The 112,783-nt window shown below is 47.8% G+C and overlaps 2 protein-coding genes across 2 annotated transcripts; one reads left to right on the top strand and one right to left on the bottom strand.

Annotated features, from left to right (window-relative positions):
• The first annotated feature begins 67,734 nt into the window (after window positions 1-67,734).
• GARS1 (glycyl-tRNA synthetase 1) lies at window positions 67,735-95,614 on the top strand. Its single transcript, XM_051610914.1, has 17 exons — window positions 67,735-67,952; window positions 71,497-71,598; window positions 74,448-74,550; window positions 75,610-75,751; window positions 76,767-76,855; window positions 78,067-78,143; window positions 79,764-79,909; window positions 80,965-81,114; window positions 82,627-82,789; window positions 83,813-83,977; window positions 86,462-86,570; window positions 87,090-87,234; window positions 89,064-89,149; window positions 91,328-91,437; window positions 92,828-92,921; window positions 93,771-93,961; window positions 95,269-95,614. The coding sequence occupies exons 1-17, from the start codon at window positions 67,773-67,775 to the stop codon at window positions 95,392-95,394; spliced, it is 2,178 nt and encodes a 725-aa protein (XP_051466874.1). The 5' UTR covers window positions 67,735-67,772; the 3' UTR covers window positions 95,395-95,614.
• A 16,104-nt stretch (window positions 95,615-111,718) lies between these two features.
• Window positions 111,719-112,423, bottom strand: LOC127381870 (gastrula zinc finger protein XlCGF49.1-like). Its single transcript, XM_051612771.1, has one exon. The coding sequence runs from the start codon at window positions 112,421-112,423 to the stop codon at window positions 111,719-111,721; it is 705 nt and encodes a 234-aa protein (XP_051468731.1).
• Window positions 112,424-112,783: the final 360 nt, after the last annotated feature.

Here is a 112,783-nt window from a genome sequence, read left to right as displayed (position 1 = left end):
TTGGAGCAACCTGGGCTGGTGGGAGGTGTCCCTGCCCATGCAGGGGGGTTGGAACTAGATGATCTTCAAGATCGCTTGCAATCCCAACCATTCTGTGATTCTGTGATTCTAAGAAGCATCTTCTCTCCTGCCCGAGTCCCCAGTCATTGCAGGCAGGATTGCAGTGGAAGGAGGGTGGAGAACAGGCAGAGAAATGCCAGGACAGATCCTGCCCCTGCAGGCAGGGCAAAGGCCAGGAGTTTGGTATGGGAAAGTAACCCTGCATGAAGATGTCCCTGATCTGTTTGCTGTGCTTCAGGCTATCCTTGTGTGAACAATCATGTCCCAGTCTGATCCCAGACCTGATTTTCAATTTGCATCCAGACATTCTCCAGATCTGACTACAAAAATATTCATCTGAAGGCTGGTTGGAGTCTGGGCAACTTAGGAGACACATATGGTGCCAATTTGGGTTTGGGACTCCAGAGACTCATTTGGCTGCAAAGTGATCACAGGTAACTGCTCAGACACCCATGGCCACATGAGTCCTGCTGAGATGTGCTGATGAGGAGCCTGTTGTACAGAGTAGGAATTCATATTATTAATCAAGGTCTCACATCTTACCATCTGGTTCTTGTTCTCAGCTTGGCTCCCAGGTGGCAGCAAGCTGTTCAGATGGGCTCACTCCCACTCAGGGTAGTCTTCTGGGCTTCCGTGCCCGTAAGCATGAATGTAGAGAAGATCCCTCTTGAGCTGTGCTTGTAGCCCTGCTTTATTCCCTTGCATGCTTGAGAGTGGGGATGGTTCAGAAATCAGGGATGGCATCCAGCTCACCTCACTTTATATGGCTCCAGCACAAATGTCTGTCTCTTAACTCCTCTTTTGGTCAGTGGACTGAAACAGGCAATTTTAAGACATGATTCATCTACTCTGATTTAGGTGCCAACTTCAGCATGAATTGTGGGGTCACCTCCACTGCTCAGACTGTTTAGATAGAGCTGAATTGTGAGGGGAAAAGAAAGCAAGCCCAGGCTGAGAAGCTTAGAGGTAGACACCTGCAAGGGAGATAAACCAAATGAAATGCTTCCCAGCACAGACATGTGAAAATGTTTCCTGCAATTGGAGACTGGCAAGGTCTACTTTGTGCCAGAGGATTTGACTCTTCTCAGCAGAGATTCCCATTAATAACACCAATGACAAGCCCCACAATTCCCGTCTGCAGGTTGAGAAATAACTACACGTGGAGCCCCATGATTGCAAAGCAGTGACCAAATTAAGCCCTTGCACTTAGGTCTTTGCATGTGAGTTGCTCCACTCGAGCAAGGTGTCTCAGCAGCTCTGACAGTCAATGGAGATGAAGTTGACAGTCTGCAGTGGTTAGGTGTGATGCAAATGACCAGCCAGCAAAGTGTGATCCAGTTGCCTAATGTCAAAGATGTTGGTGTTTGTCATGTTATAAGGTGTCACACTTGGCCTCTTGCTACAGGTCTAGATAGGCACAGGTCACCTGTAAACCTAGTGTCATCCAGGTCTGGTGTCTACCAGGTGCATGTGGATGACCTGGATACTCCAGGACACCTCAAATGGCACAAGCCATCTATATTTAGGCAACTAAGTAGCTCCCTTGTAATGCTGTGACATAGGCTGAGCTCCAGCCCAGGTCACCACCGCAGTGAGGACTTAGAGCTGCCATCCTCCTCAGGTAGAAAGCACTGCCTTGTTCTTGGTTCCTCAACCCAATTGTGGTGCTTTGCAATAACTGCATTGTCTCATGGTGAAAATGTGCACTCTGCTCCTGGGTGCACCCACACTGGTTACTTGTGCCCACTAACATCTCCCTCCTGGGATGAGACGTTACACGAACGTCAGTCAAGGAACAAAACCATGCTCAGCACTGGTGAGGCCCCACCTCAAATCCTGGGGTCAGTTTTGGGCCCCTCTCTGCAAGAAACATGTTGAGGGGCTTGAGTGTGTCCAGAGAAGGGCAATGGAGCTGGGGAAGGGTCTGAAGCACAAGTCTTACGAGGTGCAGCTGAGGGAACTAAGGGTGTTCAACCTGGAGAAGAGACAGCTCAGGCAGGGGAGACCTCCTCCCTCTCTACAACTCTCTGAAAGGAGGTTTGAGTTGCTGATCTCTTCTTCCAAGTAGCAAATGATAGGACCAGAGGAAGTGGCCTCAAGTTGCACCAGGTGAGGTTTAGATTGAATATTAGGTTGTCAGGCACCGGAACAGGCTGCCCAGGGAGCCATCTAGACCCTTCACCAGCTTTGTTGCCCGTCTTTGGACAGACTCCAGCACCTCAATATCCTTCTTGTACTGAGGGGCTCAAAACTCCTCTGAAGATCCAATATTGCTCCTCTGAACCTGAAATCCTGCTCTGGATGTGGCTGGGTCTAAACATGCCTCAGTTCCCTCTCTGCAGTAACAGGGGCACCAGCACTTGTCTGTCCCACTGAAGTTCTCCAAGTACTTGCCAATGGTCCAGACACCATGTATGTTGTAAACAAGCTGAGCTGGGGATTATATAAACTAGTTACGCACACGAGTTGAGAGGTTCAAGAGGGGAAGAAGGAAAGGTTTGTTTGTGTGGGGTTTTTTTTTTTTGCAGGACATAAACAGGCAAATAAATAATTTCCCATGTGGTCTGTGCTTTAAGGCAGCCCGAGTCTTTTCCTGCTGTGACTTTCAGAGCCCTTGTCAAACTCAAAGACAGGCAAAGGAGCAGCTATACATTTCTTTGATTGCTCTTCAAGAAGCAAACAAGGATGGTAAAGGATGTGGCCGTTCTCATCTGCTATGTCCTAGGAATAGTCTCTCTGTATTTCTTTGACTAGTGTTTATCTCACCAGCCTTTAGATGTCCACAGCATGGATGTCTCCTAGAGGACTGATCATGGAAGGCTCCTTTTATGGAGAAGATGGGTCATTTCTACAGCATGAGTCATCTGATCTTGTCTGAACTATTTTAGATAGTCAGATAAGCATCATCCTCTGTCTTCTGAAACACTGCAGCAGGGAGATGGACTGGCAGCACTTGTGGGCTGAGACCAAGAGGGCCAGAGGAGAGGGCAAGCTTCTCCTTGTTATCAGATGGCTCCAGAATATACAGAATTGGACACCTGGGGATAGCAAATTGAAGGACATCATATCTCTGCACACCCAGGTGGTGCTAGATTTGTACCAGAAGCCAACCTGAAAAAGCAAGATCATTAAATACGCTTTTAAAGGCTGTGGGAATGGGCACACAACCTGAAAACATGGCTGAGCATGTTGGGTCACTTGGTCTGGTCTTCCTGGGGCCAGACCTGGGATTCAGCCAGCTACCTGCTGTCAACTCCATCTAGACAGCCGAGTTCCCAGTGGGTGTTCAGTTACCACTACAAGCTGGAGTGGAATCATTTCAGCCCCAAACCAATCGTGAGACATGATCACATACAAGAAACATCTAATCTCCTAGTCTGAACCAAATCAAGAAGCAGTCATAGAATCATTTTCACTGGAAAAGTCCATTCTCTACACAGTTTGGCTCAGCCTTGGTATTTGTGTAGAATTACCCATCACCTCCCCAGGGGGTCTCAGCACCAACGTTCACAAAGCTTTTCTGAACTGTACCAAGGAAAACAAAGCCCCTTCCCTCCCACCTCTGACTTACCACCTGGACTAGGAATTTTGCTGCTCTAGAAAAGATACCAAATGAAAGCCACAAAATAGGTAAGAGTTTCCTCTGGAAAATCCAGGCTCATCAGGACAGACTTCTGGGCCTGCAGACAACTGTTGTGCTGAAAGGAAACTCAGGGAAACACAGGGAAGGGAAAAGCCTTGCTCATGTTTCAGGAGGTCACAAGGTGCAATAAATGACCATATTACTGAATGCAAATATGTACTCTGCATCAGCTGAATGGCTCTTTGGGTTGGGTTAATCAGTTACAGAATGATGCTGTTTGCTGATGCCTTTTCAACAGCCTTCAGAAATAAGGCCTTGTCGTTTTGTTTTTAATCCAGACCAGATTTGTCTCTTTTTGGGGAAAAAAAAAAACAACAAAAAACAGCCCACAATGTCTATGATATGTGGCACTGCCAAGCCTATTTTTGTATGGATTGCTGCCTTCAACAGGCCCTTTGAGGAGATGGGACCTGAATCTGGCAGGATAGTGGATTGATGAGGTATCTCACAAGACCTCTGACCTAAAGGTCAGTACTCTGTAGCCCACTGCATTTTAGCAGCTGCAGAACTCAGCTTCCACCTCAATACAGCAAAGGATATCACAGAACCACAGAGTCATAGAACAAAGCTGGTTGGAAGGGAACTTTGGAGCTAACCCAATCCACCAACCCCCCACTCAAAGCAGGGCCAACTTCAGCAGTTGCTCATGTCTTTACACTTCTTCAGCCTGTGTTCAGAAATCAGGTCTGGGAATGAGTCTGATCTCCTGTAGCAGGAACTGTGTTGAAGTTGTGCTTTCCAAAACCTTTGCTAAAGAGATCTTGGCAGTACCACAGACTGAGTGAATTTTCCCTATAGAATCATAGAACGCCAGGTGGGAAGGGACCTCAAGGATCATCTGATCCAATCTTTCTAGGTACTGCCATAGTTGATATGAGATGGCTCAGCACCCTGTCAAGATTAGACTTAAAACTGCCAAATTTTGGGGAATTTACCACTTCCCTTGGGAGACTATTCCAACGTTTGACTGTCCTCATGGTGAAAAGATTTCCTTACTTGTGCTCTAGGCATCATCTGAAGTCCAGCCCCATGACTTGAACTTCAGTGGGAGCTATTTCCTTTTTCTCCATGTTAAAAGAGCTGATTACCCTCCAAAATCAGCTCAGAGCTCCTGTATCTCACCTTAAGCTGCTAGGAGTTAATGCACAAAAGAAGGCCCCACAGCCCAGTGTGTTGCAAGAAGATAATGAGAAGGTTTTCAAAGACTATATTCCAACACTCAAGGGACAGCGACTTTGGGAGATTGTTGTGGAGGCAGGAGGACACTTTCTGACACATTTTGACATTTTTAGGCCTGTATTCATTCTCCATTTCCAGGCAAAGCTGGTGCATACTCAGCAAGAATTATGTAGGTAGTGAAAGGTCAATATCCCCAGGACCTGAGTTTTGCTGAGAAAGAGAAAAAAACCTCAAAATTAGAGGTTGTGATTTCTACTGGGAATTGTCATTTAAACTCCAGGGGAATGCAGAATATAGCCCAGGGGGCTTGGTTTCTCCTGCTGTCCCACTGAAAGTAACAGCCCTGCTCCCATGGCACATCCTTTTCCTCACTCAGATTTGAGCTAGTGACTGTCCCCCACGGGCTGCATCCCACAAAGTGGCACTCATGGCCCATTTCCTTCTTCTGTCCAACTGCCAAGCAAAGATTGGGTGACTGTAGGTGACAGTGGGAGCACAGCTTCTCAACAGACTGCAGCACAAAACTTTTCCTCTTGCTCTTTCTGGGGAGTAATGTGTCCAGCTTTGGGGTTCTCAACACAAGAAGGACACAGAGCTTTTGGAGCAAGTCCAGAGGAGGCCACGGAGGTGATCAGAAGGCTGGAGCACCTCTCCTGTGAAGACAGGCTGAGTGGGTTGCTGTTGGTCAGCCTGGAGAAGAGAAGGTTCCAGGGAAACCTTAGGGTACCTTTCAGTACCTGAAGGGGCTACAGGAAAGCTGGGGAGGGGAAGGGACTTTTTACAAGAGTATGGAGTGATAGAACAAGGGGGGAAGTGGTTTCAAGCTGAAAGAGGGAAGATTTAGGTTAGATCTTATGAAGAAATTCTTTCCTTTGAGGGTGGTGAGACACTGCCACAGGTTGCCCAGAAAAGTTGTGGATGCCCCACCTCTGGAAGTGTTCAAGGCCAGGTTGTATGGGGCACTGAGCAGCCTGGTCTAATAGGAGGTGTCCCTGCCCATGCAGGGGGGTTGATCTTTAAGGTCCCTTCCAACCTAAACTATTCTATGATAATGATGTCGTAGATAAGAATACTTGAGTTACCTGGAGGAACCAAAGCTGGAGGGGTTTATGGTGTTAATCACACATTTTCCTGAAGCAAGTGGAAGTGAAATCCTGAAAAGTCTGAGTCAATTCCTGAAGCTTTGCTAACTTTTCCTTTTGGGTCCCATCAGCAAAGCTGGTGTCTTGCTTCAGGACTTGGCCCATACCCAGCAGGGTCTGTTTAAGTTTGTGCTAGACCCATCTCAAAGAAGCCCCACTGCTTATTCCCCTATGCTTTAATTTATCAATTGAGGACAGACATCCCTCCCAGTTTGAATTCAGTAGCAGGTTCTGAAGGTGTCAGGGAACCCAGTGATGCTGAGTGGTTCAGGAGAAGCCCTGGGTGAAGGCAACACCACAGTGGTTGGAGCAAAGGATCAACAGCAAAGCTCATAACACACCATGAACATCCCTCTCCGAACCCTGAACTAAACACCCACTCAGCTGGGACGTTTGAGTGATGAATATCATCATCTGGAGGTGTAGGGGGAAGGGAAATCTAGGCAGCTTTATTTTTCTCCAGCGTGACAGAAAACATTTCCTTCCCCCTGCAGATGTGCAGCGAGGCACTGGAAACAGTTACCCTGTCAAGTTCAAGCATCTGCACTCATGTGTCACCAGGCAAGGAGTCTCCAGGCCTGAGCTGTCAGCTCCACTATTGAAATTAATGGGCCAGACTGTTTATGTTAAGGGAAATCATCCCCTTTAAATATCTCTGTTGTGCCTCATACATAATGCAACTGAAAATTGGCAGCATGGAGAGGAGGGGAGCTGGTCTGGAGAAGGCAAGATGGAGAGGGAAATGACAGGATTTAAAAAGAGAAAATCCGGGAGAGGGAGCAAAGATCCTCGAGGGAAAGGCACTAATTCGATGAAAGGAGTGTAAGGAAAGCCAAGAACTGATCAGATAGCACTGGAATGGGAGAGAGAAAGAGGAAGATAGTGATGTGTATGGAGAGATGGATGGATGGATGGATGAGATCCGTGCAAGAATGAACTCGGTGTGGGACCAAACCAGTGTCCCAAACATCAGAGGTCACTTGGATCAAGTATCTCCAAGGGTCACAAAAGCTTTCAGCCGTAGCAATGAACCAGAGAGCAAACCAGAGCACAAACACAGTCCAGGAAGGGAATGTGCTGCTTGCTTTTTTTTTTTTTTTTAATTCCTTAGTTAGTATTCAGGAAAACCAGCATTTTTTTCTGCAGCATTTAAAGGGAGTAAATAATCAGGAACATGCTGCTGGAAGAGCTGGGAAGGTGCCAGGGAACATGGGTGTGAAGCAGGGGAATGGCCAGATGCTGGCAAGGTTTCCCACATGCAGAGGAGGGTGATGGGGACTTCTCCATCTGAGCTTGAGGAGAGCAGGGGGTGGAGGTTTGCAGCTTGTCTGCACATGGATCCTGTCCTGGGACAAGGTGATAGCCTGGATCCCCTCCCAGAGGAATGCTGTGATGCTCCAAGTGCAGTCAGCCAGGATGGGAGTCGCTTGCCTCCACCAAAGGATCCCTGTTAATTTCTCCTTACAAGTGTTTGGATTGCCCAGGCTCACTGTGGAGGAATCACACCCTATAGGGATGCAGAGATCCTGTTGTCACAGCTTTTTGGAACCTCCAAGGTGACACTGGGCTGGGGAGACCTCCTTGGTCACACTGGGCTGGGGGGACATCCAAGGTCACACTGGGCTGGGGGACCTTTGAGGTCATGCTGAACTGGGGGGACCTCCATGATCACGCTGGGCTGAGGAGACCTCCATGGTCACCCTGGACTGGGGGACAATTCAAAGCTTGTCAGAAACATGTGTCACTCCACCAGGAGGGGTTGTGGGGACTTCTTGCCTTTGATGTGTCAACAAGAACCGGGAACCGTCTTTTCAGGTGTCGATACAAAGTTCTTACTTTGATGAAAAGAAACCAAGAGAGGAGAAGAGACCTTGAGATCAGAAGCACTGTCTTTCAGAAGTGAGGTTAAAAGCAGAGATAACCCAGAATTTGATGATCACTTCACTTATTAGGGAAATGGCTCCTTTGTCAAGAAGAAAGATTGTTCTGTTCAGCTCCCGTGTTTGTTCGGGGGGTTTTTGCCATCATGAAGCTCCTGTTCTGAGAATGGATGTGCCTTTTTGGGAGGTAAAAAAAGAGTTGCATTTTTTGAACCAGCTCAGTTGAAATGGTGCTGCTGCAGTGCAATAAATCCCCTTCTCATGCCTGCAGTGATGGGGCAGGGGCTGGGAGAAAGAAGAAATGATTCAGAGGTTCTGTATTGCCTTGAACAAAAGCATCAGCGTCGCCTGCATGTGTAAGCTCACAAGTCCAGGAGTGTGTAAATGCATTTTTGTTTGGTTTGTTTTGGTTTTTTTTTGTGCTGCAGCAGTTGTCTCAACTCAGGGGTGCTGTGAGAGGTGGCTGCTGGAGAGAGAAGGGTGTAATGTGAACCGATCCCAGTACTCAACTGTCAAGTGTTAACGGGTCAGGAATGCTCCAGCTGTAAAGTGTGGAAACAAAATAATTCTGTTTTGCAGAAGGACCTCACTGAAGATAACTCCACCAGCACACGATCCACCAATCCATCACCTCCCAGAATCACACATGAGAAGGTGGGATAATTACTATAATTTTAATGTACTCCAGGATGATTTAAATACACTGGGTAAACTAAAAATATCCTGCTTTTCCGTGAAGGCACTGACATTCTGAGGTAATGCTGCCCCAGAGCTGGTGATGGGTTGTGTGCCAGCCCCTTCTATTACCCCTCAGGGCTCCATAAACCACGCACAGCTCTTTCCTCTTCACCCCATGGAAAGTCTTTGCCTCCTGCATTTTTAATACTTCTCCTCTGGAAAAATAAACCAACACCACAAGTCTGCTGTTTCTCCTGCAGCTTGGAGATCAGGCTGGGAACCATGTCTCCCATGGCTGTGGTAGAGCTGCAGAAGGGAGAGAGGATGGAGGAGAGGACGTTAGAAAGGGTGGGGAGCAGAGAGCCTGGGCCAGATGAGTGCTTCAGTATGCTTGGAAGTGTCAGTGAAGTGAATGGTGTGTTCCTAGCACGGTCCTGAGCACTGAAATACTGCTTCAGCTGCCTCCAGGACTGACATGAAATCTGAAGATTTGGAAATATCTCCCATGATTGATGGAGTGGCTGATTGATTTGATTATATATGTATTATATGTGTGCACTGGGGCTTGGTTCAGCTGTCTAAACACAGCTAGACGCTATAGGGTACCCAGCCCCAGACTCCAGCTCTTGCTGCTGAGGGGTGTTCCTCTTCCCTCAGCTCCATGTCACTCTGCCAACACCGTGGGATGTCTCAGATAGCACCAAGGGCATCTCAGATGGCACCCAGCTCCTGTGTGTGGGCAACTGAATCCCACCCTCTGAGTCATTAAGGCTCACAGAGATCATGTGTTTGAGGTTTTTTCTCTGCAGTCACTGGGACCAGCATTTACCTTAAAAATAAATAACATCCAAAGCCAAGATTCTTGGATAGTCAATTAATTTTGTGGGGGCTGGTTTGGAAATATTCTGAAATCTGATCCCTGCTGTAAAGTTGGGAATCTTGGCAGCAGTGCCAAGAAGCAAACTGTCTATTTTGCTGAGAAGTGTTTCTGCTGTACAACCAGGACATCATAATAAAGGAAGAGACTCTTCTCCTTTTATTTATTTTCAGAGGTCTTCATGGGTCCCTTGCTTGTCCCCTGTCCTGCTGGAAAGAAGGAAACTTAAGATGAAGTTGGCTGTTGCATTTGTGCAAATGAAAACCTCTTGGATAACCTCTCATGACTGGTGATGTTAGTCAAAGCAGTTTTAGGAATAGAGAAGTTCATGGGACCATTCCTATGGATAATTTGTTTAATAAGGTGAAACCTGCTTCTTCCCTGGGTGAGGATCTGAGTTGGGCTGTGACCGGTGCTAAGGATGTTGCTGATTTGGAATTGCACACTTCTTTGGTCTTGAGCAAAGAATGGGGTCAAGTGGGTCAGCCAGGACTGCCAGGTTTTTGCATTCATTTGTAGGGTCTTCTGCATGAGACCTGCAGGGCAAGCTCCCACTGGAGGAAACAAAAGGATTTCACAAACTCCAGCTGATACAGAACTGATGACCTTTGTTCTGCTCCTCGGTTGACCACTGTGAAATTATTATTGCAGAGATAAAGATCATAAATTTTTTTGTGCCTGGCTTTTTTCCTAGATCCTGTTTAGCAGTGTTTCTTGGCAGCTCCTTAGCAGATACTTTTTAGCCCTGGCTCTCTTCCTAGAGTCCTGGCAATTAAACATATTAACATTCATCTTTAAAAACCGTGAGGAGAGGGCACCCGGGTTGCCCAGATGAACACCCCTGGACATGGGGAGAGCCTGCAAAGGAGCTGAGTCCAGAACTGAACCATGAAGACAGCAGAGGGACTACCTGGTCTTTCAACATCCTTTCCAGTCTTTGTTTCTAGGACCTTCTCGCCCTCTTTTCTTCTCCCTGGTCAGTTCATGTCCATCATTTCCAAACTTTGCAGCCTCCAGCTGGTTCATACACAAACCACCATGTTGAGAAGAGGTCTTCAAATGAGTGCTGTGATTTAGGTTGCTTCTCTCCTGGATAGAGCAACCTGCATCTGACAGGTTTTCCAGGCTGCTGCAGTCTCAGTGTGCTTGTTGAGCTGTGAAGGAAAAAACAACAAACAGTCCTTCCCCTCCCTCTGCTTCAGCTCTGACAGCTTGAAGTGGAAATGACCTGGCTGGTAATTCAGTTTTGAGTTTCCCTGCCTGAGCCTCTCTCAGCCTCTCTGAAATGTGGAGGAAACGTGTTGCTATCTCCAGCTGCTGGTGGCTGCCCGGGAAGAAACAGAGTCCTCTGGAAGGCACATTTTTTCATCTCTGCTTCTCTCCTCACTTCTCCACTGGTGAGAAGAGCTGGCAGAAGATGGTGTGGGAAAAGGCAGAGGGCTCTACGCTGTACTTGTGCCTCACTTTCCACACTGAGTCCTTGATGTGATCCCAGGTGGAGCTTTTCCTGCAGCTTCTTCCTGGGTGGTTTCCTGCATTGAAGAGATGCTCTGGGCTCTCAGTCCCCAGGATTTCTCACCCAGGGGCACCATGGTGACACTTGTTCCCTTGAGAACCATTTAGCTCAAATCTCTCCCTCCCAGAAGATTTGGACAGGTCTGAGAGTGAGCAGAAACCCCAGGCCAGGACATGGTAAATGGAGGGCAACACCAGGACTGTACACCATGACCTTGAAGGGAGCTCATGGGGCTTAAGCTCTGCAGGAGGAGCACTCGGATCCATGGACAGTGAAGATGTTCAAGGACATGAAAAAGGGGAATCTGAGCAGAGATCTGGAGAAGAGGCAGGTCTGGGGTAGATATTGACACATAATCAGCAAAGGAAAGCAGCAGCCCAGGAGGTGGCTTCCATCCAGGAGCCTGCACGAGCCAGTTGTCAAGGACATCCCTGCAGAACTAGGGCTGGCAGGGCTTTTGATTTGGAGTCCATGGCAGCCAGGACACAACTGAGCTGAATTTGAAAGTAAGAATCATGCTTGTAAAATATGGAGAGAGGACACTGGAAGTGGTAGGGCTGAAAGGACAAGTCCCACTCCTTCCTGCTGAATCACCCCTCAAAAACATGGCTCCCTCTCACCCTCCCAGCCTGCAGAGTTCCCAGCTGCTGGGAGCTCAGGGATTGTTTCTGGGAGAGGTCAAAGGCACCAGCTAGGCAGATCACTGCATGTGGGGCTGGGCTTGGTGTGGGGCACAGCAGAGCCACTTCCACCACAGGGGTGGTTTGTGTCCCTCTCCCTCTGGCCAGGCAGGCTGGAACGGGGCCATAAAGCAAAAGGTAGAGGAAGAACCCCAAGTAGATATTGTCACTGCTGTTGCCAAAACCTGGGCCCCAAACCTGGATGTTCAACACCTTCATGAGGGCAAATCTACAGAAGTTGGTGGTAACAATAGTGAGGGGTGGAACTGGGGTCTCTAACACAGGACCAAGAAGCAGCAGTTGGGTGCAGACAGTGATCAGCTGTGTGAGAGGAAGAGGGGTTGTTATTGTCACCTTGTTTTGGGGGAGGACAATGTTCCCAGGCTCTGGGGATGCCTTTGCCCTTCTCTGTGATGGGCAGTGGTGATGGCTGTCCCATCATTTTTGAAAATTAAATATTTGATCTTGAAAGCTTGACCCTTTTAGCCCTCAATTCTTTAAAATCAACAGGAAGGCTATGGCACTACCTCCCAACCCCCAGTTCTTGAGGCAATGCCTTCCAACCAGACATTTTGAGGTTTTTCATCATTTTTGGTGTTCCTCATCATTTCAGTTAATAAATCCAGGGTGGTTACAGTGATGATTCATGCAGGGTGCATCCTGTTTCTTCTCTCTCCACATCCCTCTGGCAAAAAGGCCAAAAAAAAAAACCCAAAAAACAAAAAAGCTGCTATGAATTAGGAACTTTGCCCTTCATTTTGGGAAATTGCTCTCTCACTATAGACTTGAAATGAGAATTGCTGTGGGATTTCACTGTGTGCTATTTCAGAGCTCCAGCTTCTTTGATGCAGTCATCATCTAGATGGAAAAGAGGTGTGTACATGAATCAATGGTACAGCTCAGCTGCATCTGCATTGGAAAAGCATAAAAATGAATGAAAGGCAGTGACTGAAATGTGCTCTGCTAGGAGGCTGAGCCAAATTGGCACTTCAGATACACGCCAAGACACTTTTCAGGCACGGGCTGCAGAGCAAACAGGGTCCTAAGGTTTCACACCACAGTTTCTACATTTCCATTCAGGCCTCTGGTGAATGGAGCATGTCAAGGTTTGGGCAAGTTCCCCAAAAGTTGCATGATATGCCTTTCATCTGCTATTTAAAAAGAAAATGGTTGGTTTTCGACTTCCATGTTCTTTTTTATTGCCACTTCTAGAAAAGGCAAATGTTTCCCAGCCTAGACTCTGGAGTAAGGCTGCTCATCTCTGTAAAAGAGGGAACAGAGCAAACTGTGCCCAGTAATTTTAATGCAAAACAGCTGGTCCATGCAGCTTTAGGAGTCTTAGGGGTGTCTTTTGCAGAAAGACCTGTTTTCTGCTTTGGATCTGCTCAGCTCACCAACTGGGATAGGAGAGCCACCCAACCCAAAACATCTTCTGCTGCTCTATTTGGCCAAGTCATAAACGAATCCATTAAAAGAAAAAGCCAAACAAATTCTCAGAGGAACAGATTATTTTAGCTGCCTTCCTTGTTTTCCAGAGAAAAAGAAAATGCCTTTACTTTTACCCAGCCTAACCCCATCACTTTTTGCACCTCACATGCCAGAAGCCTGCACATGAACACAGCCTGCATCTCACTGAGACAGAGGACCACAACACCCAAGCAGGCACTGGTGGTGGGTTTTTGCCTCTGGGATCTTCAAGATCCTGCTTGTAACAGTGGGGAGCAATAGGAATTGCTGGAACATGATTAATTTAATCCTAAAACTGACATTGAAAATAGGTCAGACAAACAAGGAGCCTGAGGCACAGATACAGATGACTACTTTGAGAAGATTAGGTGAGGTCAGTCTCACCCCTTTATTGGAGGGATCTGAATATCTACTTTTGTTCTTTCTATGGACTGTGTAATGGGGGCAAGCCCAAGGCAGAGCCCATTAAGCTTTATCATTACTCCCTCAATCTTCTAATCAACAGAGAAATTCTGGAGGCAGCAGAGACAGGATTTGGCATCTCTTCACTCTCCAAACCACACTTTGATGGCTGAGCTTCTCTTTGCCCTTGTGCTTCCTGTTTATGAGCCAATGGAAACATTGCCACTCCAGTTTTAGAAGCAGGAAGCATGTAGGTGCTTCTCCCCCTCTACTCTGCTCCCATGAGACCCCCCTGCAGTGCTGTGTCCAGTTCTGGAGCCCCCAACATGAGAGGGACATGGAGCTCCTGGAGAAAGTCTGGAGGAGGAACACTAAGATGCTCAGAGGGCTGGAGCAGCTCTGCTCTGGAGACAGGCTGAGAGAGTTGGGGTGTTCAGCCTGGAGAAGAGAAGGCTCCAGGTAGACCTCATAGTGGCCTTCCAGTACCTGAAGGGGCTACAGGAAAGATTGGGAGGAGCTTTTTACAAAAGTTTGTAGTGAGAGGACAAGGGTTAATGGATTAAAACTGGAACAGGGGAGATTTAGGTTAGACATTAGGAAGAAATTCTTTAGTGTGAGGGTGGTGAGACCCTGGCCCAGGTTGCCCAGAGAAGCTGTGGCTGCCCCATCCCTGGCAGTGTTGAAGGGCAGGTTGGATGGGGCTTGGAGCAACCTGGGCTGGTGGGAGGTGTCCCTGCCCATGCAGGGGGTTGGATCTAGATGATCTTTAAAGGTCCCTTCCAATCCAAACCATTCTATGATTCTATGATTTCTGCTCACTGTCAAAAGCACAAAAGCTAGCAGGTAGAAGAGGAAATGAGCAGCCAGCTCTGTTCCATGTTAACAGCTCTACAACTCAGGAGGCATATTCAAGTGGGTTTATCTCCCCCCAAAACCAGGCAGATAAGCATTTGATAGAAGAGTGATCCCAGGGAGGATGAGATACCTTCTACACAATTATCTCCAGTCAGGATTTGGCTTTGCTGTTGCAGATCTTGATTTTTCATGGCCACTGCTGAATGGCCACACAACAGCCCTTGTGGGGAAAGACATGAATGGAAGGGAAATGGAAGGAAAAGGAAGGCAAAGTTCTTCTTGTTTGGTGTGGGTGAGGATCAACTGCATCAAACACCAGCAGCAGGTATCACATTGTGCTGTGCCTTACCACAAGGCTGCATCCTGCTGGCATCACAACACCCCCAGCCTCAGAGAGCTCCTATCAAGCAATCTCTGCCCTGAGGATCTTGTAACTAAAAGGTTAATGGGGGGGGGGGGAACAAAACACAACACAAAACAACACAGACAAAACCACAAAGAAAGCCAACCAAAACCCACATTATGTGCTGGGTGAGCTCTAAGCTTTGATTCAGCAAAGGCTTTGAGGATGTGTTTCATTTAAATGGGCCCTGATATTCACTCCCATCAATCAGCCTAAGAACATTCATATGAAAATAAGCCATGATTATTTCTTTCCTTAAAAAAAAAGAAAAGCAATAAACTAGAGCCAACTCCAAAGTTATGAAAATAATCACCGTTCATTTACAGCCTAATCAGCTGTGGGAGATACTACTGGTTTCTAAAGGATGTTCATAAGGCTGTTATCTCCTGGGATCAACAGCTACCTTGTAGTGAAGCCCCAAGGTGCTGGCAGAAGCAACCACAATATCCCCTGCAATTGTTCCTCGTATTTATGGCAGGGTGGTCACAAAAGCCAGCTGCAGGAGTAAATTCAGACCTGGCCTAACCAGATACAACATCTTTGGGAGAAGCACACACTCCTGCTGTACCTGAACTTTCAAGTCATGAAAGCCTGCTTAGGAAAATAGGTTAGTTGTGTTGTGGGGTTTTTTTTCCAAGCTGACTTATGGGTGATCCTGCTTTTAGCACAGGTTTGGGATTTAGTACCAGTGTGAACACTGCAACTTTTATTTCTACAGGCCCTAATGATTGCACATCATTTTTAGCACAGGTTTGGGATTTAGTCCCAATGTCACCATTGCAAGTTTTATTTCTACAGGCCCTAATGACTGCACCTTGTGCTGTGTGATCCCCTTTCACATGACCCTTCACTCTGGTCTTCATCCTTGGGCTGGGCCTTAAAGACACAAGCCATGGGCAACTGTAGCTGAAAGGGAAAAGAAATAATTGAGTCAGTATGTTGCCTTGCATTTCTGAGGAACACTGAGCACTAAAGGAGATAGTAACCATGGCACAGCTGGCACTCTGTCATCTTTACACTGCGATAAGGGTATCCTTGAACCCCACCGAGCAGGGTAAGATGGAAGGGAGCGTGGCAGTGATCCAAGTTTAACAAAGCACTGCTTGCTTGGAATCTCCTAAATCCAGAGGGGAGGTGGAGTCCTGAAGGGCAAGAAAGTGTGGAGCAGGCAATCATGGCTGCTGGGTGGATGACTGCCCCTTGCAGGGTGCCCATCAATGCTCCGTGCCCTTCCAGATGGTGGGGCATGGTTGAGGAGTCTGCGGGTAGAATTCTGAGACCTGCAGCAAGCCTTCACCCAGCCCAGCCCCCTGCTGATCCTCAAGCTGGTGAGCTGAGCTCTGACTCCCCAGAGCACTGACAACACTGACTGCTGGGTGGGGGCCAGTGTGTTCCCCTGCTCCCTGCCAGGTCTGCCCCTTCTGCCCCCTGGCTACCTGCGGGCAGACAGCTTTCCCCCCCGCTCCTCTCCCTTCTCCTGTAACACCAGGCTCTTGCACCAAGGCGCTGGGGCATCTCACAGGGCTCACCCCTCTCCTGCAGAGGAAGGAAAAGGCTCTGAGCTGCCCTCGTGCCCTTTGGTGCTGTTTTGCTTTCAGCCTCTCCTAAATCCGTCCCAGGGCTTGGGGTGGCTGTAGCAGTGATCCCGCCTGGCACCGGGCTCTGTTTCAAGGTTGCCGTGGTGACGGTGATGGCAGCGTTTAAAAATGGCACAGGCTGTTATTTAATGCCAGCTGGGTCGGGGTTGCAGGGTAGGTGGGTCAGTGACCCAGCGTGGCCTGGCATGGACTGGCAGCCCTTTACAAGCAGGGACACTGCAGGGGGTAAGCAGGCAGGGGGATGCACGCCTGCCTGCATCCGGGAGAGCTCAGCATTTTGTCTGAGGTTCAGAGGAGTTTCCAGAAGTGAAAGACACCAAAACCTCGGGCCAAACACCACCTGATCTAGTGGGAGGTGTCCCTGCCCATGCCAGGGGGTTGGAACTAGATGATCTTTAAGGTCCCTTCCAAACCAAACCATTCTGTGATTCTATCATGATTCTATGAGAACAGAAACTGGTCTTGAAGAACAAGGTGTTTCGCCTTATAGGAGACAAACCTGCTTTAATTACACGTGTGTAGCAAGCAGGGGAGTAAGAACTGATGATGAGAGACTCAACAGGCCCAACAGAATTAGCTTAATTACTCCTGTGCCCTTAATTGTCCTAGAGGAGGAAGGGCTTGAGGGATCTAAAATGCTTGGGGGAGGCAAGGCGGGAGGTATCATGGTCAGCTTGCGAGGCTCTCCCAGGCCACCCCAGTCCCCTGGCTCCTGCAGTCCTAGTCCCAGCATTCCCCAGAGACAGTGTTGCCCTTGCCAAGGACACCATCCTCTGTAAGGTGGGATAGCTGCAAGCAACCTGCAAGGTCACCCTTGGGGTGTACCCGAGAGGAATGAGGAATCTATGCCCATTCCTCAATTGAAGGTCAAGTTTGGTACTACCTGCCTGTTCTGTGACAAGCCTTCCTCTGCCTCGTGGAAGAGACCATCTCCTCGTTCAGCTTTTCCACAATCTCTTAGAACTTTCCCAGGAGAGGAAAAGCCATGGTTTTTGCTGTCATTGCACTAGGGTGAGGCCATTTCTCCAGGCAGCACCTACATGGGAGGCTCTGGGTGACAGAAAGCTCAGTGTGTCTCTACCGTGAGGTCTTTCCTGGCTCTTCCAGGCAGAAGGAAGACCTCATCATGCCAGTGGCCTCTTAAATACCTCTTCTAAGAGCAGTCATCCTCCACTAAGCAGATGCTGAGGCAATGGGCATGCCCATAATGAACTGGTGCCAGGAAGTGTTCCTGGAAGCTACACTCAGCCAGCCATAGTGTTAGCTGTGGCCCTGCTGTGGCTCTGGTCTGTGTGGTTGGCACCTCCCAGGCAGACCTTGGGCATGGCTCAGGGGTCAGCATGGACAGAGAACAACCCCATTGTGAGTGACTGTTGAGTATCCACTGTACTACTCATACCGTGTGCCCCAAATGACCCGCCAGGAAGTTTTTAGGCAGCTGACATTAGGCCAAATGAATCCTGCCATTAGCACCCATGCACCCAATGTGCATTGCAAGGCTCCTGCCAGCCACAGCTCCAACCCACTGCATAGTGGGCTGGCTCACCAAACACCACTGTGATAAATGAGCCACCTTGACATCTCTTTGGAGGATGCCTTTGTCTGCATGCTCCAACCCACTGTTAGTTGGCAATAAACTCCTCCTGAGCTGGAGGTGCCAGCTTTACCCTCCCAGTTAATCACAGAATCACAGAATAGTTTGGGTTGGAAGGGACCTTTAAGATCATCTAGATCCAACCCCCCTGCATGGGCAGGGACACCTCCCACCAGCCCAGGTTGCTCCAAGCCCCATCCAACCTGCCCTTCAACACTTCCAGAGATGGGGCAGCCACAGCTTCCCTGGGCAGCCTGGGCCAGGGTCTCACCACCTTCACAGGGAAGAATTTCTTCCTAATGTCTAACCTAAATCTCCCCTCTTCCAGTTTGAAACTGTTCCCCCTTGTCCTATCACTCCATGACCTTGTCCCAAGCCCCTCCCCAGCTTTCCTGGAGCCCCTTCAGGCACTGGAAGGTGCTCTAAGGTCTCCCTGGAGCCTTCTCTTCTCCAGGCTGAACACCCCAACTGTCTCAGCCTGGCTCCAGAGCAGAGCTGCTCCAGCCCTCTGAGCATCTTCGTGGTCTCCTCTGGACTTGCTCCAACAGCTCCATGTCCTTCTTATGCTGGGGGCTCCAGAAATGGATGCATCACTGCAGGGGGGTCTCAGGAGAGCAGAGCAGAAGGAACAATTAATTAACTTACACCATACACCTGAGTCATGGCATGGTGTCTCCAGCCCTGGCCAAACCACGGGAGCCTGAGCCCCCCAGGATGCTCCCACCCTGTATCAAAACTGGGTGCTCTGCTCAGTGTCCAGTGGGGTAGGAAGGTCTGTGAGGAGAGGGGAGCATCATTACCCAGTCATCAAGACAAGAAATTCAAGATGGTTTTCTCCAAAACCACCCAGCAAATAACTGGCAATGCAAGACCAGGGTTTGGGCCCCCAGCTCCAGCTTCCAGCCCCAGGCTTAAACCACAAAACCAAAATAATAACAAAACAAACAAACAAACAAAGCATCTGTGAACCACACAGTCTCCTGTTAAAATAATTTTAAGAGATTGAACAACGTTAAACTCTTAATCCTTCAGCATTTTCTCAGGCCAAACTCCAGTTTAAATCAGATATGCAAAGATCTCAACATGGGGCCACAAAGCAAAGAAAATACTGCAATAATTTTTTTTAACCCACAAAACAGCAAGAACAAGTAATTACCAAAAAAATCTACAGCATTCTCAGGAAGACAGCTCTATATAAAATGAGTTCCTTATGACTTTTTGGTTCAGCTTTGTAATTTTCCTTTTGGAATTTCTGACACACAGAAAGAAGAAGGGAATTTTTAACCATATCTGTGAGAAGATGGAATGATTTTTATTTTCCAGGGTAGAAGTTTGAAAATCAAACTTCCATGTGAGCTGATAAAGCTTTCCCTTGGAGTATCTATCCTGATTCTCTCTATAAAATCCTTACAGCTGGGGAAATATATAGGCCTTTAAATAAAAATGGTGGAAAAAATCTTAGGGAAGGAAAGAGCCTCTTGAATCACTGAATTTTGTTTATTGCAACAGATCATGGACTTGAGAGGGAAAAAAATTGAAAAATGACTGGTTTTAGGGTGTAAGAGGGTAGCTGTTATTTAATATATAAAGGTTTGATGCTTACGAGGCAAGTTGTGTTAAAATTATTATCCCCATATTTTCAGGTGAAGCAGAGGTGGGTGACTCAGTCCTGTGAAATCCAACATTGTCCATAGCAGGAGGAGAGGGAGCTGCTTCCAGCAAAGAATAATATCTAAAACATGATGGGGCAGTTTATTGCAGTGTTATTTATGGAGACAGCCTTCTTCAGGACCTGAGGACCAGGAGTCCACGTCAACACTGTGCAGAAGCCTTAATTCTCATGTTCAAGCAACAAAACCTGCAGGTGCTCAGATGATGAGCTGTGAAGTGGGAAGGAATCCTTCTTTACTTGCTTGCACCAGCATAAATCAGGAGCAGGTCTTCTGACATCCATGTTAGGACTTCCTCCAAACACTGCACAGAAGGCCCAGCCCCAGACCTTGGCAGTGCTTTGGACTTTGTGGGAATGTTTAAAAAGCTGTGTTTTGTTGTGCTGCAGCACAACGTCCTATACAAGGCCCTGCCTGAAAAGAATCATTTGAATAATGGGAGGAAAGACCTGGGTTTTAGTCAAGAAGAAGCTGGGCTGCATTGAGACCTTCACAAGAAGATGACTCTATTCAGAGTTGACTCTTCACATAACTAACATACAGGGGGGGTTGCTCAAGTGAAGTGAGTGAGGTGACACTGGGGCTAAATCATGGGAAGAAAGTATCAGGCCTGAGATTTCCTTTCTCCCAGGCTCAGAAACCACTGCTTCCCATGGGCTAAATTGTGCCTGTGTAAGACTTTCCTTCTTGGCTTTTTGTAGAGATTGATGTTTACGTGCAGGGTGTTATTTAGCCATAAGTTATACATTTCTGCTATATGATCTCTGGAAAGGATGGATTCCCTGGTAGACAATGAGACAAATTAGGAACTCAAGAGATGGATAAACCTTTTTAATTTTTATCTGCAGTGACTGGAATAAGGGTTTTCTCCACGTTTTTTAGGATTTATTGGGAGCTGGTAAGATGAAGGTTTCCAAGTCTTCATGCTCAGCTGGAAACAGGAGCAGAAACTCCTGGTCCTGGGAAACAGGGCTCCTCTGTACATGGAGGCCACTCTGCAGGTACTAGAGTATGTTCCCTACTGTTCTCCAGAATGAATTTTAACGATGAAAATTTAAATATTTGGTTGTAATTAGCACGTTGTATCCTGCTTCTTCACACTTGATTGTTGCACTTGTTCATCACTGAGGTCTCCAAACCAGATTCTGACCCTTCAACATTCAAAAGCTGGGGTCACAATATGGGAGTAATATAGCTGTATCATTAACTCATGTAATGATTTGGGTTGGAGGAGATCTCTGGAGGTCACCTTGTCCAACCCCCTGGTCAAAGCAGGACTGTAGCAGTGGACAACTTTGAAGCTGCCCTGCATTGCTCAGGGCTCTGACTGTGAGACTGTTCAGCCATTGAGGAGGGTGACAGTGATTCCCATACTTTATTATTCTTTTATTTAAATCCTCTGAGGATTAAAAAAAAATGGCTTATCTTTTAATTAAGGATCAGTTTAGCTTCAGATTGCAGTATAATTTAATTTATTCAGAATGTTCCTAGAGTGAGTTGATACCAACCCATCTGTAATGGTGCTCTCTGTCTTGGTGCCTTTCCCAACCTCCACCACACTGTGCTTTCAGCAGCAGAGATAGTACAGATACAGAAGGAGGAGATCAGGCATGCCTTGAGGAGGCTTCTTGCACCCTGAAGTCACATTGACTTTGAAGCAATCAGGTGGCTTGGTGCAAGCTGAGATGCTTCACAAAAGGGCACCTACTGAAATCAATGGAGAGTGAAGAACATCCACACATCTTGGTCTCATAGCCCATCTGGAATCAGAGAATCACAGAATTGTTCTGGTTGGAAAAGACCTTTAAGATCATAAAATCCAACCATAATCTAAGCATAATCCATTGCTCAACCATGTCCCTCAGCACCACATGTCCATGGGTTGGGCTGCATCCTAGGGTGCTGAAAGAGTTGGCAGACATGATCACCAACCCACTTCCCATTATTTACCTGCAGTCCTGGCTAACTGGGGAGGTCCCAATGGACTGGAAGGCAGCAAATGTAACACCCATCTATAAGATGTCCCACGCAACATTTGCCAGTCTCACCTTTTTCTTCAGTTTGTATGACCTTGCACATCAAGCCAGAGGCCTCGGTGATGAGGGGTTGTTGTGGCAAGTCTAAGTGCTCTGGTTTTAACCCAAATAATTTCTGTGATTCTGTTCCTGGTGTGGCTACATAAACACCTGGGATGACACAAGTCAAGAGGCAAGATCAGGCCAGGAGGAGATAGACAGTCCTTGGTGGGGATGAGGACTGTCAGTGCTGGCAGAGCTTTATACTAGCTGTAAGTGCTTGTGAATCAATGGTCTGAGTTAAACCATTAATATCACTCAGTATTTCATTAAGAAAGTGGATAATTAATTATATATGTTTACACAATAATAGTCATGATATTATTATGACTAATGAACAATAATTAACAATGGATGGTGTTTGGAAAGGCAGTAACAGCACTGACACCACTGTCATTAGGAACATGCTCTGGGGAAGGTGGAAGCAGCTGATCAGCCCTGGCTGTCCATGAGGTGGGTTAGGGAATCCTGCCAGGGAAACCTTCCCCACACTGCATCCAGCCTTTCCTTGCCTTCCTCACCTTGGCAGCACTGAGATCCTCCAAGAACTGTGGCCTCGTGAAAGCTTCTGGTTTGAGCAGAGCACGGATGTACTATCACAGAGTCACAGGATCTTAGGGGTTGGAAGGGACCTCAAAAGATCACCCAGTCCAACCCCCCTGCCAGAGCAGGGTCACCCAGAGCACATCACACAGGAATGTGTCCAGGTGGGTTTGGAATGTCTCCAGAGAAAGGGACATCCGGGCTTAGAAGCAATGGAGGGAGGAGGGATTATCTTCCAGGGCTCCTGCACCTCCTCCTGTTGCACTGCCAGGGGCTGGTTCCCTCTGCCCCATCCCTCACCATGCCCAAACACACATCATCTTCTGTGCTCCCCCTACGAGAGCTTAGAGAAACTTGACAACAAAAGCTGGGAAACCACCCTTATCCAGGGCTGTTCATCTTGTGTCGGGCACTGCAAGAACGCAGGAAAAGATGCTGGTTTCTTCCCGCAGATATAGGAGGGGTGAGTCCTGGCAGGGACTTCTAACTTGTTGGTTTTCACCAGGAGCTCTGTGTGTGCCAATGCCAACAGCTCCTGTTTGAGCTGAGTCCTATAAATAAGAATTCAATAATGGTAACTGCAGTAGGGATGATGATGGCAACGTTATTGTGATATGACCCCATGCCAGAGCCATTGTGAGTTTTGGGATGAAATGTGAGCTCTCTACACAGTCAGAAACAGCCCAGAGAATGTTTGGAAAATTCAGGGGGAAAAACTGGTCTGATTTTTTGGCCTTCATGAGGGAGGAAACACGCAGGAAATATTTTCCTGGCTGTGGGAGTAGCTGGTGGGATGGGTGACACGTTCCCTGTGCATACGTTCCTGTCTCACTTTGCATCCTCAGGAATGCAAGGTTAGCAGGAAAATGCAGCTGGGAATCTGCAATGAAAAATTCTGCCTACTCTTCAAAGAGTGTCTCTGATAGCTTTCACAGGCATGTTCAGACTTTGAGGAGATGCTGCTGACGTGAGGGGTTTCAGCTCCCAAAGCTGCAGGACCACCCCCCAGACAGAGGAGCGATGTGGGGTGGGGGAAAGAATCACAGAATGGTTTGGGCTGGAAGGGACCTTGAAGATCAGTTAGATTCAACCCCCCTGCATTGGCAGGGACACCTGCTCAGAGCCCCATCCAATCTGCTCTTGAACACTTCCAGGGATGGGGCTTCCACAACTTCCCTGGGCAACTTGTTCCCGTGTCTCACCACCCTCACAAAGAATTTCCTCCTCATGTCTAATCTAAATCTCCCATCTTCAAGTTTAAAGCCATTACCCCTTGACCTCTCACTACACACCCTACTAAAAAGTCCCTCCCAGTCTTTCCTGGAGCCCCTTCAGGCACTGGAAGTGCTCTAAGGTCTCCCTGGAGCTTTCTCTTCTCCAGGCTGAACATCCCCAACTCCCTCAGCCTGTCTCCAGAGCAGAGCTGCTCCAGCCCTCTGAGCATCTTCATGGCCCTTCTCTGGACTCACCCCAGGAGCTCCATGTCCTTCCTGTGTTGGGGACTCCAGAACTGGACACAGCACTGCAGGTGGGGTTTCACAAGAGCAGAGCAGAGTGCTGAGGCTGTTGGGAGGGGAGAAACCTGTACCTGTGGGTTGCCAGTGGCAAAGTGCACTGTCGCTGCTGGGAGATTTTCGTGGTATTTTGGGGTGTTGCACCCAAAAGGGTTCTTCCCTGTCCAGCTGAGCTACAACAGCCATCCCTGCCTGATCCCTCATCCATCCAGCCCTGCAGCCCCCAGCACTGTGTGGAAGCTCCTCCCCAGGGGATGCCAAGGCTCTCAATGACTTCTGCCATCCTTTTCCACTTCTTCACTCTGCTCTCCTCAATTCCTCTGAGGTTTCCTCCCTCCTTCATTATTCAGTGGCCAAGGCCGTTGCTCGGTGCAAGAAGCAGTAAGGAGGGGAGAGGAGAAGACAGAGCCAACTGGCAAGATAAAATCATGGCAAGAAGGGTCCTGCTCCCACACACAACTGCTGAGTACTGAGACACCCACGGGAAAGAACCTGCTCCCTCTGCAAGGGCCCAAGGCGATCAGGAGGGACAGGGATGCTGCTCTGAATTCACCAACCTCCAGACAAGCCAGCAAGGGAAAAACAAAGGGCTGAGGAGCTGGAAGGGACTTCCAGAGACAACCAGCCCCTGCCTTCAAGCAGCAAAGGTTTTTTACGCCCCTTCTCCTTTCCCAAGAGGTGGCCCCACAACATTGCTGCTCTGGTAAACAGAAACTTCCGTGTAGCTACGAGGTTTCATCGACTCATTTTCAGTTCATTTGCCCTTCCTTTTGCTCTGCTTGATCTCTCCTGTTCACCTCTGAGCTGAACGTGCAGACAGCAGCTGTATCCCATCTTGGCCCTCATTTGGGTAGACTAAGCAAGCTTGGGGAGCTATTCTGGTGGGGCAGAAGGCTCATGGATCAAAGGTTTTGCTTTCGCTTGTGTCAAGCCATTTGCCCTGGGAGCAGATTTGTCCTGGTGTTATTAAACACAGCTCATGAGAGGGAAAGAAATGATGGAATGTCCTTAGTCCTGGTGATGCCAAACACATACACATAAATACCTGGGTTTGTTTGGGTTTGTTTTTTTTTTTCAAATTAATTGAAAAGGAAGATCCATCACGATATCAAGGCTTGTGGAAAAAAAACAACCCACTGTGTGTTCTTTTTTTTGCATGAGCAATCCCAGTTGTGTAGTGGTGCTAAAGGAACTGCTGGAGGATGAGGGCTTTCAAAAGTTAATTGATTAGAGGAAAATCCCACCTCCTTAATAGTTATTCAGACTCATTTCATATTTTACAGCTATTACATAGTTATAAAGTAGCTGATAGAAATGCCCCTGGATTACAGATGGGAAAACTATTTCTCAGGAAAAGATCAAAGTCACAGTTTCCATATTTGAGCACCTCTACTAATAAATCACATGCCAGGATACTCAATTTCAGTGTCTGCTTTCTGCTTTCAGACCAAAAAGACTGTAGAACTACTCACAAGCAAACAGTTTAATTTTAATTAGATTGTCAAGTCTTTTTATTTTAAAAAAAATGAAAATAGGTACATATAAAGATATTAGCAATTAATATGCTGCTGGGTTCTGTCATTTCACCAGCCTTTTCAAAGAGATTACTGTCATGAGCCATGGCTTGGGATCAGCTGTGGATGGTCATTCTTAGAAGTATTTCTTTAGAAAACAGTAGTTTCTTTCATTGAAAACTTACCCTTCTCTTGGTGACAACACATCATTGCTCCCAGGACCAGTGTTGTCAGTAAAACCTTATTTATTGCTCCTCTGACCAATTAAAAGCTTTCCAAATGGCCAAGAATACATGTCTCCAGGGAAATTGGAGACCTTCACTTCTGGGAACAACTCAGCTGATCCCCCAAAAATCCTGGAACAGTTTTTACAGCCCTGTGCTGCTGCAGAGAATAAATCCAACCTAGGGACCCCTAAGCTTAATCTGCCAACAGGATCAACAAAATACCAATGAAGTCAGTGAAAACCAAGTGAGTCTGACTTTGAAAGGAGAAAATATGGAATTTTCTTGATCCTCCAGGCTCTTTAAAGGGAGCTTTTCTTGGCTTAGCCCTGGGACAAGGCTAGGCAAAATGCTGCAAGTTGGTCCTTCAATTTCTCCTAATTTTGTCTGGAGTCTAATGCTGCTGTGGTGGTGGGAAGTCAATGGTGGTCCCCTTGAAGGCAATGGAAATGTTACCTTTGACTTTCAGGAAGGTCCCAATTATTTTTCTTGAATTTTTTTACAAATCTCCAGCCATAGGAGTCCTATGAGGGTGTGAGTTCCATTTTCAGCTAAAAAGGCACGAAATGTGACTTCTAGCTATGCAAACATAGATACTAGTAAGAAGTTAAAATTACTTATTTAATATCTCAGCCTTTTTTTTACAGAACAGGTGAAGTGAGACTGAGGACTGGCCCTTGATTTTTGCCTGTTCAAGGTCAGCAAAACTGCTGAGGGAAGTTAATTTTTAACCTCTCCCTGGAGTACTCTAACAGTCAGGAGGTCTGAGGTGGGATTCAGCTGGTTCACTTGTCATCCAGCTGTTTGCCTACGATACAAATGCTTGTATGTGAGATAGGGTCACAGCCCACCCCGAGGTGTCTGGTGCTGCTTGAGGTGGCCCAGGGTGTCCCCCCTGCCCTCCAGCTGGGACAGAATGGCACGGGTCTCCTGCAGGCCCTCTGCCAGACTTGTCTTTGGCCCCGTTTTGAATGTTCTGCAGCTTCTCAAAAGCATTGCCTGCTGATGTTTAGGCATTGAATCATGCTCCTGTGTCAAGGTCAACCTGTCGTTGATGTGTTGCCTGCAGCTAGTAGGGGCAGTCCTCTATCCTGTGTCTTGCTGTGCCCACTGAGGAACCTCTGGGTCTTGTCCTTTGATCAATAACTCACTGGGTGTGAGCAATGAAGGACATCCCGAGCTTTCCTCAGTGGTCAGATGTGAGAAGGGAAACCAAGAGCCAGCAGGGGCCTTGAGGGAGCTTTGTGAGCTAAATGATGACCAACTCCCGTGGATAACAGGCATCTCATCCCAAATGCTCACATCCCACAGCTCAAGGGCTGTACTTTCACCTTCCTTTCCTCACCATGGGGGACTTGGGGACCTCCCTGGTACACCTGCAGCCTCAGCTGGGTGGCAGCAGGGCAGCCTGGGGCAGGGAGCGTGTGGCATCCAGGGCAGAGCTGGGAAGCAGACGAGGCCAAGCACAGACACGAAAGAACTGCAATTTACCCCCAAACAGGCAGTGGATCTGCAGCATGCTGCTGTCCTCCTAAGGTTTGGAGCACTGGTGGGACAGGCCTGCCAATCTGAGCCAAAGAGACATGGGGGCAAAGCCCCTTGCAGCACTCAGGCTATGAGAGAGATGTGAAGAGATGAAAAAAAGGGAGCTAAAATCTCCATCCTTTTCAACAGGATCTGCTCAGCCTTTTCATTTGCCTGCCAGCTGTAAAGCTTTCTCTCCCCTTTTCCATCACATTCTCCCGCTCATAATTATTTCATCAAATCAACTTCTTCTTCTCTCTTTTCTTTTCTCCTCCTGCAAGTTCCAAACAGCCCAACCCCACTCTGTGAGAAATCTGTCTAAAACCACAGCTGCTCCTGCATCTCATGTTTTTTATTGTGTGCCTTCTATTCCACCTATAGATGTACACATAAATACATACATCTTATGTGCCTTTCTTTTGCTCCCAGTGCTGTTTTCTTTCCACTGTCTTGTTTTCTCCCCCTCTCTGGCCTCATAAGGCCATTTGTCACTCTTTGGACATTTCATCTTCTATCAGGATGTTTTCTCCTGGAGTGTTTCCTGCCAGTGCAAGCTGCCTGGCCCATTACCTTCCCAAGCTCAGCTGACAGCCTGGACTCCAAGTCCTATTGCCTTGTGACACTCAGTGCTTCCGAGATGCAGGAATTGGTTGGTAAAACAACCTGGTCACATGTATAAGAGGAAGCAGAATTACTCTTTCAGGACAAAAAAAGATAATAAATTTTACAGCTGCGCTTAGGTCCCTCTCCCTCCCTCTCTGTTGGTTTTTTCTTTTCCTGCCTCTGGCATGATAATCTGATAAATGGTTGTGAAGGTTTGACTGTTTGTTAACTGGAGCTTTAGTGAAGGATTTGCTGCTGCAGACAAATTTGTGTTAAATCTCTCACAAACACACCAAAGAGTCCCACCCATTGTCATTCGTGAAGATCGATCAAGCTTCTGTCATATTTTTGACACACAGAAAGGCCTTTGAAATCTTTCTTCAAGCAGTCAATTGGTGCCATGAATTATCTGTATTTAAATTAGCGAGTTTACACTTGAGGATTCATTAGGCTTCCCCGCTAATTGGGTCTGGCTAATGATGAGAGCATCATTAAACCCATGTCGTCACCGCCATCTTGTTAGCTGACAATTTAAGGGGTTGTAAAGGCAGCCAGCAGGGAGGCTGCACCACTCCAGGGGTTGTTAATGACTCTGGGGATGGTTCAGCTCCCAGTGGGGGATTGGGTTCCAGCTCAACATGTGACTGTGTCACAAAAGTAATGGTTGCCCCACCACGGTGCTGCTGGAGGAGGACACGCGCGGGGCACCAGGTGATGGCCTTTTGGCCCCACGCTGCTGCAGGTGCTTGGACATCCTTGTTAATGGCTTATGTGCAGAGAAACTTGAAGCCTTCCCAGAGGGAGAAGATGAAGGCTGAAAGGCCTTGGTGAATCATGGAATCATGGAATCATTAAGGTTGGAAGGGACCTTCAAGATCGTCAAGTTCCAACCCCCCTGCCATGAGCAGAGAACCCAGCCACTAGATCAGGTTGCACAAAACCTCATCCAGCCTGCAGGGATGGGGCATCAACAACCTCCCTGGGCAACCCATTCCAGTTCCTCACCACCCTTAGACTGCAGAATTTCTTCCTGATGTCTAACCTAAATCTCCCCTCTCTCAGTTTAAAACCATTACCCCTTGTCCTCTCACTTTCTTCTCTGCTGAAAAGCCCCTCCCCAGCTTTCCTGGAGCCCCTTTCAAGTACTGGAAGGTGCTCTAAGGTCTCCCCAGAGCCTTCTCTGGGCTGAACAGCCCCAGCTCTCAGCCTGTCTTCATAGCTGAGGGGATATTTATTGTCGTCCACCATCCAGCTCAGTGCAGGAGTTAATCATTTAGCTCTGCCTCACCCTCAGGGTAGGGGATGTTGCTATTAACGTGCTCAGCAGAGGCGTGTGGGGGTTGCAGGTCCAAGCCCCACAGAGGGCCCAGATGGGAGCAGCCACATGCAGGTGATGAATGACCCTGTCTCCTCTGAAGAAGCATTTTCTTACAGCTAATGCAGCCCTGGGGGAATCCAGCCTTCCATTGTCCATCTGAGGGCTGCTGTGGATCATTGCCTGCTGCTTAGCCTCTTCTGAAGATGAAATGTTGCCTTCATGCTCTGTTAGCAGGAGGACTGAGGGCCAGGGCATGCACCAGCTCTGGTACCCATTGCTTTTGTACAGGGGAAAAACTAGGCTGGGTTTTTTCCAGCAACAGTATTTTTAATTTTGAGTTGTGAGTTGGTGCAATTAATGGCATTTGCCTGTGGTTATCTCCTTTGGCACCTGGTTATTCCCAGACCAGGGGTGCTCCTCACACAGTTGAACCGTGTCTACAGCCTCCTCTGGATGATCCCAACAGCTGATGTAGCAAGAGCACCAAGAGTCCAAGAAGTAAACAAATTAAGTAGTTCAACCTCCACCTCGATGATTTAGTGATAATTACATATTGAGAAGCAAAATGAGTGGCTGTTTGCATAGCAACTGCAATATAACTGCTCTCTAATTACAGTTCTGTCACAGACAAAGCTGGCCATCTAGAAAACTCCTGTCCTACCTCTGTATCTTCCCTGGCATGTGTGCTCCATCCCCCAGATGGTGGAGCAGGCAAAGGTGAAGTGGAGCAGCAGCAAACGGATGGACAAACCTACCCCAGGGTGTAGGATGCATGATGGGGTTTTCAGAAGCACCTGAGCCGTACAGGGAGCCTGCACCAGTGCAAGAGGACACTGGAATCACCCATGAACCCACTGCTGGAGAAGAAGGCCTGAGTCATGGAAGGTTCCCCAGGTAATGGTTGGAAAAAGGAAAGAGCAGATGAAGGTGCCACAGTGCAAACCACACACCAACTGTTCCTGCGAGCAGTGCAGGTCCAGTGAGTGACATGGGAAACACAGCTCACATTTAGGGCAGAAAGGCTCCAAAACTGTGTATGTGGCTCAGTAGGACTTTTTTTTCTTCTAGTTTCAGTGTGGCTGGAAAGCCAAAGAACCAGGGCAGAAATATCATACAATGGCTTTGGTTGGAAGGGACCTTTAAAAGACACCTAGTCCAACCCTCCTGCAATGAGCAGGGACATCTTCAACTAGATCAAGTTCCTCAGAGAATATACACAAGGAGGTGACTGCAAACCCATTAGAGATGGGCCAGAACAGGTTCCAGATTCATTAAGCAGTAGGCACTTGAGCCTGAAAAACAACAATATATCTGCTGGTTGAGCAAAATCCATAGAATAGACTGGGGTGGATTTGTAATTACTATTTTCTGTGGATGAGTTTGGCTCCATGGCCCATTTAGAGCCAAATAATCATGCTATACTTATTTTTTTCTCCCCAAAGGGGATGCATCTTCCTCTCCTTCTGCCAAATGATCTGATTTGAGTGTTAACCTGAAAGTATCCTGCATATTCCTAAACTTTTCCTGGGGTCCTGATAAAGAATACAGCAACAAAGCACTTAAGCAACAGCCTCCCCTTGGCCTGAAGAGGGTTAAGATCAGCAGGGACAAGCAGCTGAATGCAACTCTCTATCAAGTTGTCCCTGCCCTCGCAGGGGGGTTGGAACTAGATCATCTTTTAGGTCCCTTCCAACCCAAACCATTCTATGATTCTATGATCAATCCTGAGCTGAGTGGTGGTCACCTTGGATAATTCATAACCAGTATTAGATGATGAAGCTCAGAGATTTTAGGGGTCTCAACTTTAATAAGGCAAACATAAGAAGCCATGCAGGCTGACAGGCACCTCCTGCTCTCTCAGACCACCTGAGGAGCCAGAGATGTCCCTCCAGTGGGGCTGATGGTGGGGCTGAGAAGGAGTCACATGGCAGCAGAAGCTGGAGGATCGGGGGACCCAGGACACCTCCAAGTACCGGGTATTTGGGGACAGTTGGGTGAGGCCTTTAATTGTGCAGGCTCCGGAGTCCTGGTTACAATTCATCACAGCCCAGCACAAAGGTTGAAAACAGAGCAGATGAATCATGTCCTAAAAGTGCCTGTTTCTGCTGACTACAAAGGGAGCCTGGGGTGACCGGCTCTGCTGGAAATGTCTGCATTGTGGATATATGAAGTCAGGTGAGAGAAAGCCCACATCTCCCACGGCTTCCTCTCTCTTTCTTACCTGGAACAGTCACTTTTTGAAGATAAAAAAGGCTGTCCCAGGCCCCAGGGCTACTTAATCCTGTCCTGAGCTGCTTAAATAAATGACAGCGGTGAGCTGGGTAGAAATTCCTGCAGACTTGTTTGCTAAGTCAAAGCAATTTTGAAGCAAGGCTGTTTTATTTCAGTGCAGTGGACAAGAAATCAGCAGAAAATTCTGAGCTAAATGAAAGGGTTTTAGTGCAGCCAACAGGAAAACGAGTGATGCAATCAGCCCACTCTTCCTCCTCTTGCTTATTCTGAGATTAAATTCCAACTATTGTGTTCCACCCTGATGGTTTGTGCTTCCCACAAGTTCTCTGTGCTGACGACACGTCTCCCTTCTGAAAATTATTCTGGGGGTAACGGGAGGAATTTGGGTTCTTCTCTCTCATCCACCCCAAATAATCAAGTCACGGGCCTTCCCAGCAGCAAGCAGCTCATGAGACTGAACCCCAGGCAAATTGTTGATAAAGAAAGATACATTTATACATCAACAAATTGAACCTCAGGCAAACTGTTGATAGAATGTGCTTAAATGTTGTCATTAGGTTTCAGTGTTATCAATCTGCTAAGAAGAGCAGCATCACTCACACTGCCATTTGCAGATTGAAGGAAATATCAATGAAATGCTTTCCCACATCTTCTCTGCCCCCACAAGGCTCAGAGTTTATGCTGAAATAAATGAAATGTAAGGTAGATTGTTGTGTTGGGGTTTTTTTGTTTGTGTTTTTGTTGCTTTGGTTTTGGTGGGTTTTTTGTTCGTTTGTTTTGGTTTTTTTTTTTTCTGGAGAAGGAAGGAGTTTGATGAAGGAAAGGGGAGAAACTGCAAAAGAATCAGCAGCCAAGGCTGGTCTGAGCACACAGGCTTGAGGACAGGGCGGGTTGTGATGTCTACACTTGTGCAGTAGGAAATGGACTGAAGCCATGACAGAGCATCTGTCAGATGATAACTTGCAGTCATTTGCAATCTGTGCTGGAGGCAGACCAGAGGCCTGAGCCAATCTCTCCAGTTATCCAGGCCTTCTCTCTGGGTCTTAACTCCATCTTCTTTACATCCCATAGAATAAGACACTGCTGCTGCTCGACTGTAGCACAGCAGTGACATCCAGGGGCCATTTCATTTGTTGAGATCAGCCTTCTGATATCCAAGAGCAGATGCACCTGAGCCAAAACCCCACGGAAGTCACTTGGAAAGATCCCTATCAATGTCAACAAGGCTTTGATCCATCTGTTTTACCCCATGTTTTTTAACTGTTAGCAAAAAAAAGGGCTTTCGTGCCCAATTACCTTGGTTGCTACATTTTTGGCTGAGTAATCTAAGAAAAGTCTCCCTCACTCAGCCTTCTGTTCAACACACAAAGTGACATCTCCCAAACCCCAAACAATCTATAGGGCTAGCAGTAGGTCCACCCATATCTCTGGATCATACCAATAGTGCAGCCTCAGGTTTTTACACCAAAAGCCTGTCCTGTTTACTCCTCTAAACAAGGGGTCAGCAAACTACTGAGTCAAAAGCAATCAGACATGATCTCCTTGATGAGCAGTTGGCACCAAAAACCTGCCAACCTTTAGCCATTTGGGAGGATGGTCATCTGGACTTGGTAGGGGAAACCTGACCTCAGCACAACTGGTTCAGATTTCTCACCTGGATTTAATCTGAGTTTCTCAGACTCCATCTTATTACAGCTTTTCTTGATGTAGTTTCCAGCATTTATACCTGTGCAGATTGTGGGATCCTGGAGTGAAGTCAAGTCTTGGTTTGTTCTTGGGTATGTTTTTCACTCTAAACAGGCTTTCAGTGTCTGAAATCACTGACAGGATTTCTCCAAATCTCTGCTCTTTCCTTGAGATCTTTTTTTTGGACATGTGAAAACCAGGACTAGACATAACTTTTCAGAAATGGTCTCACTAATGCTGTTTACAGAGATAATACCACTTCAGCACTCCCACTTCAGATTTGCCAGCTATGCAGCCATGGATTACTCCAACCTTCTTGGCTAAGGCCCTGCTGAGAGTTCATAGGTGAGCAATTGTCTACCAGGACCATTCTCTCCATTTCTGAGTCACCACTTTCTGGGATGTATTTCCTCCATCTCCCAGGTGTGACCTACATCCCTTGCTCCCAAATATTTCACTTTTCCCATGGCCCCACTGAAATAAGGTGCTCAGTGGTTCCCCCTTCATGGGGCCCTGTGCCTATTGCTACCCACCTCATCCTCATACCATCTGCCATTTGTACCAGCTTTTTGGGCTGTTTTTGTTTGTTTGTTTGTTTGCCAAAATACGTGGCTGCTGCTTTGTGGCTGTTGGATAATTCTCCAGCTATTTTTCTTTGCATTTTTCTTCCACTTTCCCTCAGCTTACATTTTCACCAGTCGTGCTTTTCCCCCTATTCGCTAATACCAGTTTGGTCTGGTTTTATTTTCTAAAGGTGGCTTGTTTGGCTCCAATCATTGGACACCATGGCAGATGTTTAGACTTGAGGGGTGGTGCAATGAAAGAGGATCACACTGAGAACGTGCCCTGCACATCTCTGCTCTGCCTAGGCCTGACATGCACAGCACAGCCCAATGTGAAGGTTGTCCTGGATTGAAAATGAGAGGAAAAAAATATTCCTCAAAATAAGAGAAGGGCAGAAAGCTACTGGAGGGAGATCTCAAAAAATCCCTTGTTTTCAGAAAAAGGAAAAAAAAAAAAAAGAAAAGAAAAAGGAAAAGGAAAGTTTTCTCATGGCCTGGTAGCTTTTGGTAACTCTTTCCTTGGTGTAGCAGAATACTAATGAATAGGCATAGAATCATAGAATGACAGCATGGTTTGGGTTGGAAAGGACCTTCAAGATCATCTAGTTCCAACCCCCCTGCATGGGCAGGGACACCTCCCACCAGACCAGGTTGCTCCAAGCCCCATCCAACCTGCCCTTCAACACTGCCAGGGATGGGGCAGCCACAGCTTCCCTGGGCAGCCTGGGCCAGGGTCTCACCACCCTCACAGCAAAGAATTTCTTCCTTATGTCTAACCTCAGTCTCCCCTCTTTCAGTTTTAATCCATCACCTCTTGTCCTCTCAAAACAAACCCTTGTCAAAAGTGCCTCCCCAACTTTCCTGTAGCCCCTTCAGAAACTGGAAGTATGAAATGAAATCTCTTGCTACAGGCTTAACTACAGCAAGGTGAGCACTTTCTCCATTCTCATTTTTCTCCTTTCCAGCTAGCAGGATTTTTGGGGTGTTTCCCCAGGTTGGACAGGGTAGGCTGGAGGGTTGGACGGAGTGCTCATAGGGAATAAACCAGTGAACAATTGGAGATTTTGCAGCTGTATCCTTAATTCCTGCTTGGGGTGTATTGGAGAGTGAGAGGAGGAGCTAGGGGGAAAAAAATGAAGTCTCACTATAAATAATAGCCAGTGTGTACCCAGCTTGAATGGAAACAGGCAACAAGCCTCTCACCAAAGCCTTATTAAATGCACAAGGAGAGACTGGGGTTTATGGTTTTCTTATGAAACAATTGTGTTCCTCAGTTTTAGCCATTTGTAGAGCTTCTTCCCCCCAGTGCCAGAGAAGCTCATCATCTTTTCATGGTTACAAAATCATAACACATTGTGTCGTGTGCATTTCATGTGCGTGTTGCTTGTTTTCCCATGTGACAGCTGGAGAGCTGGGGCAGGGCAGGTTCAGCCCAGCACCACACTGGTAGCTGAGATGCAGGGAGATGCAGGATGAGAAGTTGGGGCTGTAGCTGCTGCCCAGTCCTCCCCTTTCCCACCTGCACCCCCAAGCCTGCAGCACTGCACGGCAGGGGACACGGTGTCACCAGGGTGAAAAGCTACAGATCCCCTCTTGACTGGAGACTGAACCAGACGTTTCAAAGGAACAGCCTTCGGTTTAAAACCAGCACTCCTTTGGATCTCTTATTCAAAGGATACGGAGCTTTTCAAAATAGCCAGCATGATTATTCATGACTACTCACTTGCAGCAGTGCTTGTTTTCCATGGCAGCACCGATGAGCTCACCTGAATTAAGAATTCTGGGGGAGAACTGATGCCTGAAGGTTTTGCACCAGCAAAGGTGTGGGTTGGCATGGATCCTTTGCACTGGGCCTTTGGTGCACCCTGCTCAACCAGGGACCCCATCCCCATCCCAGTCCTGCCCCTCCCATGCCCTCCCACTCTGTGCTGTGCCAGCTGGCACCAGGAGCTCATCCCTGCTTGGTTTATTTACTAGTGTCAACACAGGGGAAGGGTTTGGGAGCAAACTGGGCTTCCTAAGGAAGCTCTTGATGTGTGGACACACCTGATGGGGGGGTGATGATTCCTACCAAAACAAGCCAAAGAGATATGGCCAAGGATGCACAGAAAGGATATGGCAGTGCTGGGGAGGGAGCCCAGATCACTGTGGTCCCAGCCTAACTCAGGACAGGCAGCCTGTCACAGAATCATAGAACTGTTTTGGTTGGAAAAGGCCTCTAAGATCATCAGGTCCAACCATTAACCCAGCACTGCCAAGTCCACCACTAAACCATGTCCCTCTGCACCACATCTACACGGTTTTTAAGCACCTTCAAAGATGGTGACTCCACCACTTCCCTGGGCAGCCTGTGCCAGGGCCTGACAACCCTTTCCAGGAAGAAATTGCTCCTAATACCCTAATCTAAACCTCCTCTGGTACAACTTGAGGCTGTTTCCTCTTGTGCTATCACTTGTTCCTTGGGAGAAGAGGAGAACTTTGGGGAGAAGGGGAGAACTTTGTAGAGTAGGGATGATGGTTGGACTCAGTGATCCCAAGGGTCTGTTCCAACCTGAATAGTTCTGTGATTCTAAGAGACCAACCTCATTTCAGGGAGTTGTAGAGAGCAAGAAGGTCTCCCCCCCAGCCTCTTTTTCTCCAGGCTGAACACCCCCAGTTCCCTCAGCTGTTCCTCACAAGACTTGTCCCCCAGACCCTTCACTGAGTCCTGACCCCTCCTCCCAGCGCTGCCCTCCATGTCCTCTGACCGGCAGGCAGCAGCAACTGGAATTTCCTGACTCCCCTGAACTCCACCACGCTGCCTTAACACCCACTGGAGTCTCCTTTGCTTTGCCCTCCCCCCACTCCTCCCCTCCCGGCCCTGAAAATGTGTTTGTCTGTGGTTTTGCAGAGGGAAAAAAACCGAAGTCACCGGAGGTTTCCGGGAGACCGAACTCTGCGCCGCCCACCAGCCAGCAGACAATAATATTTCACTGCTTTGATCAGGGGATGGTTGCAGTGTTATTTAGATGATGAGCTGCACATTCCAGGGCAGCAGCAGCAGCTGGGAGCAGCCTGGTGTGTGTGGCACAGCCCAAAATACAGGCAGGGTCCGTCAGCACGGCTGAGCGCTGGTTGGGTTGCCTCGGGTGAAACCCCCCCCCTTCCATTTGTTTTCCAGAAGATTCATTTTGAGCAGTGCTCTGAGAATGGCTTGGCAGCAGCTGGAGGAAACGGGCTGGGGAGGAGGGCAGCTGCCAAGCCCTGGCCAGAGGGGGGGCTTGCAGAGCTGCCCCCTGCCCGGGAAGAGCCTCTGGGTCAGGTCCATGCCAAGTTACCCTCTGTCAGCGTGTGCAGGGACTGTATTTCTTGATATGCTTCTACAGTGACCTGCACAGAACAGTCTGGACCTGTGGATGTGACAGTAAAACAAGTGATAAATAATAAGCCAGGGAGGAGCCAGTGCAGTTTATTCTGTATAAGTGAACATAGTTCATGGGGGAAGGATGCTCAGGCTGGGTGCAGGTGTTCTTCCTTTCCCCTGTGGGTCTGAGGATGCACGTCCAGGCTCAAGCCTCACAGCATTTAAAGGATACAGCACAGATACAGCCTTTGCCCCACTTCTTTAATTTATCTGTACTTGACAAGCCTCCCTTCCCTTCCCTTCCCTTCCCTTCCCTTCCCTTCCCTTCCCTTCCCTTCCCTTCCCTTCCCTTCCCTTCCCTTCCCTTCCCTTCCCTTCCCTTCCCTTCCCTTCCCTTCCCTTCCCTTCCCTTCCCTTCCCTTCCCTTCCCTTCCCTTCCCTTCCCATTACAGAAGACCCCACTGACTTGCTCTGAGGATCAAAGCCCCGTTACACCTTCTCCTTCTCTTAGGAGGCAAGAAAATATGGGTTGTTCTTTCCCAATGGCCTCAGAGCTGCAAGGGACCTCCATGGCCATTATGCCCATCTTCAAGCAGAACCTCACCAGGACCAGCCCTAATAGATGTAGCTACAGAAGGAGCAATATCTAGTTCTTGCTTTAGGAGACCTCCACAATCTCCTGGCAAGGTGTCCAGGTGCCTGCTCACCCCTCTCCTGCAGGAAGCTTTGCCTGATATGTGGCCTGAAATTCTCTTGCTGCAATGTGGCCCCTGACTTGTCCTGCTCTTCAAGGACATGGATCACAGACTGCCCCTTAGTCTCTCAGCAGCCTTTCAGAAGCAAACCTTGACCCATATGCTGTGCCCCATGAAGTCAGTTGTGCATTTCCAGGTCATGAATGAATGAAGGAGTCTGCTTTCTTCCTAGAAAGGAGGTTCATTAATCTTTTCCTTCCTTCTGCCACCCCATTAGTCTCACCAGGGTCATCACAGGCGATAACTGCTGAGGATAAGGCCACTGCAAAGCAGTTCTCTAACTTCTTCCATGGCTGCTGACCCAAAGGCCAAAATTGGGTGGTGTGCAGCAAAAATGGGTGCAAGTGATAATCTTACTGGTGTCAATGGGATTAATTTAACATATGCCTAAATGCTTTGCGGGAGGAGGTCGGAGACACCTGCAGTGGGTCACTGGGAGTTGTGGTGAGAGCATCTGATGACTTTCCTAGGCTCTGGAGCATGGCAACTGCTAAACCTTATGGTTCAGCACTGGAAGTGACCAGAAGGGCAGTGCAAACTCCAGTGCAAACTCCTCCACTACCTTGCCAGAGGTCACCTACTCCATAACTCCTTGGAGTCATTTCTCCCTGCAAAGAAGGGGAAGCTGAAGAATGGAGTTGGCCAGACTGGATGATTATTATTATTTTTTTTTTTTGTCCTTTTGGAAAAAAACAACAGCATGGCAATTCCTCTGCCTTGTCCTCTCCTGCTCTGTGCTGGTAGCTGCACTGAAGCTGATTGATTAGTTTAATAACAGGCAGTTGATAAGCAGCCATAAAATTATGCACTTTTACTCATCAGCCTGATTGAGCTCCTCTGCTGACTGTACAGGAGCAGGATGGCAGAGCTATAATAATGAGGGGAGCAGCCAAGGGAAAAGCAAAGCGTGGTGCTGTTATTGTTGTTGTTTTAAAGCTGAGGAAGAAAATGACTCCAGGGAGGAGTTTTATCCAAAATAAATACTGAAATACAGAGGGAAAACTTGAAGATGTAATTAGCACCGGTACAAGTGCCATTAAATGTCTGCTGGGGTGGGAGGCATCACCAGAGCTTCTTTTACGCCCACCTGGCCTGTGGTGGGGGGGGTTCAGGAGGTTGGGGCTGACCCTGCTGAACACCTCCTGTCCCCCCATCCTCAGAATGGGTGAGAGGGGCTGAGCCCTTTGCAGGATGAATCAACCTGATGGGAAAAAGGTGGGAATTCAACTTCTTCTTTTTTTATTTTATTTTATTTGGTGTATGTGCTGATTCTGGCCAAGGAGGGAAAGAGGACAGAGCTGGGAAGAACATGTCTGACAGGTTCTGTCCCCTCTGACCTCATGCATCAGTGGAGAGAAGATGGCATGATGGAGATGCAGGAAGCACCAAGGGACCTGGTCTGGCAAGGACATGACTCCTGTCAGAGATGTCCCTCTGGCCCTGAGCTCTGCTCTTCATGTTCCTGGGCACTGGAGGAGCTGAAGCCAGACTCTGTCCTGCCAGGTGTCAATCACACTCTCCAAAGCCACCAAAGGGAATTGAAGGCTCCCATTCAGTAATGGATCCAAATGCAGGAGCAGGCAGGGGGGAGGGCAGGCAAGAGCTCACTGATGAAAAGCCACACAGCCCCCACCCATGCCTGGAGAATGGCATTTAAGCCTTTATTTCCCAATAAAATACTTCCCAGCCCTCCAGCACAGTTTGCTCGGTTGACAGGCTCCTCGTTTGTCCTGCACACATTCATTTTATTTATAAGACTAATTTGTCTGTGAATAGGTCAGCCTGCTTCTTGTGCCTCTGGTCCCCCTTGGCCTCACTGCTCTGAAACATTTTAACTGAGCCCAGCCAGGTGCTGTGTTCCCAGCACGGGCACCACGCAGAGGGCAGGCTCCAGCCAGAAGATCCAACCCCAAACTATCAGATTTTCCCTCTGGGGCAGATCTCCCTGAAGGAGGGGATGGAAACAGGGGAGGGAACAGGCACCACACTTATTTTCTCCCAGAAAAATGGTTGCACAACTCTCTTTGCCCTTCTCCCTGATTGCACCCCATCCAGGTTGTTCCTGGAAGCAACGCTCTTCCTTGTTTGCTCCAGAGGGCTGTGGGTCAGGCCAAGTGTGGCTTGAACAATGGTGTTTGAGGTCACACACAGCTGCACTGGCATGTAACACTCCCCACTACCTTCCTTTTTATTGTGGGTGCCCACACCTGTGGCTCTTGGGTGGGCTTCCCTCCTGGGCTCCTCCTGTGCCACCTCCTGTTTCCCATCTCCCTCTGGACAAGATGGGTTGCTGATGGTGAACTTTATCTTGTCCAGGTTATCTCTCCAAGAGAAACAGGTCAGGAAACTCCTCCACAGCCCTTGTTAGTCAAGTGCTGGCCGGCAGGGTCACCCTGTCTGGCCTGAGATAAGCACCCCCTGAGGCCAGAGGGAACAGTTTAGAGTCACAGCAGGATCCCTGATGTCACCTCCAACAGACCTCAATACCTATGCATGGACCCCTGACTCCTGCCCAGGTACCCCATGAGCACCACAGGAATCTTCAGACTTGGAGGGGGCAGGGCTCCTGGTTCTGCCCTTGTTCAGGATTGACTCAGCCTGTGTGACTCCTGATGGACGTTGCCTCTCATCCTTAGAAACCTCTGGTGACGGAGATCCATGATCTTCTTTGTGGTGACTCCAGTGTTTCACCACCCTCAGCCAGAGGCAGGATTCAGCTGCTTCTCATAAACATCTGGTATCACTTTAGGCACCCTGTTTTCTGTGATTCCATGAGATGTCTGTGAAACCACAGCCTAAATAACCTCCCAGCCAGAGCATAGTTAGGATTTCAAAAGCTGGAGCCATGGTGAACCTTGTGTCCCTTAAGGCAATGCCAACAATCATCCAGCTGCTCCTGCCAGGCTTCCTGTGCCAGCTGCAGCACATCCCTCCTGGGCATTTCCAAGTCTTCTGAAAGTGGTGCAAGTCTTTCCATGTACAGTGCAGGGATGGATCAAGCATGAGGAAGAGCACCCTCGCATGAGGCCAAGAGGCAGGAGTGAGGTCCTGGGTTGCAGTTTGGAGCTAGAAACCTTAAACCCTGTTTTTCTCTCTGCTGCTGTGTGCCTGCTTCCTCTCTGGCAGCCTGCAGCCTTCCTCAGTCTCAGCAAGTGAAGATGTGGAGTATGAACCTGGACTGGGAGTGCTGCTGGTGCTGAAGCAACCTTGCTCCACTGCTAAGGAGCAGGTCTGCAGGCAGCCCCTTGTCTGTGGGGGATGTTCTAAGCACTCTGCTGGAGTAAAGGCTTTGCTTTTATTCTTCTTCATCCCAAGTAAAAACAGACCCTGCAAATCACTGACAAATTGTCTTTCTGTGAGTGAAAATGTTGGCAAAAGCTGTCAGGGTTCCTTTATGCAAGAAAGCTGGAAACCAGAATGTCACTGCTCCTTCAGGCTTCCCTTCCCTTTCTTCTTCTGGCAAAAACCTCAATACCAGGGTGGAAAGCTTCAGTACTGAAATTTGCCATTAAAGGTTTAAAAGGCAACAACCACCACAAACCTTTCCAAATAGTTTGTAGAAAAAACCACAACACAACACAACAAACCAACAATAAAACCTACCAAAAAGCTTTTTTTCCCCCTCTCCTTATTTTGAGTTGCAAAGAAGAGCCCTTTCCAGGGTAAAGTATGTCACAGGGAGAAAGCATAAGAGGAGGCAAAGGAAGAGGGATGGAACACGTGGACAGACACTGCAACAATAAACAACATTCTGACTCAAAGGATGTTGCAAACACATTGTATGTACTTGGCAATATCTCTTAAACCATTTTTAAACCAAAGCAGAAGTTGAGGAGAAGCTAGCCCAGGGAAGGAGGAGAAATGCAAATTGAGTTAGGAGTTATACAATTATAGAAGCATAGCATTGTTTTGGTTGGAATAGACCTTTGAGAACATGAAGTGCAACTGTTAACCCAGCACTGCCAAGGCCACCAACTAAACCATGTCCCTAAAAATCCAGGGAGCATGAATGATCATCAACCCTGAGAGGGAGAATCAGGACAGCCTGGAAAGGGGAAAGGAGCAAGGGCAGTGAGGGTGGGAAAGGCAGTGCATTGAGAGACTGATGTGGGAGGGAAGGGGAAGGGGAAGAAGGAGAGGAAGAGGGAGAGGGGAAGAAGGAGAGGGAGAGCAAGAAGGAGAGGGAGAGGGAAGGGAAGGGAAGGGAAGGGAAGGAGAGGGAGAGGGAATGGAAGGGAAGGGAAGGGAAGGGAAGGGAAGGAGAGGGAGAGGGAATGGAAGGGAAGGGAAGGGAAGGGAAGGGAAGGAGAGGGAGAGGGAATGGAAGGGAAGGGAAGGGAAGGGAAGGGAAGGGAAGGGAAGGGAAGGGAAGGGAAGGAGAGGGAGAGGGAATGGAAGGGAAGGGAAGGGAAGGGAAGGGAAGGGAAGGGAAGGGAAGGGAAGGGAAGGGAAGGGAAGGGAAGGACTTGCCAATGATTTAAGAAATACTTTATAGAAAGCAGAAGGAATGTAGTGTGAAGTAAAAAGCAGGTCCTGAGCACTTGTGTTTTCCCCTCAGCAGGGGCAGCTCAGTGGCTGCTGTGCCCAGCAGGGCGGTCACTGCCTTTGTTTTCTTCTGTCTGAACGACCTCCCGGTCACTCCGAATGTCCCCATGGAGCTGTGACTTCCCACACAGCCCCTTCCGGACAGGGGGACACGCCATCACCAGATGAGAAACTTGGCTCCAAACACCAGGGAGCAAATTGTATCAGAAATGGCAGAGGCACCGGGAACAGGAGGGAGAGCGGGTGCAGATCTGGGCGCTCAGTCTCCGTGATCCTTATGGATCAGCACAGCTCATACTAGTATCCCAGGGGCTGCTACCGCAGCCACAAAAGGCTAAAATGCCCTAAATTCCTCTCAAACAGCACCTTTGAAAATTGGGAATTTCTTCATGTCTCTTCATGATCAGACTTTGCACCCAACCTACTGATAAAACCTCGAGCTACCTGTGCAGAGAGCGGGGTCCTTCCCAGGCCGTGCTGCTTTCTTTTGTGGTTGACATGTGGCTGTCACAGAGATGGGCATATTAAAACAGTAAGATAAAGATTTGCTCAGCATGAAAAGCTGTGGATAGGTAAATTGCCCAGCATTACTTCCAGCACGTCTCACACAACATGAGTGGGGATACATGGGCTGGAGACAGGAAAATTCCAGCCTCTCGTGGCTCACAGGCTACTCAAGATACCAGTTACCCCTCTGGGGACTTGGTCTTCTGGCTTAAAGCTCAATGTGCCATCTGAGCAGCATTGCTTTGAAAGTGTCAGGTGCTGGATCCATCTACCTAAATATGTTGAAATCCTGATGGGGCAGTTGATGGAGGCCAGGAGACCCTCGTCCCATCTTGCAGCAGAAATCCAAAAGGGACCAGATGATTTACGGTGCCTCCAATGTGCCTCTTTCTCTCCATGGCCTACCAAGGTGAAGCTAGATGCACAGAACGTTTGGTGGGGGGGAACATATACTGCTGCCCTTTAAGTGTGTCCCAATCCTTTGTCACCATCCCTGTTAAAAAACCCTGCCTCCTTTCTAATATAAATGCACCTGAACCCCAGGTTTCCTGCTCTTTGCTGCTGTCACGTTTTTCTCCGACGGATCAGGCAATATCTTGTATCCCCACCCCTTGGAGGCAGCCCTTGCCTGTAGTCAAGTCCACTCCCAATTTCAGCTTGTGCTTGTTAACCCTGTTGTAATTGCCTCCTGCTTTCAGACTATTTTGGTGACAGACCATCCTCAAACTTCCCAGCACTGATTTTATCTTTGCAGCACCTGTTTCATGAACACCCTGCGTGGAAGCAACCTCACCTCTGCATCCCTCTCTTACTGACTCAGATCAAGATGAAACCAGTCCCTTCTGACCCTCCTCCAGGGTGAGTACATGGCCTGCTCCTTCTCCACAGTGACCACTGTATCTTTTTGCAACGTCACTGCTCTCCCCATGACCAGATGGGACTGTCCTTTCTTTGAATGTCACTAGCTGGTAAACACCAGCCCCAGGGCAACCATTAACTCTTCATCCAGCACTGAATGCATCCACAGCCACCATACTGAGGTCCTCAGCTGAGAGTTTTCATTTTCTCTGCTTGATTCTGGGTATTCAGAAATGACCAGCTGTGTTTTTAGAAACACTAAAGCTACTCTACTATTACAGCACAGGTTTCTCAGGCTGAAATCTCTATTAACCAAGTCTTTTCATTTCTGCACATGAAAGGCTGGAGCTCTTCTCCTCTCGAATTCAATGGCTCATAACAGATCCCTGCCACTACCCACTCTTGGGTAATGTTAGCTCAGAGATGCAAAAGCATGAAAGACACTCTGGCCCTGAGCTATCAATAAATCTTAAATGGAATGTGGGGCTTTTATTAGTAGGTGTCTTCTGCTTAGTTTCCTCCCATCCGCCTCCCTCCACACGGAACAGCCTGTGGCTGCAGCTCTGCACTCACCTGCAGCCTCCCCTGCCACCCCAGACTCCTGCAGCAACTTTTAATCTACTCTCTCCTCCTCCTTCTCTGTCACGTCACTTCAATCTGCTCTTGTCACACAAAATCTGGCTTTGTTTTGCCTTTGCTTGCTTTACTCCTGCCTGTTTCTTTATCAGTTTAACACTTTTTTGCTTGCATTCTCCAGTCTCCAGCTAAAGAAAATCACAAATAAACTCTCCTTTGGGCTTTGTTTTCTGCTCATCTTTGTCTTCTTCCTGCAACATCCAGCTGCACGTGGCAGAGGAGGCAGCTCACAGTGTTTTTTTGCTTTCTTTCTCCATCTCTCAGAACAATCTTGCAGCTGCTCCCCCCTCCAAATTATTTCTTCTTCAGCCTTGCAGTGCCTCCGAAGTCTGTTCTGACCTGCACAACTCCATGTGATGCTCCATCTGTTGTTGTCTTCTGTGTGTTTACTTATTAAGGGGAAAACTGAAAACGTGACTTGGAGGTCTGGTCAGTGTCACTGGCAGTCCTCAAAAATCAGATCTGCTATAGACTGAGCTCTGATTTTGATCTGCTCAAGCCTGCTCTGGTTCAGGCCCAGGGCTGCTGACTGTGGGAGGACCTGTGAAATGCTTCCTCTGCAGTGCTTCATCTCACATGGGAGACCTTATACCACCTGCCAGTTCCTGAAGGGGCTCCAGGGAAGCTGGGGAGGGACTTTTGACAAGGGCTTGTTGTGAAAGGACAACGGGGAATGGTTTCAAACTAGAAGAGGACAGACTGAGGTTAGCCATTAGGAAGAAATTCTTTAGTGTGAGGGTGGTGAGACACAAACAAGTTGCACAGGGAAGCTGTGGCTGCCCCATCCCTGGAAGTGTTGAAGGGCAGGTTGGATGGGGCTTGGAGCAGCCTGGTCTGGTGGGAGGTGTCCCTGCCCATGCAGGGGGGTTGGAACTAGATGATCTTGAAGGTCCTTTCCAACCCAAAGCATTCTGTGATTTGATGATATCTCAGCATAGTCAGGACTCTGCAGTCAGATGCAGGCTGGACTGAAGGTGTGTCCAGGTTCATACATACATAATTCTCCCTGTTCTATCTCCATCAAGGCACCCGTGATGCCAACAGCTGGACCTCCAGTTCAAGTATGTTTACATATCTGTGTATACATGCATGGCCAGTGAGGTGTATCAAAACCAGTTTATTTCAGAAATAGCATCGTTTTTCCTGGCAAAGGAGAACAGCTTCTCCTGTTTTCTGTGCCACTTGTATTTTTGGGCTTAGCCAGGCAAAATGCCAAGGAGTGACAGCATGTTTACCTAAGAGCAGCTAAAAGAGCTGTGTAGCAATCAAGGTATTGAGTGGGTTGGGCTGAAAATAGATCAGCTTGGAAAGACTTTGATCAAAAAAACGTTCAGCAGGGGACTGGAGGGCCATGAGCAACTGGGAACAACCTCTTTGGGAACATATCCCCAACTTGCTGAAGCTGACTTGGTGCAGTGCTTTTGTGCAGAGTGTCCTCCCTGGCTCCCCAAGCTATAGGTACCCCCAGCTCTGGGGACTGAATTGTCCTCTCCCATCCTTTGAGGTTTAACTCTCTAGGTCATCACTGAGATGAAGAGCCAGGTGGAAGATCCCCCCCTGCACCAACACTGAGCAAGGTGCATGCTCCTTCCTCCACTCACTGAACCTTCTAATGAAATGGGATTAATGATCAGGAATGTGATTATTTTCTTTTTTTCTTGGAAAAACCTCTTTTGAAAACGTGTTTGTGGCCTCACTGGGACATCCCTGAGTCCTTCACCTCAGCCTTTCTGAGACAAGTATTTTTGTTGGACCCCTTGAAGCTCTCCTGAGCTCCCACTAAAACAGGCTCCAACCCTTTTTCAAGTTTTGCCTCTTCCTTTCTTGACGAGCAGACGTGCTCTGCCCTCTGCCAAGCCCAACCTACCCGTACGATTATCAAACTATTTGCCTGCAGCTTCACATATCTCACTTCATACAATACCTTGTGCCAGCTCTCCTTTCTGGGCATGTCTACATAGCTATTTTGGCCCAAGGTCTGGGTCTGGCATGTCTCTTGGCATCCTGACAGTCACGACAGATTACAGAAGAAAGTGTTTGGGCTCTTTTTGGTGGCTCCAGGAAAGCTCTCACCCTGCAACAGGAGAAGATGAACACAGCCCAGGCTCTGGCTTTGAAGGTGTGAGGATACGACAGGTCTAGTCACAGGTCCTGGGCTCAGGTCCAGCTAAAATGAACAACATTGTCATGTCTCTGGAGCACTTTGTTTGGGGGTGTTTGCAGTCCTTAGTTGCCTTATTTTGCAGCAAATGCTTAGGATACTGTACTATGAGGGCTTTTTTCTTTGCATTTTTCCAGGTGCAGGCATCAGGGAGAACTGGTCACACTGTGTAGGGCTGGGAGAAATTTGCCCACCAGCTACAGCACTGGAAAACCAAAGGCTCTCCTCAAACTGCCAGCTGTGGAGCTTGTTACAGACTTTGGTACCTACTGTCATCATGGAAACCATGGTTACTTCAGGACTTTTCATTTCCAGGTGTCAAACCATGACACCAGGGCTGCCAGACCCCTGACTCCATACACCATCAGTGGCAAGAAATAAAAGCACCATCTAAAGGTTGTTTGCTGGGGGTCCTGCAGCTCCTCCCCAGCTGCAGACCATGCCAGGTCCATTGCTGCTCTGGATGACACTGCTGACTTCTCCTCATCAGAGAAACCTATGGATGGCAGCAAGACTGTGACATCTTCTAAGTAAGCCCAGAGGGGATGGGTCCTCAGTCTTGGGAAGCAACAGGCTGCAGTTTCATAGAAAACAAGATAGCAATGAAATATGTGACCTTCCAGCCTCAATCTGAAGGTTCTTGCTGTGGGATGGAGGAGTCAGCAATGGGACTTTTTCTGTCCAGCAGTGGCTACAGACAGGGCAGTGTTTTCTCTTTTGCCCACTTCTGTTAGAAGTGAATGTGAAAGGAAATGTCAAGGTTGGTATGGAGACCAAGCACAGGTTTTAGCTTATGCTGGAATATTTTAGGGGCTGTCTTTTTGGACATTCTTCATACTGCTGCATCACAGGGTATGAGAACTATTGGTTTGGAGGAGATGATTTCAGAAACTGAGGCAGAAGGTCAGGAGGCACGACATTACTCCTGCATGAACTTGGTTATTTACTGTGGATCAGCTGATCCTCCTCAGTTTGTGAAATCAGGTAATCTAACCTTAAAGCTAAGCCCATAGACACAAGCACGGAAAGAGCATTTCCAGGAATAGGCTATTTATCCTGTAGCTGTGCACAGAATTACAGCAGAATAATAGCCCTGGGATGTGGTTTATTTTCCTCTGGTTGCTGTGCTTTTTGGGTGCTCAAAAGAAGGCTTTAAAAATCTATTTATTTCTTAATTTATTTAGATTCTAACATCAGTGTTCCCCCTACTTGCTGACTCCAAGAGTTTCAGCTTTAAAATGGAAAAATAACCCTAATGAGAGTGGAAATATGTTAGTGCTGCCTCAGTGGTAAAGGTACCTGCCAAAATCCCAGCCCTGGTCTGGTCCCAGCACCCAACTTTCAGCTTCTGTCTCTGCAGATGGAACACTGGGATGGGCTGATCATCACTATGAACAAAAGTACCAAACACAGCAAATCAGCTACAAAATAATAGATACCACTGTGGCAGAGCTGACTGGCTGTAGAGATGCTTTATTTCAGCATGCAATGGGGACAGAGCAGTGATCGATTGCTGGGGGCTCAGGGGCTTGACTCTGCTCACAGCCAAGATCCCCAAAGACACTCACTGCCTGTTATCCCTGACAGTGCCACTGAAAATCCCAGCTGCTCAGTAATCCCTGTGTCAGTAAGCACAGACAACAGCCAACTCCTTACTTGTTTGCATTCAGCCTGTGTTTAGAAGCAGGCAAAAACTAAAATACCATGACTGGGTAACATTTTCTTGAAGACCACTTGTAGTTCACACCACCTCAGCCTAATGCCACATTCAAAACTTGCCTGCAAACCTGGGAAGAATTCACAAAGCTCCAAGTCCAAGACCCTTTATTCCTTGGGTTTTCCAGGCAGGGCTTGTGTAGTTGACATAGGGATCGTGTTACTTTACGGGAAAGTTTGAGGAAGGAAAGCTGGTGGATACTGAAGGCAGTTTTGTGTTCTCCCACTAGGACCCAGGTGGGTCCCTATGCAAAAATATCAGGAGTCTGCTGCATCACACAAATAGCCAAGAGGTGACTCAGGTCCTGGGAGCCTGCAGAAGGGGCCTGATGCTGAGGGGTGCTGTCATGGTTTGTCTGATGCTCCACCAGGTCACCTCTGCAGTCCCTAGGTTAGTCCCCCTGTGCTCCCCTTACAGTCAGGGGTGGCCCCTTTAGGGCACAGCTCATCTCACCTCCAGGGAGTCAGCTGGAATAGGGAAAAAATTCCTACAAATCCACCTTTTGGGCTGCTTCCTCCATTAAATCTTCTCCAGCCATGTGAAACCCACCACCTTGGTCAGGGGCTGGAAGCTGAGGATGAGAGGAGAGGAGCAGGGCAGCCCTGCATGCCCAGGCAGGAGGCACCAGGGAAGTCCTCATGCCTCAGTGACCCTCTCCAAGTTTTCCCCTCGGTAACAGAAAAAAAACACCAAGTGATGCTTTTCAGAACTGCCAGTGAAACTATCACTCCCTTCAATTCCAGCAGAGATGGAAGAGAAGATCTGTGCAGCCAGCCCTGCAGTGCACTTATTATACCCACTACACCTTTAAGTGCAATATTTGCAGCTCTCTTGCACATCAGTGGCCTTTTCCTTGGTGACAGGCACCTGGCTACCCTCTAGGCTGCTCCTCTTGAGTGTCTCCAGCTGATGCTGGGGGAAGGTGCCATAGCCCAGCTTTGCATCTCTCTTACATGGAACCAGAAGCCAGGATAGGAACACCTAGACCAGTGTCTGGGACCTGCTCTGATCTGCGTTGTTCTTATAGCTCAGCATCCCCCTTGTTATGTCCTTGTTTTATTTCCAGCCCTTGCACCAGGGTTTGTGTCAATCTTACACAACCCTCACACCAGGGAGAGCTTATCTCATAGCTTTCCTGTGTGCCCCATAGACTGTCCTATCAGTTCCACAGCAGGAAAAAATGTCCACCCCCTCCTCATCTGATTTATACCTCACCAGGTACATTAGAAATAGGTCTTTTACTCACGCTGACTTTCCAGCTGCCTCCCCAGTGACCATGTTTGTGCAGAAGCATGGAAAATTGGAGGTTTGCCATAGACTGTGACAGGTAACATACCCAAAGTATTCAGCACCACCACAGGCTTTTTAACAACCATCCTAGTAGTCCCTGGCATTTTTTGGCAAGAAATTAGGCAGATGGGATCAGACTATTTCTCCATCTGCCTCTTTTTCAGCACTTGTGGACCAGGTGATAATTTCTGACCTCAACTGATGGTACCTTTGCAGTCCTGGAGAGCTGAAGCCTACAAGGTTTGTGCAAACAGGCAGCTGGTAGGGAGGGGAGGGAGATGAGAGAGAGAAAGGGAGGTTTGTTATGTATTTGGCACAAAATAACCCATCCAGGGGCTCAACCTAGAATCAAAGAATCACCAAATGGTTTGGGTTGGAAAGGACCTTTAAAGCTCATTTAGTTCAACCCCCTGCAATAAGCAGGGACATCTTCAACTAGATCAGGTTGCCTACAGCCCTGTCCGACCCAACTGTGAATGTTTCCAGGAATGGGACACCTACCACCTCTCTGGGCAACCTGTGCCAGTGTTTCCACCACCCTCATTGTAAAAAATCTCTCCCTTATATCTAGTCTAAATCTCCACTCTTTTAATTTAAAACCATCCCCTCTACAGGCTCTACTAAAAAGTCTCTCTCCATCATTCTTATGTGCCCCTTTTAATTTTGAAAGGCTGCAATAAGGTCTCCCTGGAGTCTTCTCTTCTCCAGGCTGAACAACCCCAACTCCCTCAGCCTGTAGTCACAGAGGAGCTGCTCCAGCCCTCCGAGCATCTTTGTGGCCCTTCTCTGGACTAGTTCCAACAGGTCTTTCCTGAAGTCTGGCATCACTCATTCCTCTAAACACCAGCTCCCAAGGAGCAAGGGGATCTGTCACCCATCCCAGTGTCTCCACTCACTGTATCATCTCAGGCTGGCTTGAACTGGGGATAAGTCATGGAGAAGAGCCTCTTTGGTTTAAACCAGGTCCTCACCAGCATCCTCATCCTGCATGGATAAAATAGAGATGTTAGGAGCCACGGGCAGTGATCTGAAATCTGGTGACTTGAGCTGTTGGAAAACGTGTCTGTGCACACGTGTAGGTGTTGGTGGGTGCATGAGCTGTTTCACAGCCAGACCCTGTCCCTGGCACATCAGGCTTCAAGTGGTGTGTTTTGTTTGTGTGTAGAGCAGCTTGTTGATCCAGGCTAGAGCAGGTCAGGTACCAAGCCAGGCTGCAGCACCAAGGGGATGGAAGGAGCAGCCATGGGCAAGCAGCAAGCGTTCAGCTCAGACCATCTGCTGCTCTTGGATTAATCTCTAACCTGTGCTCTCAGCTGGCCAAGGGGAAATTGTTAGGCTGAATTTATTTGTCTAGCTTCAGGTTACAGCCTGGCACACTAAAATAAACCATCGCTGACTTTGGGTTTACTTTAAAAGCTGGGCTGTAGATTAGAGATGGAAAAGAAATCATAGAAGGAGCTTTATGTGATCACCAGTGTGAAGAGAAGGAGACAACCCCATGTAACTGACTGCTTGAGTATGGCCAGGGCACCTCCCCATGAAAAAGCAAAGGATGGAGAGCCCCAAGGTGAAGGGGTGGCTGAAAGGAGGCTTGGACCCATGAGCAAAGGTGCTCTCCTGCTCTGGGATCAAACCTTGTGTGCTCTGGAGAAGCAAATTTGAACCACTGTTCTTGTTACCATTGCTTATTTTCTCTAGCAAACCATCCTCTGCCAGAGGAGTAGGACTGTGGAGGAAGGAGGAGAATTATTTGTTTTTTTTAAAAAAATTCCCTTTTTAAAAAATGTGAAATAAAAAAAAACCCCAAACAATCAGATGTCTTCAGTGCCAGTGAAAGGGGAGAAATACCTGGAGAGAAGAAATGCTTTCTCCTTCACTATTTTTGAATGCTGGAGCAGGAGCAGATGGATGAATGGCACTAATAAGGAAAAGTTTGAGGAGTGGGCTGGAAAGCTGATTTACTGCCTATCAGATTCCTCTGCAAACCCAGCTGGCTGTCTCACAGGGTGGTTTCAAGTAGCATCTGACCTGAGTCTCCAAACTCATCACCACGTGTGGGTTTGGGGTGTTGTTTGAGCTGAGCTAAACCTGCAGGTCATTTACAGTTTGCTCTACAGAGAGAGGGGGGAGAGCTGGGCTGGTTGGACTGAGCCTTACAAAGCCTCTTTCTAGGAAAGAAGCTTTGTGCAACAGAAGGGAAAATAGTTGGTTGTCAAGGTTTAGGGCACTTGCAGAAGAAAGTAAACAACTGGCTGGGTGAGACGGGAGGTCAGCTGCACACCGAGCAGGATCTGGCCTCTGCTCCAGACAAGGCTGCACTTGCAGGAGGGTTTGGCTCTTCCTAGGAGGAAAGTCAGGCTCATGGCAGTGGGACTTGGATCCTTCTCCTGCCCTGATTCTCCACGTGTTCCCTGGCAAAGGATTTAAGCCCAGCGCCCAGTCTGGGTACAGGGAGGAATCACTGCCCCCGGGACCCCCGAGGCTGTGGGTGCCAGGTTCTGAGGGGCACAGGTTGCTGCTGGCTGCACCAAAGGGGGGTTCTGGAGTTGCTGTGGAGCTGCTGGTGGGAGCAGGGGGGGCCGGCAGGGGCCAGGGGCTGGGGACGGAGCAGTGACAAACCCAGAGCAGAGCTCGTCCCAGGGAGACCCAGATGCAGAAACAAAAGGCAGAAAATAATAATAAAACAATAATAATAATAAAAAAACCCAACCAGTCCTTTCAGAACACCCTCTGGCGTTCCCGAGGCAGATTCCCAGGACAGCTCAGCTCTGGATGATGCTGAACCACAGCGCGTCACCTTCCCACCCCCTCCCAGTTCCCGGGGCTGTGTCTGTGTGTGTGTGTCTGGGTGGGTGTGTGGGGTGGGGGAAAGGCAGGGACACCCACCCGTGGAGCAAGAGGCGATGTGGCCTTGCTCCATCCCCTCCCCGGGGGCTGTGCTTTATGACCCTCCCTGGGAAGGGAGGACAAAGCTCCAGCTCCCGGGGGTGGTGGTGGGGAGGGATGCTCAGGGAGCACATCTGCCAGCCGCTCGGCCCCCGCCCGCCGGTACATCTTGTTTGTGTTTCTTTTTGTGCCGAGCACACACACACACACACACACACACACGCTCCCAGCGGGTTATGTCAGGGGTGAGGAATGCGGGGCCACCCTCGTGTCATGAGATCAGCCTCACATTTTGAGGGCTGCGACGCGTTACCGTGTTTTGCTGGGCAGCAGCGCGCCCAGCGGCATCAAAGCGGGGGTGGGGGGGAAAGGGGGTGGGATAGACACCCCAACCCCCCCTCTCCCCTCCCCTCTTTTTTTTTTTTCTTTGGTCTCCATCCCTGTTTTCCAGCCCTCGCTCCAAGGAAAGCCGGGTGGAGCGGATGGGGGCCCGCCTGCTGGAACAAGCTCTCCCTCTTGTTTCCTCGCAAGCAGCGAGAGAGAGGAAAAGGCAGCAGCAGGGAATGAAGGGCGACCGGGAAAAGCAGCAGGGAAAGGGGCGGGCGGGAGCTCTGCCAAGCGCTTGGAAAACGCTCCGGGAGAAGGAGGGGGTGGAAAGCTGCTCCCTGCTGCCGCTGGTGGCATCGGCACCCTGCTCACCCCCCCCCCCACCAAGCACCAGCACCCACCAACCAACCCCCCTCCCAGGGGCTGGAAAATCGGGGAGAGATTTGATTCCAGCAGGGAAGCTGGAAAATGCCGGGCTGGGAGCTCTCGACAGGAGAGGGAAGTGGTAAAGGGGTTGAAAGCAGTAAAGGACAGAAGGGTCTGAGGCAAAGCTCTGCACAGAGCTGTGACTTCCCCCCCCCCCCCCCAGTTTCGTTGCTGGGAGCCTAATCTTACGTCCCAACCTTCCTAAAATGTCCTGAGTGCTTTCCAGGAGTCCTTCAGCTGGAGGGAAGCTGCTGCAGAATAACTTTGCTGGTGTCTCGCAGAGTCTCTCCGCTGCCTGTTCCCTGCCCTTCCCACTTCAAGGCTCCTTTGCAGCTTTGCTTCCCACCTAGGGCAGAAAGAGAGAAACTGCTCTGATCCCAGTGCCACCACCCAGGAAGCCCACCAGAACGGGATCAGACCCTGGCACAGGGAAAGGCTCCTCTTTCCTGATCTGGCGTAGATTTTGGGTTGGTTTGGTTGTTGTTGTTTCTTTTTTTTTTTTTTTTTCCCCCCAAAATAGCTGCAGTAGCAGGTACCTTGACACAGACAAGCCAAAAAGCAAAGAGAAATGCAAGTGTTTGTTGTTTTTTTGGGGGGGTTTGTTCTGTTTTGCCTTACAGAGGATTTTGACATGGTGGTGTTTTGTTCTGTTGTAGAAGGAAAACAAACCCTGAAATACCAAATTCCTTCACACAATGGACTTTCCTTTCTCTAAACATCCCTGTGAGCTGGGCCTCTTGCAGCTCTCTCCTCTTCCTAGAACAAGAGGAAAATGACTAGGAAAACCAGAGAGATGAGCTGCATGGAGCTGGCTGCAGTGGAGGAGCAAGGACCAGCCCCAAGAGTTACTCAGCATGGTCCTCATGCAGACCCTGCAGGTGAACCTCCAGCAAGCATTGATGGTCCCTGTGCCACTGACAGTTTTCTGCTGTGCACCTCAGACTCCTTTCTGTGTCCCTGTGAGTGGTCACAGGGGACAATTTCAAGTCCTCACCTCAGCCTACACCCTCCATCATCTATTACAATCCTGTTTTGCCATGTCACCTCCATGCACAGCCCCAGACTCCTTTTGTCACTCTACCATAATCCCAACAGCCTCATTGGTAAATTCCTCTTCTTGTGGCAAATCCTGTTTTTTGGATTCTCTCTAGGCTTGTTGGTCCTACAGAGGCATCCTGTGGAGATGGATGAGGGAGGTGACCAGCAGGGACAGGAGGGACTAGCAGAAAGCAGGAGCTTCAAGGGGACCTTCAGAACCAGCCCCCTCTGCTGAGCAAGGGGGTGGAGGTCCCACCAAAACATGAAGTTGATGTGTTGACAAGAAGGGACTAGTTGCTGCCTCATAAAAATAAGGACAAAGAAGCTACCAAATGGGAACCTTGGCAAAATAAGTCCTTCTTTTAGGGTTTAGGATGTTATCTTCTCTTTCTTCCTGGTCCCTTTGTCTGCCTTCCCTCTCATAAAGTTGTACTTTGATGAGATTTTCTGTTTCATCATTTGAGGTGGAGGAAGCAGAAGCCAGAGGATATTCTGAGATTGGGTTTAATTTCCCCTGGATTTGGAGGGGAAGGAAGGGGGGGCTCAAGGCATCATTTAGCAACAGCACTGGACACTGCATGAGGGTCAAGACAAGACCTGAAGAGAGGTTGCAGGTCCACCTTGGCTGATCCAGAAGACTTCTGCCCTATAAATGACATGATAAAGGATCTTGGTTTGCCTTAAATCTTTCAGGTGCCCAGCATGCTTCAAGGAAGAGAATCCATCATTAGCAATGATTATATATATTTAGGCTTGATATAAATTCTGTTCAACTGCAGCAAACTGATTCACTTTTGTTATGCTCCTTCCGTTTGAGGGAAATACACTGACACTGCTTAGCAACCTTTAATCATTTTGGCAGAGAACGATGACCTGGGAAGGCCAAAGTTTGTATCTATTACCCTGCCCCAGATGGTTACTTGATCTCCCAAATAATAAGCCTTGCCATTTGCTTCTCATCAGCATCATTCTCCAAATTGCAATTGAGCATCCGGAGATCACGGAATCACAGACTGTCCCAAGTTGGAAGGGACCCATAGGGATCACAGGAGTCCCAACTCCTTACAGGACTGCTAGAAATGTGTATTGCTGGATTTTAATGTCGGATTAGAACTCGTTCTGCAGTGTGGCAGTGCTCCATGGTTTCCTGGGCAGATCCAGTATCTCCGTCAGACCCAGGCAGGCAGTCGCTGTTTTGACTCGGCGCTGCTCCGCAGTGGGATGTGCTGTCCCTGCCAAAGCAGATACTGTAGGTTCTTTATTTCCTAATTGTCACTTTTTTTTTTTTTTCTATGACTGCTTCAAACAGAAACAAGGAGCATGGGGAGAACAGTGCTTTCCCTGTCAGGGACGGGGCAGGAAAGACAGAAAAAGAAAGACTAAGCGAAGGATGCGGTGAAAGGCACCAGCACATCCAGGGGCCTGACTCTGATCTCCCTTCAAGCAGTGTAAACAAGCAGGCTACAAAACCCAGCAGGTCTGACTCTGGTGCTGGCACCAGAAGAATGAGGAAAACATATTTTAGACCAGTTATGCTGTAGAATACACATGAGATTTTCAAAGCACCTAAAGCCATCATCATCAAGCAGCGCAGTAACTGGAGTTTTAGGGCCAGCTTGAGGGCCACAAGAACCAGACATGAAGTGCCTTTCTTGCATTTTTTTGGAAAGATTGTCTATGGTTTGGAAGATCTGCAATCACAAGATCTTCCTGCTGTTCTGCTGACCTCCTTGTTGGGACACCCTGCAGCTGGCCCAGACTCACCTTCCCCTCCCCTTCCACCTATCTTTCTGCTCTCCATACTCCAAACTTCTAGGTAACTCCACCATTCCCTGCAAGCTGGCTTGGGTTTGACCTTTTCTGCTGGATACTCACCCAGACTTCCCTCACCTACTGCCATATTGCTGCTCCTGTTCAGGGTGGGACAGCCCGTGCCTGTGCTCCTTCCTGTGAAACTCCCTGGAAGAGCATCCCACACACTCTTGAGCAACTCAACTCACCTAGACAAAGAACAATCAGGTAGAGCTGGTAAGTCCCAGTGAGAGGCCCAGGCTAGCCCCTGTGGAGCAATAGGACAGGACTTGCAGGGAGATCGTGTTCCTTGTCATTCTCCAGAATCCCATTAGGAGCCAGGCAGAGCTACCTGGCTGGCATGGATTCAGCTAGCTGTCCCTCCTGGTCACCTCTCCTCTGGTCACTGGTGTAGGCTAGGGACATGGGGCTGCTGCTCCACCTCTACCCATGCTCTCCAGGGTAGACCTAGAGATTTGGAGGAGCATATAGTCATGGCTGATCTGTCTGAAGACCAAGGAGACTGGGAGATATGCTGGCACCAGAGGGGTGCCCTGTCCCTACCACAGAGAGGTCTGTTGAGCACTATGTTAGGCTAGATGCATCCCTCCAGAGTATGGCCAAGGATTCCCTGCAACATGGCATTATTCAGGGGCATCAGGTACCCCACAGTCCCATGACCAAGCAGATTCTCTTGCTTATGACTCATCTTTCCTGGTTCTCATGGAGCAGTGAGACAGCCACAGAAGCCCTTGGTGGTTTTGGTTCTCCTCAGCTGTGGTTCATTCCTCCAGTCTTTCTTGCTTTTGCACCCTGCAGGTTAAGCCAGAAAGGTCACAGCCCAGAAGCAATGACCAATATCATGGTCTGTCTTCCCTTATGCTACCCACACACATACTCCATTGCTGTCCTACAGCTATGCAGGAGGAATGAGGAGAGGTCTGGGAGATGCTCAAGGAAGGGTTTCAGGCATGGTGACTCAGTCAGCTTCAGCAGGCTCTGCCAGGCTTCTCCTGTCCAGCCTGTGTGGAACTGACTGGCCATGAGGAGAGGCAGTAGCAGCCAACTTCAAATGACCAAGAATAACCTTGTTTCAGTGCTCAGTAGCTGGTAAAACCATTCATAGTTTTAGGCTTCCACCCCACCCAGCCGAGAGTTCAGGAAGTCTCCCCAAGCTTTACTTCCCTGCTTTCAAGGCTCTCCCCTCCTCCAGAGATCTTCCCACATTCACAGCCCAACCCTCTGCCACCAGTCCTCTCCGTTCTCCTGGACTGGACACCATGCAAGGCAGGAGCCAGCAGCTTGTTGGCTTTGATTCATCATCCTCTAGGAAAAATGCTGGCTGATCCTGCCAGCCACGCTTCCTCTTGCACCACCTGCTGTTCAGGATAGCCATCCCCAGCACAAAGACTCAGTGCTCATCTCCACCACCCTGCCTCCTGGAGAAAGGCCACTTCTGTGGTCACTGCTGAAGATGGCACCTGGCAAGTGGAGGTGTGGAAATGGTGCTGTGCCATGCCCGGGCAGTGCAAATGGCATCCTGCCTTCTTGCTTCTTCCCAGGCTTTTGCTAAGGTAGTGACTCAGAAACATCAGCCTGTCCTCAATGCAATGCCCTCCACAAACCTCTCCACCACCTTCTGGTGTGCCAGGGAACGTGTCAGTGCTTGGCTGTCATGGCTGGTAGGAAGGACAGGCTGCCAGTCCCCACGCACACTGCATCCTGTGCCCTGGATTTGGCAAAAAAAGAAGCAAGGACACGTGGCCATGGGCCATCCACCAGCTTTGTAGCACCACGTAACGCTCGAGTTTGGCCTCAGTGACTTAGATGCCTGTGATGTGAGTTAAGAATCAAAACCTGATGGTTTCCCACGGGATTCAGGCTCCTGAATGATGTAAACATTTGTGGTCCCTTTCCTTCAACAACTACAGAGAGGAGCCAAATGGGTTTTCTCTCCAACAGATGGGCTGCTGACAGGTGCTGTTGGAGGCTGAGGGCTGGAAAATCAAAGAAGATGCCCTGGTAAGGTCTGTCAGTAGCATGAAGATAGAAAAGCAGGTGACATCTGGTTTCCTTTTTCTGCCAGGATATTCAGATGTTCTAGCAGTACAATAACCCAATCATTTATTAATTTTGCCCCTCTGTTCTGGTGGGCCAGGAGAATATTATGACCTTGTTTTAAAGCCAGGAGTGTGGAATGTGTCTTCAAGATGAGAGTATGTCCTTTGGGACACTAAGGATCTGCTTATGTAGCACAGGTCTGAGAAGAAGCAGGGTTGTGTCAGAATGGGATTCTGTAAGATAACAGAAAACAAAAGCTTTCCTTTCTCCCTAAATAAATCAGTTATCTGTGTTCCCTTTATGGTTCACTTCTAAAGGCTTGCTGAGTTCAAGGAGGATGTGGTCACGCTCATTGGAAACTCCAGATGCTACAATTTATAAACACAAATCTGCATTAAACTCACTTCATTGATGAGTTAAATCTCAAGTGCTTTCAACTCTGTTTTTCTGGCAGGCTGATGGCAGGCTGCTCTAGTTTTCATGTCCCCTGGAGAGCATTTGCCCAATACCTCTGGTATCTCCTCCTTGATTTCTTTGACAGGATCCAGTCTTTTGTTATTTACTGATGTCACTGTAGCCTAGGAGAGAAATCAACACAGTCATGAATGATGGGGTATGCTGGTAGGACATTTCCCTCTGATTTTTTTATTTGAATGTGAACAAACTCCAGGTAATTAAAGATAAGTTCAAGCTACCACACTTGACTTCTGTCTTCTGAATGGCCCTAAGTGGTGAGGAGTGTCTGGGTTGGGTACTTTTACATGGGTCATTAGGATGGTCAGATCCTTCAGCAAACATGGATCTGCATGTAGGTCTCAGTTCTGGGGCCTCCAACACAAGTAGAGCTGTTGGAGGGAGTCCAGAGGAGGCCACGAAGATGACTAGAGGGCTGGAGCAGCTCTGCTCTGGAGACAGGCTGAGAGAGTTGGGGCTGTTCAGCCTGGAGAAGAGAAGGCTCCAGGGAGACCTTAGAGCACCTTCCAGTGCCTGAAGGGGCTCCAGGAAAGCTGGGGAGGGGCTTGGGACAAGGGCAGAGGGTGATGGGATGAGGGGGAAAGGTTTCAAACTGAAAAGGGGTAGATTTAGATGAGATATTATGGAGAAGTTTTTCCTCTGAGGGTGTTGAGACCCTGGCCCAGGTTGCCCAGGGAAGCTGAGGATGTCCCCTCCCTGGCAGTGTTGAAGGGCAGGTTGGATGGGGCTTGGAGCAACCTGGGCTGGTGGGAGGTGTCCCTGCCCATGCAGGGGGGTTGGAACTAGATGATCTTTAAGATCCCTTCCAATCCAAACCCTTCTGTGATTCTGTGTGTTTAGTTCTTTGATGGGCTCGTTCCTGAGTGCCATGTTCAGATCTGCCCATGTGCACAAAGCACAGCAGTTTGGAAAATCTGGGCAGTCTTTGGCAAGATCCTCTTCGTACACCCGAACTACAGCACTCCAACAGGCCCCTTAAGATAGTCAAGACATATGAATGCACCCTTGCCTACCCCTGGAGTTTATAGCTCTTACTGCTCATTAAAAACCTGAAAGAATGAAACAATTATGAGGACACTGGATCTGGAAGATGCCTCAGCTCAGGGCATGGAGATCTAGCTCATTGTTTTTAACTCCTTGACATTCACATGGGCAAACCCTTGCTTTGCTGTCTGATGAGCCCCGTGGTTTCCAGCCAAGCCTTTGACCCAGAGAGTCAAGCCCATTACCTTGTGATTCACAAGGCAAAGTCAACAACAACAAGAAGCTTTGGACACACAACCTGACTCAATCACCCTGTAAAATGCCACAATGGCACAAGCAGATATGGAGCAGGATTTTTACCACCTGGGAGGAGAGGAGCCACAGACCCTCTTTGGATACACAATTAAACCAGCGTTTACTTCAAGCAGATTCAGCCTAAATAGATTTGGACCTTATTTTCAAATTTTGGCATTCCCTGCTGCCCCACTGGAGCTTCTCTCCTAGATCACGTTGGGTTTATGTAGGGAGCAAAGTGTTTGCATCACCTCAGCAGTGTCCTTTCAAGGAGTAGGTCAGTGAAGGTAAGAGCTCATCCCAGCTGTTGTTAAGACGTTGAATTCTGGGTTGACAAGAGAAGCATCTGTCTTCATGGTTTGGACTAGAAGTCACCAAGAAGCTAAAAACAGAGGAAGGACAAAATGAAGGAAAAAGCAAAATGGCAGCACCTGGCAAAATATTTTCTCTTTCTGTCCTTCCATGGGGTAATGGCTGCTCACCACCTGAACTGCACTGGTGGTGTGACTCCTCTCAGGGTGTACAAAGACAGTGCTGCTGCACTGCACATGGGATGGCCTGGATGGACAACTCAGTCCGTGGGGAAGTGTCTGGTGACTGGTGGCTTTGATGAGGCCTGTAGGAAAGTCACTCATGGTGGAGAGAAGCACATCAGATCCCAGCTAGCACACCTTTTACGTGGTGTTGTAGGAAATCAAACCATCATTTAGCATGCAGTCAGTGGGTGGAATGAGCCAGAACTGTAAAAGATTGTGGCCAGTCACTGATCTCTGAATCTCATGGCCAGAGGTCCCCTCTGATGCACAGAGGGACTCTCCTATCTTGTGCTGATGCCACAAAGCATGGAAATCCCTGGTGAGTGTGAAGACACTGATTGCCATTCAATATTTTGTCCCATCAGAGACTGGATGGAAAATATTGATTTCCTTTAAGAGCTCAGGAGATGTCTCTCTGTTCACAAAAGTGAGAGGGAGGACAGCTGGGATTCAGGTTTTCCATGTAGGCATTGACCCAAGGTGGACTGAGCACTGGGTCCAACATTGCAGCACCCATCTGGGACTTTCCTCATCTCTCCTTGGAGGCAAGTGGAATACAATGCCTTCCCATGCCATGTTGAAGGTTGCAGTCATGGAGCAGGAGGGTAACACTGAAATAAGTCTCCAGAACATGCAGGATCTTGATTTTCTACACCAAATCACAATGCAGATCCTTGTCTCCTATGCTGGCCACTGTGGAGCCAGCAGATGTTAAATAAACTGCTGTCTCCACCAGGCTGGGCTGTATCCATGCTGGCAGCCCCAAGGTGAAATCTCTTGCTGCTCCTTCTACAAAATGACACATCCTCTCTGGGGGATGTTTTTCAAGCCAACGTGTCCTTTCAGACCTGAGCTTCAAGGCTAGGAAAAAGCCACCTGGGATCAGATGTGGAGACAAAAGAAAACATGCCTTAGGAGGCATGAGGTGTTCAACCTGCCAACAGCAATAATCAGCTCAGATTTGTTTGGCTCATGTATGTGCTCCAGTGCTGCCAGAAGTGGGACTTAAGAGCAATACCAGAGCTGAGGTGCCACCTCTTTCTGGATGCTGCCCATGGGTGCAGTTACTGGCTGCTGAGGGAGGTCATTCATCTTTCCTCTGTGATCACCTTGAGTGCCAGAGCAGCATGTTCTGCAGCCCCCGTGCTCCAAGGGGGAAGTCCAAAGATACAGCTTCTCAGAGGACAACCCACAGGCCCCCACTTGAAGGACACTCTCCAGCAGTGTCACAGCTGCTTGGCAATTTGGGAACCTTGAGGTCGAAAGCCCCTCCTCAGCACACACCTTGAGGGGGCACTTCATCTGCCCTGGCTGAAGGAATTTGTCTTAACTAAAGCGTTTCAATTAAAAGTCAGGGCTAAATCACTGCAAAGTGCCTGAGACAAGAGTCATTAATACTGGAACACAAGTTTTAAATTACTTTTAATATGCTCTACAAGGCATCCATAAAAGGCCCTTAATCAATATGTATTTCAATCCCTTGCATTCGGGTTTGCAGAATTGAAATTCACAGCAGAGGGAGGAACCAACCTGAATTTTTATTAGAGCTCTTGTGCAGCCAGACCTGGGGGACAGTCTGACTGAGTCCGAGGTGGGTGTGACCGAGTGGATCACACTTTTTTGGTGCCCTGTGCCAAAATGAACAGGTGGTCTCAGTCCTTGGAGAAGAGGTGTTGGGGTACATCACTGACATGGGGTGACAGCAACCAGGATTTTGCTTGGCCATCTCAGCCACGTGCAGCATCCACATGCCCCCAAGGCATATGCCATAGATTTGGTAACTCTTTCCCTTCAGAGGTACCAGGCTAGTTTTGTGGCTGGTGCACAGCAAAGCAAACTGATGCTCCTGCCTCCTGCTGCTGGCAGCCAGAGGAGGGGACCCACCATCTCACAGCAGGAGCATGGAGAAGCACGAGCTTTCCCAAGGTGAGAAGGGATGAGGGGACCTGTCCAAGAAGGCACTTGTGGGAGTGCAAGGGGCTAAGCAATTTGAAGCTAAGCCTGCACTTAAGCATTTGGCTGGAGCAGGGCCAGGGGTGCAGAAATTTCTGGCAAGGAGAAACCTCGAGGAAGAACCAAACCCTAGAGGAAGCTCAGGGTGAGGTTTGTGCTTCCTTTTTCAGTCTAAAAAAAGCCCTGTCCCAGGAGGGGGTGAGTTTCAGTAACAGCCAGTGTGTCCACCCCCTCACACCAGCTAGCCCAGAATGGATAACCCACGTGGAAGTCCCATAATGCAGATACACCCACAAAAGATCCTTCCCTGCAGTCAGCATCCTGGGGACCAGGGGCAGAGCAGCATCATGCTTTGAATGGTTCGCAGGAGAAGGGATGGTCCACCAGCAGATGGTGGGCATGACTACAGCTCAATCAGAGAAAGGAGCAGAGATGGCTGTTGCAGCAAACTTTACACCCCGAGATGCAAACAGGGCCTGGGGACAGATCAATGCCACAGTTATTTGCATGCTCTGTGCCATGGGTTTGGATGAGACTGCTTATTTCTCCCCTCCAAACAACAGGGCCTGGGGGCAATCAGGAGCAAGGGGCTGCACCCTAGAAGCAGGCTGGATGCAGCCACCCTGGTTTGGAGGCTTAGAGAAAAAATAATGCAGCCCTATAGAGGAAAGCCAGGTTAAGCTATTTCTGTGCATGCCTCAGGCCCTGCTTAGCTTACTGCCAGCCTAAAAATCCCCCAGTGCTGGGAAATCATCTTGAACCTTGTATGCACGTTGCCACGGCTCAGCTCGTGTTTGGAGGGACACATCTGTCTGATTTTGCTTGAAATGAGCTAGGGAAAAGCAGGCAGCTTTTTGGAGAGGGAGAGAGAAAAAAAAAGAAGCCTAACAAAAACCAAACCAAACCAAACCCCAACCAAAAATAACCCCCACACCAAAACAGTGAAGAAAACCAGAAAGAAACCAGAAGCAGGGGTGAGAGGGAAGGACAAGGGAGGATTTTGCCTGGGGGAAAGGCAGCCTGGGGGACCATCCTTGCCCAAAAGACCCTTTAGGTTGGGCTGGGGGTGCCCCTTGGTTTTGCAAAGCATCCCGGCATGGAAACGCTGAGCCTCCACACCCTCCCCCCCAAAAAAAAACAAACAACAAACCAACACCCCACAACAAACAAAAAAAAACCAAAAAAACACCAAACCCGAACTAAAGACCAGCGGGAAAGCTTGGAAAAGACGGGAGGCCCCGCGATGGGGCCGGACCCAGCGGGGATGCGGGGGCTGCCATCTAGTGGTACCGGACCCGGGATCCCCCCCCCCCCCACCCCATCCCGCAGGGAAAAAAACACCCTCCAAAGCCAAAGTCAGACCCTTCCGACACCTTTCACCCCCCATCCCTCTGCACGCAGAGGGAGGGATGGGTTGCTGTTTGGTTTTGGGGTGTTATTTTGGGGGGGGGGGGTGTATGCAGGCGGGGGCTTGTGCCTCTGGCAGGAAAATGCAGCGAGACGTTCAGAGCGCTGGAGCAGAAATGTTTTTGCAAACCGACGAGCCAGGCTGAACCGAGGAGCCGTGTCCTTCTGCGGGGGGATTGCTCCCCCAGCCCTCCTCCTCCTTACACGGCTCCTTTCCCCCTCCTTGCGCCTCTGCGGAGGATTCTTTTTTTCCTCCTTTCTCTCCCTTAAAAGAAACCCCCCCGTGGTGGGAGCAGGGCTCTCCCCTCCCCTCCATCCCTTCCCGTCCCCTGCAAGCCTCCCTCCTGCCTCCCATTTTGTAGCCCTTGCTGCTCCCACCCTGCTGCCAGCCCCGCTGGGCACCCAAAGAGGGGGAGCAGGAGGACACACAGCCACGTTTCTGTCCTCCCTTCGGTGTCCCCACATCTCCTTAACACCCCCAAACCCCGCAGGGGGTGCTGATACCTCTCTGTTTCGGCACCCCCAAGTTTGCACGCTGAAAGGATGCCCGAACCCCTCCATTCCTTTGCCTCTTCCTGCAAATTCCCTCATGCAACACATCCCCCTCATTGTGCTGGGGTTTTCCCTGTGTCATGGGTGACATGTCCCGTTTCCTCCCCACAGCACAGCCTCATACCCAGGGAAGGAAATGGAGGTGGCTTTTCGAAGGCCGTGCCAGAAGAGGATGGAGTCACCTGCTCCTGTCCTGCCCCCCAGCCCCATGGGATCCTTTTGGGGGGGCTGCAGAGCAGAGACCAAACATGGGCACCCTCAAACTGCCCCCCGCCGGTGGTTATCACAGAATTTTTCGAGTTGGAAGGGACCTTAAAGATCATCAAGTTCCAACTCCCATGGGCAGGGACACCTCCCACTAGACCAGGTTGCTCCAAGCCCCATCCAACCTGCCCTTCAACACTTCCAGGGATGGAGCCCCCACAACATCTCTGGGCAACCTGTTCCAGTGTCTCACCACCCTCCCACTGAAGAATTTACACCTGATGTCTAACCTAAATCTCTCTTCTTTCAGCTTAAAACCATTACCCCTTGTCCTCTCACTGCAAGCCCCTCTAAAAAGCCCCTCCCCAGCTTTCCTGCAGCCCCTTCAGCCCCCCCCCAGAGCCTTCTCTTTTTCAGACTGAACAGCCCCAACTCCCTCAGCCTGTCCTCATCAGAGAGCTGCTCCAGCCCTCAGATCATTTCCGTGGCCCTTCTCTGGACACGTTCCAACAGGTCCACATCTTTCTTGTGCTGGGGGCACCAGAGCTGTACACAGCACTCCAGGTGGGGTCTCACCAAGGCAGAGCAGAGGGGCAGAATCACCTCTCTCCACCTGCTGGCCACACTTCTTTTGATACAGCCCAGGATGGAGCTGTAGCCTTCTGGGCTGCAACTGCACACTGGTGGCTCATGTCCAGCTTTTGATCCACTAGTATCAGATGCAAAGAAGCACAGAGCTGAGATCAGGTTTTAAAGGAGGTGGAAAGATGGGCTCGTGAAATCTTCACCAGTGGCAGTGGCGTGCCCAGGAGCACTGGTGGTTCACCCACCCACAAGGGTGCTGAAAATGAAGCCAGCACTTGGTCCTGGCAAATCAGGGTGAGGCACTGGGCTCTCTGCAGCATCAGATCAATGGAGATGGTCTGTGCTGGAGGGGAACTGAGCAGTTTGGCAGCACCCCGAGACCCAGGGGGATGGGGGAGATGGTACTGGCTCATACTGGGTCTGTGCCCTGGTCCACAGACCCTCCCTCAGGAGAGGATGCAGGAAGCCCTTCCATGCAGCTTCACACTGATACCAAGCTTTATTTCCAGCTCCAATACTAGCTTCTTGATGAATCCCAGAAATATATAGCCCTTCCCACTAAAGCTTGGAGATGAGGTTCAGCCAACCCTGAGTGTGACTCAGTTCTGGGGTCTAGTTTGCTCCCAGTCTCTCATTTGGTGCAAAACATGCCTAATTTCCCTCCCTTCCTGCACAGCCTTCCAAGGATCCAGCAGTGTGCCTTGGGTCTGAGGACCCTAAATCATGCTGCCAGTGTCCAACAGTACCATTGCAAAAGGGGCAATTATGGTTTCTTTGAGTGCCCAGACCATCAGCAAGCACAAGTGTCATGACAGATTTATTAAGCTCAGACTTGCTCCATGGGTACTTGCAGCCAGCTGCTTTTTAAAGTCTTCTGGGGGAAGAGATGCACCCCCAGCTAGATGGAAATGGGCAGGGAGAAGGTCTTTTTGGCCCTTGTGTTGGGGTTGTCCCATACCAGCCAACCACAGCACTGGGAACTGGTCTCAGGTATGTTTCATCTTCAAGGAGAGATGTCATCGGGGTCAGCAGAGTGTGTGAGGAAGGATTCTTATGGAGGGGAAAAAAGGCTCAAGGAATCATAGAATCATAGAACCATTCAGGTTGGAAAAGATCCTTGGGATCACTGAGTCCAACCATCATCCCTACTCTACAAAGTAAAACCAGCCTGGCCCATCTCCATCCTCAGCTGCAGCTCCACGGTGCTGCCCTGGGGACCAAGGAGAAAGGGATGAAATGGCCTCAGGTTGTGCCAGGGGAGGTTTAGATTGGGTATTAGGAAAAAATGTATTTACTGAAAGGGTTTTCAGCTCCTGGAACAGGCTGCCCAGGGAGGTGGTGGAGTCACCATCGCGGGAGGTACTTAGAAGCCATGTAGATGATGTGGTGCTGAGGGACACAGTTTAGAGGTAGGCTTGACAGTTGGACTTGATGATCTGAAAGGTCTTTTCCAACCACAATGATTCTATGATCTTCTAGGAGGGATGGAAAAAAAAAAAGGCATTTTGGAGAAGTGCTGCTACCTGGTCCTCCAGGTTGAACATGGGAGCTGAGCTGCCCTTGATCACTGGGCTTTCCCATCCCTGTGGGTCCTTCCCACATTTCCTCTGTGGTCCCAGCCAGTTTGCCCTCTCCCAGTTTTTCCACACGAGCTGGATTTCACTGTCTTCACATATAAGATCAAGCTAGATGTGGGCTGTGGCACCCTTACCCTCCTATCAGCATTGGATTAATAAAAAAAAAGAGAGTAATTGGGAACAGAGGAAAGCTCAGCATTAACCTTGTGCTAGAGTAGCTACCCAGCGAAATAAAAACAGCAATTTGCAGCTAAATAAAAATAACAATTAAGCATTTGAAATACAAATAAGACCATTCAGAGCAGGCAGATAATTATTCAGAGGTGCTCATTAGCGGGGCTGAGGCTGTCTCTCCAACAAGCAGACAGGTACAAAACAGCAGCCTGAACACTCCAGATGATGCCAGCGTTGCGTCAGCGCTGAGGGAGAGGAGGAAGAGGAGGAGGAGGAGGATGGGGGCAATGGGGAAAGTGTTCATGGGAAGCCTGGTTTTTAATTGGTTGTAAACGTTGTTTTATGTCACCGGATTCTCCTTCTCCAGTGGAAGTTGAGGCCGCATCTGGAGTATGGTGTCCAGTTCTGGGCCCCTCAGTTCCAGAAGGACAGGGAAGTGGTTGAGGGAGTCCAGGGCAGAGCCACAAAGGTGATGAAGGGAGTGGAACGTTTCCCTTGTGAGGAAAGGCTGAGGGAGCTGGGTCTCTTTAGCTTGGAGGAGACTGAGGGGTGACCTCATCCATGGTTACAAATATGTAAAGGGGCAGTGTCAGGAGGACAGAGCCAGGCTTTGTTCAGTGATGCCCAGTGACAGGACAAGGGGCAGTGGGTGCAAACTGGAGCACAGGAGGTTCCATGTGAATATCAGGAGGAACTTCTTTCCTGTGAGAGTGACAGAGCCCTGGGACAGGCTGCCCAGAGAGGCTGTGGAGTCTCCTTGGCTGGAGACATTCCAAACCCACCTGGACACGCTCCTGTGTGCTGTGCTCTGGGTGACCCTGCTCGGGCAGGGGGGTCGGACCGGGCGGTCTTTGCAGGCCCCTCCCAGCCCCGGGGATCCTGTCACGCCGTGAACCGGGCACCCGGCTGCCCGCGGCTGCGGGAAGGAGCAGAACAAAGAGCCGCGACGCTTTTGGAGCTCAAATGCTGCAGCTGATTGAAAAAAACCACAAAAAACAAAAACAAAACAACACACGTACACACAGACATTGATAAATAAAGGGGGAGGGGGGGGTGAGGAGGAGCCCCGCGGCGCATGCGCACTGGGGCGCCGCCGCGCAGCCCGCCCGGTGCCGAATCTGCCGCCGCCCGGTGACGAAAGTGCGGCGGCGCGCGCCGCGCCCGCTTTACGCCGCGGCGGGATTTCATCATGCGGGGGGCAGGGCCGCGCCTCGCCTCCCTCGCCTCCTCCTCCTCCTCCTCCCTCCTCTCATGCCGCTGCCGCCCCGCAGCGCCCTGCCCGCCCTCCTCCTCCTCCTCCTCAGCCGCCGCCGCCTCGCCCGCCCGCTCGCCGCCCCGCTCCGCAGCCGGCCACCCGCGGCCCCCAGCCCCATGGACGGTCCGCAAGCCGAGGCGCTGCTGGCGCCCCTCCGGCAGGCGGTGCGGCTCCAGGTAACCCGCCTCGGCCCGGCTGAGGGGAGACCCCCGCTGAGGCGCCTCGGCACACGGGGGGACACACACATTCACACCCCTCTGCTGGGGTGGACCCCCCCCCCCCAATCTGGGGGGGATACTGCGGGTGGGACAGACCCGCTCCAGGCCTGTGGCCGGGCTGTGGGGAGGTGTCCCCCCCCCCGCTCCCCGAGCCCTGCCGGCTTGCGTGGGGTGTGTGCGAAGTGGACGCGGTGTTTCAGCCCCGCTGGGCCCGGCCTTGGCCACCCTCTCCCGTGCTGGGCCCTCCTGGGTCGCTGCGGGACCCTGCGGGCTCCAGCCGCCAGCCCGCAGCCGAGGGGGTCCCTCTGGGGTTGCCCCCGGGGGCTTCTGGCCAGCCTCGCCTCCCCTGGGGTGCGGGGGCTGCAGGTGTCGGCTCCGCTCGGGTGGTTGAGCTGCCCCGGAGGAGGGGGCTGCCTGTGCGGGCCTCCCGGTGCTGGGGTCTGTGCGTCAGGCTACCCGGCTTTCCCCTCCTGGGCTGGATGTGCCTGCTGTGCCCAAGCCAGGGCTGACTTTGTCCTGCTGAGAGGGCCCCGCAGCCGGCTCTTCACGTTTTCCTTACGAAACAGACCGCGTAGGTTTCCTCATCTCCCTGGGTCACACAGCGACTTCCCCTTAAGGGCTGAGTTGGGTTTTGGAGGTAAATGAAAGTGAAATGGCATCTTGGCCTGATGCAGTAAGGGGTGTTAATTTCTTTGCACATTTTCCATTTTGTCTTTCTTATTTGTCTGGATAGGTAGCTGTCTCGTGTTAGCTGGGACTGCATCACATTTCTTTCCATTTCCCTCACAGATGAAGCTATTATCCTTAGCTTCCTTCTTACCTGAGGAGAATTCGGTTGTCTTTTTATTTCCTAAGTGAATATTGATACCTTTGCTGTGTATGTTAATAGGAGTGGAGCCTGCTTGCAGCACATGGAGTTTCCTCTTCCTCCTGGCTTTAGCAGCAAGATCTGTGCCTGTGGGTTTCCCACATGCCTCCTTTAAGTGGCCAAATCCATATTCTTCTGCTGAACTGCACACAGAGCTACGTGTGTGTCCCATGTTTTTGTAGATTTGTGCTTGTTTTTTCCTATTAAATGAGTGGATTTATGGCCCTCTAATTATACCGGCGCTTCAGTGAGTTTTTATTATAATTTATTGTGAGTCACTGGACAGCATAATGCCTTGGCAAGAGAGCTTCTTGTAAATAAAATGATCTCTAGAACCAGCCAATTTATGTGTTTAAAAATCCCGTGTCTTGGGTGCTGACATTTGTCCTTGAAGTATCAGTGCATCCCTCCTTCTTGGCTGCCTGTGGGGTTGAAACAGGAGTGTGGGGTGCCAGGGAAAGGTTTGTGGGTAAATTTGTACAGCTGGGACTGTGGATATTGTCCGTAATTCATTGAGTTGTTTGCACAAGAGAAAAGGGAGGAGGGATGAAGGTTGGGGCAGTTGATACCTTAGGATGCAGGGGAACCTGTCTGTCAGCTCACGGAGGAGGGGTTTAATTAAACCTAAGGGACCCAACCTACGGAGAGGAAAGTGAGCAGCCTATCTTCCTGCAGCAGTGCCTGCCTGATGCAATAAGCTGCCGGGATCCAGGGGTGGATCCCTCTCTGCTTTACTGGTCCGTGGGACAAAGCTGCAGCACAATTTGCCACATCGAGTGCTGCTGTGCAGTCCTCCTCCTCCGGGTTGGGCTCAGGATCGCAGCTTTAATTAGATGGAGTCCTGTCAGCAAACCTAATTATTTGGTCCAGTTGTTTTTGTTTTTTGTTTTTCTCCTTGCGTGTGTCTGAGCACTCACTTATAGATCAGGACAAAGAACTGCTGTGTGGCTGCTTTTAGATGCTCAGCAATGAGCAGGGTGGTAGCTCTGTTGAGTCAGCAGTAGCTGCTTTGCTGCTGCCTTGATGTTTTTCTGCTGCTGGCCCCCTAAGCACAACAAAAGCAATTATTTGGACTTACTACTTTAAAAGGAAAAAAAAAAAAGAAAGTAAGATCAAATCCCTCCCTCTGCCACGTTACCCAGGAATGGCAGTTGAAGTCCTCAGCCCTAGAGTGAAACTTTCATGTTTTGATACCACTAGTTAACATGAAGGAGAGAGAAGATCTGCTCTTTTCTTGTAGTCACCAGGGTTAGGGAGCCTGGCAGTGTTCTTATTTTTCTTTATTTTGTTTGTTTTGTTTTTAATGCAATCTTTTGAGTCTTCCTGCTTTTATTAATAAAATTAGCCTTTGAACCCCTTAGTCTTTGAATTATTTTTAGCTTTTCTAATCTCATTACTGAGTGGCAGTCTGTGTGTTCTCTTCTTTTTGCTTTCCCAGTTGCCTGTAATATTAATGTCAGAAAAGCCCAGAATTTATGAAAAAGCTGGTATTGTGGAAATGTTGTCATCTCTTTGGATTTTTTTTTCTTCTTTGGTTTCTTTGTGTGTGTGTATTTTCTTCTTGTTTAATGGAGAAGTGCAAGATCCAAGAAAAAATGCTGACCTTGGAGCATCCCATTCTTGAGAAGGCATTGACATCTTTGTGCTTTTTTTCTTCTGGGTCAGCTTCTTTGTCCTCTCTGTCATTCAAGATAGGCTTTGGTTTTGGCTGAAGAAGAGTGGACTGAAAGCAAGATTTTTAATTAATTTATCTCCAGGAGGAAGTGGGGCATGACTGCTGAGGATCATGTCCAGGAAAGAAGGCTTTTGGGGGCTTAGGGGCTGAGCCCTTCCCTAGGATGAAAGGGGAGAATCAAACCCACAGGGCAAAGACACCCTTGTGGAACTTTAACAAGGTGATGTTGGTTTGACTCAGGTCAAGACCTTGGTCTAAACCCACTGCAAGGTTTTGCTGCTCTGAAATATTTATACTTGAAAAGTTTTGGTGTTTTGTTTTTTTTTTTTAATATTTTTTTCTCTCTGTCCTTTCCCAAAGTTACTGGACAAGTTTTAAAAGCAGTAATGGTTTTTACAGATAATGCCTTCTTTGCTTAGACATTGGGCTAAAAACGTCTGTCTTCTGTGAGACCTTTTAAAAAATTACGTACCAACTGACCAGATTTGAAAAGATATGAGAGGGGAAAAGAAGTCTAGAATGATCATAAATTTTGAAGAAAAGGGAAGGGATAGAAGGAAGAGAAGCCTTATTAGTAAGAGAGCACGATGTCTGTATTAACCATCTGAGAATCCACTCTCTGTATCCTCAAAGACTGAAGACTAGGATTTCTGGAAATTGCTGTGAGGTGGTACATACACACACACAGGAGAGTGTTTGCACATGGAGATGTAGTAACAGGTCTGGGGTTTAACAGCAGTGTGAAAGGTTGAATTTCTCTAATGATGTCCAGATCTGCTAAATGTCAACACATGTTTCTCACTTCTACCACTTGAAGCAGCCTCTTGAGACCTCTGTGAAGAACAGGGAGGCAGGACAAAAACCTTCCTTTGGGATTGCCAGAGGAGCTGAAGGAAGGAGAGTTCTTGTCTGTGGCATTCAAAGACAGAATCTGTATCTTGTGCTTTGTCTCCTTCTAGGGAGAACTGGTAAGACAGCTGAAGGAAGAGAAAGCTCCTCAGGTGGATATAGAGAAGGCTGTAGCAGAGCTGAAGGCTCGGAAGAGGGTCCTGGAAGCGAAGGTGAGTCTGGAAATTAAACTTGAGTTCCATGGCTTTGTCTGAAAAGCTTTGAAATCTCTGCTTTTTTACAGTGTTGATTTGGGTTAAGCAGTCATAGCAGCCTAGACTGTTCAAATCACTTCAAAGTGATTGCAAGTTTCCAACTAGTGGCAATTTCATTCTTTATCTGTTAACACTAGCACCAGTTGGTAGTTACAGCTGGAATTCAGTCTGTATGTCACTCATCTTTGTTCACTGGAGAGATCTTTTCTTTGTGCAGTGAGGGGACCTGCTATTCACTGTAGTAAGTTTAATTTTCTGATTCTTTGTGTAACATTTGAATTCCCAGGCTGGCATAGGACATGTTTCTTCAGTATCATTTTCTTTGCTGCAGTTTAAACAAAGTTTTTTGACATGTTTCAAGCAGCCTGTGGTTTTTCAGAGCCTTATAGAGTGGGATGTGTTGAAATTGTGCCCCTTTTTTTAAATGTGATTGTGCTCTGAAAAGTCTTTCTGTGAATGAAGTCATGGAACTCAAGTTGATTTTGTGTCTAGATCAATAAGCAAGTAAAAATACACTTCTTTATCCTGCAAGCTTCCCTCTCCTCTCTACCCTCAGACTGAAAAAACAAAAATAAACTCCTGGAGTATAAAATCACTCAGGTGTGCAGATTCACCCAGGAAGCTGCAAGTTTCTTTCAAATTTGTTTTCCTGCAAAAACGATTGTAGTTGTGCTTTGGTGACACCCTTAAAAGTAAATGAATAAATGCATAAAAGCACCACTTCTTGCAACTAACTTACTGTGAGAAGGTGAGCATACCTGCACTGAAAGCAGCTGGCCCTGTTTGTCCTGCAGAGTCATGCAACACCAACAGTTAGCTGCTCAGTTCTGGCTGCCTTTTTGCATGTGTTTAACCCAAGTAAAAATATGTTATTTTTACTTATTATTCAGCATAGAACTGTTCTTTGCAACCAGTGTGTGAAACCTGGCTTAATAGTTAGGTTGTCCTTGAGGAAATAATTTTTAAAGATTTTCACAATTCTGTTTCCCAGCCCAGAGGACTTTGGTGTAGAGAGTCTTAGCAAGGCAGGTTAGGAGTGTTGGTGTCCCTGTGAGCCCACCTTGCTGTTGGAGGAGATGTGCTTGCCAGTTACACAATCTGTGTGTCCCTGTACCCTTGTCAGTGGAAAAATGACCTTGCAAGTGCAGCATCTGCCCTTGTGAGTGCAGGGCTGCAATATAGTCTGGTGACAGTGTTGCCAGCAGTGCACCAGGGTTGCTTGCAACTTTTGCAGAAAGCACCAATGTGAATGTTGGTCAGCTTTAGCAGCTGCTGGTACAGTTGTCAAGCCCTGTGATTCCTACTTTGAGACAGCAGAGTGACTCTGAATTGGAAGGTTTGAACAGGGCAGAGCAGGTGAGCGTTTCAAATTCCTTAATGTCCTCAAGCTATATCCTAAGTCAGTACATGATTCTGCTCCTATACAGGGTCTTTCTTCCCCTTGAAGGCTAACACAGGTGCTTTTCTGCCTTCTCTTTATGAGTGTATTTATATTTATGAATGTGTGCCAGATAGAAGAGACTGTTTCTGTGACTTCTGCACCAGTTCATTCACTATTCTCTTTAGGCAGTAGATGAGGGGCTCTACAGAATTCTGTACCTGCTGCAGGCACTCCTGTGCTGCTGGCCATTTCTCCCTGCCACTTCAGAACTGGGCTGGGTTACTTGCACCCCTTCTGTCCATCTCTGGGCAAAAAACATCCTTTCTCTTAAGAAACCCTGGTCATTGTGAAAGGTGATTCTGTGTTTTTAGGCAGAGCATGCCAGGTGGATTCCATTTCTGAGCTTTAAGAGAGCAATGTTCTGGTGCTTGTTCTCGTGTGCACTCTGTTTGTCTTTGGGTCTTTCTGTGTCTCATTCGTTGTTGCTCCTTGGCTTTTGCTAACTCATGGGAGCAGCAGGGGTACAGAGCTTTTAAAATTAAACCCCATTTATTTGTCTTTATAGATGCTAAAAAAAGAAAAGTTGGAAATCTGTGTTCATACAATACTTTCTGTTACCAAAGGGCTGCTCAAAATGATAGTGTTAGTCATTTAGAAGGATCTGAATTAATTTCTTGAACTTCTTGCCATAACTCTGCTTTAATTATCAAAATGTCTTTGTTGAAGAAAATCTTTCAAGTCTGTCCACTTCACTAATGGAGTTGTTGGCAAAAATCATAGGATTTCAAATAAAACAGGTTGCTGCAAAACATTGTCACAGAATCTAGTCAGGGCATTTAGGCACTCTGTAACTAAATTTTCTGGATGCAGGAGGCCTTTTTTGAAAGCCTACATTTTGGAAATAGGTATTCTTTGTACAGGTAACTAAATCCACACCTTTGGCAGAGCACAAGGGTGATGGTGCTCATAGTCTTCATAGTCAAAATTCTTTTTTGTGAGCAGTACTTTATTGAAAGCTTTGTATAGACAAAGAGTTAGGTGTTTGTAGTCTGAGCTACTCACTTTTGGCACTTCTTATGATTGGGAGAAGGAAATAGGCCAGAAGAATTGCTTTAGAAATTGCCATTTCTCTCCACTGATTGTAAAGAAACCCGAGGATAACCAGCTCAGACTTAGTTGTCTGAAAATTAGGGCAGATGAGTCCACCTTGAGTGTTTAAAATGCTGTATTCTGAAAATCATGTTCATAATTGAGCACTTGAATCTCAGTGTGACCATTCCATTTTGGAAAATGAGCACATTGGCAGGTTATTCTTGCTTCAAAATGGTCTTTACAGACTTCTGACTCACAGGGGTGAATGGAGAGGTTTTGTCCTTCTGCCAGAAATGAGATCTATTAACTGTTTTTGCTTTTGCTTGAATTACAGGAGCTGGCCTTGCAGCCCAAAGATGACATTGTGGACAGAGTTAAAATGGAAGACACCCTGAAAAGGAGGTTCTTCTATGATCAAGCCTTTTCTATTTACGGAGGTATGGATTTGAAGAAATTTACATGTTAATCTCTTTAGACTAATGTTCTGGTCTTCCTAGCTGTGTGAAATGCTGGACTCTTGCAATGTTATATTAATGCAACATAAAATAATTCTTTTTAAAGTTAGCTTGAAACTGTCCTGCTTGAGTCTGTAAGCATTTCAAAATTTTTCCCCTTCTTTGGGTGGGGAAAGAGGCTCAAAATTTGTCTTTTGCTTCCTGAAGATAGATGAGTGGACTTCAGGATGCAAGTTCTGAGCATTACATTGTAGATTATTTATTTGCAGAGTGGTAGGATGTTTTGGTGTACAAGGGAGTGATCAGCTTATTTCCTGGTAACCATTCATCTCTCCGAGCTTTCCTTGGTAAGATAATGCTCAAAAGTCCTGTGAACTTTAGAACCCCTTGCCTTAATGAACTTTGTCAATGAACTTTACTGAACAGGTGAACAAATGTGGCCTGATTTGAAACAGTTTGGGGCAGGGAGGGCAACACAGTGCCTGTATGTTTACATATCATAAGATAAGATACTAAAATAAATACTCCAGATTTTTTTTATTGGCTTTTTCTTTTTTTTTTTTTTCATCTTTGTGCTTAAACTAGTGATTGACAGGCATGATTTATTGCTGCCTCAACATACTGCTTTGGCATATGCATGATCACTTCTCTGTATTCAGATTCCTCCTTCAGGTAGATTGTTCCCACAAAACTCTCATAAAGTATAATCCACTGATGGAGTTGTTGATAGCAGGTATTTTGTCAGTTACAGCTTCTGCCACTACCTGATGCCCCAGTGCACACTGCAGCTGTACTGGTTAGTGTAGGGCAGTGCCTGTTTAGGTGACTCGTAGAGTTTACTTTCAGCCTTTATGTTATGAATCTTTATGTAAAAAATTCTATACAGTGAGTTTGACACGGAGGTGATGATACTTCATACTCAGAAAATTATCTCAGTCTTAAACCAACTGATGGAAACAGTGAGAAGGAATGACCTTTCCTGCAAACAATGCAGATTTATACAATCTTGCACTTACTACTTTTCCCTTTTTCCCTTTGCAGGTGTCAGTGGTCTGTATGACTTTGGGCCTGTTGGGTGTGCTTTGAAGAACAACATCATCCAGGCATGGAGACAGCACTTTATTCAGGAAGAGCAAATCCTGGAGATTGATTGTACCATGCTCACACCAGAGCCAGTTCTGAGGTAAATATGGGTCCTTTTTTTTTTTTCTGCAGCACGTAATTTCTGGTCATAGTTGCCTGTTACAATCTTCTGTAAAGTTATCCACAGGGATCTTGAGAGTGGGTCACCCAATTTCATACCTTGTTGCAGTGCAAAATAATTAGATATCAGTACACAGGTCAGTGTGAGAGGCTGTTGTTCCATAAACCAGGGAGAGTCGTGGGACTCATGCCTGAGAGTCTAATGCCGTGTGATGTCTCCTTGCAGTCCCATTAGGTAGGAAATTGCCACTATCCCATTTTATAAAAGATAAGACAAGAAAAACTATTAATGACTTGCCTAAATCCGGGATACCTGAGTTATATCTCAGGACAGTAGACAGGTTGCTTGACCATCCTTCCCTCCTCTGTGGAGGGGTGGCAGTATGCAATAATGTTAATTGAGCTCCAGATGCAAATAATGCTTCTTTCCTGTAGCCCTGGTGGACTGAAGCCCTCTTTTTATCCACAGAACAGGTAGAGGGACCATCTTCCAGGGTGAGAGCATAGTTCAGACTGTGGACCCTTTCACCAACACGTGTCTCCACTAAGACTGCCCACAGGTTTGCTCTGTATGGCAGGAGCCTTTGAAATAGGGGTCTGAGCTGAGCCAACTGCATTTCTCATGTGGGTCATGGCGTAATGGGCAGAAGCTTTCATGGGTCACTGGTGGGATCTGTCCACCTGAACTACTGGTTACACCTCACAACTACATCTGTCTTGCTTCAGTCACAATGCAGTTCCTAAAGGCACCAAGTGTCATCTCAGTGACACATTTTTAAGATTTAGATGTATTGCTGCTTTCTCACAGGTCGGATTTTCTATGGGATGGTGCTGCTTAATATAAATCTATAATCTGAAGAGAGAGTGAGCCTGCAGTTTGGGTGCATAGCCTGAAGGACTGCTCTTCAATAAGGGTCTGTCCACTGGGATCACACAGGATCCAGGGCTGTCCAGTGACAGCTTTCATCTTCCTTTTTTTGTATCATCTTTTCTAGGACTTCTGGCCACGTAGACAAGTTTGCTGACTTCATGGTGAAAGATGTGAAAAATGGGGAATGTTTTCGTGCTGATCATCTCTTAAAAGGTTTGGTTTTGTTCCAGAACTAAGTGGGCATGGGGATTTCTTGCAGTAGTACAGACATGGACAAAGAGGAAGGCCAGTATTTAATATTTGTGCTTGTATTTCTTTAATCCCACCATACTAAAGATCCCACCCAAATGTTGTATTAGTGTTTTAAAGGAGGGACAGGATCTCTAGTAAAAACGTAATTGGGTCCATTTTTATAAAATCCTGTGCCATCAGGCCATAAAAGGTTACTGTGTTGTCTAAGCTGAGGACTCCCTATATAACAAGGTTCCTCTTCTCTACTTCTGGTCCTAGTTTTCTTGAGTTTCAGTTGCTTTTTGTTCAGAACTTAGAAATTATATAGTAATGATACAAGGGGACAGAGCATGCTTTCCCTGCACAAAGGTTAATTACACAGGAGCTGCTGACTGTTGTATACCTTAGAAATCAGCTGGCCTTTGGGAATGCTAGACTTCAGGTATTTCTTAAGTTTGCAGACTCCTCACACTTCTCTCTGGTTATTGATTAAAATGTGTTTAATAAAACAAATTTCACATGAAGGAATCTTAGAAATAAGAAACCTGTTTGAAAACTTTTCCATATACAGCTCCATTGTGAAAGGAAGGATTGTTCCAGTCTAGGTTAAGTGAGTGGTGCTCTCTAGTTTCTAGCCTTTTCCTTTGAAGTTAAGTATGTAGCATGATCTAGATTGGCATTAAAGCTGTTCTCATAATATTAAGTGAGAATTTTTTGTTTTACTAAAAAAAGCCTCAAAGAATCCCATCTAACCTCTGCCCACTGAACAGCATCATAAACAAGGGTGTCCCTGTCTCTTCTGCAGCCTGTCACTTGTGAGCAGCCACTCTACCTGCTGTTTACTGCCACAAAAAAGTCAGATTTTTTTTTTTCCAAATGAGAATGGGAAGCCTTGGTACCCCTCTCTGTCTCTCTTGGAGGATGTTGTGCTTTAGAGGGGAGTGCAGTCTGATCCAGCTGCACTGGATCAGTATGTGCCTCTGAGTGCATTTGGATAAAATCAGCCTGCACACAAACTGGTGCACCCCTCAGCATTGCTCTGATGTGGGTGGAATTACCCTGAGAGACACTAGCAAGGTGTGGACAATACCCTTAGGCTGATGCTGGAGGATGCTCCTGGTTTGTCTGGCTTTAGATTGGAAGCAATGATGGGGTCACAGTATAAACTCATTACCTATTTTTCTTGCTTACAGCTCACCTGCAAAAGCTTATGTCTGACAAGAAGTGCACAGCAGAGAAAAAGGCAGAAATGGAAAATGTTCTGACACAGGTCAGTGCCTGCATGGGGAGGTGAATGCTTTAGGGTTGTGTGTCACAGGGGAAGTGCCCCACGCTGAGTCCAGAGGCAGTGTCCCTTCTGTGTCTCTAAAGATGCTCAGAAGTCTTTACCTCAGAGATACTCATGGGCTTTAAAGGCTCCTAAATACTGAAAACTTACTGGTTAACAAAGCCTGTAAACTTGCTGGTTAATCACATTTCCCTTCTGCTGTTTTTGAGAGTTATTGCTGTTGTATTAGTCTTGAATGTTGGTTGGTAAGGTTGAAGCTCTGTCCTTGAAGCTGGTCTGCTCTGTTGCACTTCACACCCTGGCAAAAAGCCACTTTCTACTGAGTCCCCCTTTACTTTTGTCACTGCCTCACTGCAGGATTGGGACTCAAAGGGACAGAGACAGACGAGAAGTTTTTGTCAGGGCTTTTATGAGTTAGCATTGAATTGGCATGTTTTAAAGTTGTCTCACCTTAGAAGCTCTTGAGATTGGTTCCTGTCTCTAGCATCCCATGCAGGTTTTCCCTTTGTTTACAGTGAGAATAGTTGGTGCTCCAGGCTAACATTCCTGAGCAGCTGTACAGATATTTGCCTTTATATTTTTTCTTTGTTTTTAATGTTTTTTTTCTTTTCTTGTGACTTCCAGAGTCATGGATAAATGTACATTTCCTTCCACAGTACAGTACTAAACTTTGATGCTTCTTTAAGGGAATCCATCTTTTAATAGACTATTTTTATCTTATCTTTATTTTTTTTTCTCTTATATGAAGGATCATGACAATCAATGGTAGAAGCAGCTCATTTGATTTTAAACTGTAGTGCTAAATCATTGCTGTATTGTATAGATCCTTTATGGTGCTTAACTCTAGAAACTACATTTAAATGTACGTAGGCAAAAAGATAGTACATAAATGCACAAAACAACACTAGAAATCTCAGCTCCTGTGCTGTTAGGTTGTAGTTAGATCTGTGGTTCTATTACTACTTGATTCCCATCTTCCAGAGAAAGGGGAAGGTGGCTCCTGCCAAGGGGCTGACATTATCCCACTTGTGAAAATATCCAGTCATCACCAAATTGTTTTCAGAAAATCAGCAAGGAGCCCTGTGCTGCACATTTACTCTGTTTAACTAAAATACAGAACAACAGTATCTGCTGCATAACTTGAATATTGTGTTTCATGCAGCAGAAGGAAGAGAAATTAATGCAGACAAAGCCCTGCAGAAATTTTAGCTTACTTCTCTGTCATTGCTGTATTTTTTTTCCCCTTTCCAACAAACTCATGTTTTAGCTGAAACTGTTCAAGAGAAGCTCCTGGTGGGTGGTAATACAATCCCAGTGACTTTTCTTCTGCTTTACACCCACTCCTGTGCTCAGTGCTTGCATTCCTATCTAGCCTTCAGGCTTTCTGTGCTATGACTGAGTCGTGGACCTATATTACTTAAATGAGTTTGCAGATGTGCACTCTGTTCTGTCACTGGGCCAAACTTTAGCTTGCTTGAACATTTAGATTAAAAGGAAATATTTTGGGCAGGTTTAGCTGTGGGTCATGCTCCCTAAAAGATTAAGAGGACATAATTCCTCTTGTCTAATAATTTAAATAATTCTCCTGTGTTTTGATGTTAGTTGGACAATTATGGCCAGCAAGAACTTGCAGATCTCTTTGTGAACTACAACGTGAAGTCACCTATCACTGGGAATGACCTCTCCCCTCCTGTTTCTTTCAACCTGATGTTCAAGACCTCCATTGGTCCTGGAGGAAACATGCCTGGGTAGGTGCTAATCTCATTCTGCTCACACTGTCCCTTCATGGAATGAAAATTAAGTCTCAACAGGGTTGAAATGTGCAGTTTCTTTTTGAGTAGCCTTCCCTTGCCTTTCAGCCCCATTTTCCTCTGGCAGCTTGGCATTCCTTGTACTCTTAGTGAAAGGTAGGAGAAACAAGAAGCTGTTGCACAATCATAAAAATACTTGAAGCAGCCAGAGTAGGTAGATCACATCAATGCCTTTACTGGTTGGAGTTGTTTCCATAAAGCCAGTTAATGCTGGATCCCCAATTGTCAGCAACTTCAGGGCAACAGAGAACCTGCTTCAGGGTACCTGTTTCAGGATGGAGTTACTTAGCAGGCTGATCCAGTGGTGGCATCATTTACTAGGTGTTTGTAGGTAGTGTAGAGGCTATTGGCTGGAGTTGGGGTCTCTGAAGCTAAAACTAACCCCCCCCTCACTGAGAAGTGAAGAACATGATACTTGCATATACTCTGGGATGGGATTGGAGGTCCATGTCATAAGTGTTCTCCAGTGTAGTGCATGAAATAGTCTGTGTAGTGGTGTCCTCTGTTGGAGTCTCAGATCGCTGTAAGGGTTGTAGGAGCCTTGCACTAAAGCTAGTTCACAGTTTGTGTAACAGCAGAGGTGCAGTCGTGGTCTGCCCACAAAATCTGAGCTTGCAAGTAGCCTGGTACAGCTCAGGCCTGGACAGGAAAGGCAAGGAGGGCATGTTCCCTCTGACCTCTGTGGTGTAACTGGCCATTAATTAATTCAAACATCTTTTTCCATTCCATGCTTGCATCTCAAAAGCAGCCAAGCCATACGCTTTACTCCTGGGACTAACTATGAAGTGCTGCATTTGGGCTGCAGCTGATGTTTGTTTAGGTTTTTTCCCCCCTCAGTCTATTGCTTCATTGTTTTGTATCTGGAGTCAAAAGACTCTATAGAAAAAAGAACCACCTTCAAGTTTTGTAGTAACTGTGGGATTTTCATTGTAGTTTGTTGTGTTGGTTTTTTTTTATCTTCCTGGTTTTTCCTTTTCTCTGTCTCCTGTCAGCTACCTAAGGCCAGAAACTGCCCAGGGAATATTCCTCAACTTCAAACGTCTTCTGGAGTTCAACCAAGGCAAACTGCCTTTTGCTGCTGCCCAGATTGGAAATTCCTTCAGGAATGAAATCTCACCTCGCTCCGGCCTTATCAGAGTGAGGTACTGCCAATTTCCTCTTTCATCAGAAGGGCACCTGGGAGCAGGTAGCACCTTCCTCATGTTCCAGTGTTTGTACATGATTGTTCCACATCAGTGCTTTCTCCCAGAGGACTCCATAATCTGCCTTGTGAGTCCAGATTGGCTTAGTTAAGGTTTTAACTACAGAATTCAATCTATGCTTGGCTTGTGAGAAGTAGGATCTCCAAAATAGCTGTTGTATTAGAAACAGCTCAATTAAACTCAGTTTTACTAACAAAATTTGGCTTCCATAATAATCTCAGTGAATCATATTAAAGATAGCTGTGTACTCTACAGGACATGTAGCTTTGCTTTTTAAATGCAATTTACTTAAAAACTGAAATCTGGGATCTCAACATGATTGGCCTTGCAGCAGCATTTCCGTGCCTCAGTTCTGCAGATTCTGCTGTTCTGCAGCTTCCTACAGGGAGGGAGTCAGGAGACAACCTGACATGGGACATGTGTTTGTATCCCAGGATCAGTCAAGCAGGGAAGATGAGGGTTATTGAGAATTACTTTCAAAACTTTCTGTCTCAGGGTAAAAGTGATTATTGCATTTGATTTAAGGATAATATCTGTATCCTAACTGAACTGTTCTGAAGTCTTCTTCATCTAAGCAGGAGCAACAGTTCCCATGCACAGTCAGTGTGAAGGCAGTATGGGCTGTAAACTTGGTAATTAATAATATGGTGCAATAAATTATTCTGAGAGGCAGTGGCATTGTTAGAACTAAGGGAATTCTTTAGAATTTTCCCTGTCCTCCTGTTCTCTCTTGCAAATCTGGAAGGGAGAACTTCTCTCATTGAAAATGCATTTTCAGTCAAATAGATAATACACACTTGTGGCACATTTATTGGAAACTGTTATTGTACTATCAGCAAGTTACATCCTGATGCCTGTGATTTCAGGTTAATGATTACCTGAAACCTTTTTAAAGGTTCTTGATAATAAGCTAATTTGATGTAAAGTGATTTCAGGCAAGAAGGCTCAGAATCAGTGTATGAGTATGGATGTATTTAAGACAAGTTCTTAGAATGTGCACCATTGCTGGATGTAGCAGTGTCATTATCTTCAAGAAATTACCCCCTGACCTGGCTATTTTGGGAACCTCAAACATGAGTTAAGGCTACTGAATTAATCAGTGGATTAGTCTTTACTGACCCTGTAGGAAATGTAGACTTCTGATAGGGGCATCACCACATCCTGGGAGAACTGCAGAGAACTTCTGGGAGTCTTTCCAAAGGTGATGTTCTCTGCTTTGCAGCACAGTGGTGATGCCTATGGCCTGGAGATCTTAGTAATTTGAAGATGAAACTAATTGAAGTGTTAAGACTGATTCATGTTCCAATCTGTACAATGTCTTGGCTCTGGGTTTGCACGTGTTTTTAAGCTGCTGACTTGCTTGTGAGAGGCTAAAGCAGAATCATTTCTTATGAGGGGCTGCGGCTAACACACAGAGTATTTGATACACGTGGTTGTTTGTGTTTCTGTTAGGGAATTCACCATGGCAGAAATTGAGCACTTTGTGGATCCTAGTGAGAAAAATCACCCCAAATTTCAGAATGTGGCAGATCTCAACATCCTCCTCTACTCTTCCAAGGCCCAGGTCAGCGGGCAGTCCGCCCATGTCATGCGGCTGGGAGATGCTGTCCAGCAGGTAACGTTCCTCTTGCAAGCACAGAGAGCTCCTTCTTTTTTTGGATATTGCCCTCCAGGCTAAATGACAGACTGCTGAGCAGGTGCCAGCTGGGGTGTGCTGCCAGATTTAAGAGTCTATTGTCTTCAGTGAGTCTTCCTGTCATCCAGGAAAGACAGCATGTGGCACTTAGTGCCATGGTCTAGCCAATGTGGTGGTCTTAGGTCATAGGCTGGACTTGATGAACTGAAAGGTGTTTTCTAGCCTTGATGGTTCTGTAATACAGTGTGTCTGAGATCCAAGCCTGGACCTTGTTATCAGAAAACCAAGGCTGCAGGTGGTGCTGGGAGAGTGGTTAAAGATTAAGCTTCACACTTAGCTAGTGGGAGAGGAACAGTAAGGAATACTAATGTAAGCCCAAAGCTCAGCAGAGACTGGGAGTCTAATGCTCAGCTGCTGGAGGTTCATTCCCTCTGCTCTCTGTACTCCCAGCAGTACATGGCTTGCACATTGTGGTTTCATGACCTGATTCTTGATGCATGCAAGTTATGAATGAGTAGTTTTACTGACCCCCTCCATCCCACTCTTCCAAAACCACCAAAAACAAGAAAAAAGAAGACCAGCCTCATGTTGTATTGCAGCTGTGAACTGTAGGGTACAGCTGTTGTGGGGTGCCAAGCCATGACTGCAGTTCCCATGCACTCTTGTAATGCCAGTGGCTGCACTGTTGGATGCAGCAGGGTATTTTCAAGTAGTTGATCTTCAGGGACAGTTGGTGACGAATCCTAGAGGAATAATAACTTCCCATTTTGTTCAGCTGGAGGTACTGCAAGTGGCACTAGGTGCACTTGAAATGATCTAACAGCTTCAAGGGAGCCATAGTACTCCATCACAGGCAGCTGCAAGAAGTTCTGTCTGTAATGTGTCAGGTTGTCTGCAGAAGTACAGAAATCATGAGTTTGCTTCTTTAGGAATTAATGTCTGTGGTGTTTTTTTGTTTTTTATTTTTATTTTTTTTTCCTTTTCTGCTTTTTGCCTTCCCAGGGTGTGATCAATAACTCCGTTCTCGGTTACTTCATTGGCAGAATCTACCTCTTCCTTACAAAGGTCGGTGTGTCCCCGGAGAAGCTGCGCTTCCGACAGCACATGGAGAATGAGATGGCTCATTATGCCTGTGACTGCTGGGATGCAGAGTCCAAAACATCCTATGTGAGTGGAAAAGTGGAACAACTGGCACGCCCCGTCAGCTCTGCAAGAAGGGGCTCTGTTTTATTTCTGGGTTTTTAAAAGTAGGGCTGGTGGTCTGATGTTTCTGTCCATCCCCATCTTGGAATGAACGTGTTGCAGGGGAAATCCAGGAATCCAAAAGGGACAGAGCAGCTCCCTGCCATGGGCTTGCACAGAGTTTATGAACTACTCATGTTTGTTAGTAGGTTCATGCTCCACTCTCCTTTGGTGGAGCCTGTAGTTGTCTGTGGACATTGTGCTGGCTGAATTTTATCTGGAATTTTATCTGAAATTGAAGGAAAGGTCCCAGTGGTTTCCAAAGACTAACCCCTGTAACATCAGTGGGGAAGGATTTGTTTTGCTGGAGTGTTATTCCAGGGCAGTTTTCTTCCTGCTAGAGTGCTTGTTCTTCCTTTCCTGCTTCCAAGCTGTGAGAAGAGAGTTGGCTCCTGCCAGTTTAAACAATGGGTGCTGGGAGAAAAATTCCCAAGGATTTTTTTTATCTTCCTGCTGAATCACTAAGAGCTTTTCAGTTCAGGCCTTGTTGGGTGCTTTATTTTTCTCTTACTTTGACTGGATTTTGAAAAATGCCTTTTTTTTTTTTCTTTCAGGTAAACCAGCAGTAGATAGTTAAGGGCAAGGCTCTTAGACTCATTTTAGATTTTCTTGGAGAGCTTTCAGCCTGTTCAGTAAGTCTCAGCCAAGTGTATCAGTTGGAATGATAGTTTCAAAAGAAATGTATTAGAAGGCATAATAATTAGACTGTAATGATTATAAAGTCATTTCCCTCTTTAAGGGTACAGAATCTACTTCTTAGGTTAAATCTGAGTTTAAAAAATAGTTATTTCATTCTTTTTCCCCATGTGTAGTGAAGCACATGGTTGTTCTTCCTGGTGAGTCTTTCCAAGGAGTCCAGGGTGTGTGCAGATTCATGAAAATACCTAGAGAACTTCATGTGGTCTAGTTCAAATAAAGGATCTAAAGATGGAAGGGATTTTGCTGAGGATGGTGTGGTTAGCCTGTGACATTGCAGTGGCTTTTATATGGGTAGACAGACCCCATCCAGAGTCCTGACCAGTTTGATAGCCAAACTATTGCATGCTCAGCCCAAAGGTGTCCTCAGAGGGAGTGGGTCAAGGCTTCAGATGGTTCAGCCTTATTTATGGGCAGGGAGAACCTACTACAACCTAGGGCTGATGAGGAGGCTGTAGTTGTTTTTTTTGTCTGTGTGGGGTTTTTGTTTTCCTCTTTTTTTTCTTTTATTTTTCTTCAAGGAGCTGGAACAGGCTCATCACTAGTGATGTTTCATTACAGCTACTTAGAGCAATAGCAGCCAGTCCAATTCCACCAAGCTTAAGATAAGGAAAAAATGAAATACATTCCTGCAGTTTGGCTGAGTGGCTGGACATGTGTGGGTCACACCGTGTAAATAAGGTTAATAAAGCTTGATCAGGGATCAGGGCAACACTCACAGAGCAGCATGTCCAACAGCCTAACCCTGAGGTGAAGACAGCAGTCCCAGGGCCATGACAAAACCACCTTGTGAGCTGGACTTAGCTGTGGTTTGTCACTTAATTCTGACCAAAACTGTTTGTGCCAACTTGCAGCACTCAGTAGTACGACATTAACTGCACTTAGTGGTTTTAAATCCATTCTATAAAGTTATTACATAAACCTTCTGAGAAGCAGCTGTAGTACCCTAATGATTTAATTTGTATAAAAGTTCTCCAAGGTGCTGTGGAACATCATGTTTTTTGCAGCACAAGGATTTCTTCTGTTCACATACCCTTCCTGGCACCCTGCTATATTACTGCAGACTGGCAAAGCTTCTGGCTGCCTGTATGTCCATGGTGATGTGACAGAAAGGAGCTGATGTGCCTTTTTTTTTTTGTAGGGGCTTGTTTTTTAGAAAATCCAGGTGGTGGCTGTATTTGCTGCAAGTGTTGGAAGGCCTCACCAATTCTGTGTGTGGTGTTTTGAGATTCCTCCTTGCCATACATGCTGAAATGTTGAAAGCAATGCTTCCCTTGCACATGATCTGTGTCTTTCTAGCTTGTAGGGCAGGCATTCTAGAATGCCTGGTTTCCTGCTGTCTGTCCCATATTTGCAGAGTGGTAAAGCCCTGAAGGCATGATGTTTTCATGTGCCTTTAGCATGTGAGTGTTAGGCCTGCTCTGACATCAGCCCCAGGCTGTTGGCACAGGGCTGTGTTCTGCCAAGCCATGTGGAAAACCTGGCCCTGAACCAGGCACTGGTTAGATAACTGATCATTTCCTCTGGAAACAAATGGAATCATTCAAATGAAGGAGCAACTAGCGAGTGAGGGCTGCTTATTGTGACAGAGCTAATTATGTAGAAAAAAACAGTCATGGGAGCAGGGAGGGCTTAAGGAGTGAATAAACATATTTGATGGTTAAGTGGACAAAAAAAGTGAGGTGGTGAAAGCTTCTACTTTTGTTTTTTCAGGGTTGGATTGAGATCGTTGGCTGTGCAGATCGTTCCTGCTATGACCTCTCCTGCCATGCCCGTGCCACCAAAGTTCCTCTTATAGCTGAGAAGCCTCTCAAAGAACCTATATCCTTTCAGAATAAACCAAATTCTCTTGAAATGAAAAGTGATTTGGCAGTCTTGGAAAGCTGTGCAGCTCTATTTTAAGTTACACCTGGAAATTTAACAGGGAAACCTAGAACTACAGGCCAGCATGACCTTGGGAAGTAACCTTTAAAAATTGAGCATGTGGATGACTTTACTCAGGTGGGCAAAGGGGGCTTATGGTTGTGCTTGTTCTTTTTCTGGCTTTTCTATTTTAACTGGAGCATGGCTTAAATGTGAATGTGGGGTTACTATCCCAGGGTACTCCATGTCAGTCCATGATGATGCTGCTAGCTGTACTTGTAAAAGAGTTGTACTGTTTAAAAAAGTTGTGGCCTTCTGCTCTTGCGTATTTTTAGTTGATCTTTTCCTCTCTTGGAGGGAGGTTCCTTAATCCAGTAGCAGAGGAGTTTTCTTTGTGTTGTGCAGCAGTTAGCTTTGACATAGGAAAAGAACCAGACCCTGCTTTCTGTCATCTCAGACTCCTTAACTGCCTTGTACAGAACAGTCAACATTGTTCAGTTTGAGGCAAATAAGGGAGCCATTGGCAAAGCTTATAAGAAGGATGCAAAGGTGGTGATGGAATACCTTTCCACATGTGATGAGTGCTACATCACTGAGATGGAGCAGCTGCTCAGTGAGAAAGGGTGAGCTGGCTGTGTGTGTGGTACCTTTCTCTGACACCTCTGATGAGGGTTCCCAAAGTGCTGCTGGGTTTATTTGAGCCACTTCATACCAGCTTCCTCAGGAGTAGGCTGAGTGGATCATCTGAAATGTTTTAGTTCTGTCCCTTCTGCCAAGTCATTGCTGGTGATCCATCAACATACCATGTAACCATGGTATTGAAGTATATTTTTATTTGTGTGGGGGAATGAGCTTCTGGCATTAATAGGATCATCCCATAAGAGAGACACCTCCAAGGAATGGGACATGTTTACCAGCTTCCCAACTCTGGTGTCAGAGTTGACCAGTGACCAGGGCTGGCAAATGGTGATGAGCTCAATTTTTAAAATTAATCAAATAATTCTGTGAGTGATGGAACAAAGTAGTTAAATGAGAAGTAGAACCTGTGTGAGTATCCTCCAATGTTTAGTGATATTCTTTAGGTACTGTTACAGCCTTTGACTTATTGGGGCAGCAGATTGTATGGTTTTCCTCGACCTGTCTGCCTGTGTTCCTAACATGAGCAGGAACTGAAAATGCAAGTGATCTCTGCAGTTGTCAGATGTGCCTGAAGCAGCTGTATTTGTTATGAGAAGGCTATTTGGGCAATAATAAAAAACTTTATTTCCTGCTTGAAATGGTACAAGGCCAATAAATGCATTCCAGAATGGTAACATTTACATCTTTTTGGTTTTGTTTCATTTGTTGTTTTTTGTTGTGGTTTGTTTTTTTTTTTCCCCGAGCTAAGATTTATTTCTTCTATGTTTCTGTGAATGTGTAAGTGTAGAAAAAAAACAGTAGCACTCAAAACGAGGAGAGAAACTATTGCAGAAAATGGTGATGTGTACACACATCAAAATCAGAAGAAAGTGAATTGACTTCTTCCAGAATCCCACTGAAATTATTCAGTAGATGGATTATAAGCAATATCTTGGGTTTGAATTGGTAGTGGACTGCAAATCCTGGCTGTCTTTAAACTCAGCATCCACTTGTGTAGCTGCATTCAGAGCAAACCCTTCATAAACTTCAGCCCATTTGTTACTGGGTCCAGATGCAGGTGATTAGCACACACTTCTCTTAAGCATGTTGGGTTTTGTATTGTGGTGATCTGAACACCTCAGCAAGGAGGGTGAGTACCTGCTGACAGGGTCAGTGTGTTAGACCTGCCTTTCACATCACCATGTCTGTGTGAATCCCTGGTGTGAAGCCCTCAGGTTTACAGCAGCACTCTTCTGTTAGGGCACAGAAGAATAAAGACATTTGCTTCCTATCAGGGTGAGAGGTCAATGTAGCCTAAGTTCTCCTCAGCAAGGAGTGTGTGTGAGTTGCAAGTTAGCAGGGAGCAAGTGAAAGTAGTGACAAAACCATCATATCAGAAACTTTAGGAACAAGCAATAAAACAACTGTGCTGTATCCTCCCTTTTGGTATCTGTGAAAATGCAGAGTACCTTCTGGCACAGCCGTTTTCGTAAGTCCATGCACTCCACAAGATGCACAGTCTGCAACACATGCCTGGTTTGTGTGCCTCCCCTTTTCCCTTTGGTGATATGGTTCATCCTAGATTCTTCCATTTTCCTGACTGAGTTTGCTTCAGACTGCTAACCACGACTGAGTTCACCATGATTATGAAGATGTAGTAATTTTATTATTAACGTAAATGTCTTAATAAGTATGCCCAATCTTCCCTTGATCTCTGGAATTTGCCCTGGCTTTTATCATCTCACACTTAAAGTCAACCAATCAATGCAATGAAGGAAATACAGCTTGTTTATTTATTGCTGTAGCTTTTAAGTGACTTCTTTTTCCTTTACAGGGAATTCACTGTTGAAACTGAAGGGAAAACTTTTAAATTAACGAAGGACATGGTTACTGTGAAGAGATTTCAGAAAACATTACATGGTAAACTGGTGTCTTTGTTGTTTGATCATGAAAAATAAGAGGCAGATCAGGATGCACTCTGAATGTGAACTTTATTAATTATGTTGAGCTGTTAGTATTGTACAGCAGAATGGGAAGGATGCCAAATGTTATTTACTTGAAAATCTGACAGGTTAGAAGAGTTGGAAACCTTTCTTTCACACAGCAGTGGGATTTTGGTGACCATTGATGCAAGCCTGTCTGCCTGCTTCTCCTCTGGTCTGTTCAGTAACCCCTGTAATAGACTTTGGGTGGTGTATTATGTTCATGCTGCTTCAGTTGTGTATAATAGGACATATAAGGTCCTACATGGTGCTAAAAACCAGCTGCTATATTGATGGAGGAGCTGGGGAAGGTGCACCAGCTTTGGGAGCTTTCATCTTCAAGTCCATTGCAGTGCAGCAGATAGGTTGTGGAATTTTGTTGATCAGGCTATGGGCAGACCTCTGTGCTCAGAGCTCCTGTTATCACTCCACTGTTTGCAGTCAGTCACTGGGCATCTGCCAGCTCACCAGGGTGCTGTGCTGACCAGACTCTAAGCTGGTAAGTCCAGTCAGTTCCTCTGGTAGTCAATCATATCAGCTTTGGTCAGCAAGTCTCTACAGAGATTTGGCCTCATGGGAAATGAGGCTTGCAGGTAACTTTCAAAAATGTGTGGATTCAGTTCCTCAAAGCAGTCTTGTCTTTCCAGCCAGCTCTGTAAGTGTCTCACCTCAGGTTGTTTGGGAAGTCTTTGACAGAGCTGGAGAGTGAGGCAGAATATTTCCCAGTTCATCCTGTAACTAGTGAATCATCCTGCCATAGGTTGGGAACATGATGAATGCTTCAAGGAAGGAGTAGAGCAACTTGTAGCATGTGGAGAATGTATTTGTTTTTGCAGCTGCTGAGCCTCTGAGATGTCCAGGTGTCTTTCAGGCAGCAGGTGCTGCAGCTGTGCCAGGCTTTGCTTTGTCATGACTCCAAAGAAGGAATCAAGAGTTGTAACTGTTCATGATGGCAGCATTTCTGGGGGCCAGCAAGTAGAACCACACACAGCTGCTGGTTTTCCTTTAAATTTGTAAATTCAACAGTTTGGCTGCTGTCTGCAAGCAGGGAGGCAAAGCTTATGGTGTCCCTCTCTTGTATCTTGAAAACTGGTTGGTCAATGCACACATAAAACAAGACCATCCTTTTTGAAGTTAAAATCCCATCTTGGGTTAGGTGCTTAATTGAGGAGGTTTGGGTCTCTAGACACACGGAGTGGGAGGCAAGTCCAAGTGCAGTGCTGGAAAGCTGTATTCTACCCTTTATTTTCAAAAGCAGCTGATGCTTATAATTGTTGTTTCTTTTCCAGTTGCTATCTAGGCCTTTTCTGAAAAGCTTTGTCTGAGCAGGGCAGCTGTCCACTGAGCAGGGAGGAGGAGGAAAAGCCTCTTTTGACAGACATGTGGCAAAGACTGGAGGGAATGATGGGTACATAATAACCTAGCACATCACATCTGAGAAATTTTGTAAACAAACTAGTTGATCCTTGTTATTTCCCACTCCTGTGATACTTTGCAGGGGGATGGAGGAGAGGGAGGGGAGCAGCATGGAAGCAGGGAGCTGAGCAACATGAGAGTACAGAGGGACCCTGCTGGAGTTTAGAGTTGGATCTGGAGCTCCATGCTTCTCTGCTCAGACTGGTGGATACTGAAGCTGTGTCTGTACATTAAACCAAAGCAGGCCAGGGACTGAGCATTACCCTGGCAGTGTTGCAGGCTGTTTAGTTGCTGCATGTTCCCTGGCACAGTTTTGGTCTATGCCAAACAGCCCATTCCCAGACAATGCCTGGACATACTTTGTGGCTTGGTGCAGAGCAGGCACTGTTTCCAGTGAAGAGTTTGGATGAGACTTCACTGCTGTGGGCTGGAAGAGGGTTTATCTGTGTGGATGCAAGTTGTGCTGTGCTGTAGAAGGGGCCTTGGCTTGTTGTTTGTAGCCTAAATATTGTATATGGGCCGAGTCCAAATCTCTACTTCAGGTGTTTGTAATTTTGAGTAGAAACTTCTAACCTTTTATTTCCGTGTGCTCAGCTACAGAACTTCTGAGCAGAGAGGCAGCTTCAGTAAACATGTTTTGGTTGTTTTTTTGTATGTTTAAGCTCTTTCTAATGATGATGTGGCTTCTTTTGTGTTCCAGTGGAAGAAATCATCCCAAATGTAATTGAGCCCTCGTTTGGTATTGGGAGGATCATGTACACAGTGTTTGAACACACGTTCCACATCCGGGAAGGAGATGAACAGAGAACGGTGAGCTTTCCTGTGCCTGGGCCTCAGCTTAAAAGCAGCTGCAAGTATTTGTCTTTCCCTAACATCCCAGGGAAGGACTGAAAGAAGACTGCACAATAATACACAGTAGAGTTGGGAAAACTCAGATGGGCTGTTGAATTGCTGGTTTTGCCAGTGTGCGTGTCATTTATACATGTGCGCTGAGAGCGTTCTGGGGCTTTGTGTGCATGAGGCTCTTGCTGTATTTCTGGCAAAGGGTTGAGAAATTCCTCCTTCTGGATTCACACTTGGCAATGACCCATTACTCAGAGAAAGGCATCTCTCTTCAGTGTTTTATTTCCTCTCTCTGTGCTGCTTTTCCTGGAATCATAGTTCTGTGCAACAAGAGGGACAATAGACTGACTGTTTCCTTGGTCCCCCATGAAATTCAGCCTTCTCTGATTCTGGGCATCCCTAACATTCTTGGACTGAAACTTTGCTGTGGCTGAGGCCAGAGGGAAGTGTGTGTTCCTTGCAGACCACCAGCCTGTGCCACCCAGTGCCTGAACGGTGCTGCTCTGCACTGTTGCTGGTGGCCTGCAGGAACTGACTGCAAGTGTGAGGCTGGTTCCTGTTCCTTGTTTCTGACTGCTAGATTTTGTTTATAGAAAAAAAATAACACTCCTTAGTGTCTGTGTTTGCTACAGGTTGTCATACAGTTTAGGAGTGGACAGAACAGGAATCAAGAGCCCAGAATTAGGATGTAGTTTACTTTCAATCACAAACTGCTCATGAAGTCTAAAATACTGGACTTGCCTTCCCTCTAGTACCTGTGTACTTTCTATGTAGCCTGGGCTGCTCTGTGTTGGGGTACATCACAGCAGCATTACTTCTGTACTGTTACAGGGCTTGCTGATTGCCAGGAAAGATTTTTTTGTTTGTTTCCCCCCCCATTTTGGCACATTTCTCTTCTCTGAAGGTGTTTGTTGAAAGCTCTGAAAACTTTTGACCTACATGTACTCTGTTGTGTGTGTGCAGTCCCTGTAGGAATCAATCAAGGAGTGAGGAGATTGTGAGAACTCCTCCCTTTAGACTGTGCATAAGACTAAATCTCCTGGAAAGAACCCTCTACCCTTCATTTTTCTGTAATTCAGATGAGGTTCAGTTTCTTCAGGGAAAAGGCTCTGGTAGACCTGTTTTGGTGGGAGATGGTGTTTGGCTGTCAGGAGGGAAGGGGGAGAACAGCTGGATAAAATCAGTCTTGCTTCAGCAGTGCGAGATCTGCTGGAACCCTGAATACTAATGTCTTGCAGAAGGCCAGCTGCTCCCCTGGAACAGTCACTCTACCTCCAGCAGGAGATATTCTTATCTCCAAAGAATCTGGCCTAACCATTCAACTTGTATTTATTTGTACTGTGTTTCTTTTCCTTAGTTCTTCAGCTTCCCAGCTCTTGTAGCACCATTCAAGTGCTCCGTTCTTCCTCTCAGCCAGAATCAGGAATTCATGCCTTTTGTCAAGGAATTATGTAAGTATTAAGCACTGTGGGTCCAGTGAGGGTGTACATTGGGAAGAGAATTTTCTTCCTCAGTGATATAGGGAGAAAATAGCATTGGGATCATGTGGCTCTTGTAGGCAAAGGGAGAACCATTGAACTAAAACAGCAGAGTTGGTTGGTATCTACCAGCTTGCTTTTCAGTCTAGCCCCTAAAAAGCCAACTCCCTGCCCTTCCCTGTGTTGGTTTGCAGTGTGAAAGATGTTTATTTTTTCCCTTGTGTCAAAAATAAGCCTTTCCCACTGCCTGGGAGAAGCTCTCAGCAGTAATGTTTCATTTGCTATTTTTTTTGAATTAAGTTCTTTTCTTGACTGTTGTTCCTGAATCAGTCCCAGAGCTGCTGAGCCTCCAGGTGTTCCGTCAGAACACCCTCTGGTACCATCTGAAAGTGAATATTTAAAGGACAGGAACACAGGCTGCATGTCAGAAAGTGTCTTCTGCTGTTGGTTGCAGTTCTGCTTAGGACCTCACCTGCCCACACACACGTATGGGGCTGGTGTGGCTCTGGGTTAGAGCAGAGCTGTGGACTGTAGAGACAGGTTGATGAAGTTGGTGACTCTGCTCTTTGAAATGAGAGTCGAGTCGTGCAACGTGGTGAGCTGTGTGTGGAGCAGAGTACCTGTGGCTGGGTTGGAGCTTGCAGCCCTGGCAGGGACCCTTAGATCTGTCAAAATAGGAACTGGTCTGTGCTGCTGCTTGAAGCCAGGACAGATGGAGCCACCTGTCAGGTGGGACGTGGGGGTGTGGGAGGCCACTGCTGGGGGTCACGTTGCCGGCTGAGCATCTAACGAGTGGCGGGGTCCCCTCTCTGCTTGCTGCAGCTGAAGCCCTCACCAGGAACGGCATCTCTCACAAGGTGGACGATGCCGCGGGCTCCATCGGCCGGCGCTACGCCAGGACTGACGAGATCGGCGTGGCCTTCGGCATCACCATCGACTTCGACACCGTGAACCGGACGCCTCACAGCGCCACGCTGCGGGACCGCGACTCCATGCGCCAGATCCGAGCCGAGGTGAGGGGCCGGGGCTGCCGCTTAGGGGTGGGCGGTACCCGCCCTTCCTGCTCCCTGCTCCGGGTGGGAGCTGCCTCTGGCTCTCGCAAGCCATGGAGCTATTCTGAGAAATCCCCAGGGAAGAGGTGCTGGTCAAATAGAGGATGCCAACCCTGCTGCTAAAGGGAGGAGATGCTTTTTGTTTTTCTGGCATGCAGAGGTGTTGGTCTTCCTTGAAAGCCCTGCCTCATGCTGATTGCACTGCTCTTCAGTGCCTCTTCCTGTGTGAAGGCTGCTGAGTAAATGCAGTTGCTGGTTTGTGTCTGGCTGTCAGAGGAAGGGCTCCTCTGAATCCACAGGCTCCAAAAGGCAGAAGCTCTTTGCTGCTGACTGGCTGGCAGAGCACAGCACAGCCTTAACTCCAAGTTTACTTCTTGCTGGTGTTGCCTGTACAGCACCAGTGAAGCTGGTGAACCATTTCCCAAAAGCTGTGCCTGTCCTAAGCATGCTCTGCTAGTACAGCCATAACAGACTGGAATAGCAAACCTCCCCAGGTTGGTCTCCTCACCTGTGAGCAAAACCTGCTCAGAGCTGTGGACATGCAGCCGTGGCACCTCTGTTGTGCCCTTCCCTAGGCCCTCATTAGGAACAGTTTGGCTTCTGTAGGAGGAGGAGTTAGTGCTGATCTGTGAGGCTGAGTTGTTCTATCTCTGCTCTGTACAAAAGCACCTGTAGTGCTCGGGGCTACTGAGCTGGCTGTGGGTTTGGTTCAGCATAACAGGCAGTGCCAGCTCCTCAGGGCACCCATCTGTCTCTCTGTCACCTGGATGACCTCTCACTTCCCAGCAGCAGAGATGAGATTTTGTTACCCTTCAATTTCTGCACATTTTCTGGTTTCTCTAGCTGACCCTTTCTGTCATGACAATGTGCTACGAGAAGCAAAGAAAAGGTAATTGGCAGCTTCTTTTGTGCTGATCTAACAGCAAGTCAGGCCTGGTTAAATCCTGGTTTACAGCATCTCCTGGATGTGTGTATTATTTTCCTCCCAAAGCTGTAACATAACCCTACAGACTGTGGTCACCACACTGACAGTTGCATTTCCCTCATGGGTCGCCCTGAATAACCGAGCAGCCCTTGCCAAGATGACACAGGCTGTGATTGAAGCTGTCCTAGTTCATAGGTTTTCCTCCCCAAAAAAGGAGGAGGAGGATACCTTGCATATGCTCTGTTGCTGGTGTAAAAATTGCCCATGTTCCCCAAGTATCCCAAGAGAGCAACTTGATTCTGAGGACTTGGTGTTTGATGTGTCTTTGTGACTTTGCCTGCAGATCTCTGAACTTCCTGCCATCATTCGTGACCTGGCGAACGGTTTTCTAACTTGGGCTGACGTTGAGGCAAAGTATCCACAGTTTGAGGGACAAGAGACTGCCAAAAAGGACACAATAGAGGAATAAAGGAAAGGACCTGAAGGAAGATCCTGTCAAATGTCCACTTTTTACTGTTCGTCTTAATGCGAAATAAACTTCTCGCGTATTATTCAAAGCTGGATTGTTTGTGCACACAGAGACTGGGTTTTTTTTCCTCAATTGCTGCCCGAATTTAACTTTAAAAACTGAAATAATTGCAGTCCCAAGTTAAAGGTGTTATGAATAAAAACGCCATTATATATGCCTGCTTCTCTGTGTTCATGCAGCCTTGTACTTTCTTCAGAAATGTGTGGTTTGGTTTGGTTTTTCCTTTTCCTGCTTGTGGCTGTGGGTGTTGCAGGTTTGTCACAGTCCCTCAGGAAGGGAAGGACCATCATCCTTTCATCTGGATTCGGATCACTTTGGACTCTTCTGGAAAATGGTACTAGATGCTTGGCCTCGTTTATGAAGGGGTGATCAAGGTGTCAGTCTTTGGTGCAGTGCTTCATGCTGTTACCTTAAGAGCTGGTTTAGTGCTTTCTTTTGGCTGTTTAATGCCTATTTCTGAAGAGCTGGGATCATTTGCCTGCAGAACAGAGGGTGGAGTGGAAAATGCTGCTGCAGTTCTTGCTCTTGGCATAGTTGGTTTGCTTGGTGTGGGAGCAAGCAACTAGGAGCATGGAGAGTTGGACCACTGGCAGGGTCCCTTTTTCATTAAATGTCTTCTGGCAGCAGGGACTGAAACCAGAGACTGCCCTAAGCAGGAGGGAAAAGAGCCAGGTACCCTTTGACTTCCCTGGGCACTGGAGAAATTCAAACCTGTGTGCTGTTGGTGTGCCTTGCTGCAGCTGGAGGTGGGCATGTCATCTCTGTGCATGGGGAGCACTAAACCCTGCCTGACCCAAGCCTGATAACAGAGGTCTCACATCTACTTTTGTTTCAGACTCTTGGCCCACTAAGAAGCAGAGAGACAAGGACTTGTCTTCTTCCATGTAACTTCATCCTAGCCTGCTCGGATGTCCTCTAGGCCCCGGAGAAGTCTGTGGTTCTGCTATCACAGGGATTTCCATCCCTGGGCTGGAAACCTGCTTCAGAGATTGGGGAGCCTGCCCTTGCCCATCTGGCCCTGACAACAAAATCTGAGGCCAGATCCTCACTTTTCTCAGCCCAGGTGCAGATAAGATGCCTGCCACTGCAGGCTCTGTCAGCTGCCGGTGCATGAACCTCCTCTAAGAAGCTTTAGCCGTGTCTGATACTCAGCAAAGAAGGGCTTTAAACAATTGAATGCAGAAGAGGATGCTTGAAAACACCCATGGACTGGTGTGACTGGAAGGTGCTTTCTCTGTGCTAGTGGCTGGTACCTTCTCCGGGTTGGCAGGCAAACAGTGATTAGTGGACCTTTCTGAGTAATTTTCTTCAGTTTTAGGTAAATGGGGAAGCAGATGGATTGGGGGCATTGGAGAGTAAGGGGCAGGCACGGGGGAGAGGGTGTGGGGTTTCACCATGCCCATGATGATTTGTTTTGCTGGGCTTGGCTGCATGAATCCATCCTGGTGTGGTCACCGCTTTCAATTGTCCCTTTCCTCCTCAAACTGCATCCTTGAGTTAAACTGGAGTTTTATGGCTCAGTCTTGTGCTTGAAAAGGATGCCTGACCTGGAGCAAGGCAAACTCACTGGGGTGTTTCTTTAGCCTGGGGGCTGCTCCATGTACCTGAAACATGTAAGCTGTGGAGATGTGTGCCTGGGTTCTCTGCTGGGAGGCTTTCTTAGCCTCAGTCTGCCTTGTGCTGGGGTGAGCAAAGGTTGTCACCGTTGGCCTGTTTATTTGTGACCTCCAAGATGCACAGAACTCCTGTCATAAATGAACCCTGGTTATTAATTTGAGTGACATATGAACTAGACAAGCCAAGGTGCCTGTGTGCCAGGTGCTGTGCAAACCCAGCCAGCTGTGGGCAGGGAGAGGAGTTCAGAGGGCAGGCAGGGCTTTCCAAAGGTATCAGTGCTTTGGGGTGACCCTCTTTTAGAATGGGACGTGATAGGATGAGAGAGAACAGTTTCAGACTGAAAGGGGAGAGATTTAGATGATATATTACGAAGAAATTCTTTCCTATGAGGGTGGTGAGACACTGGCACAGGTTGCTCAGAGAAGCTGTGGCTGCCCCATCCCTGGGAGTGTTGAAGGGCAGGTTGGATGGGGCTTGGAGCAACCTGGTCTAGTGGGAAGTGTCCCTGCCCATGGCAGGGGGCTTGGAACTAGATTGTCTTTAAGGTCCCTTCCAAACCAAACCATTCTGTGATTCTGTGATCCGAGTGGACCCTGAAATGATGGGGTTTGAGCTGCTTGGAAGGACCTTTCTGCCTCCACACAGGTGTCAATCCCAGCCATTCTTGCTGCCCATCATTGCCTTTTGAGCAGCAGCTGGAAAGTCAGATCAGCTGCTCTGTCCATCTCTGTCCTTGCTTGAAAAAGGTAATTAACCACTTTCCCCCTGCCACCAAACTCAGCAGTACTGTTGCCTTAAAGTAAGAGCAGATAAAAGTTTGCAGCCCTGAGTGGGAAACCATCACCCAGGAACTAATTTAGTGAAATGTCACAACTTCACTGCTCAGCCTTCAAAGGTGAGTGTTGCCCCAGGACTCAGGTAAGACCCGTGTGTGGTTTGTAGTTAAAAACCTTGTAATTCAAGTACAAACAAGATCTGGAACCAGCTGCATTATGTTAAATCTGCTCAAGCAGAGAAGTGACCAAGGCTGGCCACGAGCAAGGTGCTCCTGCCATTGCACAGAGCAAGGATGAGGGTGGTTTGGAGGAAGGCGGAATCTGGACCCCAGACAGATGCTGATGGTGGCTGCCCGGGCCCTGCTCAGCTTCCCTGGACATCTGAGCTGCTCGTCCCCTTCTTAGCTCACAGCCTGTGTTACTTTGAGATGTCCTCAGCTGAACAACTTCCTGTCCCAAACATCAGGCACCCCATTTGCAAAAAAGGTGCTTGCTCACCTTTTCAAGCGAACATAAAAAAGCTGAGCTATGTCTGAGGAATAATTAAAAATCTTAGGACAGCCCTCACCAGGACGGTGCAGGTTTTATCTGCTGCTCCAGCAACACAGAGCAACAATTTCCAGGCTGTACTGGTGCCTGTGCCCATTCCTGGCTGCTGGGAGCTGCACCCAGCAGGTACCAAATAACTGGGTGCTGTGACTTTGACCAGCACTCGATCGTGCAGGGAGCTTCCAGCTCCTTCAAAGGGATCTGCAAAAAAAAAGATAGCTCAGAAGAAACTGCCTAATGTAACTCTCTCTAAATTCACCCCAGAGGGCTCTGCCCTTTGCTGGGTGCTCAGGCAGTGAGGAGCTGCTGCGGGGGTCACCCTTCAGCTAGCAGCACCCGCTCCCCAGAAGAGGGTGCTGTCAGGCAGAAAATAGCAAGGGCAGGGAGGTGTTTCAACACCGAAACCTTATCTTTCTAACCCTTCCGTGTGTTTCAGCTGTGCTGTCAGCCCTGGACCGGCCCTGCTCTCATGCTCTTTGTTTTTTCCATGGCTGGAAATGCTGCTGCAACCTGGGTTTCACTGCGGGTAAAACGACAATGCTGAGAAGGTCTTAGAAATGCAGTTCAGAGTAGTTCATCTGAGCATGTAGCTGGGCTCTAAGAGTGAAGTTTGGATCTTGCTGCCAATAATTTATGGAGTTGGGGGCGGGGGGATTCATCTGATTAAATGCAATTATTTACAGCAGGGTTGTAGCCTCTGTGATCAGCAGAGCCCAGGCCACCTCAGTCTCAGCTTAAGTGGGCACCAGCAGGCACCAGAAGCCCCCCTGATGGAGGGGGTTGCCAGGGAGGGGTGAGCCCTGCCTAGCCTGTGTGTTGCAAAAATCCCCCTGGTAAAAACCCAAAGCTGGAGGTGACAGGTTTGTCCTAACAGAGCTCCAACAGATGTACTTTGGAAATTCAGCTTAAACCTTCATGATTCCTATCTCTGCTGTGACCTGTAATTCACCTTCTGTGCCAAGTAGGCAGAGTTTAGTATTTATAAGCAGGGGCTGCTGCACATCAATCCAACTGCACATCTCTCTGCCACATTTCCATGTTCCTATCAAGTAACACTCTGATTTCTGCTGCAATCTGCAGCTATCTCCCCTGCAAGGAGATGGGAGAACATTGCTCATTCCGTTCATAAAGCTACAAAAAAATGAAAAGCACTAGCAAAACCAATTGGTCTTTTCTAAGTAATATCCTGGGACTTTAGCACTGGATTTAGACAGAATCTAGGGTCATCCCCACTTTTAGGAATGGGGTGAAGGAGGGGAGGAGAAAAGAAAGGTTCATTTTCTCTTCTAATACAAGAACTGGTGAATAAGCAATGAAAGTGGCAGGTGACAGCTTTGAAACAGTTGCTTGGAGGAAAAACCACTCTTGTGTTTATGCTGTTCTTCCTCTCTTTGTGTTGCATCTGCTGGTGGCCACTGTCTGGTCTGTGAAGACTTGGCAGTATGGGAAGAACCAGAGCTGTAATCAGTTGTTTTCCCAGTGGTCAGCACACAAATCAACCCCCACAAGCTCAATCCATCTGTGCCAACCTCTGGGACGATCGATCTGTGATCAGGTTGAACAGGCCCTGCTGCTTCAAACCAGGCCTCTACATCTTCATTCATAAATGGATGAGAAGTGCAGCAAGTTTGCAGCAAGAAAAGTGAGAAACCCTCAGCAGCTATGCCCCAAAACCCAAAGCAAAGAAAGCTTGTCAGGGACTTTCCTTTTTGGGAACAGAGCAAAACTCTGCTCTTTCTTCAAGGGCTTCACATTAGTGAAAGGGGTATTCAAGGGGTATTATGAGACATGTTTTTACATCAGCTCAACAGGAGCCCAAGAATAAGGATTCCTGATCCTCTCTCAGGGAAATCATTCCATATTTCTGAGCTTTGGTTTTCTCCAGTGTTAGGCAACAATAGCAGTAGTGTCTGGAAACTGCTGTGAGGGCTGGTTATACTGGTGGGCATTTGCTACCCTCCCAGTAACCCCAGCAGGTCCTGGCTGAGGTCCCACATCACATCACACTCATCCAGCAGGCAATTCCCAACTGCATCATTCTCAGAAGACAGAAAAAAAATAAGCAGGGATCTCATCTCCCCTCTGACCAGGAGCCCCTTGGTTATTGTCCAAATCCCACAACCCCATTTGCAAAAATATAATGATGAAGAGAAAAGCCCACGATTGAATTTGCTGCCTCTGGGGGGAAATCAGATCTGAAATAATAAATATATATTTTATCCTTCAGGCAAAACCCTGCTGGTCACTAATACCTAGGGATTAATTGTACTAATCCAGAGTGATCAAGGGGAGCTGTTTGGATACTTGGCACTATTTTGGTCCCTTGCTTATGAAACTCCATCTCCATGTTTGAAAGAAAAGTCTTTACATAACCGTAATCACTCAGATAAGAAAAGGACTAAACTGTCCCAAAACATTTTATCTTCTGCACAGATGCTGCCTATGAGCTGTGACTTGATTAAATAACATGGCAACATAGTATTTTGTTCTGAATAACAAACGTCCCTCTGTAGGTGGGAAGGAGCAAGCCTGGACTCTCAGCCAGTGTTTAGTGCAAACAGAAATGGGGATTGATGGAGGTTGGAGGATCCAGCAATTCACCTGGATGGGGAGAGCTGCTTGGAAAACAGCTGAGGGACATTGGAAAGAGACATCCTGTTGTGTCACTGAATGGCCTGTGAGAAGGCTGGGAGAGCTGGGGCTGTTCAGCTTAGAGAAAAGGAGGCTGAGGGGGGATCTCATCAATGCTTGTAAATATCTAAAGGGGGTGTCAGGAGGATGAGGCCAGACTCTTCTCAGTGGTGTCTGGTGACAGAACAAGGGGCAGTGGTCACAGACTGGTAAACAGGAGGTTTAGCCTAAATATAAGAAAATGGTTCTTATTTGACAGAGCAACAGTAACAGAGCCCTGGGACAGGCTGCCCAGGGAGGCTGTGGAGTCTCCATCCCTGGAGATGTTCCAAACCCACCTGGACGTGTTCCTGTGGAATCTGCTCTAGGGGATCCTGCTCTAGCAAGAGGGTTGGACAAGATGATCTCCAGAGGTCTCTTCCAACCCCCACCATTCTGTGATTCTGTGATTCATCACTCATAATCCCCCTGGCTGGACAAACTGTCACTCATCAGGGCAGGAGCTTTGCCATACAATGAACATATCCGCTTTCCCATCACTCCCAGCTCAGTTCACGTCTTTACGTGCAGCAGGGTAATTAGTAAGACATAATGTGAGCTTAAAAAACAAAATACCAGTTAGAAGGGGGGAGCTGGATAATTTATTCCTTGCTGTTATTTAATTCCTGAGAGGAAGTCCCCAAATAAGTGACAAGATGGGGACAACTGGTCAGTGAGGGCTGAGCCAACACGCCAGCTCACTGTGCCTTTAGCTTGCAGAAATAGGGCAGAGCTGTGCAAAAATTACTGGAGCAAGAACATCTTGCACAAAAATAAAAAAGGAAAAAAAAAAAAAAAAAGAAGCAAGCTTGAAAGGATACAAAGCTTTCAGGAAACAGCAGTCTTGTTTTCCAGTGGATGATTTAATTCCCTGCTTTTCATGTAATGGTTTAGTGTATCATTGTCACGGTGTGTTTTCAGTCAACTTATTTAGGGCTGATGAATTTACCACCAGTGAAACAAATGCAGGAAAACCAACAACAGCAACAAGCAGCTGATTAAAACAACTGAGATGCTGAAGGAAATCTTCAAGCAGATCTACTGGGGGAAAAAAAAAGAACAAAATTAAAATGGTTCTTAATTACTTGTAAGTATCTGTTTGGCTCATCTCCTGACCATGAAAGGTTGAAGAGAGGCTGGCCCAGTTTTGGGGAGCTAATAGGGGTGCATCAAGACTTCTGTCAGCTCCTGCTATTGCTCTGTGGCATCAGAGTTCTGCACTGTGGTTAATGGCAGAATATGAATTTAATGGCCAGGACACGGAGTAGCAGGGGCAGGACTGGGGATGGAGAGCAGCAGTGGAACCCAGCAACCCTGAGTGCTGCTGAAAGCACAGAGGGATGGGGAGCAGTTCCCACTGGGTAGTTGGAATGAGGCAGGGCTGGCTGAGCTCCAAGGCACCTGGAATTGAGCATTGTAGGGACATGGTGCTCTGCTCACTGCCTTTGTGCCTTTCAGTTAGGCTCAGAAATGGAAGGTGCTTTTACTGTTTCGTGGTGACCAACTTTTCTGAGGCCAGAGATGATTCTGGGGCAAACTTTTGTATGTCTTCAGGGCTTGGTACAGGGTACCTCCTCACAGTGCTTGGGTTTCTTTATTCTCCACCTTGCTTTCTCCCCACTGGCTTTGCTGGTAGAGTGTGCTTCATGACTTGACTTTGTTTGTCCAATACGAGGTGTACAGAACTGCATGGCTTGTAGAGGGTCTGGAGGCCATGTGGCCATGGCAAGAACATGACAAGCATGTTCTTGGTTTCCAGCTTTCCCCAGAAAAGCAGGCTGATGTGCAGAGCCAGGTGCTTTGCTGCCAAGGAATGAACATTTTCAGTTACTGTGTTTCCAGCCAGCACCTGTTTATTTGTGTCTTTATTCAGCTTCACTGAGACTTTTTGGGGGGAAGCTCTCAATGCCTCAGTTCAATTCCTGGTCTGGTTCCTATTTGTAACATCCCTTTCATGCTGCTTCTGCTTTCTTCAAACCATCACACTGTAAATCTGCTGGGCAAGACATGAAATAAAACTGCTCCTCAGTGCCCAAGCTGGAGATAAAACCCATCCAGGGCTGTTATTTATGGAGCAAGTGCTTGAGCTGCCCCAGCTACAGCAAAGAGCAGGAACTGGGGCTTGATGCAGAGAGCACCAAACAGAGGCTGCTACTAGGAATCCTGTCTTCAGCTCTGAGCCATGATATCTGCTCCTGCCTCTGCTTCAGTTTGTGTCAGAGCTTTGCCAATATAGAGGTTTATGTATTTATTTTATTAGAGGGGAGAATGATTGTTTTATTCCCTCTTTCATTTCTACTCTGGTTGCAGCCAACCATGGGAAGGCAACAGGCTCAGTCACATCCACAGCCCTCCTCCCTGTTGCACTCTTAGAAACATCCATGCAGTTATCCCCATCAAAAGCACTTACACTCCTTATATATTCAGCCATTTTCGTTTAAGCACTTAGGAAATCTCAAGACTCCTTTATTTAAAACAGGCCTGGATGAATATGTGGTAGGATCTGATCTGATGTCAAGCCAAGAGGTTTTTTCTAGGTAAAGTTAAAAAAAAAAAAATGTTTTCAACCTTTTTTTCCTGGAAAACAATCACAGATCTAAAGAATCCTTTGAATATGTGCTACTTTCACCCCATAATGAAGTATTTTGTCTCAGGATAGGGTTGACTCCTTCTAAGGGATAGAAAAACATCTCCAACCTACCAAAATGCAACCTTTGCATTTATTTTTGAAGTAAGAAGAGTGAAGATTTTTCAGAAGTTTTTTGCTGGCTTTACAATTATTTGTCCTAATTTTCCCCTTTTCTGGCAGCTCAAGGAATTCACAGATTTGTTGCAAAGTGAAAAAAACTTTCAGAGGATCAGAAACTTCCTTTCCTCCTTTATATTAAAAAGCTTCTGGGCCCCTTTCCAGCTCGTGGCCAAAGAGGCTGGGTGAAATCAGGCCTTTGACTGCTTGGCTGGGATCCAGCTCAGAGTTAGGGTGCTTAAATTAAGCATCTAAATTCACGTGTCTCCAAATTATACCAGCAGAAAGAGGAGAACATGGCAGAGTGACAAGTGCTTTAACCCAGTTTAACCCACCATGGCCTAAGACTTCATACTGCTGAGGAGCTGGAGCTGTTTCCAGGGAGGCTCCCACACAGCTGGAGCTCGGTGGAAGTCCTTGGCTCTACCACCTTGCACAGTGTCTCTGACCCACTCTTGGTGGGTGATGCTTTTTTACTGAAATTAAACACTTCCATACTGCTGGGTGAGGCCTGGCAGAGCTACACAGCCAAGTGTGTGGGTATTTCACAACAGTTCAAGAGTTGATGGTGTATGTGATATTTAACAAGAAAGTCTCTAGGAGGTAAAAGAAGCCCCGTTCTGACAGACAACTCATCACCAGGTGTCCTTGTTAATTCAGGCCTGGGAAACACAAGGAGTGCTTAGCATAAAAAGCAAAGCTGGTGCACTCAGGGAGCACTGGATGGGGATGGGGAAATCCCCCATGGAAATGTTGCTGGGAATGTGCTTTCCTGTTGCTGAGAAATGTTTTCAGGCATCAGAGAATCTTTCCTTCCCCTTCCTCCTTCCCAGCTGACTCCCAGTGTAGCGAAGGACAGAGACAGTGGCTGTCCCAGCTGCAGGGACAGCCTCCCTCCAGCCCCGTTTGCCTCACTTGTGCTGAGCTTGAGTTGGCTCAGAGTTTCTCAGGATGATGAGGTCTTGTTAGTGAAGGCAATCCAAGCCTCTCTACCTCAGGAAGGCAGCCATCCAGGACTGCCTCTTCCCCAGCTTTATCCTCCACGGGATTGAAGTGCTGAGCCACAGGAACCCCATGTCAAAGGTTTTGCAAAAACTACCCAGAAAAAAAAGAGGAGAGAAAAGGGCTCAAAGGGAGGCAGAGAGTGCTGCAGGAGTCGGGTTCCTAGACCATCTGGGCAGGGTGTGTCTGTCATTCCTGAGAGCATCCCTCTTCCCCAGGACCATAAGACAGGCTGGGAAAGCAAAGGATGAACCTCTGCAGGTCCTGCTTGAAACAGGAGCTCTCTGTGCTCTGTCCTCCTGGGCTTTAATAGAGACAAGCTCTGCCATGTCCCCCACGGGGCAGCAGTTGTGGGGCAGCAGTGCTCTTACTGAGGGTAGCAAGGGGCTGTAACCACCTCCTGTGCCGTTAGCAGAGAGGGAGAGGCCAGCACTGCCCACCTCACCCACCCCATGGCAGGGACTGCTCTTGCTTTCAGGCTGACATAAGTGCCCTGTGATGTTTACTTGCCCCTTGAGAACCTGATGGTTCCCATGAGAACTTCTTTGAAAATCCCAGGCTGCAGGGAGCTTGGTGTCCCCACAGAGGGGGAGTGAGGAGAGGAAAAAGACCAGGGTAAAAACTGAGTGAGCAACAGGACACTCAGAATCACACTCTTCTACACATGCTTCATCTATTCCTTTTTGACTAAAAGCCTCACAGATTGTTCCCTGACCTTGTTCAGAAAATCTGCAGGTGGGGACTAGTCAGAAGCTTCAGTCCTTTGATGCAGACCTCTCTCTCCTTTGCTTTGTTCCAGCTCAAGAAATCACTTTCAAGAAGGGACTGTGCTTTGGGTCAGGAGATGGAGGTAGTGGGTCCAGGTCTGCCTTGGACAAAGAGGGTTCAGCCTGATAACCTGGTCCCATGTGGTGCTACTTGGTTGCATCACTTTGGCCCTGGTTGGGATGAGAAGTAGCTGAGGTGGCCAAGGGAGTGGTGGTAACTAAACACTCATTCCTCATGGAGGCTTTTAGTCAAAAGGGAATAGATGAAGCATGTGTAGAAGAGTGTGATTCTGAGTGTCCTGTTGCTCACTCAGTTTTTACCCTGGTCTTTTTCCTCTCCTCACTCCCCCTCTGTGGGGACACCAGGCTCCCTGCAGCCTGGGATTTTCAAAGAAGTTCTCATGGGAACCATCAAGTTCTCAAAGGGCAAGTAAACATCGCAGGGCACTTATGTCTGAGTAGATACTTGCTCTGGCCCCAAAGACCCTCTTATTCCCACCATAGCAGAACAGGCTGAGTGTCCATCAGCTCCACACACCCCATCAAAGCACAAGTACTCATTTTTGAGCAAGTGCTCCCCAACACAGCCTGTCTCCATCTTTCCCCCAGACAGGCCATGCCTGACACTGGAGACAGAATTGGTGCTGAGATGACACACACAGATAGTCAACGAGTCAATAAAGTGATGAAAAAAAATCCCACAGCCAAATTCCTCCTGAAATCCACAGAGACAATGTGCATGGCTAGAAATAGGACAGCAATTGTCTCAGGAGAAGCCCTACCTGACCCACTGTGCAAGACCAGAAGATTTCTTTTGAAAAGCCATCAGAGCTTGGATCTTTCTTCATTAACATTATTTGTACTTTGATTTAACTCCATCTGTTTCAACTTAACCACACTGAATTTACTGTATAGACCTGAAGGCAAAATCAGACCTTGTGGGCATCCTTTTCACTCAGGGACAGGAACTGCTCAGTGGATGTTTCAGATGTGGGTTTCTGCATGAAATCCAGTGGAGAATGGGACAATGGTTTGGATTTTAAGCATTTTATGAGTGTCTGGGAGACCTGTGAATGGGCTTAGGGAGAAAAGGCTGAAGGTTATTTTGCTACTGTGAGGCCTTGTTCAGTCCACAGATAAATCAGTTTTAATGGGATTATTCCATGGTCTGCAATGCACCTCTTTGGAGATGTCCTTGGGGAAACCACAGTGTAATGTCCCAGGCAGGTCCTGGTGGCACCCAAGGAAGACTCTGCACTTCCAGCATTGTGCTCTCACAGGTGGGACACTGAGGATGGAGCTCATGGTTGAAAACACCCATACTTAGGGCATCATTTCAGTTTCTCACACCGTGGTGTCTGCTGTAATTTGAGATGTCCTTCCTGGCCTCCTGGCACTGAAGGATGACAGATGCTCTTTTTTAACCACTGTCCCTTCCCAGAAGGGGAAATGAAAGAGAATAAGGGAGAGTTATGGCTTGGAAACCAAACTAAAACAGCTCTAATGAAAAGATAATGATGAAGAAGACAGTAATTAAATATATAGAAATATACACAAAACCAGTATTGTGCTCACACCTGGATCAGGACCACAGGCAAAAGAACGGATGAGTCCTCCCAGGATGCCAGCTATGGAAGAAGAGAGCTTGACTGGTGATCCCTCAGCTTCATGCTGTGTATGACATATGGGATGGAACACCTTGTTTGGTCAGTTCTGGGTCACATGTCAGGTCCGCTCCTCCATCCAGGAGGGTTGCAGCTGTGACTCCTTTTCTAGCCTTTCATTTGCAGCACATAAGAAGTTCAGCAGAACCAAGGAGTGACCTTGGTTTCTACAGGATTCAATGTAAAAGAGCTTTTATGTGTACCACTCACACCGTGACCTCTGCAGTGACTATAAACATTGAGTGTTATCAGTCCTAGAAGCAGACACTGACTGGAAAACATGCTGCTGATTTCAAAAAGTGAAGTTACTTGAAGGAGACTGAACTGAAAAGTAAAATTAACAAAGAGGAAAACAGTCAATAGGTCAAGGGAGTGATTCTTCCCCTCTATTCTGCTGTTGTAAGAACCCACCCTGCAGTGCTGTGTCCAGTTCTGGAGCCCCCAACACAGGAAGGGGATGGAGCTGCTGGAAAGAGTCCAGAGCAGGCCATGAAGATGATCCCAGGGCTGGAGCAGCTCTGCTCTGGAGACAAGCTGAGAGAGTTGGGGCTGTTCAGCCTGGAGAAAAGAAGGCTCCAGGGAGACCTTAGAGCAGTCTTATAATACCTGAAGGGGCTCCAGGAAAGCTGGGGAGGGGGTTTTTACAAGGGATTGGAGTGACAGGACAAGGGGGAAAGGTTTCAGACTGAGAAGGGGTAGATTTAGATGAGATATTAAGGAGAAATTTTTCCTCTGAGGGTGGTGAGACCCTGGCCCAGGTTGCCCAGGGAAGCTGTGGCTGCCCCATCCCTGGCAGTGTTGAAGGGCAGGTTGGATGGGGCTTGGAGCAACCTGGGCTGGTGGGAGGTGTCCCTGCCCATGTAGGAGGGTTGGAACTAGATGATCTTTAACATCCTTTCCAATCCAAACCATTCTGTGGTTCTATGATTCCGTCCTAGCCCAAGATACCTTCAGTTGCTCATGCAGAAAGATCAAGGCCTCCATAAAGCCTGTGTCCTTCTAGCTCTGTGCAGGCACCTTAGGGCACTTCAGTTACGTGTTGGTCACTGACTGGAGCCCTGGGGTCAACATGTGGAGGTCTGAGCTCTCAGCACAGCACAGTGGAGAGCTGGTCAATGCAGCCAGCAGAGCCTGGAGGGCTCCTCACCACCAACATCCCTGCAGTTACCACTGCTGTGAATCTTGCTCTGCATTGTTCTCCTGTCACATTGTGGTTCTCTGAGAGAAAAAGAACAGACACTCACTCTGTTTCCTTTTTTTTTCTTTAAATATTTACTTTACTGAGTAGATAGTACAAACTCTCAGCCCTGATTGTGTGGTTGTCTCTCAGTGATAACTCAGTAAAACAAACCAAACAAACCACAACCCTGAAAAGAAGCTCACTTTGTTTCCTCTTTTTTTTTCTTTAAACATTTACTTTATTGAGGAGATACTACAAATTATTAACCCTGATTTCCCTCAGAAGCTGGGACACCCACAGTGGCCACAGTCAGTGGTGGAAGATTCAGTGATATGTTTGCTTTTTCTGTCCCCGAAAGGAATCTCCACCAGGTCAGAGGAACTTGAGGAGAAACTTCATATGACCCAGTCTGGCTGCAGCTGATAGGTGATGGGACAGAGGTAGGGTCCTTCAGAGGCTGCCAGAGCTTGATTTGCTCTTGGAAATCACATCCTGGACCTGAATATATTGAAGGCTGGGAGAATCTCAACAGCAAATTCACTCTGTGCTTCTGGGGTTTGGCAGATGTCCTCAGCGTTGGGCTTGAGCCACCTCATCAAAATGCTTCAACCACGTGTCCTGGCAAAGGCAAAGCTCAAGTGCATTTTGTCCCGTGTCCCTTCTTCCCTCCGTGCCTCAGTTTCCCTGCCTGGACACACAGCTGCTCCAGAGCAGCAGTGCAGACAACAAGCAGCTTGAGTCTGAAGTTTTACAGCAGGTAGCTGCCCAAAGTCATGATGCCTGGTTTTCAGATGCCTCCAGGGGGCTGCCACCTGCAACGTGTTCTGGGGGAAGGAATTGGTGTGTGTGCCCTGGGGATGGGGCTTCTTTTCCTGCACAAAACCAGAGAGGCAGAGCTACTGTTTCACCGTGGCACAATTTTCCACTTGTCTCTTAGACTCTACATACTACAGCACCACCACCAACCCTAATGTCTGTCCTTGCTGGGCTGTGTCCAGGTGGCCACGTAACAAATGCTGCAGAGAAACCTTGGGGAGTGACTCCGTGTGGATTCCCTCCACATCTCCACTTCAACAGGGACTTTCAGGACTCAAAGATCCATCCGAGTAGGGAACCCTCAAACAAAATCATCAGCACTGAGTAATAAAGACTTCTGAAGTGCTCCTGCTTTTGAGTAGCTGCACAATCCCCTTTACACCGGGGAGAGGAAGGGAAAACATCCCAACAGGGAAACAGTTTCCAGTTCTCTAGTCCATAAAGTCTGAAGACTTTTCCACCTATTCCTGCCACTTGGTTTGATTCCCCTAAATCCTGCCCAATGAAGTCAATATCCTGCCACAGTAACAGGCAGGGAAGCAGATGGCTGAGAACCAGCACCATTGTCACCCAAACTGGTGAAGCTGTGATGCCTCTGGGAGTTGTGGTGGCAAAGCCACCCGCTCATCCGAGATGTGAAACTGGATGCCAAGAAAAGCCATTTCTGTTTACATCCACACAGTGGGGTTGTGGGGGCACAACCTGCTGGCCTCTGGGGTAGCTTTGCATAACTTACTTTTAGGGACCTGGCTGAAGCCAATCTGGGAGCCTGCTTTGGTGGATTCAAGGCTTAAAACCCTGGTCTGGCTGGCAGTAGTTTCTCCCAAACCTGTACCATCCAGTTAACTAGGGTCCCTCAACCTGGTAGGATCAAGGTGTGGATCAGAGCTACATGAGGGAGAGAGCTGGCCCTTGTTTTAAACCCTTGCCTAGATGGGAGAGGTTCCCTTCTGCTTTCTCAAAGACACAATAACCTCATCACCTAGTAACCCTGCTTGCTCCTCCTGGCTGTATTTTGCCCACACCAGACAATTCTGGCATCCACAACTTTGGCAGCCTTTAGAGGCGCAAGTGTGCCACCAGGAAGGATGCCAAGCTCTTCACCCTCCATCTCCAAGTGCTTGGACCTCCAGCCCCATCCCACAGCTGTGACAAAATGATACCCCAAGGGTTCTCCTGAGAGAAGCTGCAGAGGACTAGTGAACCTCACTGTCCCCTCAGCTTGATCTCCCCACCTCCAGCCACCACGCACATAAGGTGAGCAGAGTTTATCTCCATCCCTCCCGTTTCCCCACAGGACTTTCCTCCGGGAGCAGGCACCACACCTGCTCAGCATTCCTCTTCACTTTTCATGGGGACCAGTGCTGTCTGTTTATGGTGGTGGGGTCCACCCCCAGTCCTTGTGGCTTCCTCCTCCCATCCTGCGTGGGGAGCAGCTCCTTTCCGTGCTTGTATTTTCTGGTGCCTCCTCAGGTACTTCTTCAGCCGGTAGCACTTCCCACACGCCCCACACTTGTAAGCCCCACCTCGGGAGTGGAGCAGTTGGTGTTTACTAAGGTGACCCTGGTGGGGGAAGCATTTCCCACACTTGGTGCACTTGCAAGGCCCCATGCGGGCGTGGATCATTTGGTGGCGGAAGAGGTTGGCCTTCTGCTTGAAGGTCTTCTCGCACTCGGGGCACTGGTAGGGTTCCTCCTTGGTGTGGATCCTCTGGTGCCGAACCAGATTTGACCTCTGGGTGAAGCTCTTCCCACACTCGGTGCATTTGAAGGGCTCGCTCAGGTGGAGCCTCTGGTGACGGATCAGCTTGTGGTTCATGCGGAAACTCTTCCCGCACTCGCCGCACTTGTACGGCCCCTCGCTCGTGTGGATCTTCCTGTGCCTGGTCAGGTTTGACTTCTGGCTGAAGCTCTTCCCACATTTGGGACAGGGGAACATCCGTTCACCCTTGGCAGCTCCTTTTGCTGAGGGATCTTTCTTGGAGGTGGAGTTGACTCAGTTCTCCAGCATTTCTTCTTCGGTGGGTTGGTTGCAATTCTTCTGCTTCCTCTTTGGGCTCTGGCTTTCCTGGTGGTTGGCCTCCACACCAGGTTCCTCTTTGATGTGAATCCTCTGGATAGCACTGAAGTTTGGCCTCTGCCCACAAGGCATCCCAAACTCAACACTTTGCTGTGGTTCTTCCTTCACATGGAGCGCCCAGTTACTGGCTATGGGGACTTCCCCCCTGTGCTGCCCATCAGCATCTTCTTCCTTTTTAAGCTGTCTCTTCTGTAAAGCCATCAGTGGGAATTTTGGATCAAAGAGCTTTCCATAATCTGGGTTTTCGGGTGGCTCTTCTTTGGTGTAAAGTTTCTGGCAGGCTACTGCAGTAATGTTTTCTAGGTCATCAGTGTGTGATTCTGGCTCCTCCCTCATCTGGATTTTCCAAGAGGGGCTTTTTGGATTAGATGGGTTTCTAGGTATGCTACACCCTTGGGCTACATCTCCTTCACAGGACGTATTCTCCAACATAGTATTCTCTGACCTGAAGTCAAAATCAGGCTCCTCTTTAATCTGGATGACCTGGAGAGACACACCATTGATGTGTCCCTCGAGCAACTTGTGCTTAGCATGGTTCCTCTGGTGGACATTGAGCTCAAGCTCTTCCCACACTCAGTACAAACGAAAGGCTCTCCACAGAGGTGTATCTTCTGGTGGGCCAGCAGAGTGGCACTTTGCCCAAAGCACCTACTGCAGTCAGGGCACCTGAAGGGCTTCTCCCTCTTGTGGATCTCCCTGTGGGCTCTGAGGGTCCCCTTCTTCACAAAGCTCTTCCCACACTCGGTGCAGGCGAACGGCCTCTTCTGTGTGTGGGTCCTCATGTGGATGTTGAAGTAGATCCTTGTGCTCAGGCTCTTGCCGCAGCGGGCGCAGTGGTAGGGACCACCCTTGGCATGTGTCTTCTGGTGGGCAGCCAGGCACATCTCTGGGTGGAAGCAGAGCCCACACTCCCCACAGCAGAAGGGCTTCTCTCCCGTGTGGATGCTCTGGTGGGTCGTGAGGTGGCCCCGGGTGGTGAAGCACCTCCCACCCTGCCCACAAGCAAAGAGCTCCTCCGCCGTGTGGATCCTCTGGTGTCTCTTCAGGTTTCCCTTCTTGCTGAAGGATTTGCCACATTCTTGACACGAGTGAATCTTTATCATCATGTGCTTAAACAAGACCTTTGTGGCAGCACTGCCCTGCACCCAGCGGCATGTGATGAGGCTGCTGAACAGCCAGCAGGTAGAAAAATGGCACAATTTTATGGGGATGGACTGTCTTGGAGGATACAAAAACCATCAGGACACACACATCAAAGTGTACTTTAATGGATGCACCTCATTCCCCACAAGGGAAAGGGTGCTGCTGCTGCACGCCAGCTCTGGGCCAACAAGAAGTGTGTGTCCTTCCTCATTTCTCAGGCTCCTTCCCCCTCAGTGTGCAGAGTTTGTAACTCCATCTCTTGCCTCCTCTCATCTCCTGAAGAGGCTTCCCTGGCATTCCTGGAGACTCGGATTGCCAGA

The sequence above is a fragment of the Apus apus genome, chromosome 2 (genome assembly GCF_020740795.1).
Source record: "Apus apus isolate bApuApu2 chromosome 2, bApuApu2.pri.cur, whole genome shotgun sequence".
Classification (NCBI taxonomy): Eukaryota; Metazoa; Chordata; class Aves; order Apodiformes; family Apodidae; genus Apus; species Apus apus.
The sequence above is the reverse complement of the archived record's forward strand: the minus strand, read 5'-3'. Positions and strand labels throughout refer to the sequence as shown.

Excerpts from the sequence above, each read along its gene's own strand:
- LOC127381870 (XM_051612771.1), bottom strand. The coding sequence starts at position 112,423 with ATGATAAAGATTCACTCGTGTCAAGAATGTGGCAAATCCTTCAGCAAG.
- GARS1 (XM_051610914.1), top strand. The coding sequence starts at position 67,773 with ATGCCGCTGCCGCCCCGCAGCGCCCTGCCCGCCCTCCTCCTCCTCCTC. Across the intron at positions 75,752-76,766 it reads ACACCAGAGCCAGTTCTGAG|GACTTCTGGCCACGTAGACA; the intron begins GTAAATATGGGT and ends CATCTTTTCTAG. Across the intron at positions 92,922-93,770 it reads GCCTTTTGTCAAGGAATTAT|CTGAAGCCCTCACCAGGAAC; the intron begins GTAAGTATTAAG and ends TGCTTGCTGCAG.